This window comes from Leucoraja erinacea, chromosome 2, assembly GCF_028641065.1.
Source record: "Leucoraja erinacea ecotype New England chromosome 2, Leri_hhj_1, whole genome shotgun sequence".
In the NCBI taxonomy this organism is placed as follows: domain Eukaryota; kingdom Metazoa; phylum Chordata; class Chondrichthyes; order Rajiformes; family Rajidae; genus Leucoraja; species Leucoraja erinaceus.
Genome location: NC_073378.1, coordinates 12,165,709 through 12,309,887, shown reverse-complemented (window position 1 = coordinate 12,309,887; position 144,179 = coordinate 12,165,709).

The window sequence follows — 144,179 nt, the reverse complement described above, 5'->3', positions numbered from 1 at the left end:
TGATGGATGTATATAAAATGAAGAGGAGTGTGGTGGCTCCTAAGGGTCGTGTCATTATACTGCCGAACCCCTCGGCACAGGAGTGGTGCAGTCCGGAGGCGGCCCTCAGCCGGAGGGTTTAAAAGGCAGGGTTTGGGTGCCATCTTCCTCTGGTTTCGTCTTCCCTTCAACCGGGAGGAATACAATAAAGGTGCTTCTCAAACACTGGACCGTGCCTCCTTTTGAGACCCACGCACCACAGGAGCATAGATAAGATAGTGAGAAATGCCTCAACTCTACAGAACTGTTTGTAGCTATAGACAATAGACAATAGATGCAGGAGTAGGTGATTTGGCCCTTTGAACCAGCACCGCCGTTCACTGATCATGGCTGATCATCCACATTCAGTACCCCACTCCTGCCATCTCCCCATGTCCCCTGATTCTGCGATTTTAAGAGTTCTATCTAACTCAAAGGGATCGAATTACCTCAGTAAAGAAAAGAATAAGGGATGGCGAGAGGACTCAGGAAATTATTTTATGTCACCAAGAGGGTTGTTGAAATCTGGAATACACTATCTGAAGCTTTAGTGGAGGCAGAGTGTTTAAGAACTATTTAAAGGTGCACATGAATTGCCAAGGTATAGAAGGATACAAGGTGAATGCTAAAAAATAAAATAATTTTAGGTAGAAACTTGGATGGTCAGCAAAGTAATGGTGGGCCAAAGGGTGTATTACCATACAGTGTGTCTGTATGACTCCAAGACCCAGCTTTTTATATAAATGATTTTGTTTACATACAACAGACTGTTTGGTGTGAGTCATGTGCCCCACCCTGCCTCCTACTCATTGACCAATGCTATGAATGTCAAGGCTAGGTTGACTGACTCTCCCTTGCTGGAGATGGTAATTACTTGGCTTTTCCAAAAAAAACAGGGACAAGGGTGCAGCATGATGTGGAACTTGATGACCTGGCATATCCCTTGTGCAATTTGTCCAAAAGAGGCGGCTTAGTGGTGCAGCGGTAGATTTGCTGCCTTATAGCACCAGAGACATGAGTTTGATGTCTGTACATGGGCACAGACATGGGTGCTGTCTGTACTGATTTTGCACATTCTCCCTGTGGCTGCGTGGGTTTCCACCGGGTGCTCTGGTTTCCTCCTACACTCCAAAGACATTCAGGTTTGTAGGATAATTAGCTCCTGTAAATTGCCCCTAGTGCATAGGATAGATACGTGCGATACATCTGCCACAGAAGGTAGTTGAGGCCAGTTCATTGGCTATATTCAAGAGAGAGTTAGATGTGGCCCTTGTGGCTAAAGGTATCAGGGGGTATGGAGAGAAGTCAGGTACAGGATACTGAGTTGGATGATCAGCCATGATCATATTGAATGGCGGCGCAGGCTCGAAGGGCCAAATGGCCTATTCCTGCACCTATGTTTCTATGTTTCTATGTGATCGCTGGTCGGCACGGACTGGGTCGAAGGGTCTGTTTCCACACTGTATCTCAAAAATAAATTAAACTAAACTATTTCCATTTCCATTTACAGCTCCTCAGTAAATAGTGCAGTTGCCACCCAAGTTCAGTCAGACATAGATAATACTGAAGCCTGGGGTAGAAGGAGGCAAGTAACATTAATATGACCCATGTATCAGACAATGACCATCAGGAGAAGGACTAACCATGCATTTCTATCATCATCATTTTCAAAGTCCCTGATCATGAAAATCCTGGGTATCATCACTGACTAAAACTGGACCAGCAACAGTAGTAGGGAGGGATCTGCAGATGCTGGTTTACACCAGAAATAGACACAAGTAACTCAGCGGGACAGGCAGCACCACTGGAGAGAAGTAATTTTTTGCCGTTTCGAGTCAAGACCCTCCTTCAGACTACTTAGTCTTAAGTCGATGGGCAGGGAGGTTCTACTGCAGTTGTACAGGGTTTGGTGAGACCACATCGGGAGTATTGCATCCAGTTTTGGTCTCCTAATGTGAGGAAAGACATTTCTGCCATAGAGGGAGTACAGAGAAGGTTCACCAGACTGATTCCTGGGATGGCAGGACTTTCATATGAAGAAAGACTGGATAGACTCGGCTTGTACTCGCTAGAATTTAGAAGATTGCGGGGGGGGTCTTATAGAAACGTACAAAATTCTTAAGGGGTTGGGCAGGCTAGATGCAGGAAGATTGGTCCCGATGTTGGGGAAGTCCAGAACAAGGGGGTCACAGTTTAAGGATAAGGGCGGAAGTCTTTTAGGACCGAGATAAGAAAAACATTTTTCACACAGAGAGTGGTGAATCTCTGGAATTCTCTGCCACAGAAGGTAGTTTAGGCCAGTTCATTGGCTATATTTAATAGGGAGTTAGATGTGGCCCTTGTGGCTAAAGGGATCAGGGGGTATGGAGAGAAGGCAGGTACAGGATACTGAGTTGGATGATCAGCCATGATCATATTGAATGGTGGTGCAGGCTTGAAGGGCCGAATGGCCTACTCCTGCACCTATTTTCTATGTTTCCATGTTTCTAAGTCTGGAGTCTAAAGAAATGCCTTGACCCAAAATGTCACCCATTCCTTTTCTCCAGAGACTCTGCCTGTCCTGCTGTTACTGCAGCCTTTTGTGTCTATCTGCAGCAACACTAGTGCCTTGGCTACAAAGTCAGGTCAAAGGCTAGCATCGTGTAGTGACCCACTCACCCTTTCTCCCCAAAACCTTTCTCCCATTTAGAGGGCCCTCAAGAGAGTGAGGGAACATGCCTCCCACTGGCCAGAATGCAGTTCCAATTAAAGCAGTACAAGGAACTTGAATAGTTAGTCTCTCCATCATTGGCACCCTATAACCAGTGTGCATATTTTATTAACTGCATTTACTTGACAAGTTTTATTTGATAACATTTCCCAAACTCACAATATCTATTACCAGTCAACTCAAAATGCTGCATCACTAACAGCAGCCAATAGTCACTTAATTTAAAGATTAAGTTTAAAGCATGGAAACAGGCCCTATGCCCCACAGAGTTCCATGTCGACCGTCGATCACCCGATCACACCCATGGTGGCGCAACAATAGCGCCGGGGACTCGGGTTCGATCGCGACTACGGGCGCTGTCTGTATGGAGTCTGTACGTTCTCCCCGTGACCTGCGTGGGTTTTCTCCGAGGTCTTTGGTTCCCTCCCACACGCCAAAGCCGTACAGGTTTGTAGGTTAATTGGCTATGTAAATGCAAATGTAGGCGGCGCGACTCTCGTCAGCAACGGCCTCTGCAGCCCGTCTGCGTTTTTATTATTTTTTGTCTATGTTTCTATGTAGTTTTTGTTATTTTTTGTTGGGGTGTGTGTGTGAGAGGGGGTGGGAGGGAGGGGGTAACTTTTAAATCTCTCCCTGCACGGGAGACCCGACCTTTTCTTTGTCGGGTCTCCGTTGTCGTTGGGGCTGCAACGAGGAGCGGCCTCCAACAGGAGAAGACCGGGGACTCTGGTGCCGATGACTCACCTCACCGTCGCGGAGCTGGCCGAGTCCAGAGCGGGTGGAGCGGTGGTGGAGCGCTGCTGCTGCTGTGGCCCGACCTCCGGAGATTCGGAGGCTGCAACTGCGGGTCTGGCGGACGGCGGCACCGGGAGCCCGCGGGTCCCTGGAGGGAGACCGCTTTTCAGGGCTCTCGCAACGGCGACTTCTCCCGCCCGAGTTGCGGGGTCGAAGAGCTCCTGGAGCGGGGCCTGACATCACCGCCCCGCGCGGCTTGGAATGGCCGCGGGACTCTGCGAGCGCCCGCCGGGGGCTCTAACACCAAGACCCAGTGTGCGACCTCGCATCACCCGGCGTGGCTTTAATGGCCGCGGGACAATCGCCATCGCCAGCCGGGGGCTTTGACTTTGACTCTGACATCGGGGGGGGGGGGGGGGAGAGTGCAGTGGAGAGATAAGTTTTTTTGGCCTTCCATCACAGTGGTGTGATGGATGTTTATGTAAATGATGTTGTGTCTTGGGTCTATTTGTGTGTAATGTATGGCTGCAGAAACGGCATTTCGTTTCGACCTCAAGGGGTCCAAATGACAATTAAATTGAATCTTGAATCTTGAATCTTGTAAAGATTGTCCCTAGTGGGTGTAGGATAGTGTTATTATGCGGGGATCGCTGGTCGGCACTGACCCGGTGGGCTGAAAGGCCTGTTTCCGCGCTGTATCTCTAAACTAAACTAAACAGGTTTCAAGGTACCCAACTTTCTCCTCCACTCGCTACACAATATGGTGAATGTACAGAGGCCAATTAACTTAGAAACCTGCAGATCTTTGGTGTGAAGAAACCAGAGCACCCAGGGGAAAACTACCTGGCCACAAGGAGAAGGTGCAAACCTCATGCAGACGGTACCCAAGGTCAGGATTGAATGCTGCCACTGGTGCTGTGAGGCAGCAGATTTGCCAGCTGGAGTTGCAAATATATCATCTATGGGTCTAAACTTTGGAACTTGCATTGTAACAACATTGTGGGAGTAACTTCACCAGAAGCTCTGTCAGGATTAAAAAATATAGCCGATCATCACATTCTCATGGGCAATTCAGGATTGACCTCCAACGCTGCTATGCCTGAGTCCCTGGGAAATGAACTAAAAAGTGATCTTGTTTAAGAAGGAACTGCAGATGCTGGAGAATCGAAGGTACAGAAAAAAGCTGGAGAAACTCAGCGGGTGCAGCAGCATCTATGGAGCGAAGGAAATAGGCAACGTTTCGGGCCGAAACGTTGCCTATTTCCTTCGCTCCATAGATGCTGCTGCACCCGCTGAATTTCTCCAGCTTTTTTGTGTACCTAAAAAGTGATCTTATTGTACGGACAGGGAAAGATTTGACCCATAGCAAGGAAAGTGGTTCTTTGAGTGCATTAACAGATGGAATAATATACCAATAATTTTACCAGATATTATTTAGAGAATAATATGTGGTTTCGTAATCCAAAATTTGTGATCTGCCCCAAAGAGTGTTTGAGATTGCAAAGGCAGATGAATTTTAGGTTAGGCAGTGACCTCAAAGGTTGTTTGAATAAAAGATCAATGAACTCGCTGTACAATGAGAAAGGAAGTGTACTGGGTTGAGATCAATCAAAAAGTAACAAGCTGAAATTTCTCATAGTCTTATCCCTTGTATCAGTTGAATAGCGAAGCACTCAGGCTGATTATTATTCTCTTGGAAATGTGCTTCAAGTTTTCTTGTTGCTAAATTGCTGATTTTGTCTCTATAAACTCAAACTTCAGAAGCAAAAACCAAAAGCCAGGACTCTCATTTTCCTAAGTCAGATAGTTTTATAACAACATTAAGTCACTTAATAACTGCATCCATTGAAGATCAAAACAAGCAACAATTGCTTTTAATGATACTGGAAATATCAACTCTTTCACCTTTTATTTTTATTTTTTTAATTATATGCAGATTTGTTGCAATTCTCTGTTCTTATATAAATGAAAGGGCACTTTATTCATAGTATTTCCACCCCATATTTAAACATGCAATTATTGAATATTTCTTTCTTGAAGATTGCATTAAAACATAACAGGGCATTCTCAAAATGCACAAGATCTTTTGTAAATCAAACGGGCAAAAATGAAAGGTACATTATTTGAATGTTTTAGTCCTACTGAGTGAATTTTAAATTAATAAAATACTTTGTTTAGAACATAGAACTGCTATTAACCTAATAATACTGCTTTTGTGTACCTACACCAACTGCCTGTTGTTTCAACATGTCTTACTCACATCTTTCTTGTGCAAACGTGGGATTGCTCATGAGCCAATTTCTAACATTAACATCAATTATAGCTTAGTCGTTTAATTTTTAAAATGAAAGTAATCTTATTCTTTTTATTTTGCCTTATTCAAATTAATCTTTAAAGTTTTTTTGTATCATATTAGTTCTGCATTTTGACAACAAAACTTGGAATGTTCATACAGTTATTATAGCTAGTCAGAGTCATAGAGTCATGGAGGGATACACTGTGGAAACAGGCCCTTCGGCCCAACTTGCCACACCGGACAACAATTTGAAGTTGAAATGGTTCTGAGAAACTATGAATTTATTCCTAAAGAGCATCTGCGCAAAGCTCATTTAGATCTGATTTAGATTTTCTATGAGATTTGTATCTTCTTGCAGCAAAACTCAGATTTGGAAAGGTAAAACATTGAACCAAATCTAATAAAACCTCTGCCTGAACTTAACTCCTGCTTTACTCATTCTTGTATTAGCTTCTTTGGGACTTGACAAATCGAGCTCCATCTCTAGCTGGCCTCTTGTCATGATACTCTACTTAGACACCAATTTATTTATTCAAACATGTTCTGCCTATGTCCTAATTAACATTGGTCCCTTACACTTTCTGACTTTAACTGGCACCCAGTTTAGCAATGTCTTGATTTAAAAATTCTCAGTTATTGATTTCAAACCCTTCCATTGTTTTTCTTCTCCCTTTCTCTATAACCTTGAAACCTGTCTGCCTGCATCTGACAAGTGCCTGAAATCCTCCCCCTAAGCCTCTCCCCCACACATTTCTCATAAAGGACACTCCTTAAAATATATTATTTTGACCAAGATTTTGTACACTTGTTCTGATATCTCCTTATATAGGTTGGCAAATGTATTGTGTTGTGATGAAGTGCCTTAAGGGCCTGTCCCACTTAGGCGTTTTTTTTGGCAACTACAGGCGACTAGTTTGTCGCCACATGTTCGGCGGTGGTCGCCGGAAGTAGTCTCCTCAGTCGCGTAAAAAGTCGTAGCGTCTTTCTGATCGCCGCTAAATTTTCAACAGGTTGAAAAATTTTCGGCGACAATGGGTTTAACACTAGCTTGACTTCTCCTGACGTAGGTGCTGTCGTAGGTTTTTGCCAGGATGAAGTAGGTTGTCGAGGTTTTTCAGCGACCTGCTACGACTATGACATTCGTCAGCAGTTGCCTAAAAATTCGCCAAGTGCGGACAGGGCCATTAGGATCCATTTCTTTATTAAATGCACAATATGTGGATCAATGATAGTCTTCTTACTGACAAATAGCATTCCTTACGAACTCTGTGGAGAACGTGGACCAAAAACATACGAGACAAGGCCATATTGTCATGGAAGCAAGAGACTATATGCAACAACAGAATGACGTTTGCTCTACCTTTGGAAATATCTAGATACATTTCAACAATTGCACTTGGTTGTAGATATGTTCTATCGCAACGGTAGCAGACAGTCAGGGTGGGCAGTAGGACATCAAAAACCATAGCCGTGAGCACTGGCTCACCCCAAGGCTGTGTCCTAAGCCCCCTGCTGTTTAGTCTGCTGACACATGACTGTACTGCTAGACTCAACAACAACTTCATCAACAAGTTCGCTGATGACACAACAGTGGTGGGTCTCATCAGTGACAATGATGAATCGGCGTACAGGATGGAGGTGGAGCTGCTCACAGGTTGGTGCAAATCCCACAACCTCATTCTCAACGTGGTAAAAACTAAGGAGATGGTGGTTGACTTCAGGAGGGCGGGGAAACAACACCATACACCTCTGCACATCGATGGAGCTGATGTGGAAAGGGTCAGCAGCGTGAAGTTCTTAGGACTACACCTGTCAGATGACCTGACGTCCACGGCCAACACCACAGCACTGGTCAAGAGAGCCCAGCAGCGACTACACCCTCTCCGAAGACTACGTAAAGCAGGTCTCCCCACTACACACCTACGGACTTTTTATAGGGGGACAATCGAGAGCACATTGACCTACGGCATCACTTCCTGGTTCGGGAGCTGCAAGGCGTACGAACGGCACCAACTTGACAGGATTGTGAAGACCGCCAGCAGGATTATTGGTGCTCCACTCCCTTTCCTGCTGGACATATACAGGAAGAGATGTATCAGCAGAGCCATCTCCATCATCAAAGACCCCTACCACCCATCGCATCACATATTCTCCATCCTGCCATCTGGGAAGAGGTACAGGAGCATTAGCTGCAAAACCAGCAGGATGCTCCTCAGCTTCTTCCCGCAGGCTATAAGACTGCTAAACGGACTTTGCCCCCTGCCAAAGTATCGCGCACCAACCACCAACCTGGACACACTGCAGCAGAGCCACTGTTGTGCCGCTGCCGATCGGAACGCCTGGTGAATGTTTAGTAGAGTGTTAAATTTGTTCATGATATATGTATTTTTATTTCTATTTATTTTTAATGCACACTGAATGGACACTGGTTGAGCAACGTTTTTTTGTTTCCTCTGGGTATGTGAATACTCAGGAAATGACAATAAAGATATACAATACAATACAAGATATCCAGATGGAGACTTCAATATTCCATCCAGATTTGTGGAAGGCATCTACTTGGAAAGAACCGTGCTGTTTCTTCCCATCTCTATCATTTATTGATACCACTGTGGCACAGTGGCGCGGTGGTAGAGTTGAATCCTGACCACGGGTGGGTTTTCTCTGGCTGCTCTGCTTTCCTCCCACATTCCAAAAGATGTGCGTGTTTGCAGGTTAATTGGCCTGTAACTTGTCCCTAGTGTGTGGGACAGAACTGGTGAATGGGTGATCACTGGTTTGCGTGAAATCGGTGGGCCAAATGGCCTGTTTCCACATTGTATCTCTAAACTAAACTGAATTACCATCTTTGAGTCAAGCCACACTATGCCGGCAATCTGTGAGGGATGTGGAGTGTGCTGCAGATTTGGCTTGTGAATCTGTTTCTCGAATGGGGTATGTACAGCAGTAACTGAAATGTGATTTGGGATGAGGGAGGTGGCAGCACTGGAGAGGATAATCTGACAGAATATACAAGAGGATTACATAAACTTGTATATACGTGCATTGATATATAACCATATAACCATATAACAATTACAGCACGGAAACAGGCCATCTCGGCCCTACAAGTCCGTGCCGACACAACATTTTTTCCCTTAGTCCCACCTGCCTGCACTCATACCATAACCCTCCATTCCCTTCTCATCCATTAGCCTATCCAATTTATTTTTAAATGATACCAACGAACCTGCCTCCACCACTTCCACTGGAAGCTCATTCCACACCGCTGCCACTCTCTGAGTAAAGAAGTTCCCCCTCATGTTACCCCTAAACTTCTGTCCCTTAATTCTCAAGTCATGTCCTCTTGTTTGAATCTTCCCTATTCTCAAAGGGAAAAGCTTGTCCACATCAACTCTGTCTATCCCTCTCATCATTTTAAAGACCTCTATCAAGTCCCCCCTTAACCTTGTGCGCTCCAGAGAATAAAGGCCTAACTTATTCAACCTATCTCTGTAACTTAGTTGTTGAAACCCAGGCAACATTCTAGTAATTCTCCTCTGTACTCTCTCTATTTTGTTGACATCCTTCCTATAATTGGGCGAACAAAATTGTACACCATATTCCAGATTTGGTCTCACCAATGCCTTGTACAATTTTAACATTACATCCTAGCCTCTATACTCAATGCTCTGATTTATAAAGGCTAGCATACCAAAAGCTTTCTTTACCACCCTATCTATATGAGATTCCACATTCAAGGAACTATGCACGTTTATTCCCAGATCCCTCTGTTCAACTGTATTCTTCAATTCCCTACCATTTACCATGTACGTCCTATTTTGATTTGTCCTGCCAAGGTGGAGCACCTCACATTTATCAGCATTAAACTCCATCTGCCATCTTTCAGCCCATTTTTCCAAATGGCCTAAATCACTCTGTAGACTTTGTAAATCCTCTTCATTATCCACAACACCCCCTATCTTGGTATCATCTGCATACTTACTAATCCAATTTACCACACCTTCATCCACATCATTGATGTACATGACAAACAACAGTGGACCCAACACAGATCCCTGAGGCACCCCACTAGTCACCTGCCTCCAACCGATAAACAGCCATCCACCATTACCCTCTGGCTTCTCCCATTCAGCCACTGTTGAATCCATCTTGCTATTCCTGCATTTATACCCAACAGTTGAACATATAGCACTTTACATATCCTTTGGACGTCGTAAAATGCCCTTCTGCAAATTAAGTAATTCTGATATTTAGTCACTGCTACGTCAATAGTTTATCTTCTATAGTTTCTATGCATTCCTGTGTTTCACAATCCTGATCCAATGACTTCTTCTGAAAGTAATTCCCTGAAGCACACTCTTTATAATTGGCATTCTCTTTTGTTTTCATTTTTAATGCTGACACTCCCATTTTTCTTGTCAACTTAAAACCTCCCATGTATTTTGGTATCATGCAATTTCTTTGAGTTTACTTTTATGTTTTACTAGACCAAGGGCTGACCCGTTGGGTCTGCTCCCCCAACGCAGCCGTTCCCTACCCGTAGCCCCCACGGGAGACGTGGTCCTCCAACTCAAGCGGCTCAGGAATGAGCAGTGCAGCTGGTTTTAAATGGCGTCTTTGAGGCGAGATGCGGGCGCCAGCAGCCGTTATGGTCGCTGGCCAGCAGGAGGCGACAAAATTAGTGAGTTGGGGGGGGGGGGGGGAGAAGGATTTAATGAAAAATGTGGACATAAACATAACGAAATCTAATGAGGAGTGGATAGTAGGAAAGAAAAGTGAAATGTCTACCCAAATGGCTGCTTCTATGGTTGAGAAGCCAGTTTATTTTTGAAATATTGCGGGGTGGAAGGGGGGGAGAAGGATTTGATTAAAAACGTGTACTTAAACACGACGAAATGTAATGAGGAGCGGATACTTAGAAAGAAAAGTGAAATCTCTACTGAAATCGAAAAGATCTCGGCGATTGTGCGTCTGGATTCGGGGTGGGAAGGAATCCAAGGAAGAAATGCAGCCGGCAGCCGTACATGTAAATGGATCCATTCCGATTGGACATCTGCGAGCATCGGCCATTCCGATTGGACATTTGCGAGCATTGGGCATTGTGACATCACACGATGGAACGAATCAAAAGGCAGAAAGGCAGTCGGACGGCAGCCGGTCGGATGGCACGAGAGTTTTATATAATAACTAGACCAAGTGCAGACCCGTTGGGTCTGTTTCCCCAACAGCGTTTGCGGGGGGGGGGGGGGGGGGAGGGGGGGCGTGAGGTGTGCAGAAGGGAGGGAGGAGGAGGAAACGGGATAGATTCGGGAGGGAAAGGAGAGCGCGGTAGGGGGTGATAGATGGGGAGAGAGAGATGTGGGGGAGGGGGGATGGGGAGGAGGGAGGGATGGGGAGAGGTGTGGGGGAAAGAGGGGAAAGAGTCGGGAGGGAGAGTGGAGGGGAAGGGGGAGAGAAAGTGAAGAGTGGGAAGGGAGGTGGAGAGGGGGGGTAGCGGGAGTGATGGAAGAGGGACAGAGGGATAGGGGGAAGGGGGTGGGGGGGAGAGAGGGAAGGGGGTGGGGTAGACAGGGAAAGGGGGTGGGGGAGAGAGGGATGGGAGAGGGTTGAGGAGAGGGGAGGAGAAAGTGGGAGAGAAGTGAAAGAGTGGGAGAGAAGTGAAAGAGTGGGGAGGGAGGGAGGGAGGGATAGAGAGTAGCGGGAGTGGTAGACGAGGGACGGGGGAGTGGTGGGAAGAGGGTCAGAGGGGTAGGGGATGGGGTGGGGGAGAGAGGGGAAGGGAGGGGAAGAGAGAGGGGTGGGGGTGGGAGCTCCGCTATAAGATCTTTGGTCACACACTAAGCTCGCGCCTCCACAAACAGATGAGCGTCTTCTTGAATGGAGTGCGCGTGGCTGCCTCCACAAACAGTCACACGCACTGTGGACCCGCCCCCACAAAAAATATTGTGTGAGGAAGGGGAGGAGGAGGGTGGAGAGGGGGATGGGGAGGAGAGGAAGAGGGGGAGGAGAGGATGGGGGAGAGAGTTGAGGGGGAGGGGTTGGAGCAGGTGTGCATGAGTCGAGAGAAGAGAGAAGGGCAGAGAGAGATAGAGAGGCTGGAACAACAACAAAAAAGCAGGATAAACTCAGCAGGTGCAGCGGCATCTATGGACCGAAGGAAAAGGGCAACGTTTTTGGCCGAAACCCGGAAGAAGGGTTTCAGCCAAAAACGTTGACCATTCAATTCGCTCCATAGATGCTGCCACACCCGCTGTGTTTATCCAGCTTTTTTTATGTCGACCATCGATTTTCCAGCATATGTAGTTCCTTCTTAAAGGCAGAGACTGTGCACGGTAAGGGAATGAGGAGGGAGAGGGGGAAGAGAGTGTGGAGGGAGGGGGAGAGTGGGATGGGTGAAGGAGAGGGGTGGGGGGGAGAGAGGGGAAAGAGTGTGGGGGGGGGGGGGGGGGGAGAGAAGTGGAAGAGTGGGGAGGGAGGGGGAGAGGGGTAGCAGGAATGGTGGAAGAGGGACAGGGGGAGTGGTGGAAGAGGGACAGAGGGGTAGGGGAAGGGGTGGGGGGAAAGACGGGAAGGGAGGGGGAGACAGCGGTGGAGGAGGGAGAGGGGTGAGGTAAGGGGAGAGAAGTGGGAGAGGGAGGGGAAGGGGAGTGGTGGAAGAGGGACAGAGGGGAAGGGTGCGGGGGGAGAGGGAAGGGGGGTGGGGTAGAGAGGGAAGGGGTGGGGGAGAGAGGGATGGGAGAGGGGGAGGAGAGGGAGAGAGAGGGGGAGGAGAGAAGGAGGAGAGAGAGTGGAAGAGTGGGCAGGGAGGGAGGGGTAGCAGGAAGAGGGACGGGGGAGTGGTGGAAGAGGGACAGGGGTAGGGGAAGGGGTGTGACAGGGAAGGGTAGAAAGAGGGGTGAGGGAGGGAGAGGGGTGGGGTAAGAGGAGATAAGTGGGAGAGTGGGGAGGAGGCTCAAGAAAGCCCACCTGTCCCCCCAGATCCTGACCAACTTTTACCGCTGTACCATAGAGAGTATCCTGACCACCTGCTTCACGGTATGGTACAGCAGCTGCACTGCTGCGGACAGGAAAGCACTACAACGGGTGGTGAAAACCGCGCAGCACATCATCGGTGCCCCGCTCCCTGCCATGGATGCCCTCCACCGAAAACGGTGTCTGAGACGGGCTGGGAAGATCATCAAAGACCCCTCACACCCCAACCATGGACTGTTTGCCCTCCTCCCATCAGGGAGGCGGTACAGGAGCCTCAGGTCACGTACCAGCAGGATGAGGAAAAGCTTCTATAACAACACAATCACACTGCTGAACTCGGAGTCCCGACGATAGACTTCTCTGGTCCCTCCGTCCCCCTTTTGTTTAATCATTCTGTATTTCCTGATTATTCTGTATCTTCTCTCTTTCTATTTTTTTCTTGTCTTTTCTCTTTATGTACAACTACTACGGTCTGACGCAAAACTGCATTTCGTTGTACTGATACTTGTATTTGTGCGATGACATTAAAGTTGAATTGAATTGAATTGAATTGAAGGGGTAGAGAGACTGGTGGAAGAGGGACAGAGTGGTAGGGGAAGGGGGTGGGGTAGAGAAGGAAGGGGGGTGGGGGAGAATGGGATGGGTGGGAGAGGGAGAGGGGTGAGGAGAGGGACACTTAGAAACATAGAAATTAAGTGCAGGAGTAGGCCATTCAGCCCTTCGAGTCTGCACCACCATTCAATATGATCACGGCTGATCATCCAACTCAGTATCCCGTACCTGCCTTCTCTCCATACCCCCTGATCCCTTTAGCCACAAGGGCCACATCTAACTCCCTCTTAAATATAGCCAATGAACTGACCTCAACTACCTTCTGTGGCAGAGAGTTCCAGAGACTCACCACTATCTGTGTGAAAAATGTTTTCCTCATCTCAGTACTAAAGGATTTCCCCTTTATCCTTAAACCGTGTCCCGCTTGTCCTGGACTTCCCCAATATCGGGAACAATCTTCCTGCATCAGCCAAAAGCAATTCAGGACTTTTCACTTCACAAGCAAAGTCAGAATGACAATTAGTGAAGAATTTGAATAATCGCTGAGCGTTCTCTATGGCAACAATGTATTTGAGCATTGGGCATTATGACATCACACGATGGAACGTTCACCAGGGGCTGGGGCTGGGGCTGGGGCTGGTGCTGCTTCTATGGGTGAGAAGCCAGTTTATTTTTGAAATATTTTGGTGGGTGGGGGGGTGAAGGATTTGATTAAAAACGTGTACTTAAACACGACGAAATGTAATGAGGAGCGGATACTTAGAAAGAAAAGCGAAATCTCTACCGAAATGGAAAAGACGTCGGCGATTCTGCGTCTGGTTTCGGAGTTGCGGAGAATCAAAGGAAGAAACGCGGCCGGAAGCCGTACATGCAAATGGATCCATTCCGATTGGACGTCCGCGAGCGTCGGGCATCGCGATTGGACGTCCGTGAGCATCGGGCATTGTGACATCGCACGGCGGGAACGAATCGAAAGGCAGGAAGGGATCTGTACGGCAGGCGGACGGATGGGGCGAGAGTTTTAAATGTATATAGATATAGATAGATAGATAGATGTAAAACCCTTGGAGATAAAATTGATCAGTAAATTTCACCAGTAAACTAGTACAGCGAAATTTGGTTATCTGGCTGCTGACAAATAATGAGCGTCATGGTTTTGCTCTTCTTTGGCATTTTACCTATAGGTGAGATGTAGTAAAGGGAGACATTGGATGTCTCTGCCATTATTTGAGGGTAGTTCAGGAAGAATTTAATGTCCAGGTTCAGGAACAGCTTCCCTACAGCCACAAGGCTATTAAACACTACAACATCCAAATAAGCTCAGAACTACATCGACTATTATTGTTGTTTGATTTTTATGTGTACATATACACACACATATAAATACATAGAAACATAGAAAATAGGTGCAGGAGGATACCATTCGGCTCTTCGAGCAAGCACCGCCATTCATTGCGATCATGGCTGATCGTCCCCAATCAATAAACCCGTGCCTGCCTTCTCCCAATATCCCTTGACTCCACTAGCCCCTAGAGCTCTATGTAACTCTCTCTTAAATCCATCCAGTGATTTGGCCTCCACTGCCCTCTGTGCCAGGGAATTCCACAAATTCACAACTCTCTGGGTGAAAAAGTTTTTTCTCACCTCCGTCTTAAATGGCCTCCTCTTTATTCTAAGACTGTGGCCCCTGATTCTGGACTCACCCAACATTGGGAACATTTTTTCCTGCATCTAGCTTGTCCAGTCCTATTATAATTTTATATGTTTCTGTAAGATCTCCCCTTATCCTTCTAAACTCCAGTGAATACAAGCCTAGTCTTTTCAATCTTTCCTCATATGACAGTCCCGCCATCCCAGGGATCAATCTTGTGAACCTACACTGCACTGCCTCAATCACAAGGATGTCCTTCCTCAAATTAGGAGACCAAAACTGTACGCAATACTCCAGATGTGGTCTCACCAGAGCCCTATACAACTGCAGAAGAACCTCTCTACTCCTATACTGAAATCCTCTTGTTGTGAAGGCCAACATTCCATTGGCTTTCTTCACTGCCTGCTGTATCTGCACATCAATTTTCAGTACAAGAACACCCAGGTTTCTCTGTACCTCCCCCTTACCTAACCTAACCCCATTGAGATAATAATCTTCCCCCTTGTTTTTGCCACCAAAGTGGATAAACTCACATTTATCTATATAATACTGGACCTGCCACGCATCTGCCCACTCACTCAACCTGTCCAGGTCATCCTGCAACCTCCTAACATCCTCTTCACAGTTCACACTGCCACCCAGCTTTGTGTCATCCACAAACTTGCTAGTGTTGCTCCTAATTCCCTCTTCCAAATCATTAATATATATGGTAAACAGTTGCGGCCCCAACACCGAACCTTGCGGCACTCCACTCGCCACTGCCTGCCATGCCAATAAAAACTCTGAACCTAAACCTTTCTTCTCCTCACAACAATTTTGTTATCTGTTTCTGCTTGCTGCTAACTGTTAACCTTTCCTTTCCTTTCAGCTCCTAAGACCTCACAGGGCAAAGCTGACTGGAGAAAGGTAACAATATACTCCAGGTGTGTAGGAAGGAACTGCAGGTGCTGGTTTACACCGAAGATAGACACCAAGTGCTGGAGTAACTCGGCGGGTCAGGTAGCATCTCGGGATAGAAGGAATGGGTAACATTTCGGGTCGAGGCCCTTCGTCGGACTCCAGGTAAACTCCAGATGCTGGATACTATGTCATTAATCTGCTACCCAAGCTAATATCAATTAGAGGTCAGCAAGTTGCTTGGCAGAGGCTGCCGTAGAAAGGTCTGTAATAGGACATTTAGTGAGTACAAATGCTTATGAAGAAAAGGGAGGTGAGCAAGAATCTAAAAAGGAGGATAGTTGAGGATAATTAGACACTGCTGATCTCCACCTTCATCCTTTGGGTCCCCAATGACTTGCATTTGTCAAATCATAATGGACAGTGTGGTTTAAACTTTGAGTGTGTTTGATGAAAACTAAACAAATAGAATCAGGTTAGGCCACAAGTCTGCACTAACATTCAAAAAGCCATGGATGATCCTGCTCCTCAAGTCCACGCCTCTGATCCCCATATCCTCTGACTCTCTTCTTAATCTCCAAAAATCCATTGTTCGCTGTTTTAAATGCACACAATGACTGAGCAACCATAGTCCCCTGAGATAGACATTTCCAAAGATTTACCACCGTCTGTATAAAGACATGTCTCCTTAACTTAGTCTTAAATGGCAGACACTTTGTTCCATGACTATGCTCCACTTCTCCAAATGCCAAGCATGTCAGCCTGCGAAATAGCCTCTCGTCATTTTAATGCGTCAGTAAAATCATATTTTACTCTTTTAAACAGTCTAGGTCAACCTTACATAATAGGGTTTCATAAAACAATACCCACTTAATTGGAATCAATCTAGTGAATGCTCACTGCAGTCACTCTGAAGCAAGATAATACTAATTTTTGTGTGGAGATAACAACTCGATAGTGTTCTTGTAGATTGCAGTGGGAATATCAAGGTGTTCCCCCATACCACTTCTGTGGAGACAGTTGTTTTGTGTTGACCAATTTCCTGCTTCTTTTACCATACACTCAACCTTTGATATTTCAGGAGGCCTCAAAAGAAGTTATGCCACTATCCCACTTAGGCGATTTTTTTAGGCGACTCGGCTGTGGCCATATGGTCGCCGGGGTGTTGCCTGAAGGTCTCCTCAGTCACCCAAAGAGTGGGGCCTTTTTTCTGGTCGCCGCTGGATTGTGAAATGTTCAAAACCTTTGGGCGACAGTCGGCGACCGTTGGCTTGTCGTGCGTTGTTGCCAGGGTGACGCAGGTTGTTGCCAGGTGACGTAGGTTGTCGCCGGTGCTGACTTCGGTGAATTCCACTGGCGACTACCTATGTCAACCGGCGACAGGTACCGGCGACTGAATTGTCTTAAGTTGTCTTCAGTTGTTGCCGACAGGGTCATAGCTTGTCATAGCTTGTCACAGGTAGACGTAGGTTGTTGTAGGTGTGGTCGTAGGTGGACGTCCTAATGGGTCGCCTCTTGTCGGTAGCTTGACGTCGGCTAGGTGTTAGGTTGTTGTAGACATTGTCGTTGTCGTGGGGGGGGGGGGGGGGGGGGGGGGGGTCCCAGTCGCCAGCAGTCGTCGAAAAAAACGCACAAATGTTCCCAATGTTGGGTGAGTCCAGAACCAGGGGCACAGTCTTAGAATAAAGGGGAGGTCATTTAAGACTGAGGTGAGAAAAAACTTTTTCACCCAGAGGGTTGTGAATTTATGTAATTCCCTGCCACAGAGGGCAGTGGAGGCCAAATCACTGGGTGGATTTAAGAGAGAGTTAGATAGAGCTCTAGGGGCTAGTGGAGTCAAGGGATATGGGGAGAAGGCAGGCATGGGTTATTGATAGGGGACGATCAGCCATGATCACAATGAATGGCGGTGCTGGGACGAAGGGCCGAATGGCCTCCTCTTGCACCTATTTTCTATGTTTCTATGTTTCTATGTGGGACAGGCCCCTTGCATACTGTAGCCAAGATAAAACCTTACAGACGCACTATATTTGACCAGTGAGCACATAAAACAGCCTCCACAGTGCTATGCACATGGATTGTCATTCTGTACTTCCATTCTGTACTTCTGCAGAGTATGCGATTCTCAAATAAAGAACAACATTGTAATTTAATACTGAAAAATAATTGTTTTACTTTTGGTCTTGATGCTATTAATCATATGAGAACAACCACTGTGAGGTCGGACTGAGCCAAGACAATCAAATAATGTAGATAAGCATGAGCTGTGATGTTTCGGGAAGTAGGATTTCACGGTGAAATGGCAGGGTCCTGGGGATGCTGTTGAGCAGAGGAATCTGGGAGTACAGGAAATGGCACTTTACAGGAAATGGCATTGCATGTAGTTAGGGTAGTCAAGATGGCTTTCAGTATATTGGCTTTCATCAGGCAGGGCACTGAGTGTAGGAGTTTGGACAATATGTTACAGACGCACAAGATTTTGCTGAGGCCACTTTTGGGCACTGTGTTCCATTTTGGTCACCTTGCTATAGGAAGGGTTTCATTAAACTGGAACGAGTGCAGAAAAGGTTTACAAATATCTTGTCAGGTCTAGAGGGTCTGAGTTCTAGGGAAAGGTTGGACAGGTTATTCCTCGGACGGCAGGAGGATGAGGGAAGATTTTATAGAAGTGTATAAAATCATGAGGAGAAGAGTAGGGTGCATGCCTAAAGTCTGTTATCCAGAGATGGGGTATCAAGAACAGAGGACATAGGTTTGAGATGAGAGGGGCAAGATTTAATGGTAAGCTGAGATGTAACATTTTAAGACAGAGGGTAGTAGGTATATTGAATTAGCTGCCAGAGGAGGTAGTTCAGGCAGGTTCTATAACAGTATTCAAAAGATACTAGGACAGGTACATTGATAGCAAAGGTTTAGAGGGATTTGGGATAAATGGGACTTGATTAAATGTCTTGGTTGACATGGATGAGTTGGGCTGATAGACCTGCTTTGACCGTATGACAATATGATTCTAAATATTATGTGTGAACACTGAGTTAGATGGTGGGACTGAAAGTCGATGATACTGGAGAGGGGAAGGATCATTTTTGAGAATCTGCCATAAAGGAGGTGCAGTCTGAAAGCATTAACTTATTGAAATATCACTCTGTACTTGTCAACAGATTAGCCCAAAGGTCCACACTATGAGGATTTTAGGGTAAACGGGATTATCACTGAACTTATTATCATCTGTACCTTAGCACTTGGTAACAGTGATGAGCTAAACATTTAAACCACCACCAGTTCTGGAGGAGAGATTGGTACAGGGTGAAGAGATCAAGGCCAAACCAGGACCCCACACATAGTCCTACAGTACTGTATATAGCAATTGTGTTTTTAGTCAAAATAAACTGCATATTCCACCTTGACCAGTGTCTTTCTCTATGCAGGTCTCTATGGTCTGAGTATATATAAAGGATTTGACATTCCTGTGCCAGGTCAAATCTTCTCCTCCGTAATGGTGCCCCCTCCATTTTAGCCACCTTGCCTTCCACCCCTCCCCTAACCCACACCCTACTCAATTCCCCACCAACAGGGCACAGCCACAGATTTGCCCGATTTACTTCATGTGATTCGCAAGGCAAAGTTTGTCAAAGAAAAGGCCTTTGGTTGTCCAAACTCTGCAAGGTAACTCTCTGTGCTCTGGGCTAGCATGTTACTGAATTCCCCAGCTGAAAAGAGCGCAATAAAAACAAATAGTGGACAGGTCAACCTGAAGAACGCTCCTGTAAAATAACATGTTATCTGTAACCATATAACAATTACAGCACGGAAACAGGCCATCTCGGCCCTTCTAGTCCGTGCCAAACACTTATTCTCCCCTAGTCCCATCTACCTGCACTCAGACCATAACCCTCCATTCCTTTCCCATCCAATTTATTTTTAAATGGTAAAATCGAACCTGCCTCCACCACTTCCACTGGAAGCTCATTCCACACAACTACCACTCTCTGAGTAAAGATGTTCCCCCTCATTGTCGCCCTTACACTTTTGTACCTTAATTCTCAAGTCATGTCCTCTTGTTTGAATCTTCCCTACTCTCAAAGGGAAAAGCTTATCCACGTCTATCCGTCTATCCCTCTCATCATTTTAAAGACTTCTATCAAGCCCCCCAGATAACCTTATACCAGATAGAAATTCAGTGCTCGCCCCATTCACAAAACAGGCCATGCCCCTGCATGGAAATTGCACAATTCCAACAGTTTGATGGTTAGACAAAGCATTTATTTACATTCACTTGTGGCTCAGTAGAAAGTTTATCCATTCGAATCCCACTCCACCCATCAAGAAGCGACCGATTCGGAAACTCCAAGCTGCTGAGTGTGTTCCGTTCCATTCCGACGCCGGAGTTTCGATCATCCCGGCGAGAGGGCTTGTACATCGGGCCGTCAGTAGCGGCGTCTACGGAGGATTCAATGCCCCGACCGCGGGTGAACAAAGAGGAAGATGACTGAACTTTATTGCCTTCCATCATTAAGAAGGAGTTGGATGTGGCCCTTGTGGCTAAAGGGATCAGGGGGTATGGATAGGTACAGGATACTGAGTTGGATGATCACCCATGATCATATTGAATGGCAGTGCAGGCTCGAAGGGCCGAATGGCCTACTCCTGCACCTATTTTCTATGTTTCTATGTTTCTATTTCCATGTACCAGTCCAAATGCTTTAAATGTTGCCATGGTAACTGGCTTAATTATCTCCTTATGCAGGTCATTCCATATGGTTACCACCTTCTGTGTGAAAAGGTTGTCCCTCAGGTTCCTATTAAATCTTTCTCATCTCACCTTAAATAACCATATAACCATATAACAATTATAGCACGGAAACAGGCCATCTCGGCCCTACAAGTCCGTGCCGAACAATTATTTTCCCCTAGTCCCATCTACCTGCACTCAGACCATAACCTTCCATTCCTTTCCCATCCATATACCTATCCAATTTATTTTTAAATGATAAAATCAAACCTGCCTCCACCACTTCCACTGGAAGCTCATTCCACCCAGCTACCACTCTCTGAGTAAAGAAGTTCCCCCTCATGTTACCCCTAAACCTCTGTCCCTTAATTCTGAAGTCATGTCCTCTTGTTTGAATCAATGGGAAAAGCTTGTCCACATCAGCTCTGTCTATCCCTCTCATCATTTTACCTCTATCAAAGACCTCTATCAAGTCCCCCCTTAACCTTCTGCGCTCCAGAGAATAAAGACCTAACTTATTCAACCTTTCTCTGTAACTTAGTTGCTGAAACCCAGGCAACATTCTAGTAAATCTCCTCTGTACCCTCTCTATTTTGTTGACATCCTTCCTATAATTGGGCGACCAAAATTGTACACCATACTCCAGAATTGGTCTCACCAATGCCTTGTACAATTTTAACACTACATCCCAACTTCTATACTCAATACTCTGATTTATAAAGACCAGCACACCAAAAGCTTTCTTTACCACCCTATCTACATGAGATTCCACCTCCAGGGAACTATGCACAGTTAGTCCTAGATCCCTCTGTTCAACTGCATTCCTCAAATCGCTACCATTTACCATGTACGTCCTATTTTGATTTGTCCTGCCAAGATGTAGCACTCACACTTATCAGCATTAAACTCCATCTGCCATCTTTCAGCCCATTCTTCCAAATGGCCTAAATCTCTCTGTAGACTTTGGAAATCTACTTCATTATCCACAACACCCCCTATCTTGGTATCATCTGCATACTTACTAATCCAATTTACCACACCTTCATCCAGATCATTGATGTACATGACAAACAACAGTGGACCCAACACAGATCCCTGAGGCACCCCACTAGTCACCTGCCTCCAACCTGACAAACAACCATCCACCATTACTCTCTGGCGTCTCCCATTCAGCCACTGTTGAATCCATCTTGCTACTCCTGCATTTATACCCAACAATTGAAACTTCTTAACCAACCTTCCATGAGGAACCTTGTCAAGGGCCTTACCAAAGACCATATAGACAACATCCACTGTTTTACCCTCATCAATTTCCCTAGTAACCTCTTCAAAAAATTCAAGAAGATTAGTCAAACATGACCTTCCAGGCACAAATCCATGCTGACTGTTCCTAATCAGACCCTGTTTATCCAGATGCTTATATATATTACCTCTAAGTATCTTTTCCATTAATTTTCCCACCACTGAAGTCAAACTAACAGGTCTATAATTGCTAGGTTTACTCTTAGAACACTTTTTAAACAATAGAACAACATGCGCAGTACGCCAATCCTCGGGCACTATTCCCGTTTCTAATGACATTTGAAATATTTCTGTCATAGCCCCTGCTATTTCTACACTAACTTCCCTCAACGTCCTAGAGAATATCCTGTCCAGACCTGGAGACTTGTCCACTTTTATATTTTTCAAAAGTGTCAGTACTTCTTTTTCTTTGAATCTCATAGTATCCATAGCTACTCTACTTGTTTCCCTTACCTCACATAATTCAATATCCTTCTCCTTGGTGAATACCGAAGAAAATAAATTGTTCAATATCTCCTCCATCTCTTTTGGCTCTGCAGATAGCTGTCCACTCTCTAATGGACCAATTTTATCCCTCGTTATCCTTTTGCTATTAATATAGCTGTAGAAACCCTTTGGATTTACTTTCACCTTACTTGACAAAGCAACCTCATATCTTCTTTTAGCTTTTCTAATTTCTTTCTTAAGATTCTTTTTACATTATTTATACTCCTCAAGCACCTCATTTACTCCATGCTGCATATAATTATTGTAGATCTCTCACTTTTTCCAAACCAAGTGTCCAATTTCCCGTGAAAACCATGGCTCTTTCCAATTTTTACTATTTCCTTTCAACCCAACAGGGACATAAAGATTCTGTACTCTTAAAATTTCCCCTTTAAATGTCCTCCATTTCTCTTCTACATCTTTCCCATAAAACAAACTGTCCCAATTCACTCCTTTTAAATCCTTTCGCATCTCATCAAAGTTAGCCTTTCTCCAATCAAAAATCTCAACCCTAGGTCCAGTTCTGACCCTCTCCATAATTATATTGAAACTAAATGGTATTGTGATCACTGGACCCGAAGCGCTCCCCAACGCATACCTCCGCCACCTGACCCGTCTCATTTCCTAACAGGAGGTCCAGCACTGCCCCTTCTCTAGTAGGTACCTCTATGTATTGCTGCAAAAAATTATCCTGCACACATTTTACAAACTCCAAACCATCCAGCCCATTTACAGAATGTGTTTCCCAGTCTATGTGTGGAAAATTGAAATCTCCCACAATCACTACCTTGTGCTTACTACTAATATCTGCTATCTCCTTACATATTTGCTCTTCCAATACTCGCTCCCCATTTGGCGGTCTATAATACACCCCTATAAGTGTTGCTACACCTTTCCCACTTCTCAGTTCCACCTAAATAGCCTCCCTAGACGAGCCCTCCAATCTCCTGCCAAAGCACTGCTGTAATATCTTCCCTGACAAGCAATGCAACACCTCCACCTCTTGCCCCTCCAATTCTATCACACCTGAAGCTACGAAATCCTGGAATATTTAGTTTCCAATCACAGCCCTCCTGCAACCATGTTTCACTGATCGCCACAACATCATACTTCCAGGTATCAATCCAGACTCTAAGCTCATCCATCTTTCTTACAATGCTCCTAGCATTAAAATATGCACATTTAAGAAAACCCCCGTCTCTTATTCTCTGTTTATTTTCTTTTTCTTCTTTCTCCCTAGATTTTGAGTCTGAGTGCTTCCCATTTCTGCTTCCTGCCTCACACTCTGTCTACTAGCTTTCTCTATTTGATGCCCTCGCCCCAACCATTCTAGTTTAAAGTCTCCCCAGTAGCTTTTGCAAATTTCCCCACCAGGATATTGGTCCCCCTCGGGTTCAAGTGCAACCCATCCTTTCTGTACAGGTCCCACCTTCCCTAAAAGAAGTCCCAATGATCCAGGAACTTGAATCCCTGCCCTCTGCACCAGTCTTTCAGCCACGCATTTATCCTCCACCTCACTCCATTCCTACTTTCACTGTCGCGTGGCACAGGCAGTAATCCTGAGATTGTTACCTTTTTGGTCCTTTTCCTTAACTCTCCTCCCAACTCCCTAAATCCTCCCTTCAGGACCTCTTCCCTTTTTTTACCTATGTCATTTGTACCTATATGTACCACGACCTCATGCTCCTCTCCCTCTGATTTCAGGATATCTTGGATGCGTTGAGACACATCCGAGACCTTGGCACCAGGGAGGCAGACCACCATCCTGGTCTCCCGACTGCGTCCACAGAATCGCCTATCCGACCCCCTAACAATAGAGTCCCCAATTACTATTGCCCTCTTCTTTTTGTCCCTACCTTTTGGAGCAACAGGGCCGGTCTCTGTGTCAGAGGCCTGGCCGCTGTCACTACCCCCGGGTAGGTTGTCACCCCCATCCGTACTCAAACAGGAGTACTTATTTTCAAGGTGTACCGACACCGGGGAACTCACTCGTCCCTGCCTCTGCCCCTTGCCCTTCCTTAGCGTGACCCACATGTCTGTCTCCCGTCGTCTTGGAGTGACCACCTCCCTATAACTCCTCTCTATGACCTCCTCGCACTCCCTGAACAGACGGAGGTCATCGAGCTGCTGCTCCAGGTTCCTAATACGGTCCTTTAGGAGCCCCATCTCGATGCACCTGGTGCAGATGTGGACGTCTGTAAGGCTATCAGATTCCTTGACCTCCCACATCTGACATCCAGAACAGTAAACTGCCCTGGGCCTCATACTCTCCTCTTACCTAGGATACAATACAAAACAAACTGCCACAATACAATCAGCAGGGATCTGACTTCCAATCAGCTGCTCCCTCTTGTCAGCTTCCACGGATCAGCGGCTTCCTCAAGCCCACTTGTTTTGAAGTGCGAGTGGAACTTGGAACGTTGCAGATTTGGCGACCTCGCCAACGGCTCTCCGGCCTCTGTACGCAACAAGCCCCACGCCTCGGGGTTTATCCCTACCGCTCGGGTGTAGCTCCTCCCTCCGCGACCTCTCCAACCGCTCCCGGGCCTCTATATCCTCTGGTTCTAAATTCCTCTATTTTGGGTAAAAGACTGTGCATTCACCCTATCTATTCCTCCCATGATCTTATACACCTCTACAAGTTCATCCCTCATCCCCCTGTAAAACCCTAGGGATAAAATCCTAGCCTGCCCAACCTCTCGCTACAGCTCAGACACACAAGTCCTGGCAACATCAAACTTGTATCTGGACACATATGGTCAATGATGCTCTTGAGGAATGATTCCTTAGCCACAGCTCCCAGCCCAGGGCATCATTGTTCCCAACTGATCTATCATTAGAAACTGCAGTTATAAGCTATTGGGTTAGTTCCACGCGAACCATATCTGCCACTGAATAACAATATTTATTGTCACATTTAACTTGATCTCATCCATTATGATCCAAGCTGCTGCATTCGCATTATCTAACGGACATCCTTTGATGGAAAGAATGCATCTTTCCTGTTATCACTGCCAGGCAAGCTCCTTTTTCATTGACCCCATCACCTGCCCTCAAGGCTCTAACCTTTCATTCATCAATGAACCTTGCTAGATAGGTGTTGACTGCATAAATTGCACATGCCAACTGATGATACAATTGTGTGGCTGGGCAATAATGATCAAGCTGGCAAACCACCTCCTCCAAACCACCTCCTCCATCGTCTGAAGTAGGGCTTTGGCCCGGAACGTTGCCTATTTCCTTCGCTCCATAGATGCTGCTGCACCCGCTGAGTTTCTCCAGCTTTTTTGTGTACCTTCCTCCATTACAGATATGCATCACCATCATTCATCAGAGAGGGTGGTCGAGAGGGGGAGATGTTTAATGAGATAGCTCCAGGATTAGTAGCTAGACATCTGTTGGCAAGGCTGCCAGTGGAGTAGAACAAATGGGTTGTGCAAGACCAGTATCAAAAAAGCACAGGGGTCTTAGCATGCAGTGTAATTGGAGATGTTGAAAGAGGGAGTTTTGTGGTCATGGATGTGTTTGAAAATAAGAACATAAAAACTAAGTTTGAGTACCCAATGTAGGTCAGTGAGCAAAGGGGACTGGGGTTGATATGTGATACATTTTTAATAACATGCTCCTGCAAAAGTATGTTTGATTAAAAAAATGCTCTATACAATTAAATAAGGAATGCAAGAAATGTTGCTGAAATGCTTTGGATAGATTCTATTTACCATTTCCTGGTTCCTTTGGGTATCATGTTGGAAGTATATTACTCAGCACATTGGAAAAGCTCAAACTGTAGCATGCAAACAATTGACAATGTTGGTTTGGAATTAGATGTTAGTTTATTTTTAGTTTCGTTTAGAGATACAGAGCGGAAACAGGCCCTTCAGTCCATTGAGTGTGCACCAACGAGCAGACCCCGCACACTAATGCCCCTGTCCCACTTAGGAAACCTGAACGGAAACCTCTGGAGACTTTGCACCCCACCCAAGGTTTCCGTGCAGTTCCCAGAGGTTGCAGGTGGTTGCTGGAGGTTGCAGGTAGTGGAAGCAGGTAGAGAGACTGACAAAAACCTCCGGGAACCGCACGGAAACCTTGCGTGGGGCGTAAAGTCTCCAGAGGTTTCCGTTCAGGTTTTCTAAGTGGGACAGGGGCATTACACTATCCTACACACTAGGGACAATTTACAATTTTTACTAAAGCCAAATGAACCTACAAACCTGTGCATCTTTGTGGTGTGGGAGGAAACTGGAGCACCCAGAGAAAACCCACACGGTCACAGGGAGAATGTGCCAACTCCGTACAGACACTGCCCATAGTCAGGCAGCAAAGGGTCTCCAAGGCAACAAAACTACCTGCATCACCGTGCCTTGTTGTTGGTTTTGCATACCTATACCGTGATGTGAAGGTCAAGACTGAACTGAGTTGCAGATAAACAACTTTCAGGAAATATTCATCAGTTTTGTAATCCGGTTGGCAAATGGGAAGATCAGTGAAAAGACTTTGTGTACTAATGTCTTGTTTTTTCTGCCCAGCATACAGTATATAATTTTGTACAATTTATGCATAATTTATGGTTACATGTGCTGTCTAAATCTATGTGCCTGTGATGCTGCTGCAAGCAAGATTGTCATTGTACCTGTATCTCACTGTACATACTCACATACTGTACATACAGTATGTACTCACTGAACATACTTGTGCATGTATGACAATAAATAAACGGGTTTGACTTACTTGTGTTAGACTTAATCGTATTGAGGTGTAGTATTATCTGATTGGATAGTAAGCAAAACAAAGCTTCTAACTGTACCTTTGTACACATGTCAATAATAAATCTATACCTAAAGCTAAGCCCACAGGTAAACCTAAACTTGATTGACTTGGACGACTTGATTTTAAGAAGTGTTCTGATGTCTACTTACAGCTCATGAGGACCATTGGACATCTGGGTCAATGGGTCATAAATTCATGTTCTGAAGTTCTAGGAGCAGAATTTGGCAATTCAGCCCATCAAGTCTATTTTGCCATCATCCTTTCATGGCTGATCTACCTATCCCTCTCAACCCTATTCTCCTGCCTTTGCTCCATAACCCCTGACACCCTTATTATCATTGGGCATACTCATTATCATTGGGGCTACTGTCCCTGACACCGGTACCGCACATTTGGTACCAATTGGATGGTGGTGGTGTGGGGAATTAGATTAGATAGATTGATGGGTGTATGGAACAAGCTGCTGGAAGAGGTAGTTGAGGCAGCATTTATGAAACAATTAGGAAAGGACAGATTTAGAGGGATATGGTCCAAACGCAGGCAGGTGGGACTAGTGTAGATGGGACCCATTGGTCGGCGTGGGCAAGTTGGGCCGAAGGGCCTGCTTCCACACTATGACTATGACTCTGTCAAACATATAAGTAACCTTCACTTTTTGAAGAAGACATGCACTGAGGAGGAAGCATTTCAAAAAACAGACGCAAATGTTGCACAATGGTTACCAGCTGCTTAGTTTAGTTTAGTTTATGGTACATGCCCTTGGGCCCACCAAGTCCGCGCCAACCAGCAATCCCCGTGCACTAACACTATACTACCCATACTAGGAACAAATTACAATTACAATTATACCAAGCCAATTAACCTACAAACTGGTACGTCTCTGGGGTGTTGGAGGAAACTGGAGATCTCGGAGAAAACGCACGCAGGTCATGGGGAGAACGTACAAACTACAGACAGACAGCACCCATAGACGGGATTGAACCCGAGTCGATGGCACTGTAATGCAGCAACTCTACTGTTGCGCCGCCTCTTGGAAGCACTTTTGGAGACAGTCCACAGATGGGGAGTTTTCGAACCCCCTAAGCAATATAAAAAATCCCTGATAATAGCTGCTATGACAGGGCAGCCTGCTTGAGTCATATTCACAAGGTATGAAGCTAAGCACCAGTTCAGAAATTGCCCCATGTGCACTGTGGAGGATATTCTAGAGAATTACTAGGCACCTGTAAACAAATCTTGTGACGGAGCGATTGGATCGTGCAGAAGATACTCACGAGAGGACAAGATTATATCTTGGTGCACCTGCAGAACAACTCAAATGTGGACACTGAGGGCTGAATCCATGGAAGAAATGTTTTGGCCTCACACCAACAAGTTAATACTGTAGCTGTACCGGGCAGCTTGCCAGGTAGTTTGCGTGCAGCAATTTAAAGCTGGGAAAAGTCTAGCTCTAACTTGAGTCACGGCTTTATGCAGAACATTCCATCATGCATAGAGTGAGTGGTACACCGAGCTTACTGGAGCCTCCACTAACAACACTGACAGCTTCCATAGCAACGATACCAATAACACGCAAACTCCGTTTGCTGCTCTCATGCTGCAACATTATTTACAGTTTCGACTATTGCTTTACTCTTTCTTGCAAAGAATCTGTCTGAGGGATGTATTTTCTCTGCAGAAGATTTAGAATGGCAACATACCCACTCTACTGTGACCCTGTTTACCATTGTTCTGGTCACTGCCACATCCTATGTTGGCACAGGTTGTCCGTAACAATCCAAATGCAGTAGTCAGAGGCTGGGCACTCAAGATCTCTCAAAGTTATAGATGTGAGAAAAAGCACACATCCAGATTCAGGGACAGTTTCTATCCAGCTGTTATCAGGCAACTGAATCAGCCTACCACAACCAGAGAGCAGTGCTGAGCTACTAACTATCTCATTGGTGACCCTTGGACTAACCCTGATTGAACTTGGATGGCTAACCATGCACTAAACGTTACTCCCTTATCATGTATCTATACACTGTAAATGGCTCGATTGTAATCATGTTTTCTCTTTCTACTGACTGGTTAGCACGAAACAAATGCTTTTCACTGTACCTCGGTACATGTGGCAATAAACTAAACTGAACCGAACTGACCCAGTGATGGCTCTTTCACCGACAGTGTGCCCCCCAAGGGGGATCATTGGGGATTTAGACTTCAGAGATACAGTGTGGAAATAGGCCCTTTGGCCCGACCAGTCTGCGCTGACCAGTGATCACCCCGATAGTACACTTGCACTATCCTGCACATAAGCAACAAATTACAATTTTACAGAAGCCAATTAACCTACAAACCTGTTGGTCTTTGGAGAGTGGGAGGAAACAGGAGCACCTGGAGAAAACCCACCTAGTCACAGGGAGAACGTACAAACTCCATACAGACAGCACCCATAGTCAGGATTGAACCCATGTCTCTGGCACTGTAAGGCAATAACGCTACTGTTGCGCCACCGTGCCACCCAAAATATACGCCTTAACGGAGCACTAGGATAAGAGAAAATGAAAAGTAATTTAAAGGTGTTTGTCATTCTGCAAGCCTCCAAGCAGGTACAGCAGGCAGTGATGAAAGCCAATTTGGCCTTTATAACAAGAGGAGTCGAGTATAGGAGCAAAGTGGTCCTTCTGGAGTTGTACAGGGCCCTAGTGAGACCACACCTGGAGTATTGTGTGCAGTTTTGGTCCCCTAATTTGAGGAAGGACATTCTTGCTATTGAGGGAGTGCAGCGTAGGTTTACAAGGTTAATTCCCGGGATGGTGGGACTGTCATATGCTGAGAGAATGGAGCAGCTGGGCTTGTATACTCTGGAGTTTAGAAGGATGAGAGGAGATCTCATTGAAACATATAAGATTGTTAAGGGTTTGGACACGCTAGAGGCAGGAAACATGTTCCCGATGTTGGGGGGAGTCCAGAACCAGGGGCCAAGTTTAAGAATAAGGAGTAAGCCATTTAGAACGGAGATGAGGAAACACTTTTTCTCATGGAGAGTGGTGAGTCTGTGGAATTGTCTACCTCAGAGGGCGATGGAGGCCGGTTCTCTGGATGCTTTGAAGAGAGAGCTAGATACGGCTCTTAAAAATAGCTGAGTCAGGGGATATGGGGAGAAGGCAGGAATGGGGTAGTGATTGGGGATGATCAGCCATGATCACATTGAATGGCGGTGCTGGCTCGAAGGGCTGAATGGCCTACTCCTGCACCTATTGTCTATTGTCTAATTATAATAAGGAAGTATTGTTTTGCAGTAATCAATTTTAACCATTTGCTGTGAATATGACCTGATGAGTCTGTACAGTGGGACTGAAATCAAACAGTGCTTGGGTGATATAGTTATTTTAAGAGGCATTTTGTGAAGTAACGTCCAGTGCAGGCGAAGATGTCATAATGTAATTGATCTCTAACAATTCTAAGGCTAGGAGCACTGTTTATCTGTATGCGCTGGGCACCGGATGCAGTAGATGAGATTAGAGAAGATGCATGTGAACCTCTGTCTCACTTGGAAAGACTGCTGGGCTCCCTGGAAGGAGGCGAGGGGGAGCTATAGGGATAGGTGATACATCTCCTGTGGTTGCAGAGTAAAGTACCTGGGGAGGAGGTGGTTTGGATGGGAAGGGCTGAGTGAACAAGATGCGGAGTGAACGATCTCTGCGGAAAGGGGTAGAGATGGGAATATGTGACGTGGTGGGATCACGTTGCTGATGCTGGAAATGTCAGAGGATAATTGTATTCATGTATAGTTTTTTTCTCTGACAAGATAGCAGGCAAACAAAAGCTTTTCACTGTACCTCGGTACATGTGACAATAATAAACAGAACTGAATTCACTCAGAGTTGTGAATGTGATGAATTCTCTGCCACAGAAGGCAGTGGAGGCCAATTCACTGTATGTTTTCAAGAGAGAGTTAGATATAGCTCTTTGCGTTAACGCAAAGGGATCAAGGGATATGCGGAGAAAGCAGGAACGGGGTACTGATTTTGGATGATCAGCCATGATCATATTGAAAGGCGGTGCTGCCTCGAAGATTTGAATTATTAGTTTATTAAATTGAAAATTAATTGTCACAAAATCAAGGCAGTGATAGATAGATTCAAGATTAGTACAGGTGTCAGAGGTTATGGAGAAAAGGCATGAGAATGGGGTTAAGTGAAAAACCATGATCAACCATGATTGAATAGTGCAGTGGACATGATGGGCCCAATGGCCTAATTCTGCTCCTATCATTTATGAATGGAAAGCCTTGACTGAATGAGGAATTTGCTTAATAGCGGACCATGGTCTGGGTCTTAGCAGTTTCTGCTATTTCATCAATTTATTCGCTTAACAGGCCCAAACTGTTTTTCCCACAGAGAGTGGTGAATCTCTGGAACTCTTTGCCACAGAAGGCAGTTGAGGCCAGTTCATAGGCTATATTTAAGAGGGAATTAGATGTGGCCCTTGTGGCTAAAGGGATCAGGGGGTATGGAGAGAAGGCAGGTACGGGATACTGAGTTGGATGATCAGCCATGATCATATTGAATGGCGGTGCAGGCTCGAAGGGCCGAATGGCCTACTCCTGCACCTATTTTCTATGTTTCTATGTTTCTAACTATTGTTACAAATAGTTATTAATGGTTTGGATAAGGGAATTGAAGGCTTTGTGGTCAAGTTTGCAGATGATGCTAAGATTGGTGGAGATGCAGGTAGTGTAGAGGAAGCAAGGACTCTGCAGAAGGGTTTGTACAGGTTAGAAGAGTGGGCAGAAAAGTGGCAGATGAAATTCAGTGTAGCAAAGTGCGGAATCATGCATTTTGGTAATAAGAATAAAGGCCTAGATTATTTTCTAAATGGAGAGCGAATCCAGAAATCGGAGGTGCAAAGGGACTTGGGAGTGCTGGTGCAGGATACCCAAAAATTCAATTCGGTAGTAAGGAAGGGTTTTCAATGCTAGCATTTAAAATATACAATATACAATATTGTATATTACTATATACAATTTACAATATACCTCAATGATTTGGATGAAAGGATTCAAAGTAACATTAGCAAATTTGCAGATAACACAAAGATGGGTGGCAGTGTGAACTGTGAGGAGGATGCTATGAGAATACAGGGTGACTTGGACAGGTTGGGTGAGTGGGCAGATGCATGGCAGATGAAGTTTAATGTGGATAAACGTGAGGTTCTCCACTTTGGTGGCAAAAACAGGAAGGCAGATTACTATCTGAATGGCATCAAGTTGGGAAAAGGGGAAGTATACGGGATCTGGGGGTCCTTGCACATCAGTCTATGAAAGTAAGCATGCAGGAACAGCAGGCAGTGATGAAAGCGAATGGCATGTTGGCCTTCATAACACGAGGAATCGAATATAGGAGCAAAGAGGTCCTTCTGCAGTTGTACAGAGCCCTAGTGACACCACACCTGGAGTATTGTGTGCAGTTTTGGTCCCCTAATTTGAGAAAGGACATTCTTGCTACTGAGGGAGTGCAGCGTAGGTTTACAAGGTTAATTTCTGGGATGGCGGGACTGTCATATGCTGAGAGGATGGAGCAGCTGGGCTTGTACACTGGAGTTTAGAAGGATGAGAGGGTATCTCATTGAAACATATAAGATTGTAAAGGGTTTGGACACGCTAGAGGCAGGAAACATGTTCCCAATCTTGGGGGAGTCCAGAACAAGGGGCCAAGTTTAAGAATAAGGAGTAAGCCATTTAGAACGGAGATGAGGAAACACTTTTTCTCATAGAGAGTGGTGAGTGTGGAATTGTCTACCTCAGAGGGCGGTGGAGGCGGGTTCTCTGGATGCTTTGAAGAGAGAGCTAGATAGGTCTCTTAAAAATAGCCGAGTCAGGGGATATGGGGAGAAGGCAGGAATGGGGTACTGATTGGGGATGATCAGCCATGATCACATTGAATGGTGGTGCTGGCTCGAAGGGCCAAATGGCCTACTCCTGCACCTATTGTCTATTGTCTATTATCAAAAGGACTGTAATGCAAAAACAGATGTAAAGCTGAGGCTCTATAAGGCACTGGTCAGACCGCATTTGGAGTACTGTGAGCAAATTTGGGCCCCATATCCGAGGAAGGTTGTACTGGCTCTGGAGAGGGTCCAGACAAGAATGAATCCAGGAATGAGTGGGTTAGCATATGATGAGCAATTGACAGCACTGGGCCTGTACTCACAGGAGTTTAGAAGATTGAGAGGGGACCTCATTGACATTTACATAATAATGAAAGGCATGGATAGAATGCATGTGGAAAGGATGTTTCCCCTGGTGGGAGAATCTAGGACCAGAGGTCAGAGCCTCAGAATTAAAGGGCACTCTTCTAGAAGGAGGTGAGGAGAAACTTCTTTAGTCAGAGGGTAATAAATCGGTGGAACTCATTGCCACAGAGGGCTGTGGAGGCCGTCAGAGGATATTTTTAAGACAGAGATGGACAAATTCTGGATTAGAACAGGAGTCAAGTGTTATGGGGAGAAGGCAGGAAAATGGCATTAGGAGGCAGAGATCAGCCATGATTGCATGGCAGAGTAGACACGATGGGCTAAATGGCCTAATTCTACTCCTATTACTGGTGAACTTGTGAAACCTTATGTTGCCCTTCAAACAACGTGACATATTATCTCCTGCGTGTAGATGTGTTGTAACCATGATGAAAAAAATATTCCACACGATATTCAAATCAAGTAACATGCTATCCATTGTTTCTTTTCTTTGAGGGAATACAAAATGCTGGCCCTGTCCTCCCCCTCGATACTTATGTGCCAGAGCTGAGTTTCATACGTGATACCTAATCTACCACTCCTAAATGATTCAGTTCTGGAAGGAGTAAACATACTGGGTGGCTGAAAAGTTTCTCACAGACTGAAATCATTCAGATGTCCTTGCTCTGAGCATTGCCAGAGGTCTGTTTCCAAATCATTTGTTTAGAATCAGAGGATTCTAAGAGTATGGGCAGCACCGTTTTCATAGGTATAAGGTGAGAGGGGAAAGATTTAACAGGAACAGGAGTGACTTTTTCCACACAGAGTGGTGGGTGTGTGGAATGAGTGAAGGCAGGTGGGACTAAGGGGAAAAAGAAAATTGTTCGGCATGGACTTGTAGGGCCGAGATGGCCTGTTTCCGTGCTGTAATTGTTATATGGTTATATGATTATATGGTTATAAGGAACAGGAGTGACTTTTTCACACAGAGTGGTGGGTGTGTGGAATGAGCTGCCAGAGGAGGTAGTTGAGTTACCGTCACACAGCAATAGAGACCTGGTTCGATCCTGACGGCAGGTGCCGTCTGTTTGGAGACAGCGTTTTCTTTCTCTCTGTGACCGCATTGGTTTTCTCCGGATGCTCCACTTTCCTCCCATATTTCAAAGACGTACAGGTTTGTCGGTTAATCAGCTTGTGTAAGCTATAAATTGTTCCTAGTGTGTAGGATAGTGCCAGCGTATGGGGTGATCACTGCTTCGTAGGTTAATTGGCTTCTGTAAATTATTCCTTGTGTTTAGGGTAGACATAATGTGCAGGTGATCGCTGGTCGGAGTGGGCTCAGTGGGCCTAAGGGCCTGTTTCCATGTTGTATCGCTAAAGATTATTAAAGGTCAGGAGACCATTCAGCCTATTCTTCTTTTCGTGTCCATCTTGTTACGAATGTTGACCTTGCTGTCATCGTCCGTCTTGAAAAGGACACAAGCTTCCGGCGACAATCAGTGGAAGCCATCACTTTCAGCCTATTTAGCCCCTGCTTGCTCCTTATAGCAAATGATGTCCAACCTTATTCTTCACTTTCTGTCCTTATGCCCCTGTCCCACTTAGGAAATCTGAACGGAAACCTCTGGAGACTTTGCTCTGGACATGACTTCAGAATCAAGGGACAGAAGTTTAGGGGTAAAATGAGGGGGAACTACTTTACTCAGAGAGTGGTAGCGGTGTGGAATGAGCTCCCAGTGGAAGTGGTGGAGGCAGGTTCATTTGTATCATTTAAAAATAAATTGGATAGGCATATGGATGAGAAGGGAATGGAGGGTTATGGTATGAGTGCAGGCAGGTGGGACTAAGGGGAAAAAAAAAAAATTTGTTCGGCATGGACTTGTAGGGCCGAGATGGCCTGTTTCCGTGCTGTAATTGTTATATGGTTATATGGTTATATGGTTTGCGCCCCACCCAAGGTTTCGTGCGGTTCCCGGAGGTTGCAGGTGGTTGCCGGAGGTTGCAGGTAGTGGAAGCAGGTAGGGAGACTCACAAAAACCTCCGGGAACCGCACGGAAACCTTGGGTGGGGCACAAAGTCTCCAGAGGTTTCCGTTCAGGTTTCCTAAGTGGGACAGGGGCATTAGTTCTCAAGAACCAGAATACGTATGTTTAAGGTGAGAGGGGAAAGATTTAATTGGAACCTGATGGGTAACTTTTCCATGCAGAGGGTGGTGGGAATATGGAATGGTCTGCCATAGGAGATCAGGTACAACATCATTTAAAAGACATTTTGACAGGTACATGGATAGGGAAGATTTAGAGGGATATTGGTCAAATGTGGGCAAGTGGGACTAGCATAGATGGGGAACTTTTGTATGGACAGTGTTGAGCCAGAGGGCCCAATTCTGTGAGGTAAGACTCTCTGACTGTTACTTTTCCTCAAGTGCCCTTTCAATTCCCTTTTTAAAAACAGAAGATGCTGTAAATATTTAACAAATCTGCAGATATACAAGGTTAATGCTTCAGGGTTGATGCTGAAACATCATCAATCTAAAACATTAACTATGCTTTTCTTCACAGCTATTGCCTAACATAGAAACATAGAAACATAGAAATTAGGTGCAGGAGTAGGCCATTCGGCCCTTCGAGCCTGCACCGCCATTCAATATGATCATGGCTGATCATCCAACTCAGTATCCCGTACCTGCCTTCTCTCCATACCCCCTGATCCCCTTAGCCACAAGGGCCACATCTAACTCCCTCTTAAATATAGCCAATGAACTGGCCTCAACTACCCTCTGTGGCAGAGAGTTCCAGAGATTCACCACTCTCTGTGTGAAAAAAGTTCTTTGCATCTCGGTTTTAAAGGATTTCCCCCTTATCCTTAAGCTGTGACCCCTTGTCCTGGACTTCCCCAACATCGGGAACAATCTTCCTGCATCTAGCCTGTCCAACCCCTTAAGAATTTTGTAAGTTTCTATAAGAAACTTACTAACCTGTGAGTATTTATGGCATTTTCAATTTTATTTCAGATTTCCAGTATATTCTTGGATCCTTTTCAAAAGCCCCGAGGGAGATCCCTTCGCAGCTTTTGAAAAGGATCCAAGAATATACTGGAAATCTGAAATAAAATTGAAAATGTCATAAATACCATGAATAGGTGCAAAGCAATTTTACTCTTTTTGGCAGCAAAAAAAAAAAGTTTATTTCTTTCACTGAGCAATCCACAGGAATAGAATGATGCACATAGAATTTAAGCTCATCTAATAATCGCCTTGCTCCTAATTTAGAAGAACTGCCAGTGTCTCCAGTGGCTGCTTGCCCGCAGGAGGGAATTTTCTGCTATATCTGCACCCTCTCATTGGCTTTACGTAGATAGGCACAGACACACAATCAAACAATTTGTAGATCAGTGGTGTCTATCGGACAATTCGGTTTATTGAAGACCATAGCAATGTGCACCAAATAACACTCTGAGCGAACCCCAAGCGTTTCAAAGATTCACAGCACCTACAGCATTTTATATCTCATGACACAATGGTTACTTGTAGATGTGATATGGCTTCTCACCAACGCCAGCTGCCCTTGTGTCTGTCTCACCACACCAGAGGCTATGCCACCATGGTGCCCATAGATAACATGTTTCTTCTATTCTTGAGGGAGAGCAACCCAAGTATTTTTGGAGATATGTGAAATCTAGACAGACAGACAATATTTGTGACCAGATGCTTAAAGTGAACAACTGTATAATCACTGAGGGCCAGGCGAAAGCAGAAGGTCTTGCAAACCATTTTTAACACGGGAAGATACGGAGTCTTCATCTTCCAGATCTGCCGCCCGTATGCTGATAAAATTGGGGTTGAAGGTGTCAAGAAGTTATTGCTCAACATCAATGCAACAAAAGCTATTGGACCTGATCAGATACAGAATCAAGCCCTCAAGATCGCAGTTGAAGAACTGGCTCCTGTTTAGCAGTGCGTTTTCCAACAGTCGCTTGACTCAGGTGATGCTTTGTTGGATTGGAGGAAGGCTAACATCACTCCTCTCTTTAAGAAGGGTTCAACCACCAACCCGGCGAATTATCGTCCTGTTTCATTAACAAGCACTTGCTGCAAACTGCTGGATCATTTAATCGATAGTAATCTGATGAGACAACTTAGCAAACGTAACATTCTTGCTGACAACCAACATGCATTTAGGAGGCATGGATCATGTGAGTCTCAGCTTATCCTGACAACTAATGACCTGGCCAAGAACCTTGATAGCAATGTCATCATGGATTTAGTAGTGCTAGATTTTTCTAAAGCATTTGATGTCATCCCACACTAGAAACTGCTTTGGAAGCTTGACTTCTACGGTATTCGTTCCAACACAAAATGATGGATTTCCAGTTTTCTCACAAAACGTCTTCAGCATGCGTGTGTGTGAATGGAAAAAGCCCTGATTGGCATTCAGTGTTGAGTGGTACACCTCAGGGCACAGTACTTGGCCCACATCTGTTTTTGCTTTACATTAATGACATCCATGAAAAATACACAAGCACCACCAGAGTATTTTTTGCTGTACCGTCCAATTAAGTCAGTTGATGATGAAAATGCTCTCCCAAAAGATCTCGATACTATGGTTGAGTGGTCACAACAATGGGGCATGCAGTTCAACCCTTCCAAATGTGAAACCATGCGTATCACCAGGAAGAGGAATCCAGGCGAAACATCGAACAATATTCTTGGTGTCACCCTTGAAGAATCCAAACAGACCGTATCTTGGCATCAAATTACCGAACGATCTACATTGGAATAATCAGTCTCATCATGCAACGGTGCAAGCAACAGGTGTCCTAAATTTTTTGAGACGCAACTTCCATCATTGTTCAACTTCTATCAAGGAGAAGTTATACTTCACCCTTGATAGACCTGATTTGGACGATGCAGTTGCAGCATGGTACCCATACACAAATAGAAACATTTCTTCCATCGAACGGGTCCAAAGACAGGCAGCTCGATTTGTTACTAACACATATGAGAGAGAAGCGAGTGTTACCAAACTTCTGACTTCACTGGGGTAGAACCCTCTCTAAGACAGACGTAAAGCTCACCGTTTGACCTGTTTTTACAAGATATTAAATGGTTGGCTTGACATAGATTATCAAACCTACATCAAACCCAATCCTATTAGGAGCAGACGAGGGCATTCGATCCAATTTGAGATTCCAGATACCAAGACAGATGTGTACAGCAATTCGTTCTTCCCCCGCACAATTAAAGCATGGAATAGTCTTCACCCTACCATAGTTACCCAACCAGACTCAACTAAATTTAAGGTAGCTCTTCTTCTCCAAGAAACAATTTTTGCTTAAGTCCACTCCCCGCCACCTCCAGTTTAAATTCCGTTTGGAATATTTGGAGGACCAAGAACCTGTGTTAGTTCCAATCATCTTGTTACCTTCGTGACAGTACCTAACGTCTTATGCCACCTAATGTATCACACCTTCTCCAATTTTGTCCAGTAAAGACGCCACATTTTTTAATTTTCTTTTTCTTTTCCTTCACTTTGTTCTTTTGATACCACAACTTACGGTCACCCAACACTATGCGGAATCTACTCCTCTAACTACGGGTGGGAAAATTAAACATACTCACCCGGCTCAAAGCCACATTATTGACGGTCGTCTTGTGTAGTATCCTGCCGACCTCACCAATTAGAGGAGGGACTTTTGTGCTACAGCGGTACCCTGTATCTGGCTTTACTCAAATAGGCACAGACACACAATAAAACAGCTCGTAGATCAGTGGTGAGTCTATCAAACAAGTTGATTCATTGGAGGCCTTTATAGTGTGCACCGAGAAACACTTTGGGTTCTCTCAGAATGTTTCCCATTGTACACTGTTAAGGTCTTCAACATCTCACTCAGTCCATATACAAGTCGCCAGGTTATGGCATCATTTTCAAATTCACAGCTATAGCTGGCCATAAAGGCTCATTGTCGCCATTGCATCCACCTGGGTCACCAGTGAACCATCATCCCTCGCTTCGCCCGGTTGCCTTCAGCCTTTGTGCCCCAGGTGAGCTTCAGGCAGCCGGCCTCGGGAGCACAGAACATAAGGCCCTCCGTTCTACTTTCCGGCCCTTTGTTCCAGTGTCTACGGTCATCGCCCAATACGCCCTCAACCCTCCACCATCACCTCCGGTTCTCGGGGACGAGCACTTTTTTTTAGGCAGAGATAGATAGATTCTTGATTAGTACAGGTGTCAGAGGTTATGGGGAGAAGGCAGGAGAATGGGGTTTGAAGGGAGAGAGAGAGATCAGACATGATTGAATAGCGAAGTAGACTTGACGGGCTGAATGTCCTCATTCATTTTTCACACAGAGCATTTTTCACACAGAGAGTGGTGAATCTCTGGAACTCTCTGCCACAGAAGGTAGTTGAGGCCAGTTCATTGGCTATATTTAAGAGGGAGTTAGAAGTGGCCCTTGTGGCAAAGGGGATCAGGGGGTATGGAGAGAAGGCAGGTACAGGATATTGAGTTGGATGATCAGCCATGATCATATTGAATGGCGGTGCAGGCTCGAAGGGCCTACTCCTGCACTTATTTTCTATGTTTCTATGTTTCTATGTTACTCCTATTCCTTATGACCTTATGACCGAGCTAGGCGGCTATTCTCTCTGGGGGGGGGGGGGGGGGGGGGGGGGGGGGGGGGGGGGGGGGGGGGGGGGGTGGGGGTGGGGGGGGGGGGGGGGGGGGGGGGGGGGGGGGGGGGGGGGTCCTGGTTCCACAGCGGGTGAGCCAGACCTGCTGCCAGGGTATGGCAGGGCCATGGAGCCCGTCGGGAGCTTCTGCCTCACATGTCCCATCGGGAGCTTTTGGGAGTCTGATACCATGATAAACAACAATAAAAGTTTAATAAATTAAAAAAAAACAATATAATGCAAAAACAAAAACAAAGCCGACGTCCCTTGAGCAATCAAGGCAGCTCATAGTTTGGAGTTTATTTGCAGTTTGTAATGTTGATGGTTGTTGGGAAGAAGCTGCTTCTGAACCTGGACGTTAGAATTTTCAGGCTCCTATACCTTCCTCCTGATGTCAGGAGTGAAATCAGCACATGGCCAGGGTGTTGTAGGAATCTGATGATGCTGGCTGCCTTTTTTGAGGCAGAGCCTCCTATCAATCTCTTTGATGGTGGGGATTAACTGGGCAGAGTTCACCACCTTTTGTAATCTCCTTTGCCCTTGGGTGTTCAAGTTGCTGAAACAGATCATGACGCTACCAGTCAATATGCTCTCTACTGTACACCTGTAATAATTCAAGAGAGTATTCGTCGACATACCAAATCTCCTCAATCTTCTAATGAAATAGAGGTGAATATGGGCATTCTTCATAATTGTGTCAACGTGCTGGATCCAGCACAGATACACACCCAGGAAGTTGAAATTGTTGATTCTCTCCACCACCGTCCCGTCGATGAAGACAGGATTGTGAATCCTTGGACTTCCTCTTCGAAAGCCAACAATCAGTTCCTTCGTTTTACTGATGTTGAGAGCGAAGTTGTTGTTGTTCCTGGCACTATTCAGTCATAGTCATAGAGTGTAGAAAAAGGACCTTCAGCCCAACTTACCGACACTGACCAATATGTCCCATCTACACCAGTCCCACCTGCCTGCATTTGGCCCATAGCACTCTAAACACGTCCTATCAATGTATCTGTCCAAATGTTTTTTAAATGTTGCGATAATACCTGCTTCAACTGCCCCCGGCAGTTCATTCCATACACCCACCACCCTTTGTGTGAAAAGATTATCCCTCAGGTTCCTATTAAATCTTTCCACCTTTACTTTAAAGCTATGTCCTCTGGTTCTCGATTCCCCCACTCTGTGTGTCTACCCGATCAAATCCTCTCATGATTTTGTAAGATCCTCCTGCAGTCCAAGGAATATAGTCCTAGCCCACTCAACCTCTGCCCATAGCTCAGGCCCTCGAGTCCTGGCAACATCCTCTTAAATCTTCTCTGCCGCTTTTCCAGCTTGACAACATCTTTCCTATAACATGGTGATTGATGTCCGATTACCATTCAGATGATCGATCTCGCTACTATACTCTGACTCATCATTATCCGTAAATTGTCCAACAACGGCGATGTCTTTGGCAAATGTAGAGCTGGAGATGCTACATCTGCCCTGCTACCTCTCCCCTCCCTATCGTCAAAGACGCAATCACTCCCAGTAGGTGAAACATGTCGTCCCTTCATTTCTGCGTGCTGTTTTCAAAAGCTTATGGTGCATCCTTCTCTGCATTTGAGAAATCAAATAGACTTAGCATGAGTACTTTGAGCAAGCAGGGTTTGCTGAAGCTATATTTAAGAGGGAGTTAGATGTGGCCCTTGTGGCTAAAGGGATCAGGGGGTATGGAGAGAAGGCAGGTACGGGATACTGAGTTGGATGATCAGCCATGATCATATTGAATGGCGGTGCAGGCTCGAAGGGCCGAATGGCCTACTCCTGCACCTATTTTCTATGTTTCTATGAATGTAACGAGGCACAAAACAATATTGCTGGAGAGATATATAGACAGGGTACACTGTCAGAAGCTTTTTTCCCAGGGTGATGGGTGTGGTGAGAAATGAAGCAGGTATAACAACACGTTTTGGTCTTTTCGTTATTTAATTTTTTATTATTATTTTTCGTTTTGTTTTCTTATTTTTTTTTTTAAGTTCTTACTTACTCACTCTTTGATTACACACTTTGGTAGTTTAGGGGTTTACACATTCACTATTTCTTTTACTTTCTTTCCTTCTTGCTCTCTTTCTCTTATTCAGTTTCATTTTTGTCAAATTAAAATGGAAGATGTACAACAATTGTATTTTATCATATGCCGCGGTTAATACTAATGTACACTGCTAATAAAAATATTAATTAAAAAAAAAAATGGTGTCCCTCTCCTTTTTTTCAGATGGAAATATCAACAACTGGAGGGAATAGCCTTGAGGTGAGAGGGACAAAGTTTAGAAGAGATGCGCAGGGAAAGTTTTTTACGCAGTTGTGGGTGCCTGGAGCGCACTGGCTGGGGTGGTAGTGGAGGAAGATACGATTGAGACAAATGTCTCTATTGTATGGCTTTTGGATAGGCACATGGATATGCAGGGAGTGGGAGGATATGTATCACGTGTAAGCAGAGGAGATTAGATTACCTTTGCCAATGTTCAGCACGGATGTGTGAGCCAAAGGGCCTGTTCCTATACTGTTCCATGTCCTTTGTAATTGCACTGCTATTAAGTTTGTGAAAGCAACCCTGCCACTTCAAATCTCTATTTCACTCTGATCTCTCTGGATTGCTACGCTATTCTAAGTAACTCCAATGACAGCTCGAGGAACAGATCTTCTGACTTGACATGTGACACTCCTATGGACTCAAAGTTGAGTTCAACATTTTCAAGTAACCAGCCTTTCCAGTTTGTAGCACAATGGGCCAGTTGTGAGGAAAGGTCGTCACGCTGCATTGTTAACTACAATTTTTTTCTCTATTCAGTGGGCGTCTAAACTGCCAGATATTTTATTTCAGACTTCTAGCAAATCAGTGTTTTGTATGTGACAATTCCGGCAGTTTTTGTCTAGTTCCTTCTATTCACATTTCATCCAAACAGATTAGCCTGTAGCTAATAAGCCTTCTCCGCCCTCTCTCAGCTGGCATCAAGACCATTTGTGCCTTTCAGTTTCCCTTGGTCTCTTACACGTCACAGATACACCTTTGTCCTCTCCACCCTTCCCTCTTTCCCACAGAGAAAACAACTTTGATTATTAACATCCTGATAATGGACCGTTGATCTAAAGTAGTAAATCTGTTCCATTCTCCACACCTGCCGCCTGGCCTGCTGAATATAGGCAGCATTATATAGGCAGATTTTGTATAGGCAGATTTTGAACATTTATTTTTGCTTTACAGTGATCAAAAACTTGGCCAATGAGACAGGTTTGATGCATCTCATTTTAAATGAGAAGAGAAGTTTAAGGAAGGATTTTTGGACCTTGGGACACAAACAGCTGATGGTACAGCTGACAATGTCAGAGTAATTAATATCAGCAAGATGCCAGAATCAGTGGCAACATGTGTAATGATGTCATTGCATGAATCATGAGCAGCCTGAGACCTAATTCTCTGGGACATATTGCTCATGCAACAGCAAGGAGAAATAAATTATTGCTTTTCCCACTCTCAGACGTACCTGATATCTCGGAAACGTCCAAGTGGAAAACAAAATTCCAAGTGTGTAACAAAAAGTGTTGCCGGCCATGGAAACTATGAGATTCAAAGAAGAGGAAGTACTGACACTTTTGAGAAATATAAAAGTGGATTAGTCTCCAGGTCCACACAGGATATTCCCTAGGACATTGAGGGAAGTCAGTGTAGAAATAGCAGGGGCTATGACAGAAATATTTCAAATGTCATTAGAAACGGGAATAGTGCCGGAGGATTGGTGTACTGCGCATGTTGTTCCATTGTTTAAAAAAGGGGTCTAAGAGTAAACCTAGCAATTATAGACCTGTTAGTTTGACGTCAGTGGTGGGCAAATTAATGGGCATCTGGATAAACAGGGTCTGATTAGGAACAGTCAACATGGATTTGTGCCTGGAAGGTCATGTTTGACTAATCTTCTTGAATTTTTTGAAGAGGTTACTCGGGAAATTGATGATGGTAAAGCAGTGGATGTTGTATATATGGACTTCAGTAAGGCCTTTGACAAGGTTCCTCATGGAAGGTTGGTTAAGAAGGTTCAATGGTTGGGTATTAACGGTGGAGTAGCAAGATGGATTCAACAGTGGCTGAATGGGAGATGCCAGAGAGTAATGGTGGATGGTTGTTTGTCAGGTTGGAGGCCAGTGACGAGTGGGGTGCCACAGGGATCTGTGTTGGGTCCACTGTTGTTTGTCATGTACATCAATGATCTGGATGATGGTGTGGTAAATTGGATTAGTAAGTATGCAGATGATACTAAGATAGGTGGTGTTGTGGATAATGAAGTATTTTCAAAGTCTACAGAGAGATTTATGCCAGTTGGAAGAGTGGGCTGCAAGATGGCAGATGGAGTTTAATGCTGATAAGTGTGAGGTGCTACATCTTGGCAGGACAAATCAAAATAGGATGTACATGGTAAATGGTAGGGAAGTGAAGAATGCAGGTGAACAGAGGGATCTGGGAATAACTGTGCACAGTTCCCTGAAAGTGGAATCTCATGTAGATAGGGTGGTAAAGAAAGCTTTTGGTGTGCTGGCCTTTATAAATCAGAGCATTGAGTATAGAAGTTGGGATGTAATGTTAAAATTGTACAAGGCATTGGTGAGGCCAATTCTGGAGTATGGTGTACAATTTTTTCTTTATCCTCTGGAGCGCAGAAGGTTAAGGGGGGACTTGATAGAGGTCTTTAAAATGATGAGAGGGATAGACAGAGTTGATGTGGACAAGCTTTTCCCTTTGAGAATAGGGAAGATTCAAACAAGAGGACATGACTTCAGAATTAAGGGACAGAAGTTTAGGGGTAACATGAGGGGGAACTTCTTTACTCAGAGAGTGGTAGCGGTGTGGAATGAGCTTCCAGTGGAAGTGGTGGAGGCAGGTTCATTGGTATCATTTAAAAATAAATTGGATAGGCATATGGATGAGAAGGGAATGGAGGGTTATGGTATGGGTGCAGGCAGGTGGGGCTAAGGGAAAATAATTGTTCGGCATGGACTTGTAGGGCCGAGATGGCCTGTTTCCGTGCTGTAATTGTTATATGGTTATATATGGTTATTTTGGTCGCCTAATTATAGGATGGATGTCAACAAAATAGAGAGAGTACAGAGGAGATTTACTAGAATGTTGCCTGGGTTTCTGCAACTAAGTTACAGAGAAAGGTTGAACAAGTTAGGGCTTTATTCTTTGGAGCGCAGAAGGTTAAGGGGGGACTTGATAGAGGTCTTTAAAATGATGAGAGGGATAGACAGAGTTGACGTGGATAAGCTTTTCCCACTGAGAGTAGGGAAGATTCAAACAAGGGGACATGACTTGAGAATTAAGGGACAGAAGTTTAGGGGTAACATTAGGGGGGTCATCTTTACTCAGAGAGTGGTGGCTGTGTGGAATGAGCTTCCAGTGAAGGTGGTGGAGGCAGGTTCGTTTTTATCATTTAAAAATAAATTGGATAGTTATATGGACGGGAAAGGAATGGAGGGTTATGGTCTGAGCGCAGGTATATGGGACTAGGGGAGAATACGTGTTCAGCACGGACTAGAAGGGTCGAGATGGCCTGTTTCCGTGCTGTAATTGTTATATGGTTATAATTGAAATGCTCTGCATCTGTGATCAATTTGCTTCTGAGAAAATTGGTCAATGCATGGGAACTTGCATTACAGAATGAAAGGGAGATTTACAGTGGTGGGATGGGATTGGAACTGGATCATTGGCTTCATGAAATTCAACTTTACATGCTCCAAATCCTGAGTAAACATAACAGCTGAGGTTTATTCTTTCATCTCTTTTATGTTTGGTGGTTATTAATGATCCATTTAGCTTAGCTGGTGCAATTATACACATTTTAATCAAGTGTCTCTGTTTCAGGCTCCCTGAAGTTATTCCCGCTTTTGTTGCTCAAAAGCAAAATAATGAAAAGTACCTGAGTAAAGAAAACACTATTTTAGATAGAAATTTAAATTATTAAAAAAAAAGATATACCTATCTTATCTTCAATGGTTATGTCAGCTCTGCGGCATTGCACAATGTTACAATGTGCAGAAAATAATTTAGACACTAGAAAGTGAATAAAAGTGTCTAATTTAATCATCATTTGGATAGCATCATCACCTGTGTAACTAAAGATAGAGTAGTTAAAAATATGATTGGATCACTTCATATATCCTATTTATAATTCAATGCAGTAGCAGATGTTAAGAATGTTGATGCTCATAGTGGAATAACCGTCGTGGAGGATTAAAGATTGAAATAATTCAACTCAAATAATCTGTCATTAATTACTGGAAAATAGCCGTCATTGTCAAGTATTTAGAGGATCTACGTTGAGAGCCAATACTTTATGGTTAGAGTGATAACTCACTTTTGCTGGCCATAATGTTTGCTGTATACAGTCTGTGGATAGCTAATTTAATCTCCAGCCAGCTGTTTATATAACATGGATGATTGGTTTAATGAATTTAAGTTTAAACCTAAGATTGTTGTAGGGTCAATGGACATGGTGCATTTCTATGTCAATCAGTTTTTTAGCTTTCATTAACATTACTATAACTCGTATTGTAATATTCCAGCACATCCAAAACTTGAGTGATCCTAACCAAAATGCCTCAAAGTGCTGCCCTGGGATCACATCTGCTTTTAGTGACAGAGATTGCCTTGATGCATCGATTAAATTGTTAATCCAATTAAAACATTTTTTAATGTATCTCCAGGGCCTAAACCGGATATCTTTAACATGCTAGGTACACAAAAAAGCTGGAGAAACTCAGCGGATGCAGCAGTATCTATGGAGCAAAGGAAATAGGCAACGTTTCAGGCCGAAACCCTTCTTCAGATTGATGGGGGGGGGGGGGGGGGGGGGGGGGGAGAAAGGAAAAAATGAGGAGACTGGGAGGAGACAGCAGGAGGGCTGAGGAAGGGGAGGAGACTGCAAGGACTAACAAACTTTGGAGAATTCAATGCTTTTGCATAACCATCTGTACAGGAGCACCTCAGAGCTGAGTGCAGTCCCCTGCTATACTGTGTAGACCCATGACTGTGTAGCCAGACATAGTTCCAACGCCATATTTAAATTTACAATTGACACCAACGCTGTTGGAGAAATTACAGGTAATGCTGAAACAGAGTATCAGCTGGAGATTGGTCGTCTCATTAAATGGTGTCAGAACAACAATCTTGCTCAAAACTTCGGCAAGAACAAGGAGGAGATGGTTGACGTAACAGAAGGCCAAGGATCCATGAACCTATCATCATCACTGGGTCAGTGGTGGGAGGGCCAACAACTTCAAGTTCCTGGGCACGCACATCTTTGAAGATCTGTCCTGGGTCTGACACATTGATGCAATCGCTAAGCAAACCCATCAAATCCTCTACTTCCTTGGAACATTGAGGAGATTCAATATGTCGACAAATTATTGAAGAGGAACAACTACAGGACTGCTTGGAGTCAGTAGACTGGGCAATGTTCAAGGACTCTGCAACGAACCTGAATAAATTTGCCACAGTCGTTACAGACTTCATAAGGAAATGTGGGGAGGACTGTGTTCCTACAAAAACCATCCGAGTGTTTCCTAACCAGAAACCTTGGATGAACCAGGGAATCCGCATTCTTCTGAAGTCCAGATCCCGGGCATTCAGGTCAGGTGACGCAGAGGTCTATAGGAAATCCAGATACAACCTTGACAAGGCCTTCAAAAAGGCCAAAAGGGACTTTCGCTCAAAGCTGGAGGATGGGGCAGATGTTCGGCAACTGTGGCAGGGCTTGAATGCCATCACTTCCTACAAGGCAAAATCAGGAGACAGCTCAAGCGACAGGGAAGCATCACTCCCTGACGAGCTCAATGCGTTCTACGTACGGTTTGATAGGGAGAACACTGATGTGCCTTCCTGAGCCCCCATACGCCCAGATGGTATTACAGTCACAGTCACAGTGACAGAGGCTGATGTCAGAATATCCTTCAGTGGGGTGAACCCTTGGAAAGCACCTGGACCTGATGGTATACCCGGTCTAGTTCTCAAAACCTGTGCGGATCAACTGGCTGGAGTTTTTGGGGACATTTTCAACCTCTCATTATTGAGGTTTGTGGTTCCCACCTACTTTAAGAGGGCATCAATAATACCGGTGCCCAAGAAGAGTAACATGACGTGTCTCAATGACTATCGACCAATGGCGCTAACGTCTGTTGTGATGAAGTGCTTCAAGATGTTAGTTATGGTGCATATTAACTCCTACCTCAACAAGAACCTCGGCCAACTACAGTTCACATACCGCCACAACAGGTCAACGGAGGTTGCAATCTCACTGGCTCTCCGCCCCGCTCTGGACCACTTGGACAATAAAAACACTTGCCTCAGGCTGTTGTTTACAGACTAAAGCTCGGCGTTCAATACTATCATACCCTCCAAGCTGGTTACCAAGCTCACGGAACTGGGTCTCTGCGCATCCCTCTGCAATTGCATCCTCGACTTCTTCCTCATTAACAATCAGTACAGCAGCACCTCAAGGCTGCGTGCGCAGCCCCCTGCTCTACTCACTAACAATATAACCATATAACAATTACAGCATGGAAACAGGCGATCTCGACCCTTCTAGTCCGTGCCGAACATGTATTCTCCCCTAGTCCCATATACCTGCGCTCACACCATAACCCTCCATTCCTTTCCCGTCCATATAACTATCCAATTTATTTTTAAATTATAAAAACGAACCTGCCTCCACCACCTTCACTGGAAGCTCATTCCACACAGCCACCACTCTCTGAGTAAAGAAATTCACCCTCATGTTACCCCTAAACTTCTGTCCCTTAATTCTCAAGTCATGTCCCCTTGTTTGAATCTTCCCTACTCTCAGTGGGAAAAGCTTATCCACGTCAACTCTGTTTATCCCTCTCATCATTTTAAAGACTTCTATCAAGTCCCCCCTTAACCTTCTGCGCTCCAAAGAATAAAGCCCTAACTTGTTCAACCTTTCTCTGTAACTTAGTTGCTGAAACGCAGGCAACATTCTAGTAAATCTCCTCACACTTATCAGCATTAAACTCCATCTGCCATCTTTCAGCCCACTCTTCCAACTGGCATAAATCTCTCTGTAGACTTTGAAAATCTACTTCATTATCCACAACCCCACCTATCTTAGTACCATCTGCATACTTACTAATCCAATTTACCACACCATCATCCAGATCATTGATGTACATGACAAACAACAGTGAACCCAACACAGATCCCTGTGGCACCCCACTAGTCACTGGCCTCCAACCTGACAAACAACCATCCACCATTACTCTCTGGCATCTCCCATTCAGCCACTGTTGAATCCATCTTGCTACTCCACCGTTAATACCCAACAATTGAACCATCTTAACCAACCTTCCATGAGGAACCTTGTCAAAGGCCTTACTGAAGTCCATATGTACAACATCCACTGCTTTACCCTCATCAATTTCCCGAGTAACCTCTTCAAAAAATTCAAGAAGATTAGTCAAACATGACCTTCCAGGCACAAATCCATGTTTACTGTTCCTAATCAGACCCTGTTTTTCCAAATGCTTATATATATTATCTCTAAGTATCCTTTTCATTAATTTGCCCAGCACTGTCGTGAAACTAACAGGTCTATAATTGCTAGGTTTACTCTTAGACCCCTTTTTAAACAATGGAACAACATGCGCAGTACGCCAATCCTCGGCACTATTCCCGTTTCTAATGACATTTGAAATATTTCTGTCATAGCCGCTGCTATTTCTACACTAACTTCCCTCAACGTCCTAGGGAATATCCTGTCCGGACCTGGAGACTTATCCACTTTTATATTTCTCAAAAATGTCAGTACTTCCTCTTCTTTGAATCTCATAGTTTCCATAGCTACTCTACTTGTTTCCCTTACCTCACATTGTTCAATATCCTTCTCCTTGGTGAATGCCTAAGAAAATAAATTGTTCAATATCTCCCCCATCTCTTTTGGCTCTGCAGATAGCTGTCCACTCTGTCTCTCCAACGGACCAATTTTATCCCTTGTTATCCTTTTGCTATTAATATATCTGTAGAAACCCTTTGGATTTACTTTCACATTAGCTGCCAAAGCAACCTCATATCTTCTTTTAGCTTTTCTAATTTCTTTCTTAAGATTCTTTTTACATTCTTTATACTCCTCAAGCACCTCATTTACTCCATGCTGCCTATAATTATTGTAGATCTCTCTCTTTTTCCGAACCGTGTCCAATTTCCCTTGAAAACCATGGCTCTTTCCAATTTTTACTATTTCCTTTCAACCGAACAGGGACATAAAGATTCTGTACTCTTAAAATTTCACCTCCATGTCCTCCATTTCTCTACCACATCTTTCCCATAAAATAAACTGTCCCAATTTACTCCTTTTAAATCTTTTCGCATCTCCTCAAAGTTAGCCATTCTCCAATCAAAAATCTCAACCCTAGGTCAAGTTCTGACCCTCTCCATAATTATATTGAAACTAATGGTATTGTGATCACTGGTCCCGAACTGTTCCCCAACGCATACCTCTGCCACCTGACCCGTCTCATTTCCTAACAGGAGGTCCAGCACCACCCCTCCTCTAGTAGGTACTTCTATGTATTGCTGCAAAAAACTATCCTGCACACATTTTACAAACTCCAACCCATCCAGCCCATTTACAGAATGTGTTTCCCAGTCTATGTGTGGAAAATTGAAATCTCCCACAATCACTACCTTGTGCTTACTACTAATATCTGCAATCTCCTTACATATTTGCTCTTCCAATTCTCGCTCCCCATTTGGCGGTCTATAATACACCCCTATAAGTGTTGCTACCCCTTTCCCATTTCTCAGTTCCACCCAAATAGTATCCCTAAACGGGCCCTCTAATCTATCCTGCCAAAGCACTGCTGTAATATCTTCCCTGATGAGCAATGCAACACCTCCACCTCTTTCCCCTCCAATTCTATCACACATGAAGCAACGAAATCCTGGAATATTTAGTTTCCAATCACAGCCCTCCTGCAACCATGTTTCACTGATCGCCACAACATCATACTTCCAGGTGTCAATCCAGACTCTAAGTTCATCCACCTTCCTTACAATGCTCCTAGCATTAAAATATACACATTTAAGAAACCCACCCTCTCTTATTCTCTGTTTATTGTCTTTTTCTTCTCTCTATATTCATGACTGTGTAGCCGGACATAGAGCGAACTCCGTCTTCAAGTTCATCGACAACACCACCATTGTTGGACGAATTACAGATGGTGATGAGTCATAGTCTAGAAGTGAGAGCAACCGATTGACCAAATGGTGCCAGCATAACAACCTGGCTCTCAATACCAGTAAAAGCAACAAACTGATTGTGGACTTTGGAAGAGCAAAGATGAGGACCCACAATCCTGTTTATATCATGGTGGTGAGAGTCAAAAACTTCAAATTCCTGGGCGCGCTTATTTCCGAAGATCTTTCCTGGACCCAGCACACTGATGCAATTATAAATAAAGCACATCAACGCCTCTACTTCCTGAGAAGATTATGGAGATTCGATATGTACTTTATTAGCCAAGTACTGTATGTTTTGCAACATACGAGGAATTCGTACTTTAAAGAAATAATCTCTTGAAAACTCAGCTGGGAGTATATATTTTATTTCTTCTACATCTTATAGAATTTTTCGAGGATGTAACTAGTAGCGTTGATAGGGGAGAACCAGTGGATGTGGTGTATCTGGACTTCCAGAAGGCTTTCGACAAGGTCCCACATAAGAGATTAGTATACAAACTTAAAGCACATGGCATTGGGGGTTCAGTATTGATGTGGATAGAGAACTGGCTGGCAAACAGGAAGCAAAGAGTAGGAGTAAACGGGTCCTTTTCACAATGGCAGGCAGTGACTAGTGGGGTACCCCAAGGCTCAGTACTGGGACCCCAGCTATTTACAACATATATTAATGATCTGGATGAGGGAATTGAAGGCAATATCTCCAAGTTTGCGGATGACACTAAGCTGGGGGGCAGTGTTAGCTGTGAGGAGGATGCTAGGAGACTGCAGGGTGACTTGGATAGGCTGGGTGAGTGGGCAAATATTTGGCAGATGCAGTATAATGTGGATAAATGTGAGGTTATCCATTTTGGTGGCAAAAACAGGAAAGCAGACTATTATCTAAATGGTGGCCGATTGGGAAAGGGGGAGATGCAGCGAGACCTGGGTGTCATGGTACACCAGTCATTGAAGGTAGGCATGCAGGTGCAGCAGGCAGTAAAGAAAGCGAATGGTATGTTAGCTTTCATTGCAAAAGGATTTGAGTATAGGAGCAGAGAGGTTCTACTGCAGTTGTACAGGGTCTTGGTGAGACCACACCTGGAGTATTGCGTACAGTTTTGGTCTCCAAATCTGAGGAAGGACATTATTGCCATAGAGGGAGTGCAGAGACGGTTCACCAGACTGATTCCTGGGATGTCAGGACTGTCTTATGAAGAAAGACTGGATAGACTTGGTTTATACTCTCTAGAATTTAGAAGATTGAGAGGGGATCTTATAGAAACTTACAAAATTCTTAAGGGGTTGGACAGGCTAGATGCAGGAAGATTGTTCCCGATGTTAGGGAAGTCCAGGACAAGGGGTCACAGCTTAAGGATAAAGGGGAAATCCTTTAAAACCGAGATGAGAAGAACTTTTTTCACACAGAGAGTGGTGAATCTCTGGAACTCTCTGCCACAGAGGGGGTAGTTGAGGCCAGTTCATTGGCTATATTTAAGAGGGAGTTAGATGTGGCCCTTGTAGCTAAGGGGATCAGGGGGTATGGAGAGAAGGCAGGTACGGGATACTGAGTTGGATGATCAGCCATGATCATATTGAATGGCGGTGCAGGCTCGAAGGGCCGAATGGCCTACTCCTGCACCTAATTTCTATGTTTCTATGTTTCTATCTCCTCTTTCCCTCTGTATTTTTGGGACAATTTTCTAATGCTAAAGACACAACATATATGGAAGTTGTAAAATGAGTAATGTGTAATATGTCATAAAGAGTAATAAAGTTGAACACCAAATGTTGACATCTGTAATCGTAAAAAACACAGCGGCTCTGCTAATGTTTACCTGGTAGCAGCCAAATGCATGTGCTCCTTGAATCATTGCACACATTTGGTGATATTAAGTTCAATGAAGCAGATGTCAGAAAGAGAGTACAACTGGGAAACAATTGTAATGGCAACCAAAACCAAATTGCTTCCACTTTATTTCTCCTTTTGTTTGTTCTTCTGCCGTTTTGGAAGAAAAAGACATCCTTATTTACATATATTTAAAAAAATTGGAAAATAATTGAATGGTGATTTTTTAAAGAATAAACAGATCGTATACCAAATTAAAAGAAAAAATCTTATCGTGGGTCAGTTTAAGCATAATGCATCATCCTCCATGGAAACACCAATCTTTAGATATGATAAGCAGAATGTATGCAGGTGGAGTAAATTGTTTCAATAGTGGCAATGGTGGCAAAAACAGGAAAGTAGACTATTACCTGAATGGTGGCCGATTAGGAAAAGGGGTGATGCAACAAGACCTGGGTGCCATGGTACACCAGTCATTGAAAGTAGGCAGGTTACACAAAAAAGCTGGAGAAACTCAGCGGGTGCAGCAGCATCTATGGAGCGAAGGAAATAGGCAACGTTTTGGGCCGAAACCCTTCTTCACCCGCTGAGTTTCTCCAGCTTTTTTGTGTAACCTTCGATTCTCCAGCATCTGCAGTTCCTTCTTAAACATTGAAAGTAGGCATGCAGGTTCACCAGGCAGTGAAGAAAGCGAATGGTATGTTAGCATTCATAGCAAAAGGGTTTGAGTATAGGAGAAGGGAGGTTTTACTGCAGTTGTACAGGGTATTGGTGAGACCACACCTGGAGTATTGCGTACAGTTTTGGTCTCATAATCTGAGGAAGGACATTCTTGCCATAGAGGGAGTACAGAGAAGGTTCACCAGACTGATTCCTGGGATGTCAGGACTTTCATATGAAGAAAGACTGGATAGACTCGGCTTGTACTCGCTAGAATTTAGAAGATTGAGGGGGAATCTTATAGAAACTTACAAAATTCTTAAGGGGTTGGACAGGCTAGATGCAGGAAGATTGTTCTTGATGTTGGGGAAGTCCAGAACAAGGGGTCACAGTTTAAGGATAAAGGGGAAATCTTTTAGGACTGAGATGAGAAAAAACATTTTTACACAGTGGTGAATCTCTGGAATTCTCTGCCACAGAATGTAGTTGAGGCCAGTTAATTGGTTATATTGAATGGTGGTGCAGGCTCGAAGGGCCTGAATGACCTACTCCTGCACCTATTTTCTATGTTTCTATGTTTAATACCTTGAAAAGGCAGTAGGCCTATTGTTACTTTGGATTGTAACATGCACGGCCAGATCTGATTATCGGAATTATTGGTCAACAAGAGGTGGGATGGAGAGCAAGAAAACCAGAGAAGAGGCATGTACTATCATAACATTTAAGAGACATTTGGACAGGTAGGTCTAAGGCAGGCAACGCCATTGTAGTGGGAGACTCCATTGTGAGAGGTGCGGACAGGGGTTTCTGCGGCAACAGACGGGATGCGAGGATGGTGTGCTGCCTTCCTGGTGCCAGGATCCAGGATGTCACGGACAGAGTGCAGAAAATCCTCAAGGGCGAAGGTGAACATCCGGAAGTGGTAGTGCATGTCAGCACAAGCGATGTCGGAAAGAAGGGGATGAATATTCTGCAGCGTGACTTTAGAAAGCTCGGAAAAATGTTGAAAAGCAGGACCTCCAGGGTTGTTATCTCCGGTTGCCTTCCAGTTCCTCGTGCTGGCGAGAGCAGGAACAGGGAGATACGGGACCTGAACGTGTGGCTGAGAAACTGGTGCACGGGGCAGGGATTTAGATTCTTAGATCACTGGGATCTGTTTTGGGGTAAGGGGGAACTGTACAAAAGGGACGGATTGCATCTTAACAGGTGTGGGACCAGCATTCTGGCAGGCAGGTTTGCCACTGTTACACGGGTGGTTTTAAACTGAATAAGGGGGATGGGGTGTCGAATGGGATAGTGGATAATGGAGTTAAAGGGAAAGGGTTTCTTAAATGTGTGAGCGTAGAGACAGAGGGGTGTAAAATGAGGGTAGAAGCAATAAGTAGCAATGTGAAAAGTAAAAGTGGCAGGCAGACAAAACCAGGGCAAAAATCAAAAAGGGCCACTTTTCAACATAATAGTATAAGGGGTAAGAGTGTTGTAAAAACAAGCCTGAAGGCTTTGTGTCTCAATGCAAGGAGCTTTCGTAATAAGGTGGATGAGTTGAATGTGCAGATAGCTATTAATGACTATGATATAGTTGGGATCACAAAGACATGGCTCCAGGGTGACCAAGGCTGGGAGCTGAACATCCAGAGATATTCAATATTCAGGAGGGATAGACAGAAAGAGAAAGGAGGTGGGGTAGCGTTACTGATTAGAGAGGAGATTAATGCAATGGAAAGGAAGGACATTAGCTTTGAGGATGTGGAATCGATATGGGTAGAGCTGCGAAACACTAAGGGGCAGAAAACACTAGTGGGAGTTGTGTACAGGCCACCTAACAGTAGTAGTGAAGTTGGAGATGGTATCAAACAGGAAATTAGAAATGTGTGCAACAAAGGTAAAACAGTTATAATGGGTGACTTCAATCTACATATAGATTGGGTGAATCAAATTGGCAAGGGTGCTGAGGAAGAGGATTTCTTGGAATGTATGTGGGATAGTTTTCTAAACCAACATGTAGAGGAACCAAAGAGAGAAAAGGCTATTCTAGACTGGGTATTGAGTAATGAGGAAGGGTTAGTTAGCAGTCATGTTGTGCGTGGCCCCTTGGGCTAGAGTGACCATAATATGGTTGAGTTCTTCATTAGGATGGAGAGTGACATCGTCAATTCAGAAACAAGGGTCCTGAACTTAAAGAAAGGTAACTTTGAGGGTATAGAAACATTGAAACATAGAAATTAGGTGCAGGAGTAGGCCATTCGGCCCCTCGAGCCTGCACCGCCATTCAATATGATCATGGCAGATCATCCAACTCAGTATCCCGTACCTGCCTTCTCTCCATACCCCCTGATCCCCTTAGCCACAAGGGCCACATCTAACTCCCTCTTAAATATAGCCAATGAACTGGCCTCAACTACCCTCTGTGACAGAGAGTTCCAGAGATTCACCACTCTCTGTGTGAAAAAAGTTCTCCTCATCTCGGTTTTAAAGGATTTCCCCCTTATCCTTAAGCTGTGACCCCTTGTCCTGGACTTCCCTAACATCGGGAACAATCTTCCTGCATCTAGCCTGTCCAACCCCTTAAGAATTTTGTAAGTTTCTATAAGATCCCCTCTCAATCTCCTAAATTCTAGAGAGTATAAACCAAGTCTATCCAGTCTTTCTTCATAAGACAGTCCTGACATCCCAGGAATCAGTCTGGTGAACCTTCTCTGCACTCCCTCTATGGCAATAATGTCCTTCCTCAGATTTGGAGACCAAAACTGCACGCAATACTCCAGGTGTGGTCTCACCAAGACCCTGTACAACTGCAGTAGAACCTCCCTGCTCCTATACCCAAATCCTCTTGCTATGAAAGCCAACATACCATTCGCTTTCTTTACTGCCTGCTGCACCTGCATGCCTACCTTCAATGACTGGTGTACCATGACACCCAGGTCTCGCTGCATCTCCCCCTTTCCCAATCGGCCACCATTTAGATAATAGTCTGCTTTCTCGGTTTTGCCACCAAAATGGATAATCTCACATCTATCCACATAATACTGCATCTGCCAAACATTTGCCCACTCACCCAGCCTATCCAAGTCACCTTGCAGTCTCCTAGCATCCTCCTCACACCAAACACTGCCCTCCAGCTTAGTGTCATCCGCAAACTTGGAGATATTGCCTTCAATTCCCTCATCCAGATCATTAATATATATTGTAAATAGCTGGGGTCCCAGTACTGAGCCTTGCGGTACCCCACTAGTCACTGCCTGCCATTGTGAAAAGGACCCGTTTACTCCTACTCTTTGCTTCCTGTTTGCCAGCCAGTTCTCTATCCACATCAATACTGAACCCCCAATGCCATGTGCTTTAAGTTTGTATACTAATCTCTTATGTGGGACCTTGTCGAAAGCCTTCTGGAAGTCCAGATACACCACATCCACTGGTTCTCCCCTATCCACGCTACTAGTTACATCCTCGAAGAATTCTATAAGATTCGTCAGACATGATTTACCTTTCGTAAATCCATGCTGACTTTGTCCAATGATTTCACCACTTTCCAAATGTGCTGCTATCCCATCTTTAATAACTGACTCTAGCAGTTTCCCCACTACCGATGTTAGACTAACTGGTCTGTAAATGAGATGTGAATTGGCCAAGATAGACTGGCGATTGATTCTTAATGGGTTGACGGTGGATATGCAATGGAAGGCATTTAAAGACTGCATGGATGAACTACAACAATTGTTCATCTCAGTTTGGCAAAAAAATCAATCAGGGAAGGTAGTGCATCCGTGGATAACCAGGGAAATCAGGGATAGTATCAAAACAAAAGATGATGCGTACAAATTAGCCAGAAAAAGCAGCCTACCAGAGGACTGGGAGAAATTCAGAGACCAGCAGAGGAGGACAAAGGACTTAATTAGGAAAGGGAAAATAGATTATGAAAGAAAACTAGCAGGGAACATAAAAACTGACTGCAAAACCTTTTATAGATATGTGAAGAGAAAAAGATTGGTTAAAACAAATGTAGGTCCCTCGCAGTCAGAAACGGGTGAATTGATCATGGGGAACAAGGACATGGCAGACCAATTGAATAACTACTTTGGTTCTGTCTTCACTAAGGAAGACATAAATAATCTGACCGGGGGTCAAATGAGATGGAGGAACTGAGTGAAATCCAGGTTAGCCGGGAAGTGGTGTTAGGGAAATTGAATGGATTAAAGGTCGATAAATCCCCAGGGCCAGATAGGCTGCATCCCAGAGTACTTAAGGAAGTAGCCCCAGAAATAGTGGATGCATCAGTGGTAATTTTTCAAAACTCTTTATATTCTGGAGTAGTTCCTGAGGATTGGAGGGTAGCTACTGTAACACCACTTTTTAAAAAGCGAGGGAGAGAGAAAATGGGGAATTACAGACCAGTTAGTCTAACGTCGGTAGTGGGGAAACTGCTAGAATCAGTTATTAAAGATGGGATAGCAGCACATTTGGAAAGTGGTGAAATCATTGGACAAAGTCAGCATGGATTTATGAAGGGTAAATCATGTCTGACGAATCTTATATAATTTTTCGAGGATGTAACTAGTAGAGTGGATAAGGGAGAACCAGTGGATGTGTTATATCTGGGCCTTCAGAAGGCTTTCGACAAGGTCCCACATAAGAGATTAGTACACAAACTTAAAGCACACGGTATTGGGGGTTCAGTATTGATGTGGATATTGAGCTGGTTGGCAGACAGGAAGCAAAGAGTAGGAGTAAACGGATCCTTCTCACAATGGCAGGCAGTGACTTGTGGGGTACCGCAAGGCTCAGTTCTGGGACCCCAGCTATTTACGATATATATTAATGATTTGGACGAGGGAATTGAATGCAACATCTCCAAGTTTGTGGATGACACGAAGCTGGGGGGCAGTGTTAGCTGTGAGGAGGATGCTAGGAGGCTGCAAGGTGACTTGGATAGGCTGGGTGAGTGGGCAAATGCATGGCAGATGCAGTATAATGTGGATAATCGTGAGGTTATCCACTTTGGAGGCAAAAACAGGAAAGTAGATTATTATCTGAATGGTGGCCGATTAGGAATGGGGGAGATGCAACGAGACCTGGGTGTCATGGCACACCAGTCATTAAAAGTAGGCATGCAGGTGCAGCAGGCAGTGAAGAAGGCGAATGGTATGTTAGCATTCATAGCAAAAGGATTTGAGTATAGGAGCAGGGAGGTTCTACTGCAGTTGTACAGGGTCTTGGTGAGACCACACCTGGAGTATTGCGTACAGTTTTGGTCTCCTAATCTGAGGAAATACATTCTTGCCATAGAGGGAGTACAGAGAAGGTTCACCAGACTGATTCCTGGGATGTCAGGACTTTCATATGAAGAAAGACTGGATAGACTCGGTTTGTACTCGCTAGAATTTAGAAGATTGAGGGGGGATCTTATAGAAACTTACAAAATTCTTAAGGGGTTGGACAGGCTAGATGCAGGAAGATTGTTCCCGATGTTGGGGAAGTCCAGAACAAGGGGTCACAGTTTAAGGATAAGAGGGAAACATTTTAGGACCGAGATGAGGAAAACTTTTTTCACACAGAGTGGTGAATCTCTGGAATTCTCTGCCGCAGAAGGTAGTTGAGGCCAGTTCATTGGCTATATTTAAGAGGGAGTTAGATGCGGCCCTTGTGGCTAAGGGGATCAGGGGGTATGGAGAGAAGGCAGGTACAGGATATTGAGTTGGATGATCAGCCATGATCATATTGAATGGTGGTGCAGGCTCGAGGGGCCGAATGGCCTACTACTGCACCTATTTTCTATGTTTCTATGTTTCTATGTACATGGATAGGATAGGTTTAGAGGGTAATGTGTCAAGCGCGGGCAGGTGGGACTAGTGTAGATGGGGCACGTTACTCGGCAAGTTGGGCCAAAGGGCCTGTTTCCACGTTGTATGACTCTATGACTCTAGGAGAGATTAGACTGTAGGGTGACATGAGATGGAAGACAGGCAGATCATTGCAGATCATCTTGGTAGCTGGAAGAACCTTTCAGAAATTTCCCAGAAATCAACGTATGCTGAAGAAATACCAGATCTGGCAATTGTTGCATGTATCCATGTGGGAAGGCACTTCACAAATTTCTACAAGACATCTATACCAGGAAAATAAAATTAATAAGCTGTATTGGCTCAAGGAGTAACCAGAAATATTTGGTGGATTGGAGTTTCAGTCTTGAAGGGTTTTCTGTACTGAGTTTGGAGATGGGAACAAAGCCCCCTGTTTATCTTGATATATATTAACAGCTTGGAATTAAGTGTCGAAACATGATTAAGAAATGTATTTAGGATACCATTACCGGTGGTATGATTGATGGTGGGAAAGAAAGTTCTGGCTGTCCAAAAAACATCAATGGACTAGCTCAGTTGGCACAGAAAAGGCAATTGGAATTAATTCCAAAAAACTCTGACGTAATACAATTGGGGAGGTCAAGCAAAGCAAAAGAATGCAAATGTGGCAGCAACCTAAGTGCAGACATATGATGAGCGCAGGAGTACATCTTCACAATTTTGTGAAGGTGGTGGTCAAATAGATAAGGTAAATGAAAACCAAAAAAGTGCAGATAGAAACATAGAAACATAGAAATTAGGTGCAGGAGTAGGCCATTCGGCCCTTCGAGCCTGCACCGCCATTCAATATGATCATGGCTGATCATCCAACTCAGTATCCCGTACCTGCCTTCTCTCCATACCCCCTGATCCCCTTAGCCACAAGGGCCACATCCAACTCCCTCTTAAATATAGCCAATGAACTGGCCTCAACTACCCTCTGTGGCAGAGAGTTCCAGAGATTCAACACTCTCTGTGTGAAAAAAGTTCTTCTCATCTCTGTTTTAAAGGATTTCCCCCTTATCCTTAAGCTGTGACCCCTTGTCCTGGACTTCCCTAACATCGGGATCAATCTTCCTGCATCTAGCCTGTCCAACCCCTTAAGAATTTTGTAAGTTTCTGTAAGATCCCCTCTCAATCTCCTAAATTCTAGAGAGTATAAACCAAGTCTATCCAGTCTTTCTTCATAAGACAGTCCTGACATCACAGGAATCATTCTGGTGAACCGTCTCTGCACTCCCTCTATGGCAATAATGTCCTTCCTCAGATTTGGAGACCAAAACTGTACGCAATACTCCAGGTGTGCTCTCACCAAGACCCTGCACAACTGCAGTAGAACCTCCCTGCTCCTATACTCAAATCCTTTTGCAATGAAAGCTAACATACTATTCGCTTTCTTTACTGCCTGCTGCACCTGCATGCCTACCTTCAATGACTGGTGTACCATGACACCCAGGTCTCGCTGCATCTCCCCCTTTCCCAATCGGCCACCATTTAGATAATAGTCTGCTTTCCCGTTTTTGCCACCAAAATGGATAACCTCACATTTATCCACATTATACTGCATCTGCCAAACGTTTGCCCACTCACCCAGCCTATCCAAGTCACCTAGCAGTCTCCTAGCATCCTCCTCACAGCTAACACTGCCCCCCAGCTTAGTGTCATCCGCAAACTTGGAGATATTGCCTTCAATTCCCTCATTCAGATCATTAATATATATTGTAAATAGCTGGGGTCCCAGCACTGAGCCTTGTGGTACCCCACTAGTCACTGCCTGCCATTGTGAAAAGGACACGTTTACTCCCACTCTTTGCTTCCTGTTTGCCAGCCAGTTCTCTATCCACATCAATACTGAACCCCCAATGCCGTGTGCTTTAAGTTTGTATACTAATCTCTTATGTGGGACCTTGTCGAAAGCCTTCTGGAAGTCCAGATACACCACTGGTTCTCCCCTATCCACGCTACTAGTTACATCCTCGAAAAATTCAATAAGATACGTCAGACATGATTTACCTTTCGTAAATCCATGCTGACTTTGTCCAATGATTTCACCACTTTCCAAATGTGCTGCTATCCCATCTTTAATAACTGACTCTAGCAGTTTCCCCACTGCCAATGTTAGACTAACTGGTCTGTAATTCCCCATTTTCTCTCTCCCTCCCTTCGTAAAAATGTGGGGTTACGTTTGCTACCCGCCAATCTTCAGGAACTACTCCAGAGTGTAAAGAGTTTTGAAAGATTATTACTAATGCATCCACTATTTCTGGAGCTACTTCCTTAAGTACTCTGGGATGCAGTCTGTTTGTTTTCTTCCAGCTGAAGCAGAGATTCACATGCACCACTTCCAACCTGTATGGTGATGTAATAACGAATGAAAGTGAATTCAGAGAGAATATTTTCATCCGTAGGGAAGAGAATATCTGGAGACCATCAATATAAGAAATCTGATATGGAATTCATAAGAAACGCCTTTTGCCAAGGAAAGGTGAGAATGTGGAAGTCACTACCATTGGGCAGGTTAAAAGTGCACAATTTAGGTACATATGTAGGGAGGCTAAACACACATGTACGAGCAAAGGGATTAGAGGGTTAGAGATTTAGATTGAGGAAAGAGAGGAGGAAACTTAAGCCAATGCAATGCTGACATGCAATGGTCGGGTGAATATCCTATCTATGCATAGGATTGGACACTTTGCAATTTTTTGCATTTGGAATATTCGCCTTTCTTGGCTGAGGCGCTGATGCAGGGACACCATGTCAGAGATATAACAAAACCTTAATTTTGACTGATTGGAAACAATGGGCCAAATGGTTTCATTTTGTTTCATAATTCTACGGCTTAGATGTCATATCAAATCAGAATGCAGCCTCAGCAGTGTCTTTGAATTACAAACCCACTTCTCACAATTCATAGAAACATAAAAACATAGAAAATAGGCGCAGGAGTAGGCCATTCGGCCCTTCGAGCCTGCACCGCCATTCAATATGATCATGGCAGATCATCCAACTCAGTATCCCGTACCTGCCTTCTATCCATTCCCCCAATCCCTTTAGCCACAAGGGCCACATCTAACTCCCTCTTAAATATAGCCAATGAACTGGCCTCAACTACCTTCTGTGGCTGAGAATTCCAGAGATTCACCACTCTCTGTGTGAAAAATGATTTTCTCATCTCGGTCCAAAACAATTTCCCCCTTATCCTTAAACTGTGACCCCTTGTTCTGGACTTCCCCAACATCGGGAACAATCTTCCTGCATCTAGCCTGTCCAACCCCTTAAGAATTTTGTAAGTTTCTATAAGATACCCCCCTCAATCTTCTAAATTCTTGCGAGTACAAACCGAGTCTATCCAGTCTTTCTTCATATGAAAGTCCTGACATCCCAGGAATCAGTCTGGTGAACCTTCTCTGTACTCTCTCTATGGCAAGAATGTCTTTCCTCAGATTAGGAGACCAAAACTGTACGCAATACTCCAGGTGCGGTCTCACCAAGACCCTGTACAATTGCAGTAGGACCTCCCTGCTCCTATACTCAAATCCTTTTGCTATGAATGCTAACATACCATTGATTTTCTTCACTGCCTGCTGCACCTGCATGCCTACTTTCAATGACTGGTGTACCATGACACCCAGGTCTTGTTGCATCTCCCCTTTTCCAAATCGGCCACCATCAAATCAAAATGCAGCCTCAGCAGCGTATTTGAACACCTCCGTCCATCCGAAGTCAACCAGAAGTTAGTATGTTTTTTTAATTGATTGAACATACAGCATTGAAACAGTTCTTCAGTCCATCAAGCTCATGCCGACCATTGAGCACCCGTTCCAATAATTCTGTGTTATTCCATTTTGGTATCCACTATCTATACACTAGGAGCAATTTTAAAGTGGGTCAATTTACCTACAAACCCGCATGTCTTTGGGATGTGGGAGAATCTCCATGAAGACAACACCCGAGGTCATGGTCAAACCCAGGTCTCTGGCATTGTAAGGTAGCAGCTCTATCAGCTGAAAATTGTACCTCCCAGTTTAACTATGAAATGTGTTTCTAAACTTTAAAAGCCTGACACCTCATAACGCCTCTCCTCCCCACCCTCTTGGAGTTGAAATTCAACCGCCTAACTTCCAATTTGTTATGTAGTGCAGGGATTGTGTTTATAATCTTACTCCCCATGTAATGCTACATGAGATACAGCCTGAAGGCCTTGGCGATAAAATCAAAATAAGTTGTTACTAAGAGGAAATCAACGTTGAACACATACACACACAAATATCACATTCTAAGGTTAATATAGATGTGCAAAGTTGTGTAAACATAAAGAAACTATCATGCTCACATCTTTGAGGAATTATTGGTTTAATAGTGTTTCGGAATTGATTCAAGGATTTTTCGGGATTATTTACAGTATTCCCATTCTTTATAATACAAGATACAAGATACATTTATTTGTCACATGTGCCAGATGGCACAGTGAAATGTGATTACCATACAGCCATATAATAAAAATAAAGAACACAACACACGATAGAGTTCAACATAAAAACTCAATCAAAGTTTCCCACTGTGAGGGAAGGCACCAAAGTCAGTCATCTTCCTCTAATGTTCCCCAATGTTCTCCCATGATCGGGGCCTCCCAGAGCCCTCCGCAGTCGCCGCTACGGGTGGCCCGATGATCAGGCCCGCTCGCCGTGGTGATGTAAGTCCGACGTCGGGGCTGTGGGACATCCTCAGCGGCCTGGACATCAGTCGTCCCCCTCCTACCGAAGTCCGCGGCTCCCAAAGTCTGCTGGCCATGCTGGGTGGAGATGCAGTGCTGGCGGCCCTCAGTGCTGGCGGTCGCGGAACTCCGCGATGACGGTCAGTGCCACCCGCGCTGGGAGCTTTCCCAAACCGCAGCTCCACGATGTTGGAGCAGTGGCCCAACGCTCCAGAGCTCCAAGCAGCGATCCAGGCAGTCATCGCCCGCTCCGCGGTGAATTCAGCGCCGCGCTACTGCTGTTGTAGCTCTGGTCCGGTTCCCGGTCCCCGGCAGGAAAGGCCGCTCCGATCCAGGTGGTAGGCCGCGAGGAGGGGGGCGAGGACGTGACTCAGAGAAATAGTCGCGTCCCCGCCAGGAAACAACTGGGAAACACTTTCCCCCTTACCCTGCCCCCCTCCCCCACATAGAAAAGCTAAAGTTTCCCATTCTACATAATGTAGATTGACTTAGCTGTTTCATCCATCCCATTCATTTCCACTGGATTAAAATGTTTTGTTAATTCATTAAACAAAGTAATTCAATACATTCTTCAATTAATGAACATGATTTTCTCTCTCTGCTAAAAACTCACGGTCCAGGCTGGTGCCATGAGTTCTGGCTGTTTGCCAAACACCTCACCCTTTCTTCACATGTAAGTGAAGGGCAAAATAATGAAAGCTTGTGTCCATGCACATGCACCTTCTAACAGGGATCACAGGACAATGACGGGACCAGCAATCTTGACTGATTTCTCTTACTTATGACATTATGTGATCAATAACCCCGACAGTCACACTCAGCAACTTTCTCCCGTGACTGTTTTCACACTCAGTGGAAACAGTTTTTACATGCTGATTCAAAGGGGAATTCCATAATCATGGCCCTTGCAATAATTTTAGTCATTGCCTTTTGTGGTATTTGCAGGATTAGTATTTTGTTTAATAATTTTTATTTCTTTTAATTAATATTTGTATTAGAAGCAGTGTACAGTAGTATAAACCGTGGCATATGACAAAATACATTTAGTGTACATCTTCCAGTTCAAATTTAACAAAAAAGAAGTAGAACAAGAGAGAAAGAGCGAGAAAGAGAGAAAGTGAAAGAAATAGTGAATGTATAAACCCCTAGACTACCAACAGTGCAGTCCAGGAGTGAATGAGTAAAAGCCTATAGAAGAATAAGAAGAAAAAACAAAAAATAATAAAGGGAAATAAAAAAAGGGAGCATTACGTATTGATATTCCTGCTTCATTTCTCACCACACCCATCGCCCTGCCCGCAAATCGGTTTAATTCCAAAGTTGTGTTGCACCATATTATACTTGTAATGAATCAATGAAAGGAGACCATATCTTTAAAAATTGCTCTGATTTTCCTGCTAAGACGAGTCACATATCTTCACGATGTAGCGTCTCAGACATGCTTGTGATCCACATTTTAAGAGTTGGGGTGGATGCATTTTTCCAAAATTTAAGTATAGGTTTTTTTGTCATTATCAGGCCGTAATTGAGGAAACGTCTTTGAAATATTGATAGCTCAGAGCAGGCACCTGTTGTTCCAAAAGTAATCAATTTTGTATGGGGGTCCAGTTTTGTTTTGAATAATTTTGAGAAGATTTCAAAGATGGACCTCTCTGCCACAGAGGGTAGTTGAGGCCAGTTCATTGGCTATATTTAAGAGGGAGTTAGATGTGGCCCTTGTGGCTAAGGGGATCAGGGGGTATGGAGAGAAGGCAGGCACGGGATACTGAGTTGGATGATCAGCCATGATCATATTGAATGGCGGTGCAGGCTCGAAGGGCCGAATGGCCTACTCCTGCACCTAATTTCTATGTTTCTATGTTTCTATTTCTTTCCAAAATTTATGGAGTTTTATGCACAAGGTGAAGGAGTGTGTTAAAGTTGCTTCTTGAGATAAACATTTATCGCAGATGGGAGATACATTTGGGAAAATTTTGTTCAGTTTAGTTTTTGAGTAATATAATCTGTGCAGTATTTTAAATTGGATTAGAATATGTCTTACATTAATCGAACAATTATGTACATATAAAATATATTTTTCCCCATCTGTCTTTGGAAATATTTAAGCTTAATTCCAGTTCCCACTGTCTTCTAATTACATCTGACGATGGAATTTCTATATTTAGAATGATATTGTACAAATGTGATATTAAATTATTTAACTACGCTTCTATTCATACCTTCATCTAATATAGCTGGTAACAGAGTTTGGTATTCGTGGGTATATATTTTCAAATAATCTCGAATTTGAAGATATCTAAAATATTGGTCACCTTTCAGATTGTATTTCAATTGTAATTTCTGAAATGATAAAAGGTTTCCCATTTCATACAAATCTCCAACCTTTTTAATTCCTAGTCTTTCCCAATAAATAAACGTTTTATCTATAATAGATGGTTGGAACGACGGATTATTAGCTATTGGAGAAAGAAGAGATAGATTTCATAGTTTAAGAGTAAATTTTACTTGTCTCCAAATTCGTAAAGTGCTGTGAATAATCGGGTTTTTCTTGTATATTTTATTCTTCAACTTTATTGAGGAGAGAAGGATCGCACCTATGTTAAAAGGTGAGCAATCCTCTCTCTCCATTACTAACCAATCTACCTGTTGACATGAATTGGCCAGCCAGTGAATTACATTTTTAATATTCACTGCCAATAATAGTACAAGAAATTGGGGAGCGCTAATCCACCGATTTCTTTTGGTTTACATAAATGTCATCTATGAATTTTGTGTGAATTATAATCCCAAATAAAATTTGTAATCAGGGAATCAGGTATTTAAAAAAAAAAATTAGGTAGATATGTCGCTATAGATTGAAATAAATAGAGAATTTGGGGGAGAAAAATCATTTTTATGGCATTTATTCCGCCTATTAGAGACATCGGAAGTGTTTTCCAGAATTGAATTAGAGCGTTTAATTTAGTAACTAAAGGCAGGAGGTTTGCATTGAATAATATTTGCAGGATTAGGATAAGATGATCTAATTTATTTCGCCAAGTGCTGAAAGTAGCTCCTTTAAATATATGTTATAGCTCACCGTCCCGACTCAATTTCATGCTGGCCATTTCTATTTACAAACATTAAAACTATTTGCTGAATGTAATTTTACATTTATGAAGCAGGAAATTGCTGCTTTCATGACTTGTGTCACTTCTGAAAAATTTAATTCAGAACTTTATTTTTGAGCCAGAAATGATCCTCATGTGATCAAACTTGCCAAATATCTCTTGGCAGAGTCCTGCAGTGGGTTGTTAGAATACTGTCATTGTTGACATTAACTGGAAGCCAGGAAAAGAATATCTAGTATTGTTTCAATATGAAAATAATATTGAAAGGGATTTTTATACCCCGGCTTTGTTTCTGACTCCCTCCAGCTCTGATAACCACATATTGTACCTCTCCCCAACCCCCATTCCTACTGCAATTTTTAAAAGCCCCTCCAAGGAGCTTAACAATAAGTAATATTAATCACAGGGCCACCACTGAGTCTAATGATCATGTATATGGGATGAACATCTTTCAACAAATAACCATTGTAAAACTAGATCAACCTTCAAATTTTTTAAGCACCTGGAAAATGTGTAAAATAAAGTTCTGTCCAGGTGGCAAGAGCTATAATCCTTCAGTGCCTCAATAGGTAAACTGCATCAAGCATAATACACAGGTACGCAGGTATATGGGACTAGGGGAGATTATGTGTTCGGTACGGACTAGAAGGGTCGAGATGGCCTGTTTCCGTGCTGTAATTGTTATTTGGTTATATGTTATATGGTTACACATCAGGTACATTTCAAGAACAATATCTAGTCCTCAATTGACCTCACTCTCCACAGACAGGGAATAATAGGGAGCAATACATTTTGTTCAGAAAACCAGGAGAACTCTACTCCTATACTTTAATGCAAGCTCTTTTATATCCAGCTGGACAAGAGGAAATAACTTCAGTATGGCAGGTCAGAAATTAGTCATCGTCATATAGCATGGAAAGATGCCAATTGGCCCAACTCATCCATGCCAACCAAGATCCCCATCTATGCTTGTCCCAGAACCACATTTCCATCTAAACCTTTCATATCCATGTAATTGTCCAAGTGTCATTTAAATGGTATTTATAGTGGCTGCCACAACTACCTCCTCTGGCAGTTCTTTCCATATACCCACCTTCCACTGAGTGAGAAAGTTGCCCCTCAGGTTCCTATTAAATCTTTCCCATCTTACCATATAATCATATAACTATATAACAATTACAGCACGGAAACAGGCCATCTCGACCCTTCTAGTCCGTGCCAAACACGTATTCTCCCCTAGTCCCATATACCTGCGCTCAGACCATAACCCTCCATTCCTTTCCCGTCCATAAACATATGCCTCTGGTTTTTGAGTCTCCTGCTCTGGGTAAAAGGCACTGTGCATGTACTCTATTTATTCCCCTCATGACTTCATACATCTCTATATGATCACCCCCTCAGCCAAGGAATTAAATCCCAGCCTGTCCATCCTCTCCCTGCAGTTCGGGCCCTCAAATCCGGGCAACGTCAATGTCCCAAAGGCATTCTTTACAATCCTATCTTACCCTTGACGGCACTTTCAGGGAATGCACGGAAGAGACTATGAGTTGGCACAGCTAGTGGACGTTCTTTGTCCACTGACTTCTCCATTACAATTCATTTGTGAAACGTATTTATTGAAAACATGCAACTTGGTCTTTTGATCTGAGGCTAAGTTCAGAGAGGGTAGATTGGAAAAGATGGTGACTGCAAGTCGAACCGTCCACGTTTATGGCCAAGAGGGTTGGATATAGCAGTTGGATGGTTGATGGGCTTGGGAGGGGATTGGTGATGAAGTGGGAGTCAGTGCAAAATAGGAAGCAGTGGTTCATAGCATGATAAGACCAGGTTTTCCTTGGAGTGCCAAGTTAAGGATGTTCCTGGGACAACATAATTCAATTTTTTTTTAATATTCTAGAAGGATGATTCCTGGGATATCAAGACATTCATATGAAGAAAGATTGGATAGACTCGGCTTGTACACGCTAGAATTTAGAAGATTGAGGGGGGGATCTTATAGAAACTTACAAAATTCTTAAGGGTTTGGACATGCTAGATGCATGAAGATTGTTCCCGATGTAGGGGAAGTCCAGGACAAGGGGTCACAGTTTAAGGATAAGGGGGAAATCTTTTAGGACCGAGATGAGAGTGGTGAATCTTTGGAATTCTCTGCCACAGAAGATAGTTGAGGCCAGTTCATTGGCTATATTTAAGAGGGAGTTAGATGTGGCCCTTGTGGCTAAAGAGATCAGGGGGTATGGAGAGAAGGCAGGTTCAGGATACTGAGTTGGATGGTCAGCCATGATCATATTGAATGGCCGTGCAGCTCGAAGGGCCGAATGGCCTACTCCTGCACCTAATTTCTATGTTTCTATGTTTCTATGATATTATCTAATGCAGTTTTGCGAGGGGAATTGCATCTGGGTAGAACAGTGAAATTATGCCTGAAACTGCTGGCGTAAATGACAAGAGTAACATAAAATGTCTCCGAAATTATTATTTTCATTTCTGAGTCATGCTATCTGGATTCAATGCTATTAGTTATACGGAGAAGTTGGATATTCAAGAGAGAGTTGGGTATAGATCTTAGGGCTAATGGAGTCAAGGGATATGGGGAGAAAGCAGGAACGGGGAATTGATTCTGGATGATCAGCCATGATCACATTGAATTGCTGGCTCGAAGGGCCGAATGAGATAGACCAACCATGACCACCTATTTTCTACGTTCTATGTTTCTATACACTTGGATTGTTTTATAACGTCAGAAATAAATTAAAAAACGATGTATAGATAGGGTAGAGAATCAGAATGTTTTTCTCAGGTTGGGGATGTCAAAGACTAGAGGGAGTGGCTTTAAGGTGAAAGGGGAATGTTTGAGTGAGCAATTTTTTTTACACAGAGTGGTGGGTGCCTGGAGGCATTTAAGAGGTATTTATCTTGACATTACGTTCGGCAGAGATAGCATGGGCTGAAGGGCCGGTTCCTGTGCCTATGCTGTATGTTTTTAATCTCTATGTTCTACATTAATACTATTCAATGGCAAGTGAAGTAAAGAAGACCAGCCTCAGCCCATTGCGTGACTTGCATCTCAGCTTATCTTGGGTGATTATGTCATTTCAGTCTCCTGTATAAAGGATACATTGGCACAAAGTGCTTGGAGGTGCGTGAGAACTTTTTTCAAATTGATTTGTTGATTCATGTTCTTGATATCTGATAAGGAAATTCTGAATGTGGTTATAGTCATATTTAAATAAACATTCGCGATGCATTCAAAGCTGAACAACTTAATGAGTAAGACCCTGATAGCCTCAGGGGCTATCTGTTAATGTGATTGCACAAAGTATACTACTGTAAAAGTTCCAGCAGCAGTCTGCACAAGCAACATGAAGAAAAGAGTTATGCATTTTAATTTGATTGGCAGTTGTTTTGTAAACTGCTGAGAACTTGGGTTGTTCCAAGAAAGAGTGTAACTGACCTTCAAGTGTAATTCAGAGAAAACTTTTTCAATAGGCACTGACATGTAAGTGAAATATAGACTAAATATTACAGTGCCATATTGCACTGGGAAATTATTAAAACATTTAAAATGCTTAACTCCTCGCTACGCATACCCCCCCCCCCAATCCAAATAATCAAGGCATTGCATAAAAACAACTGTAATAATAATAATTGCATAATCCACAGGATGCCTCATCACGTCACAATCGGTATGTGGTGGTAAACCAAGCTGTTTGTAATACCATGTCAAATTGCTTAGTGCAAATAGAATGTTACATTAGATCCATGTATTGAAAACAATTTTTGTCAATCGTTACAAAAAATACAAGACACTTAATACTCCCCACTTTTGAATGTCTTAAGAAGTAACAGCTGCAGACAGGAAGCAAAGAGTAGGAGTAAACGGGTCCTTTTCAGAATGGCAGGCAGTGACTAGTGGGGTACCGCAAGGCTCAGTGCTGGGACCCCAACTATTTACAATATATACTACACCAAGTGCAGACCTGTTGGGTCTGTTCCCCCAACGTGCAGTTGTTGGGGGGGGGGGGGGGGGGGGGGAAGCGGCATGCAGCGTCACACACTAACTACCCTCCCTCCCACACTCACGCTAATGGAGGGGAGGAGGGGGGAGAGAGAGAGAGAGAGGGGGGGAGAGGAGAGGGGGAGGGGAGGAGGAGGGGGGGGGAGGGGGGGGGAGGGGGGGGGGGGGGGGGGGGGGGGGGGGGGGGGGGGGGGGGGGAGGGGGGGGGGGGGGGGGGGGGGGGGGGGGGGGGGGGGGGGGGGGGGGGGGGGGGGGGGGGAGAGGGGGAGAGAGAGAGGGGGAGAGAGAGGGGGGGAGAGAGAGGGGGGGAGGGGGAGAGAGGGGGAGGAGGAGGGGGGGGGGGAGGGGGGGAGGGAGAGGGGGGTAGGGGGGTGTGAGAGGGGGGGTGTTTAGGGGAGGGATGGTTGGGGAGGGGGGGGGGGAGGGGAGGAGGGAGGTGGAGAAAATGAGGGGAGGATAGAGGGGGGGGGGAGGAGGTGGGGAGGGGGGGATGAGAGGGGAGGGGGGGAGAGAGAGGAGGGGAGAGAGAGAGGGGGGGAGAGAGGAGAGGGGGGAGAGAGAGGGGGGGGGGGAGAGGGGGGGGGAGGAGGAGGGGGGGAGAGGAGAGGGGGGGAGGAGGAGAGGGAGGGGGAGAGGAGAGGGAGAGGGGAGAGGAGAGGGAGGAGGGAGAGGAGAGGGAGGGGGGGGGGGAAGGAGAGGGAGGGGGGAAAGGAGAGGGAGGGAGGGAGAGGGAGAGGGAGGGGGGGAGAGGGGAGAGAGGGAGGGAGGGGGGAGAGGAGAGGGAGGGAGGGGGGAGGGGGGAGGGGGGGGAGGGGGGGAGGGGGGAGGGAGGAGGAGAGAGAGGAGAGGAGAGGGAGGGGGAGAGAGAGGAGGGGGGGGGGTAGAGCAGAGGGGGGGGAGAGGAGAGGGAGGGGAGGGGGGGGGGCTCTTAGGGGAGAGGGGGGGGGGGGGGAGAGAGTGTGCCTTTTTCAACCCAAATCCAAACAACCATTTGCAGGCAGTGCTTTTTTACCTCTAACCATATTTTCATTTTCAAACCAAATTAAGGGTACTCACAGTGCTGTAGACATTTGTCAGTGTCATTCAGAGCTCTGATTGAGGCACACCACTTGCAGAGACTGATTGAGGCACACCACTTCCTGGTTTTATAGTCCCTCCCCCTCCCTCCAGCAGGGGCAGCAGAGAGAATGGGGAATTTTGTAAAAACATTAATATCTCTGTCAATTTTCATCGACGGGAAAAATCCTCGGCACACATGCGGCGGAGGGGGGCTCTGAGCGAGGTGGCCAAAAATGACGGCCGTAGGTGGCGGCGTACTCTCGGAAATCGCAGCACAGAAAGCCAAAACCGGCCAAGAACAGACTTTTAGTAATATAGATTAATGATCTGGATGAGGGAATTGAATGCAACATCTCCAAGTTTGCGGATGACACGAAGCTGGGGGGCAGTGTTAGCTGTGAGGAGGATGCTAGGAGGCTGCAAGGTGACTTGGATAGGTTGGGTGAGTGGGCAAATGCATGGCAGATGCAGTATAATGTGGATGAATGTGAGGTTATCCACTTTGGTGGCAAAAACAGGAAAGTAGACTATTATCTGAATGGTTGCCGATTAGGAAAAGGGGAGATGCAACGAGACCTGGGTGTCATGTTAAGGGTTCTTTACTACTAACTTTGATTGCTGCTAATGTTGTGGTTAGTGGGATGGAGGGAGAACCATTAACAAGCTGCAGTAGAATGCCTCAGGGGTCACCTTCAGCAGGATAACATCTGAATCCAGAAGGGTTACGTTGAGGTTTAGAGTCATAGAGCCATATCTATCTTCGGACCAACTTGCCCACATCGGCCAACATGTCCCAACTACACTAGTCCCACCTGCCTGCGTTTGGCCCATATCCCTCTAAACCTGTCCTATCCATGTACCTGTCTAAATGTTTGTTACATGTTGCGATATTACGCTCCTCAACTACATTCCTCTGGCAGCTCATTCCATACACCCACCACCCTCAATGAGGTTTCCTATTAAATCTTTACCCTCCCCCCCTTTAGTTTTAGGTTTTTTATTGTCACAGGTACCGAGGAACAATTAAAACCTTGTTTTGGGTGGTTCAACAGAAAAAAACTATATGTGCCTTAATAATAGGAAGGTGGTAGATGGTGCAACAAGGAAAATAGGTAGCGAGATGGGGTGGCTTTCAACGATGAATGATGGGCTAAATGTTTGCAAATCATCTTGCAACTAGAAAGCCATAAATTGCCCTGTGAGTTTGACTTCTGCCAAAGATTCCAAGGAGGAAATTCCCTATGCAGCCTAGGGCAGGGTGTTGTGGTAGCAGAGGGTGTAACGAGCCTGATCAACCTGGTCACTGTGTCGTGTATTTTCTACTACATTAATTCCAAGCTATCAGCGCAAATACTTGCGTTACACCAGGTCACTATCGTTTGAACTCTGCATCTGACTTCCAGTATTAGAGAATTCTAGAGGCATGAACTGACTTTATAACAGGCACGTAGAAACATAGAAATTAGGTGCAAAAGTAGGCCATTCGGCCCTTCGAGCCTGCACTGCCATTCAATGTGATCATGGCTGATCATCCAACTCGGTATCCCGTACCTGCCTTCTCTCCATACCCCCTGATCCCCTTAGCCACAAGGGCCACATTTAACTCCCTCTTAAATATAGCCAATGAACTGGCCTCAACTACCCTCTGTGGCAGAGAATTCCAGAGATTCACCACTCTCTGTGTGAAAAATGTTTTTCTCATCTCGGTCCTAAAAGACTTCACCCCTTATCCTTAAACTGTGACCCCCTGTTCTGGACTTCCCAAACATCGGGAACAATCTTCCTGCATCTAGCCAGTCCAAACCCTTAAGAATTTTGTAAGTTTCTACAAGAATCCCCCCTCAGTCTTCTAAATTCTAGCGAGTACAAGCCGAATCTATCCAGTCTTTCTTCATATGAAAGTCCTGACCTCCCAGGAATCAGTCCGGTGAACCTTCTCTGTACTCCCTCTATGGCAAGAATGTCTTTCCTCAGATTAGGAGACCAAAACTGTACGCAATACTCCAGGTGTGTGGTCTCACCAAGACCCTGTACAACTGCAGTAGAATCTCCCTGCTCCTATACTCAAATCCTTTTGCTATGAATGCTAACATATCATTCGCTTTCTTCACTGCCTGCTGCACCTGCATGCCTACTTTTAATGACTGGTGTACCATGACACCCAGGTCTCGTTGCATCGCCCCTTTTCCTAATCGGCCAACATTCAGGTAACAGTCTAGTTTCCTGTTTTTTCCAGCTGGTATTTTACAGGTATTTTAAATATAGTTCAGGATAGCAGAGGTAGAGCAGTACATGAATGACCTGTATTTTGTTTATCTTCAGCCAGCCATTCTGTAGCGAACCCATGGCTAACTGTGCTCTCGCAGATCAGCTCGCTCCTGTATTTCTAAGCCGGTGCTTCATGCTGGCAGCAGCAGTTTGGCCTCCAGTTTGACCAAAGACCCATGGGTGTAAAATTAAACATCCAAGGGAATAACTTGGGCAATGAGCATAAGTGGTGGGCCAACACAAGCACAATCCAGCCTAATCTATCCGTGCCCATACAAACAGTAAGATGACGTGACACAGTAGGCTGTCTAGAGAATGTGTACAATCTTGCTTCATTGTGCCCCTTTACATGTTCCATGTACAATGTTGACACCATGATATATGTTACAGGTTATAAAACTTTAAAATTTATTCTGAGGTCAGTGTGACTACTAAAGTGATTTAAATTCTTGTAACATTAGGTTGCTCTGCCCTTTCTTGAGACAATCAAATAACCACAATTGGTACAAGCATGTCACATATCATAAACCATTAATAAATTGTTATTGTGTCTTCAGTTGGAGAATTGATTAAAAACCTTATATATGTTACTCTGTCCTGCTCAGTTAATCTGAGAACCCTCTGCCCAGGGGATAAGTCTGCGTTTGTGTCCGTGGTTGTGTGTTCATTTGTTCCAGTGAAGGTGCTGTGCACACAGCAGCCACCCAACAGTCGGTTGTCTTTTTCTTTTTGTTTTCACTTTTAATTTCACGTTTTTGAGTACCTTGTGTGTTGTGACAGTCGGCAGACCAATTTCCCTCTGGGGATGAATAAAGTTTTATCGTATCGTATCGTTGAACTAAAATAAGGAAAAAGTTCTAACAATGAGAAAGAGGCAATAAAAAAATGGCTAATTAGAAAAATAAAGGACCAGACTGTGTAACTTCTGATCAATTTGCTTTCGACATACACAAAGTATCCTGATTTGTTGCATAATGGAATTTTATAGTGCAGTATAATGTGGATAAATGTGAGGTTATCCATTTTGGTGGCAAAAACAGGAAAGCAGACTATTATCTCAATGGTGGCCGACTAGGAAAAGGGGAGATGCAGCGAGACCTGGGTGTCATGATACACCAGTCATTGAAAGTAGTCATGCACGTGCAGCAGGCAGTGAAGAAAGTGAAAGGTATGTTAGCTTTCATAGCAAAAAGGATTTGAGTATAGGAGCAGGGAGGTTCTACTGCAGTTGTACAGGGTCTTGGTGAGACCACACCTGGAGTATTGCGTACAGTTTTGGTCTCCAAATCTGAGGGGTAAGGACATTCTTGCCATAGAGGGAGTGCAGAGACGGTTCACCAGACTGATTCCTGGGATGTCAGGACTGTCTTATGAAGAAAGACTGGATAGACTTGGTTTATACTTGGTTTACGGGATACTGAGTTGAATGATCAGCCATGATCATATTGAATGGCGGTGCAGGCTCGAAGGGCCGAATGGCCTACTCCTGCATCTAATTTCTATGTTTCTATGTTTCTATGTTTCTATAGGAAATCCAGCACACAGTAATGCAAGAAAGTGGTAGTAGCTTGATCCATCACAGACATAACTTCCCCTCCATCATTATTACCTGAATGGTGGCCCAAAGACATACACGTATGCAGGTTAATTGGCTTGGTGTATGTGTGAATTGTCCCTCGTGTGTGCAAGATAATGTTAATGTGCTCACCGCACTGTGTCCGCGCTGTATCTCTAAACTAAATTAAACTAAACTAATTTATATGATGTGTAATTTATGTTTTTGTATGCTGTTTTATTTCTATGTGCTGAAATGTTGCAGCAAACAAGATTTTCATTGTACCTTTACCTCACTGGACTTATGTATATGACATTGAATTAGACTTGACTTGACTTTTAATTGAAGCAATTTAGCCTCAAGGGAGGATGCTGTACATTCACTTCCAATTGGGTTCAATAATAAAAGAGCAAGGAATGTAATAAGTTAACTTGCCTCTGAACACTTACAAAAACAATTGTGGCCCAAACCGTACTTTCAGCATTTAGTTCAACAATAATATCATTGATGAAAGCACTTTGAATGTGAAGCCACAAAATAAAAATAAATCCACAAACATGAAGTATGCTTGAAAAGCGGGAAATAAGCAAGAATTTATTCCTTTGTAATTATTTCTAGTGCAGATGATGTTGTCATACCAGCCAGCATTCTATGAAAATAGCCTAACCCACTGCTCTAAGGCAAAACACAAAGCGCATGAGGAACTCAGCACGTCAGGCAGCATCTGTGCAGGGAAATTGCGCATTGGTTCAATTCCATCCTTCATGCTGGACTCTGGCTCTGAGGCTATAGTTTGATCCACTGTTCATTCTGCACAATTAAACCCAGCATTGAACTGGAATGGTATTTCATTCAATCCATTTTATTTCGATGTCAACTAGTCCTCAAAGACCTGGAGTTTGAACTGAAACGTCACCTGCTGTTTGGGCAGGGTTCCCTTCTTGCGAACTGTTCGGAATTCGGACAGTTCGTATGTCTGAAATTATGCTGTGTACCAAGTTCCTAAAGATGTCGGTAGCCCCATAGACTCCAGCATAAAACTGCAAGAAAGGCCCTCTGCTTGAGGAGCCTTTGGTGATCAGAGAAGCAAGGTCGAGTCCGAAGATACAAAATGAAAGAACACCGGTGATTATTCACAATGAAGTTGCTGCAAGAACTGGGGGATTTCAACAGATTCTTTTCAGATAAAAATCATAAAAAACACTGCAGATGCTGGAAATCTGAAACATAAACATGGAAACGTTGAAAAGCTTAGCAGTTCAGACAACCATTGTGCAAAGAGAAGTATCAGTCAACATCAGAGATGTAGGGTCGCAGATCCTATTCCATACAGTTTTGGTCTCCTAATCTGAAGAAAGACATTCTTGGCATAGAGGGAATACAGAGAAGGTTCACCAGACTGATTCCTGGGATGTCAGGACTCATATGAAGAAAGACTGGATAGAGTCGGCTTGTACTCGCTAGAATTTAGAAGATTGAGGGGGATCTTATAGAAACTTACAAAATTCTTAAGGGGTTGGACAGGCTAGATGCAGGAAGATTGTTCCCGATGTTGGGGAAGTCCAGAACACGGGGTCACAGTTTAAGGATAAGGGGGAAATCTTTTAGGACCGAGATGAGAAAAACATTTTTCACACAGAGAGTGGTGAATCTCTGGAAATCTCTGCCACAGAAGGTAGTTGAGGCCAGTTCATTGGCTATATTTAAGAGGGAGTTAGATGTGGCCCTTGTGGCTAAATGGATCAGGGGGTATGGAGAGAAGGCAGGTACAGGATACTGAGTTGGATGATCAGCCATGATCATATTGAATGGCGGTGCAGGCTCGAAGGGCCGAATGGCCTTCTCCTGCACCTATTTTCTATGTTTCTATGTCTATGTTTCGATGATATAGGCCAAACGCAGGCAGGTGGGACTAGTGTAGATGAGGCATGTTAGTCAGTGTGGGCAAGTTGGGCTGAAGGGCCTGTTTCCATGCTGGATCTCTCTCGTACTCCATGACTCCAACTCTCCACTTGCCAAGATGAGTGTAGCTCCATCAACACTCAGGAAACTTCACACCATCCAGGAAATAACAGGCAGCCTGAATGGCATTCCTAAATGACCACTCATAACATTCATTTCCTCTACTATCAATTTACCTTGGCTGCTGGATGCACTGTCTCCAAAAACACAAACCAGGCTAATCCAACATCACCACAAAAGTTACGGACCAAGTGCCATCAAGTCAACCACCATCCTCACTGAAATAGACATATGAATACACCAATCTGGAATCCCTGGGGCTTTTCATTAAAAAGGAACTGTGTCTCCATCAAATTATTCTTGCTAACGGGGCCAAAGCCAATACATTACTAAAAAACAAAGTGAAGATATATTTCCTGTGCCTGAATCAGGGACTTGCCTTTCCCTAGTCCCCATGTGGAACGGCACAGAGCTACAGGTACAATCATGCATAATCCTTATAATATATCTGCTGGACTTAACCTCATAATTTACTTTCATGTCACAGCTGTGCTCTGGAACATTCTGCACATTATGCATCTCATTTAAAAATAAACACAAAATGCTTGGTTTCCAAAGACCGTGTCATATAACAAGGGTGGAGCATATTAAATAACCTGCTCACAATAACTTGTTGCATTGTGAATGAACACTATAAAACATTTTCTTCCAGGTGGGCAGAGGATGGAATTTCTGGCAGAAAACTGTGAAGTAAAACATTGACCGCCTCACAAATCTTACCAAAGAAAGGTTTCTGACAATTCTTTTACACAACTGCCCGTCTCAGTGGGGACTACTTGTGAGGAGAACATAATCTGGGAAAAGTATGAAAATATTGACCAACCCGAAGAATATTATCATGCTTTTGATTTGTAAGCAAAGCACATAAAAGAAGTGTTGCAATAAATCAAAGGTGGATACACTCGCAGTTTATAAAAACATTAGCATTCAGTAAGTTAATGACTTGCTCTCACGCACAAGACACGTGCATGATTTGACAAGTCTTACATTGTAAAGGAGATGTGTGTCACGAAGCAGAGCTAGGTTTCGTTGCTCATGGCTCCTTGTTCATCAGCAAGACTGATCATCCTTGGTGCCGTATTTTCGACTGTCAGCCTGTTTTTTTTAACATTGGAGAGGTAAACTCCAGTCATTGAGAACTGTAAGCAAATATCTTGTTGCTACAGGCTTTTTTAGGTTTTCAAGAGGCTCAGGTTGTTTTGCAAGTGACATTACAAATAGATGAATCACGGTCTCTGCAGACATCGCTGCAAGAATCAACTCCCTGTCATTTACTGATCTCAAAGTGGAGATTCTCCTGCACTTGCTTAATGCCCCTGTCCCACATAGGAAACCTGAACGGAAACCTCTGGAGACTTTGCGCCCCACCCAAGGTTTCCGTGTGGTTCCCGGAGGTTTTTGTCAGTCTCCCTAATGGTCGAAAGTGGTTTCCACTTCTCTGCTATGTTCCGCCGATAATTTCAAAAAATTCAAAACCGGCCGCGACTAAAAATAGGTTGCCAATTTAACAATCGGTAAATTTTTAGTCAAAACCGGTTGCGATGCTTTTTGAAGGTGGTTGCCGGAGGTTGCAGGTGGTTGACGGAGGTTGCAGGTAGTGGAAGGTAAGACCTCTGGAGACCTTCCACTACCTGCAACCAACCACCTTCAACTAGCATCGCAACCGGCTTGGACAAAAAAATTACCGATTTTTAAAATGGCAATCTATTTTTAGTCGCGGCCAGTTTTGAATTTTTTGAAAGTCTCCTCCCTCCCGATCCTCCACCCTCTGTACCGGGTGCCCCAAAATCAATAGCGTCGGACTAAAGTGGAGCCAAAACTTGGAGCAGCCCCTTTAGATACTCGCACGGAAACCTTGGGTGGGGCCCAAAGTCTCCAGAAGTTTCCATTCCGGTTTCTTAAGTGGGACAGGGGCATAAAGATGAAAAGGAAGCCATCTTGGAAATGCCGGCAACATCAGGAAGAGTCAAAAGGCGGTAAAACTGCCAATAGAAACTTTTAACTGCTCCATACCTCACTTGACTTTCCACTCATTGTGGTCCTGCATGAACAAAGTTCTGTTGTACATGGGCGAAGATATGCACAAAAAATGGCCCTGACCTGAAATGTCACCTATCTCAAGTCGTCAAATCAAGTTTATTCGTCACATACGCATACAAGATGTGCAGTGAAATGAAAAGTGGCAATGCTTGCTGATTGTGCATGAAAAACTACAAAACAGAATGGAACAGAATCACATATTCACATATTACATATTTGTGGGAGGAAAAAAATAAAAAAAAAATAAAAAGACACCACACAACAGTAAATTGGTACAGTAAGTTAGTCCCTGTTGAGATAGGAGTTTACAGGCCTTGTTCTCCAGAGAAGCTGATCAGCCATTATCAACCATGGGACGATCGGCCATGATCACAATGAATGGTGGTGCTGGCTCGAAGGGCCAAATGGCCTCCTCCTGCAACTATTTTCCATGTTTCTACGCTGCCTGACCCTTTGAGTTATTCCCGCACATTGTGTCTGTTCTGTTGTACATCTCTCAATATGCACCCAATTTGTCTCTCTCCATACATATTTTGAGAGGAATGTCACTTATGATGCTTCATACAAATAGTGGTATTGGTTTGTTATTGCCACGTGCCATGGGTACTGAGGTACAATGAAAATATTTAATTTTGCGTGCTGGCCAATTAAATCAGAGTTGTGAATCTGTGGAATTCTCTGCCACAGAAGGCAGTGGAGGCCAATTCACTGGATGTGTTCAAGAGAGAGTTAGATATAGCTCTTAAGAGAATCATGGGAAATGGGGGGAAAAGGCAGAACGGGGTACTGATTTTGGATGATCAGCCATGATCATATTGGATGGCGGTGCTGGCTCGAAGGGCCGAATAGCCGACTCCTGCACCTATTTTCTATGTTTTTATGTTAATTCCTTACATGAGTAAAATCAAGTCATACACCAGTACAATTAAAAAAACACACACAAAGTGCTGGAGAAATTCAGCAGGTCAGGCAGCATCTCTGGAAGACATGATTAGGTGATGTTTTGAATCGAGACCCTTCTTCAGACACATATACAGCAGGTAGTGCAAAGAGATAGTGCAATATCTACAATAGTGCAGAATATAGATATACAGCATTGTAGCATCACAATAGTGGAGTGGCAAGATGGATTCAACAGTGGCTGAATGGGAGATGCCAGAGATGGATGGCTGTTTGTCAGGTTGGAGGCCAGTGTCGAGTGGGGTGCCACAGGGATCTGTGTTGGGTCCACTGTTGATTGTCATGTACATCAATGAGCTGGATGATGGTGTGGTAAATTGGGTTAGTAAGTATGCAGATGATACGAAGATAGGTGGTGTTGTGGATAATGAAGTAGATTTTCAAAGCCAGTTGGAAGAGTGGACTGAAAGATGGCAGATGGAGTTTAATGCTGATAAGTGTGAGGTGCTACATCTTGGCAGTACAAATCAAAATAGGACGAACATGGTAAATGGTAGCGAATTGAGGAATGCAGTTGAACAGAGGGATCTAGGAATAACTGTGCACAGTTCCTTGAAGGTGGAATCTCATGTAGATAGGGTGGTAAAGAAAGCTTTTGGTGTGCTGGTCTTTATAAATCAGAGTATTGAGTATAGAAGTTGGGATGTAGTGTTAAAATTGTACAAGGCATTGGTGAGGCCAATTATGGAGTATGGTGTACAATTTTGGTCGCCTAATTATAGGAAGGATGTCAACAAAATAGAGAGAGTACAGAGGAGATTTACTAGAATGTTGCCTGGGTTTCAGCAACTAAGTTACAGAGAAAGGTTGAACAAGTTAGGTCTTTATTCTTTGGAGTGCAGAAGGTTAAGGGGGGACTTGATAGAGGTCTTTCAAATGATGAGAGGGATAGACAGAGTTGATGTGGACAAGCTTTTCCCACTGAGAGTAGGGAAGATTCAAATATGAGGACATGACTTGAGAATTAAGGGACAGAGGTTTAGGGGGGGTAACATGAGGGGGAACTTCTTTACTCAGAGAGTGGTGGCTGTGTGGAATGAGCTTCCAGTGAAGGTGGTGGAGACAGGTTCGATTTTATCATTTAAAAATAAATTGGATAGTTATATGGACGGGAAAAGAATGGAGGGTTATGGTCTGAGCGCAGGTAGATGGGACTAGGGGAGAATACGTGTTCGGCACGGACTAGAAGGGTCGAGATGGCCTGTTTCCGTGCTGTAATTGTTATATGGTTATATGGTTAATTACGGAGAAAAAGTCCAGCGTCCACAATGAAGTTATGTTGAACATTGGGACAACACTCTCACTGCCTTTCCTGTAGTCTGAAACAGTTGGCAAATAGCTGTTCCTGAGTCTGGTGGTAGGTCTTTCCGACTTTTGTATCTTCTGCCTGATGGGAGAGGAGCGAAAAGGGAATGACCCAGATGAGAAATGTCCTTGATTATGATGGCTGTTCTCCCGAGGCAGCATGAGTTGAACATGGAACCGATGGTGGTGAGTCTGGTCTATGTGATGGAATGGGTTACATCCACAACTCTCAATCATTTTGTGGGGACTTCAGTAAAACTTTCCTAAAAAAGCTGATAGAAAGCTCATCTATACAAGTTGGTAAGAATCCTGAGGAAATTGAGGCATTGATCTGCTTCTTTGGCTGTTACTTCCATGTGGTTGGTTCAGGACATATTGTGGTGATAATTATACCTAGGAACTTGAAGTTCTTGACTATTTCCACTTCAGCCCTTTTGCTGGACACAAAAAGCTGGAGTAACTCAGTCAGACAGCATCGTTGGATAAAGGAATTGGTGACGTTTCGGGACGAGATCCTTCTTCACTGAGAGTCAGGGGAATGGGAAAGTTGAGATACAGATGGCGATATAGAGAGATGTAGAACAAATGAATTGTAGAACAAACTGGATAGACTTGGTTTCTACTCTCTAGAATTTAGGAGACTGAGAGGGGATCTTATAGAAACTTACAAAATTCTTAAGGGGTTGGACAGGCTAGATGCAGGAAGATTGCTCCCGATGTTGGGGAAGTCCAGGACAAGGGGTCACAGCTTAAGGATAAGGGGGGAAATCCTTTAAAACTGAGATGAGAAGAACTTTTTTCACACAGAGAGTGGTGAATCTCTGGAACTCTCTGCCACAGAGGGTAGTCGAGGCCAGTTCATTGGCTATATTTAAGAGGGAGTTAGATGTGGCCCTTGTGGCTAAGGGGATCAGGGGGTATGGAGAGAAGGCAGGTACGGGATACTGAGTTGGCGGTGCAGGCTCTCGATGGGCCGTATGGCCTACTCCTGCACCTCATTTCCATGTTTCTATGTTTCTAAATGAATGAAAGATATGCAAAAAAGTATGATGATAAAGGCCATTGTTAGCTGTGGGCTGGGTGAAAACGAGTTACAGACAATGAGACTCAACAAGATGACTTTGAAACTAGTACAACTACTTTGGTGTGGGAGGGATGGAGGGAGAGGGGATGCAAGGTTATGCAATTATGAAGGCGATAAAGTTAGAGAAATCAATTTGCATACTGCTGGCCACTAGGGGAGCCGCATGATGGCAACCTCTGCCTACAGTCTGTCTGCTTTTTCCCATCTTTTTTTAATTTTTAGTCTGTTTAAAAAGTATGTGTTGGAGTATTTCTTAGTATTTTTATGTGGGGGAGGTGGGGAGGGTAAGGGGGAAACGTTCCCAGTCACTTCCTGGCGAGGATGCATCTATTCTCCGACGCTTCCTCGCCCCCTCCCCCCCCCACCTCGCGGCCTACCAACTGGATTGGCGTGGCCTTTCCTGGCGGAGACCGACCAGAGCTTCAGCAGCAGCGCAGCACTGGATTCATCACGGAGCAGGCGATGCCTTACCTGGGATCACCGCTTGAAGCTCCGGAGTGTTGGGCCTGCTGCTTTACCATCATGGAGCTGTGGTTTGCGGAGCTCCCAGCCATGGACGGCGCTGACTTCAACATCGCGGAGTCCTGGGATCCCTTTGCCGAGGGCCGCCAGTGTGGAATCTCCGCCCAGCCCAGCCTGTGGAATTTGGGAGCCGCGGTCTCCGGTAAGAAGTGGCCGATTCAGAGGTCCAAGCTGCTGAGGATCTTCTTCCGATCCGACGGCGGAGTTCCATCATCCCGGCGAGAGGGCCTGAACATCGGGCCGCGCATAGCGGCGACTGTGGAGGGCTCCGGACGCCCCGACCACGGGTGCACACAAGGGGGAGGATGACTGAACTTTGGTGCCTCCCCTCACAGTGGGAAACTTTGATTCCGCTGTGTGGGGATGTTTGTGTTCAAGTCTATCGTGTGTTGTGATCTTTATTATTCGTATGGCTGTATGGTGACCCCAAATTTCACTGTATCAATTGATACATGTGACAATTAATGTCTCTTGAATCTTGGGTTGGAAGCTGCCCAAGAAAAACATGAGGTGCTGCGTCTCCAATTTGTATTTGGCCTCACTGACAGCTAAGGCGGCCCAGGACAGAAAGGTCAGTGTGGGAATGGGAAGGGGAATTAAAGTGTTTGGCAACCGGGAGTTTAGGTAAACCCAGGCAGACTGAGCGAAGGTGTTCAGCGAAATGATCGCCTAGTCTACGCTTGGTCTTGACGATGCATGAGTCCACACCTCTGCTTAACCCGAAAGGACTGTCAGCGTCCCAGGACAGAGTTAAGGGAGGAGGTATAGGACAGGTGGTGCATCTCCGGCTGTTCGGCGGAGGTTCACTTGCATTTCCTCCAACCTCATCTACTCTGTCTGTTGATCAAGGTATGGACTCTTTTCCATCATCAAGACCAAACATAGACTCATTTCGCTGAACACATTTGCTCAGTCTGCCTGGGCCAACCTGATCTCCCAGTTGTCAAACACTTTAATAGTTGCCAAGCCCTGATTCTATCCTTGAATGTTTTCACCATCTTCATTTAAGATGTTCCTTATAACTGGGCTCATGTCCTGAAAACTGTGATAAATTCATGAACTTTGTTGTTTAATTACTCTGCTGTGCTGTGGTGGTGTGGTGGCGCCTAACGGCAGCGGCTCGACTGCAGTCCATCTGTCTTTTTCTTTATTTTTGTCTCGTTAAATTTATGATATGTTTTGATTCTAGTTTAATTATTTTTTTAGCTGTGTATATGTGGGGGGTGGGGGGGAAACCGTTTAATCTCTTCCCTTTTCGGGGACCCGACTTTTTTCCTGTCGGGTCTCCGGTGTCGTTGGGCCTGACATCGTGGAGCCGGCAGCGGCCTCCAGCCGGAGCCAACCTGAGGGCTCCAGTCACGGAGCCTGCTGACTCGCCATCGTGGAGCTGGCCGACTTCGGAGCGTGGAGAGCTGTGGTGGCGCTCGGCTGCAACCCGACTTCGGAGCTTCGGAGGCTCCGGCCACAGGCCCGGTGGACAGGAACATCGGGAGCTCGCAGATCCCTGGTGGGAGGCCGCTTTTCCGAGCTCATGTAACGGTATCTTCTCCCGCCAGAATCGCGTGGTTTAAAGGAATCGGAGCGGGGCCGAACATCGCCCGGCATGGCTTAAACGGCCGCGAGACTTACCATCGCCCACCAGGGGCTTTAACATCGTGAGCCCCAGTTCGCCTCGACGTTGCAGTTGGACTGCTGGATCGTGGGTGAAGAATAAAGGGAAGAGATAAGTCTTTTGCCTTCCATCACAGCGAGGAGGTGTTGGGGATTCACTGTGATGGATGTCTGTGTAAACTGTGTTAAGTGTGGGTCTTGTTTTTTTTTTGTAATTGTTAAGACTGTTGAAAATGCAATTTTGTTCAAACCAAGCTGTTTGAATGACAATAAAAGGCATTCTATTCCATTCTGCTGTTACCTACCCCCTCCTACCACACACATATCCAAGTTGCATCCAAAGCAAAGTATTTTGCTGGAATCACAATAGTATCTTCAAGTTACTGGACCTATAAGTCTAAAAACAAACCATTTAACATTGAAATTGTGGTGCTTACATCAGATATAGAACATAGACCAGTGCAGCCCAAGGTCAGGCCCTACAGCTCACAATGTCCGTGCCAAACTTGATGACAAGACCAACTATCACCTGCCTGAATATAATTCATATCCCTCCATTCCCCTGCGTATCATGTGCCTATCCAAAAGTCTCTTAAATGTCACAATCCTTTCTGCTTCCACCAGCACCCCTGGCAGTGTATTCCAGGCATTCGCCACCCTCTGCATAAAGTGCTTGCCCCACGCATCTCCTTTAAACATTGTATATGCAACATAATTATTGAGTCATTCAGCATTAAAAGATATCCTTTGGCCAACCCATGTCCATATTGACCATCAAGTCCCCCATCTGTACTAATCTAATTTACCAACACTTGGTCCTCATCAATTCAAGTGCCCATGTAGATATTTTATAAATATTGTGAGTGTGTCTGCCTCCACCACCACTCAGGCAGTGAATTCAAATCTCCACGCACCTTCTAGTTGATAGAAACTCCTCCTTATGTCCTCTCTAAGCAGATTACTCCTTACCTTAATGTTTATGCCCTCAGGTTATACACACTTCAGCTGTGGGGTAATGTATGACTGTCTACCATAATTCTGTACACCTCTGTCAATATTTCCCCTCAGCTATTTCCGTTCTAAGGTAAACAAACCCAGATTATCTAGTTAGTCCCTCCTCATAGCTGAGGCTCCATCCCAGGCAATATCTTGGTGAAGGTACACAAAATTGCTGGAGAAAACTCATCGGGTGCAGCAGCATCTATGGAGCGAAGGAAATAGGCGACGTTTCGGGCCGAAACCCTTCTTCAGACTGATGGGGGGTGGGGGGGGAGAAGGAAGGAAAAGGGAGGGAGGAGGAGCCCGAGGGCGGGGGGATGGGAGGAGACAGCTCGAGGGTTAAGGAAGGGGAGGAGACAGCAAAAGGGCTAGCAAAATTTTGAGGATATCTTGGTGAATCTCCTCTTCACTCTTTCCAAAGCAATCAAGTCTTACTACACTGAGGCAATCACAATTCTTGATATGGCCCCAGAAATGTTTAGTTCAGTTTGGTTTAGTTTAATTTAGTTTAGTTTAGTTTAGTTTAGTTTAGTTTAGTTTAGTTTAGTTTAGTTTAGTTTAGTTTAGTTCAGAGATACAGCGCAGAAACAGGCCCTTTGATCCATCGAGTCCGCACCGACCAGCACATTAACACTATCCTACACATACAAGGCACAATTTTACATTTAGATCAAGCCAATTAATCCTCAAACCTGGATGTCTTTGGAGTGTGGGAGGAAACCGAAGATCTCAGAGAAAACCCACGCGGTCACAAGGAGATCGAACAAAATCCATCCAGACAGTTCCCAAAATTGGACCGGGGTCGAACTTGGGTCTCTGGCACTGTGAGTACTGTAAGGCAGCAATCCTACCACTGTGCCATAGTGCTTTATATATCTTCTATCTATCTATCTATACTATTACTAAAACTCTCATCTTGACCACTTCCGGTCTGTGTTCGTTTTAAATTTGCACAAAAAAGGTACCCTAAATCGTTAGGATTTTTGAGCCACCTTACTCACGGTTTTCCTCTGCTCCAAGCGCACCAAGTCTTGTTCCGATCGGTGAAATATTAGAAAAGTTATTGGTCTGTTATTCGCCAGGACAGCGACGCCCCTTCCGGCACCCGCTGTCCATCACCGGCCGTGAGAATAAAGCTGAAGCAGCGTAGTGAGCAGAGTGCGAGCGGGGTCTGTGTTCTGCGAGCGGGGGCTGCGACTACGATGAGTGCAGTCACAGCCGGGGCCGGGAGCCACTGAGCCCACACAACCCCTCCCCATTCCGGCACCCACTGTCAATCACCAGGGTGAGATGTTCCTTATAACTGAGCTCATGTCCTCAAAACTGTGATAAATTCATGAACTTTGTTGTTTAATTACTCTGCTGTGCTGTGGTGGTGTGGTGGCGCCTAACGGCAGCGGCTCGACTGTAGTCCATCTGTCTTTTTCTTTATTTTTGTCTCGTTAAATTTATGATATGTTTTGATTCTAGTTTAATTATTTTTTTAGCTGTGTATATGTGGGGGGTGGGGGGGAAACCGTTTAATCTCTTCCCTTTTCGGGGACCCGACTTTTTTCCTGTCGGGTCTCCGGTGTCGTTGGGCCTGACATCGTGGAGCCGGCAGCGGCCTCCAGCCGGAGCCAACCTGAGGGCTCCAGTCACGGAGCCTGCTGACTCGCCATCGTGGAGCTGGCCGACTTCGGAGCGTGGAGAGCTGTGGTGGCGCTCGGCTGCAACCCGACTTCGGAGCTTCGGAGGCTCCGGCCACAGGCCCGGTGGACAGGAACATCGGGAGCTCGCAGATCCCTGGTGGGAGGCCGCTTTTCCGAGCTCATGTAACGGTATCTTCTCCCGCCAGAAGCGCGTGGTTTAAAGGAATCGGAGCGGGGCCGAACATCGCCCGGCATGGCTTAAACGGGCCGCGAGACTTACCATCGCCCACCAGGGGCTTTAACATCGTGAGCCCCAGTTCGCCTCGACGTTGCAGTTGGACTGCTGGATCGTGGGTGAAGAATAAAGGGAAGAGATAAGTCTTTTGCCTTCCATCACAGCGAGGAGGTGTTTGGGGATTCACTGTGATGGATGTCTGTGTAAACTGTGTTAAGTGTGGGTCTTGGTTTTTTGTTTGTAATTGTTAAGACGGTAGAAAATGCAATTTTGGTCAGACCAAGCTGTTTGAATGACAATAAAAGGCATTCTATTCCATTCTGCTGTTACCTACCCCCCCCTACCACACACATATCCAAGTTGCATCCAAAGCAAAGTATTTTGCTGGAATCACAATAGTATCTTCAAGTTACTGGACCTATAAGTCTAAAAACAAACCATTTAACATTGAAATTGTGGTGCTTACATCAGATATAGAACATAGACCAGTGCAGCCCAAGGTCAGGCCCTACAGCTCACAATGTCCGTGCCAAACTTGATGACAAGACCAACTATCACCTGCCTGAATATAATTCATATCCCTCCATTCCCCTGCGTATCATGTGCCTATCCAAAAGTCTCTTAAATGTCACAATCCTTTCTGCTTCCACCAGCACCCCTGGCAGTGTATTCCAGGCATTCGCCACCCTCTGCATAAAGTGCTTGCCCCACGCATCTCCTTTAAACATTGTATATGCAACATAATTATTGAGTCATTCAGCATTAAAAGATATCCTTTGGCCAACCCATGTCCATATTGACCATCAAGTCCCCCATCTGTACTAATCTAATTTACCAACACTTGGTCCTCATCAATTCAAGTGCCCATGTAGATATTTTATAAATATTGTGAGTGTGTCTGCCTCCACCACCACTCAGGCAGTGAATTCAAATCTCCACGCACCTTCTAGTTGATAGAAACTCCTCCTTATGTCCTCTCTAAGCAGATTACTCCTTACCTTAATGTTTATGCCCTCAGGTTATACACACTTCAGCTGTGGGGTAATGTATGACTGTCTACCATAATTCTGTACACCTCTGTCAATATTTCCCCTCAGCTATTTCCGTTCTAAGGTAAACAAACCCAGATTATCTAGTTAGTCCCTCCTCATAGCTGAGGCTCCATCCCAGGCAATATCTTGGTGAAGGTACACAAAATTGCGGGAGAAACTCATCGGGTGCAGCAGCATCTATGGAGCGAAGGAAATAGGCGACGTTTCGGGCCGAAACCCTTCTTCAGACTGATGGGGGGGGGGGGGGAAGGAGAAGGAAAAAGGGGGAGGAGGAGGAGCCCGAGGGCGGGGGGATGGGAGGAGACAGCTCGAGGGTTAAGGAAGGGGAGGAGACAGCAAGGGCTAGCAAAATTTTGAGGATATCTTGGTGAATCTCCTCTTCACTCTTTCCAAAGCAATCAAGTCTTACTACACTGAGGCAATCACAATTCTTGATATGGCCCCAGAAATGTTTAGTTCAGTTTGGTTTAGTTTAATTTAGTTTAGTTTAGTTTAGTTTAGTTTAGTTTAGTTTAGTTTAGTTTAGTTTAGTTTAGTTTAGTTTCAGAGATACAGCGCAGAAACAGGCCCTTCGATCCATCGAGTCCGCACCGACCAGCACATTAACACTATCCTACACATACAAGGCACAATTTTACATTTAGATCAAGCCAATTAATCCTCAAACCTGGATGTCTTTGGAGTGTGGGAGGAAACCGAAGATCTCAGAGAAAACCCACGCGGTCACAAGGAGATCGAACAAAATCCATCCAGACAGTTCCCAAAATTGGACCGGGGTCGAACTTGGGTCTCTGGCACTGTGAGTACTGTAAGGCAGCAATCCTACCACTGTGCCATAGTGCTTTATATATCTTCTATCTATCTATCTATACTATTACTAAAACTCTCATCTTGACCACTTCCGGTCTGTGTTCGTTTTAAATTTGCACAAAAAAGGTACCCTAAATCGTTAGGATTTTTGAGCCACCTTACTCACGGTTTTCCTCTGCTCCAAGCGCACCAAGTCTTGTTCCGATCGGTGAAATATTAGAAAAGTTATTGGTCTGTTATTCGCCAGGACAGCGACGCCCCTTCCGGCACCCGCTGTCCATCACCGGCCGTGAGAATAAAGCTGAAGCAGCGTGGTGGGCAGAGTGCAAGCGGGGTCTGTGTTCTGCGAGCGGGGGCTGCGACTACGATGAGTGCAGTCACAGCCGGGGCCGGGAGCCACTGAGCCCACACAACCCCTCCCCATTCCGGCACCCACTGTCAATCACCAGGGTGAGATGTTCCTTATAACTGAGCTCATGTCCTCAAAACTGTGATAAATTCATGAACTTTGTTGTTTAATTACTCTGCTGTGCTGTGGTGGTGTGGTGGCGCCTAACGGCAGCGGCTCGACTGTAGTCCATCTGTCTTTTTCTTTATTTTTGTCTCGTTAAATTTATGATATGTTTTGATTCTAGTTTAATTATTTTTTTAGCTGTGTATATGTGGGGGGTGGGGGGGGGAAACCGTTTTTTAATCTCTTCCCTTTTCGGGGACCCGACTTTTTTCCTGTCGGGTCTCCGGTGTCGTTGGGCCTGACATCGTGGAGCCGGCAGCGGCCTCCAGCCGGAGCCAACCTGAGGGCTCCAGTCACGGAGCCTGCTGACTCGCCATCGTGGAGCTGGCCGACTTCGGAGCGTGGAGAGCTGTGGTGGCGCTCGGCTGCAACCCGACTTCGGAGCTTCGGAGGCTCCGGCCACAGGCCCGGTGGACAGGAACATCGGGAGCTCGCAGATCCCTGGTGGGAGGGCGCTTTTCCGAGCTCATGTAACGGTATCTTCTCCCGCCAGAATCGCGTGGTTTAAAGGAATCGGAGCGGGGGCTGAACATCGCCCGGCATGGCTTAAACGGCCGCGAGACTTACCATCGCCCACCAGGGGCTTTAACATCGTGAGCCCCAGTTCGCCTCGACGTTGCAGTTGGACTGCTGGATCGTGGGTGAAGAATAAAGGGAAGAGGATAAGTCTTTTTGCCTTCCATCACAGCGAGGAGGTGTTGGGGATTCACTGTGATGGATGTCTGTGTAAACTGTGTTAAGTGTGGGTCTTTGTTTTTTTTTTTGTAATTGTTAAGACTGTTGAAAATGCAATTTTGTTCAAACCAAGCTGTTTGAATGACAATAAAAGGCATTCTATTCCATTCTGCTGTTACCTACCCCCTCCTACCACACACATATCCAAGTTGCATCCAAAGCAAAGTATTTTGCTGGAATCACAATAGTATCTTCAAGTTACTGGACCTATAAGTCTAAAAACAAACCATTTAACATTGAAATTGTGGTGCTTACATCAGATATAGAACATAGACCAGTGCAGCCCAAGGTCAGGCCCTACAGCTCACAATGTCCGTGCCAAACTTGATGACAAGACCAACTATCACCTGCCTGAATATAATTCATATCCCTCCATTCCCCTGCGTATCATGTGCCTATCCAAAAGTCTCTTAAATGTCACAATCCTTTCTGCTTCCACCAGCACCCCTGGCAGTGTATTCCAGGCATTCGCCACCCTCTGCATAAAGTGCTTGCCCCACGCATCTCCTTTAAACATTGTATATGCAACATAATTATTGAGTCATTCAGCATTAAAAGATATCCTTTGGCCAACCCATGTCCATATTGACCATCAAGTCCCCCATCTGTACTAATCTAATTTACCAACACTTGGTCCTCATCAATTCAAGTGCCCATGTAGATATTTTATAAATATTGTGAGTGTGTCTGCCTCCACCACCACTCAGGCAGTGAATTCAAATCTCCACGCACCTTCTAGTTGATAGAAACTCCTCCTTATGTCCTCTCTAAGCAGATTACTCCTTACCTTAATGTTTATGCCCTCAGGTTATACACACTTCAGCTGTGGGGTAATGTATGACTGTCTACCATAATTCTGTACACCTCTGTCAATATTTCCCCTCAGCTATTTCCGTTCTAAGGTAAACAAACCCAGATTATCTAGTTAGTCCCTCCTCATAGCTGAGGCTCCATCCCAGGCAATATCTTGGTGAAGGTACACAAAATTGCTGGAGAAACTCATCGGGTGCAGCAGCATCTATGGAGCGAAGGAAATAGGCGACGTTTCGGGCCGAAACCCTTCTTCAGACTGATGGGGGGTGGGGGGGAGAAGGAAGGAAAAAGGGAGGAGGAGGAGCCCGAGGGCGGGGGGATGGGAGGAGACAGCTCGAGGGTTAAGGAAGGGGAGGAGACAGCAAGGGCTAGCAAAATTTTGAGGATATCTTGGTGAATCTCCTCTTCACTCTTTCCAAAGCAATCAAGTCTTACTACACTGAGGCAATCACAATTCTTGATATGGCCCCAGAAATGTTTAGTTCAGTTTGGTTTAGTTTAATTTAGTTTAGTTTAGTTTAGTTTAGTTTAGTTTAGTTTAGTTTAGTTTAGTTTAGTTCAGAGATACAGCGCAGAAACAGGCCCTTCGATCCATCGAGTCCGCACCGACCAGCACATTAACACTATCCTACACATACAAGGCACAATTTTACATTTAGATCAAGCCAATTAATCCTCAAACCTGGATGTCTTTGGAGTGTGGGAGGAAACCGAAGATCTCAGAGAAAACCCACGCGGTCACAAGGAGATCGAACAAAATCCATCCAGACAGTTCCCAAAATTGGACCGGGGTCGAACTTGGGTCTCTGGCACTGTGAGTACTGTAAGGCAGCAATCCTACCACTGTGCCATAGTGCTTTATATATCTTCTATCTATCTATCTATACTATTACTAAAACTCTCATCTTGACCACTTCCGGTCTGTGTTCGTTTTAAATTTGCACAAAAAAGGTACCCTAAATCGTTAGGATTTTTGAGCCACCTTACTCACGGTTTTCCTCTGCTCCAAGCGCACCAAGTCTTGTTCCGATCGGTGAAATATTAGAAAAGTTATTGGTCTGTTATTCGCCAGGACAGCGACGCCCCTTCCGGCACCCGCTGTCAATCACCGGCCGTGAGAATAAAGCTGAAGCAGCGTAGTGAGCGGAGTGCGAGCGGGGTCTGTGTTCTGCGAGCGGGGGCTGAGTTCTGTGTTCTGCGAGCGGGGGCGGCGACTACGATGAGTGCGGTCGCGGCCGGGAGCCACTGAACCCACACAACCCCTCCCCATTCCGGCACCCACTGTCAATCACCAGGGTGAGGAGAATAAAGCCCCGGAGGCCGGGCTGAGTCCAGAAGCCATACAGAGTTCCAAAGCCCAGAATGCAGCAGTCCCCTCCCCACCGGCCCCCGACAGGCCCCGACTGAAGCCATCCCCCTCCCCCGGCTGCAGGATGCTCCCCCCCCCCCCCCCCGCCCCCAACAGCCCCCGTCAGCCCCCGCTTGAAGCCATACCTCTCCCCCAGCTGCAGGATGTTCCCCTCCACCCCACTGGTACCCCACAGCCTGAAGCCATACCTCTCCCCCACACCAAGAAATAATAAACTGAATAAATCTCATCTTTAACGTTTAAATTGATGTTATATTTTAAGAGCTAATCACATTTTAAATTTTAATAAATCCCTTTTCCACTTGCCGTGGGGGGGAGTGGGTTGAGAGTGGATGGAGTGTGTGCTTGGGGGGAGTGCAAGAAGCAGAGTGGGGGGGTGAGGGGAGGTGGAGGGAATTGAGGGCGTCACAACTGGAACCCATCAGCCGCTCCTGCACAGTTAGGGGCTATGGGTGAGTGGTAAAATATTGCACTGGCGGAAAGGATTGCGTTGGGGGAACAGGTGAGTGGTGGAATATTGCTTTGGGGAATGGGTTGTGTTGGGGGTCCAGGCCTCCCGTGTGAATGGGCCCAATGGGTCCCACTTAGTCTTGTTATCTCAATACTTATAAAACTCTGATCTTGGGTGTGTATTTATTTGTGTGATGTTCGTGTGCGTTTCACATCTCTTTGAAGACACGACATGCTAACGGTGACATTTTTACATATTCTGATAGAGATTTACGCCATGATGTCAAAAATCGTCAACTGAAAATGTCACGCATTATTTCTCTAGTTATTTATGAAAATGTTCACAATTCTCAAATAACTTAGAAAATAAACAAGATGATGACATCACAATGGATCTGACTGCCTGCCTCTGCTCATGCTGCAAGTGATGTCACCCCTGTTATGTCTGCTGTACTTCTTGGCTTCTTAACTTTCACTTGTTTAAATTTGGCACTTAGCGTTTTTAAACTGCTGCTCAGGTTGTGCTGCGCGCTCCGCTGGGCTCCTTGAAGTTCTAGAACATGGCGGTGGCGGTCGTTATCGCCGCGCAGTTGCTGGGCAGCGCGATGGGAAGGTGGGCCATGGTGGCCATTACTCCCTCTGGGAGAGGCCGTCTATGGAGACCTGCGATTCATCCGTCGATTGCGAATCACTCAGGGAATCGTGACGCCTTTTCCTCACTGGTGATCCCGATCCCACCTGGCGATCTCTGGCTGTCCTGTGGGACGACCTCCTCTCCGTCTAACCCTGCTCTGTCATGCGGGTGAGTGGGCTTCCCCTTGTGGAAGCCACGATCGGCCGGCCCTCTGCTGCTTTGGACTGTCCTCAGATCCCTCCAAGCTTTCTTCTTTTTCAGCCCAGCAGTCACTCATTCTTCTTCTCCTTGCATGGAGAGTGGTTGCACCTGCTCACCGTCCGCGCGCCTGGTGGGGCGGCTACTGCAGCGGGCCGACCTGGTGGGCCGAAAGTCCTGTTTCTACGCTGTATCTCTAAACTAAATTCCATTTGCCACTGCTCACCCAATTTACCAGCTGTTCAATACCTATCTGTACACTAAGACTATCTTCCTCTCAATAAGACTCAATAATTTCTGTATAATTTGCAAACTGACTGATCATACCTCCTTCGTTTACATCTAAGCTGTTAATATATAAAATGAACAGTAAAAAATACTGGAAATATTGTATTCTACATTATCTTGTATTTACATATTATACGTAACTAAACCATACTGCTTTCCCTTTACGAAAACAAGTGTACATGTAATTTCTACATTTGTGCACAATCTTCACAAATTAATAACATTGACTGTCTTTCTTAATAACCATATAACTAATAAAAATTACAGCACGGAAACAGGCCATCTCGACCCTTCTAGTCCGTGCCGAACACGTATTCTCCCCTAGTCCCATACACCTGCATTCAGACCATAACCCTCCATTCCTTTCCCGTCCATATAAATATCCAATTTATTTTTAAATGATAAAAACGAACCTGCCTCCACCACCTTCACTGGAAGCTCATTCCACACAGCCACCACTCTCTGAGTAAAGAAGTTCCCCCTCATGTTACCCCTAAACTTCTGTCCCTTAATTCTCAAGTCATGTCCCCTTGTTTGAATCTTCCCTACTCTCAGTGGAAAAAGCTTATCCACGTCAACTCTGTCTATCACTCTCATCATTTTAAAAACCTCTATCAAGTCCCCCCTTAACCTTCTGCGCTCCAAAGAATAAAGCCCTAACTTGTTCAACCTTTCTCTGTAACTTAGTTGCTGAAACCCAGGCAACATTCTAGTAAATCTCCTCTGTACTCTCTCTATTTTGTTGACATCCTTCCTATAATTAGGCGCCCAAAATTGTACACCATACTCCAGATTTGGCCTCACCAATGCCTTGTCCAATTTTAACATTACATCCCAACTTCTATACTGAATGCTCTGATTCATTAAGGCCAGCACACCAAAAGCTTTCTTTACCACCCTATCTACATGAGATTCCACTTTCAGGGAACTGTGCACAGTTATTCCCAGATCCCTCTGTTCACCTGCATTCTTCAATTCCCTACCATTTATCATGTACGTCCTATTTTGATTTGTCCTGCCAAGATGTAGCACCTCACACTTATCAGCATTAAACTCCATCTGCCATCTTGCAGCCCACTCTTCCAACTGGCATAAATCTCTCTGTAGACTACTCTCTCTCTAAATCTACTTCATTATCCACAACACCACCTATTTTAGTATCATCTGCATACTTACTAATCCAATTTACCACACCACCATCCAGATCATTGATGTACATGACAAACAACAGTGGACCCAACACAGATCCCTGTGGCACCCCACTAGTCACTGGCCTCCAACCTGACAAACAGCCATCCTCCATTACTCTCTGGCATCTCCCATTCAGCCACTGTTGAATCCATCTTGCTACTCCACCATTAATACCCAACCATTGAACCTTCTTAACCAACCTTCCAAGAGGAACCTTGTCAAAGGCCTTACTGAAGTCCATATATACAACATCCACTGCTTTACCCTCATCAATTTCTCGAGTAACCTCTTCAAAAAATTCAAGAAGATTAGTCAAACATGACCTTCCAGGCACAAATCCATGTTGACTGTTCCTAATCAGACCCTGTTTATCCAGATGCTTATATATATTATCTCTAAGTATCCTTTCCATTAATTTGCCCACCACTGACGTCAAACTAACAGGTCTATAATTGCTAGGTTTACTCTTGGACCCCTTTTTAAACAATGGAACAACATGCGCAGTACGCCAATCCTCTGGCACTATTCCCATTTCTAATGACATTTGAAATAATTCTGTCATAGCCCCTGCTATTTCTACACTAACTTCCCTCAATGTCCTAGGGAATATCCTGTCCGGACCTGGAGACTTATCCACTTTTATATTTCTCAAAAGTGTCAGTTCTTCCTCTTCTTTGAATCTCATAATTTCCATAGCTACTCTACTTGTTTCCCTTATCTCACATAATTCAATATCCTTCTCCTTGGTGAATACCGAAGAAAATAAATTGTTCAATATCTCCCCCATCTCTTTTATTTGACTTAATGTTTGACTTTCCTGGCTATGAACTCATCTCTTATATTTCTTCAGTTATTTGAAATTTAAAAAATATGCAAACCGTTGTGTTGACTCATTGCATTTCTGTGACTAGTGAGCCAAACATCTGTGATTGGAAAGTTTCTGGAGAGAGTTCTGAGGGATAAGATGTACATGTATTTGGATGGACTGAAGTTGATTAATGACAGTCAGCATGGTTTTGTACATCTCATGGAATTGTTTGAGCTTTATTTAAATCACCAAAATGTTTAACATGGCCAGGGGTTTAGATGTGGTATATATGGACTTCAGCAAAGCTTTTGATAAGGTTCGCATGGTAGGTTGCCTTGGAAGGTTACATTGCATGGGATCCAAGGAGAGCTAACTAACTGGATACAGAATTGGCTTCTTGTCAGAAAGCAGAGGTGGAAGCTTCTTTATTTAGACAGTAGAGCTGTGACTAGAGGTGTGCTTCATGGATTGGTGCTGGGCCCATTGCTGTTTGTCATCTATATCAATGATCCGGATGGGAATGTATAGGGCACGATTAGTAAGTTTGTAGATCATGCTAAACTAGGTGGTATCTATCATAAACAGTGAAGATGGTTATCAAGAACTGCAACGGGATCTTGATCAACTGGGCAAGTGGGTGGAGGAATGGCTAATAGATTTTAATTCAGATAATTGTGAAGTGTTGCATTTTATGAAGTCAAACTAGGGCAGGGACTTTCACAGTGAGCAGTAGGGCCTTGTAGAAATAGTGGTGAAGAAAGCTTTTTGGACATGGCCCTCATCAAATCATGGAAATTAGTAGAGAAGTTGGAATGTTCTGTTTAGTTGTACAGGAAATTTGTGTGGTCGCACTTGGAGGATTGTGTTCAGTTTTGGTCACCTAGCTACAGGAAAGAGCTGGGAAGAGTGTTACTAAGATTTATGAGGATGTTGCCAGGACTCACGGGCCTGAGCTGCAAGGGAAAGTTAGGCAGGCTAGGATTTACTCCATGGAGCACAGGAAGCTGAGGGGATGATCTTATAGAAGGATATAAAATCATGAGGGAAATAAACAGGATAACTAGAGGGTCGGTTGGTCTGTCTGTCTGTCTGTCTGTCTGTCTGTCTGTCTGTCTGTCTGTCTGTCTGTCTGTCTGTCTGTCATAACTAAAGCTCTGATCTTGTGCTCTTCCGGTTTGTGTGATTTTTCTATTTATGCAAAAATGGTATGCGATAGCGCTACAAATTTTTGCCAGCTCACTCACAATTCTCCTGTGCTGTGAGTATAACAAGTTTCGTACAGATTGTGGTATATTGTTAAAGTTAGTGCGGTTTAAAAATCATAAAAACCGTGCATGCGCAGATTGATCTCCTCTCCTGCCTGTCAACGCAGCATGGATTAGTCTCTTCTCCTGTCACTCCCTGGGATAGTCCACCCCTTCCTGCGCCATCGCGACTTTACTGGAGCTCAGGGAGGCGGGTGGAGATCTCCAACCGGACACAATTTTTGGAGGGACGGAAGCGGCGCAGCTGATGTCGCCAAACAGAAAGCGGTGAATCTGATCCCGGAACAGGAGAGCATCCAGCGCCCGCCATCGCAATGCCCCGCATTGCCAGCCCCTTTACCTCTGGTCCCTCTCGCTGGCTCCTGCCCCCTCCCCCGTGATACCCCCCTCTACCCCATGGCTCTTCCCCCACCCGCCACACGCTGACATGGCCGTAGCTGCTGGTGCTTCCGGGCCGATCCGAAGCCTGGCTCTGAGGGCGCCGATGGCTAATGCTCCTCCTGGAGGGATTGGGGGAGGGGAGGAGGAGAGGGGAAAGGAGAGGGAGGGTGAAGAGAGGGAGAGAGAGTGCTAGGGATGAGGGGAAATGAGCTGCGCCTGTGCAGTTGGGGGCTATGGGTGAGTGGTGGAATATTGCGTTGGGGGACCAAGCCTCCTGTGTGACTGGGACCCAACGGGTCCCACTTAATCTAGATGAAGCTAAGGGGCAACTTTAGAAAATATGGTCAAAAATCATTTTTTTTGTTAATGGTATGACATTGAAAGGTGTTGGTGTACAGAGGGCATGGCTGTGCTTACACTCGACCCACCGGGAGTCATCATTCAGATACGGCAATATTGAAAAGCAAATGATATGTAGGCATTTGAGTATAGAATCTGGGATGTAATGTTAAAATTGTACAAGGCATTGGTGAGACCAAATCTGGAGTATGGTGTACAATTTTGGTCGCCCAATTATAGGAAGGTTGTCAACAAAATAGAGAGAGTACAGAGGAGATTTACTAGAATGTTGCCTGGGTTTCAACAACTAAGTTACAGAGATAGGTTGAATAAGTTAGGTCTTTATTCTCTGGAGCACAGAAGGTTAAGGGGGGACTTGATAGAGGTCTTTAAAATGATGAGAGGGATAGACAGAGTTGATGTGGACACGCTTTTCCCTTTGAGAATAGGGAAGATTCAAACAAGAGGACATGACTTCAGAATTAAGGGACAGAAGTTTAAGGGTAATATGAGGGGGAACTTCTTTACTCAGAGAATGGTAGCGGTGTGGAATGAGCTTCCAGTGGAAGTGGTGGAGGCAGGTTCATTGGTATCATTTAAAAATAAATTGGATAGGCATATGGATGAGAAGGGAATGGAGGGTTATGGTATGAGTGCAGGCAGGTGGGACCAAGGGAAAAAAATGTTGTTCGGCACGGACTTGTAGGGCCGAGAAGGCCTGTTTCCGTGCTGTAATTGTTATATGGTTATATGGTTATATGTTATATGGTGTTATTTATTGCAAAAATAATTTGAGTAGCACATTTTAAATGCAATGCCGAAATTTTATAGAGCCCAGGTGAGAACACACCTGGAATATCGCCCACAGGTCATGTCTCCCTGTGAAAAGGGAGATGGATTTGTAACAAAGGGAGTACAGTGAAGTTTTAGCAGATCAATTTCCTGGATGAAGAGATTGTCCTGTGGAGAGATTAGGCAGACTGGGCCGGTACTCGTTAGAGCTTGGAAAAATGAAAGTTATTTCATATAAAAGTTTTATGGGACTTGACAAAGTACACGCAAGGGTAATATTTCCTCTGAAGCAACTTGTTGGAGGGTCAGGCAAACTCTCTGGAGAAAAGGAATAGGTGATGTTTGGGTTGGAACCCTTCCTCAGCCTGAAGAAGTCTGACCAGAATTCCTTTTCACCAGAGATACTGCCAAACTTGCTGAGTTACACCAGCATTGTGCGTCTGTCTACCTTACTAATTCAGACCTTCATCGCCAATTTTAATGTATTTTGAGGGGACTTTGGGTCATAATGGGAATTGTTGTAAGTGCCACTGGTGGAGCTGCTGCCTCACAGCACAAGCGACCTGGGTTCAATCCTGACCTTGGGTGCTGTCTGTGACGAGTTGGCACATTTTCCCGTGTGGGTTTCTCTGGGTGCTCCAGTTTCCCCCCACATTCCATAGATATGATAGTTCCTAGGTTAATTGGCCTTCTGTAAATTTCACCTAATGTGTAGGGAGTGGATGCGAAAGTGGTACATTAAAGAATGGGTGTCAATTGTTGGCATGCACTCAATGGGGCCTTGGGCCTGTTTCTATGCTGTATCTTTCATGAATGAATCATAGAAACATAGAAAATAGGTGCAGGAGTAGGCCATCCGACCCTTCGAGCCTGCACCGCAATTCAATATGATCATGGCTGATCACCCAACTCAGTATCCTGTACCTGCCTTCTCTCCATACCTTTAGCCACAGGGGCCACATCTAACTCCCTCTTAAATATAGGCAATGAACTGGCCTCAACTACCTTCTGTGGCAGAGAATTCCAGAGATTCACCACATGAAAATAGTTTTTCTCATCTCGGTCCTAAAAGACTTCCCCCTTATCCTTAAACTGTGACCCCTTGTTCTGGACTTCCACAACATCGGGAACAATCTTCCTGCATCTAGCCTGTCCAACCCCTTAAGAATTTTGTAAGTTTCTATATGATTCCCCCTCAATCCTCTAAATTCTAGCGAGTGCAAGCCAAGTCTATCACCAATAATATCTACAGGACAGCAGAAGCTGTTAAAGAAGGCATTGTCCTTCATTCTGATCTAACAGAGAAATGTTTACATCATACATGCACATAATAATATCATAGAAACATAGAAATTAGGTGCAGGAATAGGCCATTCGGCCCTTCGAGCCTGCACTGCCATTCAATATGATCATGGCTGATCATCCAACTCAGTATCCCGTACCTGCTTTCTGTCCATACCCTCTGATCCCCTTAGACACAAGGGCCACATCTAACTCCCTCTTAAATATAGCCAATGAACTGGCCTCGACTACCCTCTGTGGCAGAGAGTTCCAGAGATTCACCACTCTCTGTGTGAAAAAAGTTCTTCTCATCTCGGTTTTAAAGGATTTCACCCTTATCCTTAAGCTGTGACCCCTTGTCCTGGACTTCCCCAACATCGGGAACAATCTTCCTGCATCTAGCCTGTCCAACCATCACATTCTATATCATCACATTCTATTTCACAATACTTATTTATATTTTATACATAAAATATTATATATATTTTATACAAAATATCATTACTACCTCCCTTTACCTTTTCACTGTTTTTAAATTGCTAAATCACTTGCCTCTCATCCTTTATGGCTGTACTTAGATGTATTTCACTTATATATTTCAAACCATCCTTTCACCAGTGTTGCAGTGCTACATTTTTAGGTGCCGGAGCTGTCAAACTGGGGCGTCATTTCAGGTTTTGATTGGGGAGGAAGGAGGGGGGGGGTTGGGGGGGGGGGGGGGGGGGGGGGGGGGGCAAGCTAATCTCCCAAGAGGGTCAAACAAGATTATAGCCTATCACTACATCCCAGTGTATAAATAGTATAATAAAACATATAATACTTAATTTAATAATATGACCAAATATTGCACAGTTGCCCTCACTAATTATCATAAAATATAATTAACGAGCAAGTAAAGAAAAAGGTAATCATGTACTTTTACACAGGTGGCGGCCCGGCACTAACTCGCCCTGACTCTCCCGCAGCTCTGGGCTTTCACACACCCACACCCACACTCACTCACCCCCCCACACACACACACACACTCACACACACTCACACACACCCACACACACACACACACACACACACACACACACACACACACACACACACACACACACACACACACACACACTCACACACACACACACACACACACACACACACACACACACACACACACACACACACACACACACACACACACACACACACACACACACACACCCACACCCACACACACACACCCACACACACCCCCCCACACACACACACACACACACACACACACACACACACACACACACACACACACACACTCACACACACACACACACACACACACTCCACACACACACCCACACACACACCCACATACACTCACACACCCTCACACACACACACCACCACACACTCACTCACACCCACACGCACACACCCCCACACACACACTAACTCACACACATCCATTCACACACACCCACCACACAAACCCACTCACACATCCACCCACTCACTCACCAACTCACACCCACTCACTCACACACACCCACTCACTTACACACTCACACACTCACTCACCCACTCACACACACACACACACTCACCCACTCACACATTCACACACATCCACTCATGCTGAAAACATTTCCTTGAGTAAAAATATGTCGGCATGGTTCTTTTGAACTCATAGTGCAGTGGAGTGGGTCGATCGACTGTCGAGGGCAGCCGTAGGCAATCTCCTTTGCTGACTGGCCATTGGCGTTTTCAGAACCAAGGAAAACCAACCGGTAATGTTAAATGCCAGCTAAACTTTATTATAAGTTGTCTGGCTTCTTCAAAGTGTCTCCCCCCTCTCTCTCCCCCTCTCTCTCCCCCTTCTCTCCCCCCCCCCCCGCGCTCTCTAAAGGACTTAACGTACATTGTGCCAGCCGTCCTTCCTGTTCACCGCGGGTGTGAATTTCAGACAGCGCTCCCCACTTTCCTTCACCCCCGCCTTTGCGATGTGTTTGTGTGTGTTGCGGTCGATCCAGCTCGCGGTTTCACCGCTGACGGTCGATCCAGCTCGAGGTTTTTCAGGCGAGTGCCCTCGAGCTTGAAGGTCGAAGACAGTCGCTGAAAAGTCGCATTAGTGGGACAGGCCCTTTAAGAAGACTAGGAGCAACAAATTAGAGAACAGCTGCTCTCTCTCTGAATAACCTTAAAATAAATCAGGATGAAATTCAAAACCTTTGGAAAATGAATGAGCTTGATGCTAAACTGTCAGGTTGATGTAGAGCAGTGGTAGTATAATTGAGTCTGAAGAAGGGTCCCAACCCGAAATGTCACCCATTCCTTCTCTCCAGAGATGCTGCCTGTCCTGCTGATTTACTCCTGCTTTTTGAGTCTTTTTTTTTTGTAATTTAATATATTGAGTTCCTTGTGTGCACATTTGTGCAGAGGCTGGACAGACGGGTGTTATGGGGCAGGGGGGGGGGGGAGGCCTGGGGGGGGCGGGGGGGGGGGTGAGGGGGGGGGGTGGGGGGTGGGGGGGGGGGGTGGGGGGGTGGGAGGGGGGGTAGGTGGGGGGGTGGGAAGCTAATCGTAGTATAATATTGAACTTAGTCAAATAGTAGCAAAGTATAAAGAGAATCAATGGTCTTGATCACAGTGGGATCACAGTGGGATCACAGAGGGATCATGTGACTACACAACCCATCTGCCTGCACCAATTTCATCCAGAGACAGTAGGTGGACTGAACTGAATCATCGTATCAGAGATTCCACCCACAAAGCAGAAAGGGCTACAAGTAGCAACAAAGTTCCATGCAGCAGATCCCAGAGCACCGCTGTCAGAAAACCCCTATTGCTCTTTGACAGTTCACTTGTGAAGTGCTGTTTGCGTATAGTTTGCACACTCTCCCAGTGACCGCGTGGGTTTCTTCCAGGTACTCCGGCTTCTCCCCACATTTCAAGGACGTGCAAGTTCTTAGATTAATTAGCCTCGTTAAACATTGCCCCTAATGTGTAGGGAGTCGATGAGAAAGTCAGGTAACGTAGAACTAGTGTGAACTTGTGATTGATGGGTGGACTCGGTGGGTCTAAGGGCCTGTTTCCATTCTGTAACTCTAAACTCAAACTAAAGCTAAACCTAAAGTCACAGTACTTTTGCCCTGAACAATTGTGTTTTGACTGCTGGTTACAGAAAAAAGCTGGAGAAACTCAGCGGGTGCAGCAGCATCTATGGAGCGAAGGAAATAGGCAACGTTTCGGGCCGAAACCCTTCTCCCTAAGAAGCATTAATTCAATTGCTTCTTGTTATTACTGACATAGAAACATAGAAAATAGGTGCAGGAGTAGGCCATTTGGCACTTTGAGCCTGCACCGCCATTCAATATGATCATGGCTGATCATCCAACTCAGTATCCTGTATCTGCCTTCTCTCCATACCCACTGATCCCTTTAGCCACAAGGGCCACATCTAGCTCCCTCTTAAATATAGCCAATGAACTGGCCTCAACTACCTTCTGTGCCAGAGAATTCCAGAGATTCACCACTCTCTGTGTGAAAAATGTTTTTCTCATCTCGGTCCTAAAAGATTTCCCCCTTATCCGTGTTTTGACTGCGTTGTCTATGAGGAAAGAGATCACTGGCATTGCTGATATGTAATATTTAATTAGCTATTAATTCTATATCTGTGTAGGGAAGAACTGTAGATGCTGGTTTAAATTGAAGACAGACACAAAATGCTGGAGTAACTCAACCGGACTGATCTTCAGTCTGAAGAAGGGGCTCGACCATTCCTTCTCTCCAGAGATGCTGCCTGTCCCACTGAGTCATTCCAGCATTTTGTGCCTCAGGTAGATAATAGTAAGCAGAACGGCATAGAAAAATATTTTAAAATCCTAATCCTAATAAAATGTCAGAATTTCTCGCTAGAATTTAGGAGATTGAGGGGGGATCTTATAGAAACTTACAAAATTCTTAAGGGGTTGGACAGGCTAGATGCAGGAAGATTGTTCCCGATGTTGGGGAAATCCAGAACAAGGGGTCACAGTTTAAGCATAAGGGGGAAATCTTTTAGGACCGAGATCAGAAAAACATTTTTCACACAGAGAGTGGTGAATCTCTGGAAGGTAGTTGAGGCCAGTTCATTGGCTATATTTAAGAGGGAGTTAGATGTGGCCCTTGTAGCTAAAGGGATCAGTGGGTATGGAGAGAAGGCAGGTACAGGATAATGAGTTGGATGATCAGCCATGATCATATTGAATGGCGGTGCAGGCTCAAAGCGCTGAATGGCCTACTCCTGCACCTATTTTCTATGTTTCTATGTCAGTAATAACAAGAAGCAATTGAATTAATGCTTCTTAGGGATGCTTTTATAGCTTGATAAGTAACACTGAACTGAAAGCTTCATGACGTCTGACAGGTGCTCATTCACATAGTCAAAGCAAGCCTTGCAGCTTTAACTCTACTTGACAAAAGTAGCAAATTGGTCAGTGAATATGAAAACAAATCACAACCTTGCACAGTGCCCATGGGAACACCACTCAGAGATGTAACCGTCAAGTTAAAACACTGCTCAGCAAACCATTAGTACCACGCAGAGATGATTTTCTGAAGAGGCACTCCACCAAAACTCTCAGGATTTCATTCATCCACGCTGGATGGAGCAAGGCGACAGGAAGCAGGTAATGTTACACTGATATCTCAGTGCAAGAAATCCCACATGAAAATACTTGTAAGCCGCGAGAAAATGAAACAAAGCAGAAGTGACCTTGTTTATTTGCCAACAAAGGACCTCAAACAAGAGTTTTTAGTAGGCTTACTCTGTTTGATACAGGGAAGTCTAATCGCACACATGCTGTACCTTTTGAAAGCTAGCAATAGGACAGGATGTGAGGATGTTTTCTTTTCTTTGTGTTTGTCAGACAGGGAACACAGATTATTTTTATCCATGAGAGAAAGGCAGAGCTGGTGGAAGGGACCACGCTGTCGAAAGACCTGTTCAACAGCGTCGCGTCAGCAATAGGAAATTAACTAAAGTTAAGGAAGGAAGCACTGACTTGATGATGCTTGATCAGATAATTCAATGCTCTTTTGCGTACAAAGGCATCAATCAAGTTACAGGAACTATACCACTGTCATTTTATTGAACTTATCTTCAAAAAGGTTCCTTGACCATAACATTGTTTTTTCTCTTGCAGGCATGAAATTATGTCAGTGAATTGTTTAAAATATACATAGCTAACGTCATGAACAATCCAAGCAGCTGAAATAAGAGCTGGGTAAATGGCCTGGACTCTAGGTTTGTTTTACCTGAGAAAACTTAAAAGCTCCTCCAACAATGTGAGCCAGTACAATTTTATATTGGAGGTTACCAGCTTTGAACCATCAGCTAAATCCACATTATGAAAATGATAAATACTCCATTGGTAATGCCCTTGTATTTTCCATGCACTAAATAAAATGCACATAGAATAAAACCAACTGCTACGGAACTGGGACTTCATCTATGCATTGTCATGTGCCTTATAATCAGAACGAGGCATGTATAAGAGACATCATTTTTAAAATGTAATGCATTGCAACTTACGGAAGTCAGTCACACACTGACATGAAAATATATCAATTTTCCTTCAATATCACTGCGACAAAACTCTCTAACTCCCTATGCACTAACACTGTGGGGGTAGCTTCACAATGCAGATTGCTGTGCCTCTAAAAGGCAGCTTGCCACCAGCATCTCAATGACAATTAAGTAAGGGGGACAAATGCATAGTGATAGACTCTATCAATTAAAAAAATAAGTTCTTATAAGTGGGCAGCGTGGTGGCGCAGCGGAGGAGCTACGTTACAGCGCCAGGGACCCGATTTCGATACTGACTATGGATGCTGTCTGTACATTCTCCCCGTGACTGCGTGAGTTTTCCTCGGGTTCTCTGGTTTCCTCCCACACTCGAAAGATGTACAGGTTTGTAGGTTAATCGGTTTTGGTAAAAATTGTAAATTGTCCCTAGTGTGTAGAATTGGCCTGGTGTACTGGGATCGCTGGTCAGCGTGGACTTGGTGGGTGCCGAAGGGACTGTTTCGGCTAAACTAAACTAAAGTACTTTACCTTACCAATTATCTTCTGGTTTGGCTGGGATGTGCTCTCAACTTAATGCCTTAACCTGAGGATGATTGGGTTAATGTATCAGGAGCATTGTTGGCACTGGGTCTCTATTTGCTGGAATGTAGAAGGTATAAGGGGGGAAGGAGGGATCTTATTGAAACTGACTGAATAATGAAAGGCCGATAGAGTGGATGTGGAGAGGATGGTTCCTGTAATGGGAGAGTCTACAACCAGAGGGCATAGCCCCAGATTAAAAGGATCGCCCTTTAGAATTATGAGGAAGAATTTCTTTAGCCAGAGGATGGTGAATCTGTGGAATTCATTGCCACAGATGTCCGTGGAGTCCAAGTCATTGGGTATTTTTAAAATAGAGATTGATAGATTCTTGGTAAGAAAGGGCATGAAAGGTTACAGGGAGAAGGCAAGAGAATGGGGTTGAGAGGAAAAAATAGATCAGCTATGTTTGAATGGCAGAGCCAACCTGAAGGTCCAAATTGCCTAATTCTGCTCTTATGTCTAATAATAATAATAATAATAATAATAATAACAATAATAATAATAATAATAATAATAATAAATAATTTATTGATCCCCTCAGGGAAATTCAGAAACTCAATGAACTCAATGAAACACATTGCTTATACCACTAATACCACATTCCCTGACCAATGCTCCTTTACTCGAGGTACTGTAGACCAAAATTCTGCAGTATAGGAATGGCCTCCTGTTTGAAGCCCACAATTAAAACTGCACTACTGGGTCATTTCTTTTAACATAAGGTTATATTTGTAAAATGGATGACATTATATGTTCATTCTGTTCAACACTTCTCCAAAATGTCAATTCTCCAGAGGCCCAGAAATATCACTGGCTACAAAATAGATAATCATAAAAAGATATAGCACATTATGTTTGTACAGCAGTAATTGAAAGTTGGCATTTCCCGGTGTGAATTACTCAAGTAATGATATATAATGGGTAGTTTGGATTTGCAATTTACATTGATGAAATAATTCACATGTTGCTCATTGTTCTAACGATCATTTCCTCCCATTAACCCAATCTGTTTCTCGAGGTGTATCCATCTGGCTGTATTTCTCACATGCTGTACACATTATTATCTCCACCTTCCATACACAGCGGACAGTGTGTGATTTTTAATCTCCCATTAGAATTTCCGATCTATAGAACTAATCAAGCAAAAATCTAAAATATCTATCTATGCTTATACTGAGAAAATACAATGCTGATGACTTCCATTCCACAAACTATTCCTCCAGGCCCACCAGCATGGGAACTACCAGGGTCTACAGTATAAGATTGTTCTGCATTCTATTTTTTCAACCCACTCAATTATCCTTGTCAATTCTTTTTTCCACAGCTGCTTCACAATTCAGTTTCACTCCACAACATACATGTAATCCCTTTCTCATCAATGCCTTACTAATTTAGGGCCTTGCTAATATAGGGTCAGAGAATAACTGTTCCAAAGAAACCATATACACCCTCAGTTTTCTTTCATTACTCGGTGCCCATCTTTTTTTAGTTTTATAGTTTTATTGAAACAGACGGTTCAGCCCTCCGAGTCGACGCCAACCCAACAATCCCCGCACACCAGCACTATCCTACACGCACATAAAGAGAATAATTCTTCCAAATAAACCATATACACCCTCACCTTGTACTAAACGTTAATACAATACAATACAATACGGTTTATTTGTCACATTGCACATAAGTGCAAGTGAAATGAATATGTCAGCAGCGGTACAATGATAAAGAACACACACAAAAACACATGAAAAATTTAACATAAACATCCACCACAGTATTCATCACTGTGGTGGAAGGCACACAATTTGGCCAGTCCTCCTCCATTTTCCCCCGTGGTCGGGACCTCAACCCTCCGCAGCCGTTGCTGCGGGCGTCCAGATGGTAAAAGGACAAGGTACAAGTCCAGGTAAGTCCAGAGTCGGCTCTTCCCCACCGGAGACTGCGGCTTTAAGTTGGTGTAGGCCACAGGCCGGCGGTCGAGATTTAAAGTCTCCGCCGCAGACAGAAGCACCGCAGACTGCAGGGCCGGCGGTCGAAGCTCCCCTCCAGGGGTGATGGTAAGTTCACGCCGGGCCCGCTGTAGAAGTTGGCCGCGGGCCGGCGGTGATGGCTTCTTCTTCCCCCGGGTCCCCCACGAGGGATCCCGGGCTGTAGACGCCGCACCAGCTGGAGCTGTGCAGACCGCGGCTTCAGGCTGCCGGCTGCCCCGGGCCAGCGAAACGGAGCGCTCCCCTCCAGCGAGCCCCAGCAAGGGCTCACCCGCTCCACGCCGAGAGTCCACGCTGCACCCGCCGCTGAAGTCCCGAGCGCGTCTCCGGGAAAGGCCACGCCGATCCTTGCTGTCAGGCCACGGGGCAGGCGACCTGGAAAAAGTCGCCTCTCCGTGGAAGAGGCGACCGAACCGGTTTCCCCCTCAACCCCCCCCCCCACCCCCCACACAAAACACACAAAGAAACATTAAAAACATACTTTAAAAACATACTAAAAAATTTAAAAAGTTGAAAAAACTAACGCGCTGCTGACAGGGCTGCCGCCATTGCAGCGCCCCCACCGACTACTCCCTCATCATGTATCTGTACACTGTGAATGGTTCGATTGTGATCACGTATTGTCCTTCCGCTGTTCCGGGGGGGGGGGGGGGGGAGGGGGGGGGGGGAAGGATTACCATTAGATTGAATTGAGTGAATTGAATTGAATATCCTTTATTGACATTCAAACAAGTTTGAATAAAATTTCTTACCATGCAGTCATGACAGTAAAAAAAGCAACAAACACATAATTAACACAATTTAACACAAACATCCATCTCAGTGAATCTCCTCTAGACATCTCCTTACTGTGATCGAAGGCAAAAAGTCTTATTTCTTCCCTGCTTGAAACTGCTGCATCGAGGTGATCAACGCTCTCGGTGTTGAAGTCCCCCGCCAGGCATTGAAAGACCTCGTGAACGGGCTGATTCAAACCCCACGGTTCGGGGCAGAAGAAGCTGCTGTTGCTGGAGCTCCCAAAAGCCGGCCACCAACCAGGGACCTGCGAGCTCCTGATGTTACCATCCACAGGGCCCGCGGCTGAAGCCTCCAAAGTCGTGTCGCAGCCACAATGCCACCACAGCCTCTGATGTCAGCCAGCGTAAGTCCACGGGCTCTGTGACCGGAGCCCTCATGGTCGATTCTACTTGGAGGCCGCCAGCTCCTAGATGTTAGGCCTCAGCGCAAATATATATCTATTTTAATTTACACCACTTTTGGCCTTCTTTCACTGTCTCTCAAGTCTTCCCCAGGCCCCAGAATCATTATAGTAAGATGCGTGTAAGATGTGTGTAGGGGGATGGGGAATGGGAGAAGATAAAATTGTTAGTTGGCATGCACACTTGTCATCGGGTCACCAGGAAATTGTGTCCCACCCCCTCCCCCCCCCTCCCAGAGAAAGTTTGTACATTCTCTCCGTGACCTGCGTGGACTTTCTCCAGATGCTCAAGTTGCCTCCCACTCTCCAAAGATGTACAGGTTTGCAAGCTAATTGGCTTGGTAAAGTTGTACATTTTCCCTAGTGTGTGAGATAGTGTTAGTGTGCGGAAATGCGTAGACTCGGTGGGCCGAAGTGCCTGTTTCTACACTGTATTTCTAAACTAAATTAAACTAAACTTCACAAGGATCAAGACCAAAGTGAATTTCCTCTCTCTCTACCTCCTTTAATAAAGCAATTTAATTTGATGGTGTCAAATCTTGTTGGAGCAGGTTTTCTTTTGGTGACTACAGATTTAGATTTTACTGCTAACTGAGAGAAGAAAAAGAACTGGGAACATTTTGAAATATTATTTTTTTTTGCATTGCAGAAACGGGGGAGGCGATAAAATAAAGAAGCAGATAAAATGGATGACACAGATTGGAGCCACTCTGGAGACAATAGTGAACAAAATGTGTAAATGGAGAGAAAACAGAGGAGGGAAAGAAAAGTATTGGAGAAGGTGTGAGATAGTTAACAGTGCAGTTGCTGGAATCTCAAATAAGGACAACATTAGGAAAGCTTGAGCAAAACAAGCTTTCAAGAGAGAGTTAACGGCCTGTCCCACGAGCATGCGACTGCATGCGGCAAGCGCGACCTCGACCTCGCTGGGCCGGTTCCATTTTGATTGCCGGAGCTGTATGGAGTTGTGCGGAGCTGGTCCCGACATCGCACGTGGCTCCGAAAAACTGACAATGTCCAAATATTCCGCGCGGAAACGGCCTGCCAGCCCGCAGCCGCATTGAGGCCATACGCACCGCCTCGACGGGCAAATGCACCGTCTCGATGCCGTACGCAGCGTCTTGATGGCATACGCCTTCGCTCGAACTTCACGTCAACTTGTACGGGATCACTCGACCTCCATGCGGCCCCCGCTTCCGATTTGGTCGCGCTTGCCGCATGCAGTCGCATGCTCGTAGAACAAGCCCTTTAGATTTAGTTCTAGGTCTAAGGGAATCAAGGGATATGGGGGAAAAGACGGAACGGGGTATTGATTTTTAGATGCAGCCATGATCATATTGAATGTCGATGCTTTCTCGAAGGACCGAATGTTTCTATGTTTATATGTAACTCAAAGTGCTGGAGGAACACAATGGGTCAGGCAACATCTGTATTGGGAAACAGACAGTCTGAAGAAGGGCCCCAACCGGAAACGCCATCTGTCCATTCCCTCCACAGGTGCTGCCACACACACACTGAGTTCCTCCAGCACTTCATGCTTTGACTCGGAAAACCCAACAGAGCAGTGTGGAGAGAGAAAATCTTGAGCTAGATTAGAAATGGTTTTACTTGACATTATGCTCAGCATGGACATTGTTAGCCGAAGGGCCTGTTCCTGTTCAATGTTTGTTCAATGTTCTACGAAATCTAATACAAACAGAAAATGCTGGAAACCGAGCAGCATGCATTGAGAGGTAGAAGGAGCCAATGGCCTATGTCAATCAACCCAAAGCACAAACTCTGCACCCCCCTCCACAAATGTCGCCATACGTGCTAAACACCTCCAGTGTCAGAAGGAACTCCAGATTCTGGTTTAAACTATAGATATAAACATAGAAACATAGAAAATAGGTGCAGGAGTAGGCCATTCGGCCCTTCGAGCCTGCACCGCCATTCAATATGATCATGGCTGATCATCCAACTCAGTATCCTGTACCTGCCTTCTCTCCATATACCCTGATCCCTTTAGCCACAAGGGCCACATCTAACACCCTCTAAAATATAGCCAATGAACTGGCCTCAACTACCTTCTGTGGCAGAGAATTCCACAGATTCACCACTCTCTGTGTGAAAAATGTTTTTCTCATCTCGGTCCTAAATGATTTCCCCCTTATCCTTAAACTGTGACCCCTTGTTCTGGACTTCCCCAACATCGGGAACAATCTTCCTGCATCTAGCCTGTCCAACCACTTAGGAATGTTGTAGGTTTTCTATAAGATCCCCCCTTAATCTTCTAAAATCTAGCGAGTACAAGCCGAGTCTATCCAGTCTTTCTTCATATGAAAGTCCTGACACAAAAGATCAACACAAAAAGCTGGAGTAACTCAGCAGGCCAGACAGCATCTCTGGAGAAAAGGAATAGGCAACGTTTTCGGTCGAGACCCAAAGGTCTGAAGGTCTGAAGAAGCATCTCGACATGAAACATTACCTATTCCTTTTCTCCAGAGATGCTGTCTGATCCGCTGAGTCCAGCTTTTGTGTCTAAAACTTCCAGTATTCTTCATTCCTACAGCAGAACTATTCAGGTGGGATAAGAGCCGGAAATACTGGATATCTGAAACATAGAAACATAGACAAATAGGTGCAGAAATAAGCCATTCGGCTGACCGTCTAAAATCAGAACCCCGTTCCTGCTTTTTACAAATATCTCTTGATTCCTTTAACCCTAAAAGCTAAATCTAACTCTCTCTTGCAATTATTGATCTTGATGTTGAGCCCGTTGAGTCCATTGAAACACTCGAAGAAGCCAAGCCAAAGATCACTGATGGAAATGAAAGTGACAGGTACTTGAAACCTCATAAACAAAGCTTGTAGAGTGAACAAAAGTGGAGGCAAATTGAAAGAGAAGCAATGGAAAAAATGATTGGATTAAAGAGGAAGGAAAAAAGTGTTATAGCCCTGTCCCACTGTACGAGTTCATTAAAGTGCTCTCCCGAGTTAAAAAAATAAATCAAACTCGTGGTAAGCACGTAGAATGAACGTAGCGGGTACGTTGGAGCTTGAGGACGTCTCTTAGCGGCTCTTAACGCTAACGGCAGGTACTCGGGAAAAGCGGTAAGCTCGGGAAGACTCGTGAACATTTTTCAAAATATTCATGAGAGCCCCGAGTACCGACGAGCGGCCATTACCGTAAATCTCCGAGTTCGAATCAGAGCAAACTCGGGAGAACTCTTTGAATGAACTTGTACAGTGGGACAGGGCTTATAGAAAGGAAAAATAAGCAAATGTATTAATTAAAAATTATAGAATAATTTGTAGTATGAAGGTTCCAGATCCGAAATATCACCTCGACATGTTCTCCAGAGATGCTGCCTGACCCACTGAGTTACTCCAGTATTTTTGTGTCTTTTCTTAATTAAAAATGAAGAAAACTTCAACATTAGGTTGATACCTGCAGGAATGGGACTCAATAGTTTAGGTTTCTTTTTTGTTGTGTCGATAATTACGGACTATCCAGCAAATTATTTTAAATATTATGAGGAGGCTAAGAGAGAGTCCGATGAATAGTGGTCCTGTGCATCAATTTAGATGCAAGACAACCTTCATTAATAATGAGGCACTTCATCTAATGAAAACTTTACCCTTTTGTTGATCAATGCCCTCAGCATTATGGTTTGCTGAAGATGATATTTAAGATGAGTCAGGGTGTAGAACGAGCCAAATGGCATTTGTTCACACAACTCTTAAAAACAGTGCGGCATTGATAAAATTTGGATTAACCTTAAACAGAGTGAGGCTGAAAATATAATGCCTGTTAAGAAATATATCTTCACATATCAGCAGCATTTCCTTCCCCCAACTCTCCAAAAGTACAATGGCAGTGTAATGTGCAAAGTTTTCAATTTCAGGATTGAAAGACTCTCATTTACTCCCAGAACTACTAGTGGGCTCAGTGGTAAGTTGCTGCCTCGCAGCGGCAGAGGTTCAGATTCCGTCCTGGCTATGGGTGCTGTCTGTACTGAGTTTCCACATTCTCCCTGTGACTGCGTGGGTTTTCTCTCCATGCTCCAGTTTCCTCCCACACTCCAAAGATGTCCAAGGTTTGTAGGTTAGTTGGATTCGGTAAGAATTGTACTGTAATTTGTCCCTAGTGTGCTGGATCGTGTAAGTGTACAGGTGATCGCTGGTCAGCACAGACTCGATGGGTCAAAGGGCCTGTTTCTGTGCTCTATCTCAAGATTCAAGATTCAAGATTCAAGAAATTTATTGCCATGTCAACAAGTTGATAGGAATGTGTCTTGGTTCGCTCTCAGACAGATACAATACAGTACAATACAACCACCACATACACCACAATAAATAATACAGACAATACCGTACGAAGGACAATATATACAGGAAGGACAGTACCCAGCAGCGTCATATTAAGCATAAGTGCAAGTGCAAAAGAAAGTGCAAAGTGATTAGTGCAAATTCAAATATCTGATGGCTTGGAGGTAGGTGCTGTCTCTGAAGCGAGATGTTTTACTTTTAATGCTTCTATATCTCCTTCCTGATGGGAGGAGATTAAAGAGGTAATGTGCCGGGTGAAAGTGATCTGCTATGATTTTTTTGGCCTTTCTGGTGAGTCTTGTTGAGTAAAGTGATGTCACTGAGGGAAGTCTGCTGCAACCGATGACCTTAGAAGCTCGGCGCACTATTCTCTAAACTAAGCTTAACTCCTAATATATATTGACCCCAGTTCATCTGTTACTTATAGGGTCAAACCCCAAATTGCACTCTTTGTGCTTTCTGAGAATTGAAACGACACCAATGCACACATATACCCACCTATGATAGCCTGGATTGTTATGCCTATGGAGACCAAATTCTTAGTCAAACTGTTAGCTTCCTGGCTTCAGGGCTGTTCCAGACTGCTGCCGATGCTGCTCTCCACCACATCCCACAGTTTTTACTTACATCTGCATGGGATTGGTCACTCGGACTTCAAATAAACTATTTCTCTTGTCCTTTGATTAATCTTCCCATTATCCCACAAGAACTGTCAGACTGAGCAATGACATGTTTCTCTGCACTACACATTTCCCTGAAGTACAGGCTTTCATAGACTGCTCTCAAAACATTATAGACTTTTCTCTGGTAAAGAAGGGTCTTGATCCAAAACATCACCCATCTATGTTCTCCAGAGATAAATGAATGAATGTTTATTGGCCCACAATATTCACTTACAAGGAATTTGCCTTGGTGCTGTGCCCGCAAGTGACAACATGACATACAATGACAGTTAGGAATGACACATAAAACATTAAACATTCATAATAAAACATTATTGATTAAACATGTGAATTAAATAAAATACCAGAGCAAAAGGAGGCTATAAATGTTTGGTTATTGAGTTTTGGCTACTACTCGTGGAAAACAAAACTTTTTTTATGTCTGGCTGTGGCAGCTTTGACAATCCGGAGTCGCCTTCCAGAAGGAAGTGATTCGAAGAGTTTGTGGCCAGGGTGTGAGGGGTCAGAGCAGTGTACAGTTCGTCAATGGAGGGAAGGCTGCCTGACCCTCTGAGTTACTCCAGCACTTTGGGTCCTTTTATGTATTAACCAGTATCTGCAGTTCTTTGTTTCTGCACGCTGCCAGTAATGTCTGACTATGCCCTTTTTTTCTGAAATTCTCAGCGCAAATATTTTTTTTAAAGATAGTTTGCAGTTGTGTGACTGAGTGTAAATAGATTTGCTTCAGAACTGTATCATCAGATGTTTGAAGTGGTTAAATCCATAATTTTTTATAAGATAGACCAGCGTCTGAAATAATAATTGTAGACCACATCAAAGACGAGGACATTTCTTCAGCTGAATCCAGAAAAGGTGAGGCATCTGCAACTAAAATACCTACAGCCAATTTGCAAACTTGGAATAGTAGAGCTGTATTTGGAACTGCCATTGTATGTATTGCAATAGAGTGTTTCAACTAGCACTGCTGAATTACTGCACTTGTTTAAAATAAATGTGGTGGCCAGAGCATTAGTCAGCATAACAACTTTGATGTACGTAGTCAGCATAACCCCTTACAGTCCCTTCGTCCCAACTTGTCCATGCAGACCAAAATGCCACATCCATACCTCAGTTGTTCACTTCAGAAAATTCTCTGTCCTTTTGCCAATCTGACGTTTTTATAACCCACATACATTTGCACTGAACCTTAGCAGAAGCTTAGGGGACAGCACCTCAGCCTCCTATTACACCTTGGTCCTGTTTTTGATATTCAACGTTGGTTGCTCTGGAGCACAGAAGGTTAAGGGGGGACTTGATAGAGGTCTTTAAAATGATGAGAGGGATAGACAGTTGATGTGGACAAGCTTTTCCCTTTGAGAATAGGGAAGATTCAAACAAGAGGACATGACTTCAGAATTAAGGGACAGAAGTTTAGGGGTAACATGAGGGGGAACTTCTTTACTCAGAGAGTGGTAGCGGTGTGGAATGAGCTTCCAGTGGAAGTGGTGGAGGAAGGTTTGTTGGTATAATTTAAAAATGAATTGGATAGGCATATGGATGAGAAGGGAATGGAGGGTTATGGTATGAGTGCAGGCAGGTGGGACTAAGGGAAAAAAAGTTGTTCGGCTCGGACTTGTAGGGCCGAGATGGCCTGTTTCCGTGCTGTAATTGTTATATGGTTATATGGTTTCAACAAATTTAGATCAGAATCAGCGACCATCTTTCGAAAGCACACGATCACGGGAAAATAGGATGTCTTCTTTCCTCTTTAGTGTAAAATCTTCACAGACCTGAATTCCCCATCCTTTCAAAATGTTTAGTTAACCTCTCTTTAATTATGTGGCCTCCACAACCCTCTGGGGTAGAGAATTCCAAAGATTAACTATCCTCTTTTAGAAGGAATTCTTAGAGTCATAGTGTTAGAGAATTATATAGCACGGAGAGAGTCCCTTCAGCCCAACTTGTCCATACAGCCTAAAATGCCCTATACACCTCAGTTCAGACAAACCTTAGCTTTAAATGACCGTCCCCTTATATAGCCCCCTCATTCATGAATCTCCATGGGATTCTGACATCCCTATATACCCCTCTTCCAGATCAGACCCATTTTTAAGTTTCACTGCTTAATCTCTCCCACCTTGTCCCAAACCTTCATTTTTCTCTCCTTATTTCCCCCCCACCCCGATTTACAATGCCTCCGTATCTGTTACATGTCCAGTTTTGAGCTTTTTTTCCCCTTTAACTGTCATGGACATCAGCCTTTCCCCCAGGTCCTACTTGGTTTAATTTAGTTTAGAGATACAGCACGGAAACAGACCCTTCGGTCCACCGGATCTGCACTGTCCAGCGATCCCTGTACACAAGCAGAATCCTACACTCACTAGCAACAATTTAGCAAAGCCAATTTACCTACAAGCCTGTACGTCTTTAAAGGAAACCGGAGCATCCGGAAAAAAACACCTTGATCACGGGGTAAACATACAAACTCTGTACTGACAGCACATGTAGTCAGGATCGAACCCAGGTCTCTGGCGCTATACGCAGCAATTCTACCGCTGCACATTATGCCATTCAATTTAATTTCTGAGTTGTAGCACTAGCTCTGTTTGAACAGGAGTTGACCAGGAGCCCCTCCAGCCTGTTGTATTCAGCTCTACAGAAATCAATTTAATGCAGCAGTCAGGGCTAAGATTCAAAGGAGAAACAAAGGTAGAAGGATATTGAACAACCAATATATTCGGTTGAATGTAAATCTATATTACTAAAAGTCTGATCTTGACCACTTCCTGTTATCTGTATATTAATTTTAGAAAAAGCGCTGCCACTTACAGCTGTGATTTTTGGCCATCTTACTCAGAGTCCCCATCTGCTGCGCAGGACAAGAGGATTTTTTCCCATCGATGAAAAATAAAAGTTATTAGTGTTTTAAAAATGTTGAGATTTTCTCTCCTGAAGGCCACGCCCCTTCCGGTGGGATTATAAAACCCAGAAGTGTTGAGTGCCTCAGTTAGTCTCTGCAAGATGGGGGAGCGAGAGGGTTACATCTCTCAATATGAGCTATGAATAACACTGAACACATTTCTACTAAACTTTAAGTGGTTTTACTGACCTGTCAGTGCCCTTAATGTGGTTTGAAAATATAGTTTTTAAATGCTAAATCTGGGTTGCCTTTGGTTTGGAAATGCTAAAGCTGGGTTGCCTAATTAAAGTTGCCTTGCCTAATTAAAGTTGCCTTGCCTAATTAAAGTCGCCTTGCCTAATTAAAGTCGCCTTGCCTAATTAAAGTCGCCTTGCCTAATTAAAGTTGCCTTGCCTAATTAAAGTTGCCTTGCCTTCTATATAATTAAAAGTCTAATCTTGACCACTTCCTATTTGCACTTTATATTGATTTTAGAAAAAACGCTTTTTGGCCACCTTACTCAGAATCCCACACCGCTCATCAGGTGCCGAGGATTTTCCCATCGATGAAAAATAAAAGATTTTTAAAATGTTGAGATTTTCTCTCCTGTCAATCACGGCATGAAGGCCACACCCCTTCTGGTGGGAGGGGGGAGGGACTATAAACCCAAAAGTGTGGGCATGGCTCAGTCTCTGCAAGATGGAGGAGGGAGAGGTCACCAATCACTGTCTTTAGTGGCCTTGCACTCTGCTTGAAATGGTATGAAACTGCACTTGAATTTGGTGGCTTTGCACCCTGCTTGAAATGGAATTTCAAGGAATAGCCGTGAGTCAACTGCCAGCCCACCAGCCATGAGTGAGCGCGCTGCCAGCACAACATGCTTGAGAGACTGAGCCGCCAGCCCAAGAATCCATTCGGCCTACAATGTCCATACTAGCCCTCTGGAAACCAGTCCCTTCAGCCCACAACACCCCAACGTGGACCAATATTGGAATTGGTGGAGGGGTGGAATATTGCGTTGGGGGACCAGCCCTTCCATGTGATGCTGGGACCCAACGGGTCCCACTTAGTCTAGTATTTTCTATATTTCGCTTGTTGCAGCAAATTCATTAGCAAGACTCATTGGCAGTACTGTGCAGATTAAAATCATTTTGTGTTTCTTCATGACACCTGTTTACTTAATTGTGTTTAAATAATTCAATAGAAATAACTTTATCAAAACAACAAAAAAAAGTGAATCATTATAAACAACTTCAGATGCTTTCAACAGAACAAAGGCACATTATGTGTTTTACAATTTTCAAAGACATGTACGGAAAGTCCACACCCAGGATAAGATTTCATGACTTTATGAAGGACTGCCCTTGACGGAAATAAAGGGCCCATGCTGAGCTTGTGCTGTTCCTTAACTTTAGTTCGGAGCAGGTGTAAAGGCTGCAGAATGAACTCCCGGGATAGATCATTCAGATCGCTCCAGCTTTGAAATCCTCGCATGACCCATTCCCACGCTGGGCACTTATCCACATTTGCTTCTGATTTTTTTTTCAAAAAAATGTAATTCTTACATCAGAGGTCAGAAGTGGAGTCACACTGATACCACTACACGCAGAGAGCTGGAGTCTAACCAAACTCCCACTCAGGCTGCGCTCAGTTAGATCTCTGGGAGCCCAGCAAATGCTGGAAGGTAGGGGTTCATGGATTTGACTTTCACACGAGTCGGGGCCATCTGCACCAGTACTTTAATCTACGCATGAGAATTCACTGCTGTGAAGGTCCGGTACAAACACACGTTAACTTCACAAGTAAAGGTTCCTCTCAGGATATCCTTTTAACATCGCACGAAAAGCAGACTCAAAGAGACACATACTAAAATTACCATAAAACAGCAGTACTCAAAACCAATTTTACTTTAAAAAAAATTGATTTCAAACAATATTATATTGTTACGCATATTATAATTTAGTTAAGTTTGGAGATACAGTACGGAAACAGGCCCTTAAACCCATCGAGTCTGCGTCGACCAGCGATCCACGCATGTTAACACTATCCTACACACTAATGACAATTTACAATTTTACCAATGCCAATTAACCTACAAACCTTTTTATTCATTTATTTATTTGTTTGTATGTTTGTTTTTTAATTATTAGAAGTAAGTACAATAATGTAGTAAATAAGTATCGAATACATCATGAGATAATCCAGTTCATGTATAACTTCTTTTTTCAAATATAGCAGAATAGAACAGAAAATGAGAGTGGTCAAGATAGCGGAGAAAAGAATATCCTAAGCCATGGTGTTGGTTCGCGAGAAAGTAAAGAAAACCCAAAGAAAAGGTAGAAGGAGATAGAGAGTAGAAAAAAGAGAGGAAAAAAAAAGACAGAGACCTATTTAATATCTTTATCTATCCTTCACCCGGTTCTGAAACGTTTAATTTCTAAGGTTGTGTTGCAACATATGCTTGTAAAAAGTCGACAAAAGAAGACCAAATCATTAAGAATTGGTCTGTATTGCCTATCAGGAGTCTCATTTCTTCAAGATGTAACATTTCAGACATATTTGTTATCCACATTTTAAGCGTTGGTGTGGCTGCATTTTTCCAAAGTTTTTTTGCCGTTATTAAGCCAAAGTTAAGAAGGGATTTTTGAGACGTAGTTAGTTTACATCTGCCTTCCATTGATCCGAAGATAATCAGTTCTATATCGGGGTTCAGTTTTGCGTTAAATAGTTTTGTAAAAGTTCCAAAAATGTAATTCCAGAATTTATGCAGTTTTGTACAGGAGACAATCCCACAAACTTGTACGCCTTTGGAGTATGTGAGGCAACCGGAGCACCTAAAGAAAACGCATGCGGTCACGGAGAGACTGTACAAACTTCCTACAGCCAGCACCTGTAGTCAAGATCTAACCCAGGTCTCTGGTGCTGTGAAGCAGCAACTCTACCGCTGCACCACCATGCCGACCTTTTATTGCCCTATTATTCTATTATAGCACCGACATTGAGTTCTTGCAAAAGTAAGTGCAATAATCTCTTCCACAAGCAAACGTCTGACAAGATGCTTATGTTGCAGAGATGTTTATTGTGGACGAATGTAGATTCAAGTATCAGTTTAGGCATCAAAACAACTTTTGCATTAGATTTTGCACACAACTATTCGATGATGATGATGATGATGATACTTTATTGCCACTTGCACCTAGCTAGGTCAGTGTAGGAATGGGAGGGGGAGTAAACTTTAAATATCCCTCCCATTCCCACACTTACCTTTCTATCCTGGGCCTCCTCTATTGTCAGGGTGAGGCCCAGCACAAATTGGAGGAACAGCACCTCATATTTTGTTTGGGCAACTTACACCCCAGCGGTATGAATATTGACTTCTCTATATTTTCAAGTAACCCTTGGTTTCACCTCTCCCTCCATCCCTACCCCTTCCCAGTTCTTCGACCAGTCTGACTTCCCCTGATTACATTTTATCTCTGTTTGCTTTGTTGTTACATTCTCCAAGTTAACAATGATCTATTCTACATTCTCAGACCTTACACTTCCTTTTCTCTGTATCTCCCCCTCACCCTCCCCTGACAAGAAGGGTCACCCATTCCTTCTCCAACATAGCAAAGACTAGCGGGAAGTCAGAGGATTGGGAAACTCTCAAAGGTAATAAAAAGGGTAATACGGGGTAAAAAGATGAAGTACGAGGGTAAACTGACCAAGAATATAAAGAAGGATAGTGAAAGCTTCTTTAGGTATGTTAAGAGAAAAAGATTAGCAAAGACAAATGTGGGTCCCTTGAAGGCAGAAACAGGTGAAATTATTATGGGGAACATGGAATTAACAGAAGAGTTGAAAAAGGTACACAAAAATGCTGGAGAAACTCTGCGGGTGCAGCAGCATCTATGGGGCGAAGGAAATAGGCGACGTTTCGGGCCGAAACCCTTCTTCAGACTGATGGGGGGTGGGGGGGGGGGGGGAAAGGAAGGAAAAAGGGAGGAGGAGGAGGAGCCCGAGGGCGGGGGGTTGGGAGGAGACAGCTCGAGGGTTAAGGAAGGGGAGGAGACAGCAAGGGCAAGCAAAACTTGGAGAATTCAACGTTCATGCCATCCGGACGCAAGCAACCCAGGCGGAATATGAGGTGCTGTTCCTCCAATTTCCGGTGTTGCTCACTCTGGCAATGGAGGAGACCCAGGACAGAGAGGTCGGATTGGGAATGGGAGGGGGAGTTGAAGTGCTGAGCCACCGGGAGGTCAGGTAGGTTATTGCGGACTGAGCGGAGGTGTTCGGCGAAACGATCGCCCAACCTCCGCTTAGTCTCCCCGATGTAAATCAGCTGACATCTAGAGCAGCGGATGCAGTAGATGAGGTTGGAGGAGATACAGGTGAACCTTTGTCACACCTGGAATGACTGCTTGGGTCATGAATGGAGTCGAGGGGGGAGGTGAAGGGACAGGTGTTGCATTTCTTGCGGTTGCAACGGAAAGTGCCCGGGGAGGGGGTGGTACGGGAGGGAAGGGAAGAATTGACAAGGGAGTTGCGGAGGGAGTGGTCTTTGCGGAAGGCAGACATTGGGGGAGATGGGAAGATGTGGCGAGTGGTGGGGTCACATTGGAGGTGGCGGAAATGGCGGAGGATTATTTGTTGTATTTGCCGGCTGGTGGGGTGAAAGGTGAGGACTAGGGGAACTCTGCCATTGTTGCGAGTGCGGGGATGGGGAGAGAGAGCAGTGTTGCGGGGCATGGATGAGACCCTGGTGCGAACCTCATCTATGGTGGCGGAGGGGAATCCCCGTTCCCTGAAGAACGAGGACATTTCCGATGCCCTGGTGTGGAACGTCTCATCCTGGGAACAGATGCGGCGTAGGCGGAGGAATTGGGAGTAGGGGATGGAGTCTTTACAGGGGGCACGGTGGGAAGAAGTGAAGTCCAGATAGCCATGTGAGTCAGTTGGTTTGTAGTGTATGTCGGTCAGAAGTCTGTCCCCTGCGATGGAGTTGGTGAGGTCAAGGAATGGTAGGGAAGTGTCGGAAATGGTCCAGGTGTATTGGAGTGCCGGATGGAAGTTGGTGGTGAAGTGGATGAAGTCACTCAGTTGTGTGTGGGTACAGGAGGTGGCCCAAAAGCAGTCGTCAATGTAACGGAGGTAGAGGTCGGGTATGGGGCCCTGGTACATATTGAACAAGGATTGTTCAACGTACCTGACAAAGAGGCAGGCGTAGCTGGGGCCCATGTGTGTGCCCATAGCTACGCCTTGTGTTTGGAGGAAATGGGAGGAGTCAAACGTAAAGTTGTTGAGGGTGAGGACCAACTCCGAACGAAGTTGAAAAAGGTATTTTGGTTCTGTCTTCACTAAGGAAGACACGAACAATCTCCCAGATTTACTGGCGGACAGAGGATCTGGGGAGACAGAGAAACTGAAATAAATTTGCATTAGGCGAGCAATAGTAGTGGGTAGACTGGGGACTGAAGACTGATAAATCCATGATGGTCTGCATCCCAAAATACTCAAGGAGGTGGCTCTAGAAATTGTGGATGATCACAATGAATGACGGTGCTGCCTCGAAGGGTCAAATGGCCTCCTTCTGCACCTAATTTTCTCCAGAGGTGCTGCCTGTCCTGCTGAGTTACTCCAGCATTTTGCATGTTAAGTTCTTGCATTTTACCAGAGAGAGAGAGAGTAGGGCCCCTTACTAATCAAAGCAGTCAACTTTGCATGGATCCACAGGAGATGGGCAATGTCCTCAATGAATATTTCTCCTGTTTACCGACTGGGGAACTTGGGGCAGTCAATGGAAATGTCTTGATAGCAGTCAATATTACGGTCAAAGAGGTACTGAAGGTCCTGACGTGTATGAAAGCAGACAAATCTCCCGGGCTTGATCAGATATATCCAAGGACAAGTTGGGAAGCTAGAGAGGAAATTGTAGGTGGTCTGGCAGAGATTTATGAGTCGTCATTAAATACAGGTGAGGTGACTAGACTAGATGATGTGTGGCAAATGATGTGTCTCTATTCAATAAGGGCTGCAATGAAAAGCCTGGGCAACTACAGGCCAGTGAGCTTAACGTCTTTGGTCGGAAAGTTACTAGAGAGTATATACATGCATTTATATGGACAAGGGCTGATAGGGATAGTCAGCACGGTTTTGAACGTGGGAGGTCCGTCTCACGAATCTGATTTGAGTTTTTTTGAAGATCTGACCAAAAAGGTTGATGGGGGCAGAGCTGTAGATGTTGTACATAGGGATTTCAGCAAAGCATTCAACAAGGTTACACATAGTCTGCTCTGGGAGGTTAGAGGGCGTGGGATCCAAGGAGAGATAGCTGAATGGATAGAAAATTGGCTTCATGGAAGGAAGGTTGTGATGGTGGAAGATTGCTTTTAGTGATGGTGGAAGATTGCTTTTTGGACTGGAGGCTTGTGACTTGTGGTGTGCTGGGACCCTTACTGTTTATCATCCATATCAATGATTTGTATGGGAACATACATGGCATGATTAGCAAGTTTGTAGATGACACAAACATTTTAGATAGTGAGGTTGTTTGTCAAAAAATGTAGCAGGATCCTGATCAGTTGGACAGGCGAGCTGAGGAATGGTTGATGGAATTTAATAAAAATAAATGTGAGGTGTTGCCTTTTGGGAAGTCTAACATGAGCTGGACCTATACAGTGAATGGTAGTGCTTTGTGAAGTGTTGTAGAGCAGAAGGATCTAGGAGTGCAGGTACATAGTTCCATGAAGGTGAATTCAGAGGTTGATAGATTGGTCAAAAAGGCTTTCGTCACATTGTCTTTCATCACTCAGAGTATTGAGTATAGACGTTGGAGATCATCTTGCAGTTATTTAAGATGGTGAGGTCACATTTAGAGTATTGTGTTCAGTTTTGGTCAACATGTTACAGGAAATATGTTGTCAAGCTGGAAAGGGTCCAAAGAAGATTTACAAGGATGTTGCCTGGACTCATGAGCCTGAGTCATAGGGACAGGTTGAGCAGGTTAGGGCTTCTTGGAGGGCAGGAGGATGAGGGGTGACCTTATAAAGTGTACAGAATCATGAGATCGGGTAAACGCATAGAATCTCTTGAGCAGAGTTGGGGAATTGAGAACCAGAGAACATAAGATTGAGGCGAGGAGGGAACAATCTAATAGGAATCTGAGGAGTAACTTTTTTACACAAAGGGTGGTGGATGTATAGGACAAGTTGCCAGAGGAGGCAGTTGGGGCAGGTATCATCGCAATGTTTAAGAAATATTTGGACAGGTTTAGAGGGATGTGGGCCAATTGCAGGCAGGTGAGACTAGTGTAGATGGGGCATGCTGTTCAGTGTGGGCAAGTTGGGTTGAACGGCATGTTTTCATGCTGTATGAATCTATGATTCACTATTAAAACATAGAAACATAGAAAATAGGTGCAGGAGTAGGTCATTCGGCCCTTCGAGCCTGCACCGCCATTCAATATGATCATGGCTGATCATCCAACTCAGTATCCTGTACCTGCCTTCTCTCCATACCCACTGATCGCTTTAGCCACAAGGGCCACATCTAACTCCCTCTTAAATATAGCCAATGAACTGGCCTCAACTACCTTCTGTGGCAGAGAATTCCAGAGATTCACCACTCTCTGTGTGAAAAATGTTTTCCTCATCTCGGTCCTAAAAGATTTCCCCCTTATCCTTAAACTGTGACCCCTTGTCCTGGACTTCCCCAACATCGGGGACAATCTTCCTGCATCTAGCCTGTCCAACCCCTTAATTATTTTGTAAGTTTTTATAAGATCCCGCCTCAATCTTCTAAACTCTAGCGAGTACAAACCGAGTCTATCCAGTCTTTCTTCATATGAAAGTCCTGACATCCCAGGAATCAGTCTGGTGAACCTTCTCTGTACCTACTTCTTACAGGAGCTTTGCTAATTTAGTGCCAAGATTATTGTTAAATCAGATATGGTTCATTACATTGATCCAGAAGCAGTCCAAAAGCCTTTTGCACAATGGAAAGATTGAGAAGAAACATTCATCCATGTGCTTGTGCTAAAGTTGAATCAAGACATAAAATAAGTAAAATTGGACTTTAGTGAGGACACAAAATAGATGGGAACAAAACAGCTGCTTTCTATACTTCTCAGTACATTCACTATCCAGAGCTTCCATCAGTACTTTGCTCATCAACTGCTGATTTTCACTTTTCCAAAATGTTCATAAGTTCACACGTTCTAGGAGCAGAATTAGGTCATTCGGCCCATCTAGTCTACCCTGGCATTCAATCATGGCTGATCGATCTTTCCCTCTCAACCCCATCCTCCTGGTTTACCCCATAACCCATGACACCCATACTAATTATGTGAACTCAGTTTACTTTAGTTTAATAATAATAATAATAACTTTATTTATAAAGCGCTTTTAGACAACATCAGTTACCACAAAGTGCTGTACATGGGAAATCAACAAAAAGTTATTACAAACTACTAAAACCATTAAGACGACAGGACTATAAAAACAGTAAAAAATTAAAAGACATTAAAAGCACTAAAACAGGAACAATGTCTCAGCCAGTGTCGAAAGCCAGTGAATAAAAGTGAGTTTTTAGGGAGGATTTAAAGATGGACAGTGAAGGGGCCTGTCTGATCTGCAGCGGCAAGGTGTTCCAGAGTGCCGGGGCAGCAACAGAAAAGGCTCTATCCCCTCTGAGCTTCCGCTTAGACCTTGGTACCTTGGTAGTTTAGTTATTGTTAGCCAGCAAATCTATAATTCAAGTACAGTTTGGAATCGTGAACAACCTAAAGACCCTGTCCCACAGTACGAGTTCATTCCAAGAGTTCTCCCGAGTTTGCCCTGATTCGAACTCGGAGATTTACGGTAATGGCCACTCGTCGGTACTCGGAGCTCTCGTGGACATTTTTCTTCATGTTGAAAAATCTTCACGAGTCTTCCCGAGTACCTGCCGTTAGCGCTAAAAGCCGTTCCCGAGCTCCGACATACTCGCTACGTTCATTCTCTGTGCTTACCACAAGTTTGATTTTTTTTTTTAACTCGGAAGAGCTCTTGGAATAAACTCGTACCGTGGGACAGCGCTATTAATGTCATATTCCTTTTTTTCAATCTGTTTACAACGTGAAGTTTTCAGATCCCTGAAGTTGATGCTGGTATTGTTTTTTCGCCAGGTTGCTTGCAGTAGCATCAACAGAAGGACAATTAGAGATGGACAATTAAATGTTGCCTCACTGCAAAGCCCACATCCCTTGAATGAACAACAAAAAGGAAAAACACGTCATCAAAGTATGCATATTTGGAGTTCAGTAACTGTGGCTAGTGAGTGATTAATAGTCCCTGCTGGAAAGACAAAAAGCTGCAAAGACCACTATGGGTCACTGGTATAGACTGCAGCTGGAAAGAAAATTGCTTTTAATGACAACAATCTTGCAATAAACAGGGACGGATTGTCAAGGAATTGATTGGGCAGGAATGAATGTCGGTCTGGTTGTTACACAGAGAGTTTACGTAACTGGACAGCTCTTGAGAGGAATCATCTGTATAATGAAGAGCGATTTTTGTGACCTTTCGTAACAATTTACCATGATTGTAAAACTCAGATGAATCATCACTAATTTCAAATCGGAAGCTTGGAGATCCAAGTGAGCAGAGTAAATTTCCATAAAGAGTAACAGATTTTTCATCTTATCCTAATTCATGATAAAAAGCCAAAGACAAGATACTGGAAGACATTTCTACTCTTCATTGGTTCGTGTCATGAGACCTTTGTCCTCCTTAAAGGGAAGATAGAACTGTGCTGTAAAACTGCATTGGAATAGCAGAGTCTCGACCAAAAAAAGCATGATTTAGTTTAGTTTAGAGATACAGCGTGGAAACAGGACCTTCAGCCCCCTGAGTCCACGTTGATCAACAATCACCCCGACACTAGCACCATCCCACACAATAGGAACAATTTCCAATTTTTACCAAAGCCAAATTAACCTGCAAGCCTGTGCATCTTTATAGTGTGGGAGGCAAGGCAAGGCAAGGCAAGTTTATTTGTATAGCACCATTCGTGCAAACAGCAATTCAAGGTGCTTTACAGGAAAGTAAAAATAAAATAGTCAATAATTAAAAATTGCAAAACAAGCAACACGACAAATGTATGAATAATAAAACAACGTCAATGAAACAATAAAACGATTTTAAAAAGCACATAAAATGGTTAAAATTAGACGGTTAAGATTACCTGCATGTCGGGTTATGGACAAGCTATAGTAAACAACAGTTTTTTAGGCCTGATTTAAATGCACTTACAGTCTGTGCACACCTCAGGTGTTCAGGGAGCTTGTTCCACAGGTGTGGAGCATAAAAACCGAATGCTGCTTCAGCCTTTTTAGTTCTGACCCTGGGAACACAGAGTAAACCTGTCCCTGAAGACCTGAGGAGTCTAGGCGCCTCATATACAACAAGAAGGTCAGAGATGTATTTTGGACCTAGACCATTCAGTGCCTTGTAGGTCAGCAACAGAATTTTAAAATCTATCCTCTTACACACAGGGAGCCAGTGCAAAGATTTAAGGACAGGTGTAATGTGGTCCATTTTCTTGGTGTTGGTCAAGACTCTGGCAGCGGCATTTTTGGATAAGCTGCAGTTGTTTAATTGACTTTTTATTGAGGCCTGTAAAGATGCCATTACAATAATCTAACCTACTAAAAATATATGCATGAACAAGTTTTTCAGTGTCTTCTTTGGACAGAAATCCCTTGATTCTTGCAATACTTTTTAGATGGTAATAGGCAGATCTGGTAATGGGAGGGAAAGCATTAACGACATAGATACTGTCCAATATCCACAATGATGTAGCAATGAATGGGACAGTACCCTAGCTAATGGAAGGACAACAGAAGCCTGACAACAGAGGGGCAGTAGCGGTTCCTGAATCTGGCGGTGCATTTTTTTTAAGCTTTTGTGCCTTTTGCTAGATGGGAGCAGAGAGAAGAATGAATGACTGGGGTGGGGCAAGTTTTTGATTAAGTTGACTGCTTTTCCAAGGCAGTATGAAGTGTCGCTGGAGTTAATGGTGGGATGTCTGGTCTGTGTAATGGACTCAGCTACATCCACAACACTTCAAATTCTTGAGGTCTAGGGCAGAGCAGTTCCCAAACCAAGCGGTGATGCAATCCAACCGTATGCTTTGCACAAGTTTGCAAGAGCCATTGCCAAGTTTCCTCAGTCTTTTCAGGAAGGAGAGGCATTCATGTGCTATCTTCCTACCACATCAATGTAGTTAGAAACACAGAAACATAGAAAATAGGTGCAAGAGGAGGCCATTTGGCCCTTCGAGCCAGCACCGCCATTCATTGTGATAATGACTGATCATCCACAATCAGTAACCCGTGCCTGCCTTCTCTCCATATCATTTGATTCTGCTAATCGCAAGAGCTCTATCTGATTATTTTAAATACATCCAGTGAATTGGCCTCTATTACCTTCTGTGGCAGAGAATTCCACAAATTCACAACTCTCTGGTTAAAAAAGTATTTTCTCATCTCAGTTTTAAATGGCCTCCCCTTTGTTCTTAGACAGTGGCCCCTGGTTCTGGACTCCCCCAACATTGGGGGAAAATTTCAGGCATCTAGCTTGTCCAGTCCTTTTATAAGTTTCTATAAGACTTCCTCTCAACTTTTTAAATTCCAGTGATTATAAGCCCAGTCTTTCCAATCTTTCCTCATATGACAGTCACACCATCCTGGGGAATAACCTCGTGAACCTACGCTGCATTGCCTCTACAGCAAGGATGTCCTTCCTCAAAATAGGAGACCAAAACTGCACACAATACTCCAGATGTGGTCTCTCCAGGCCATGTACAACTGCAGGTCCTCTTTACTCCTATATTCAAATTCTCTCATTCACACTGCCATCCAACTTAGTGTCATCTGCAAATGTCCTAGTGTTACTTTTAATCCCATCATCTAAACATTAATATATATTGCAAATAGTTGCAGCCCCAGCACTGAGCTTTGTGGCAATCCACTTGCCACTGCCTGTCATTCTGACAGGGACCCGTTTATTCCTGCTCTTTGTTTCCTGTCTGCCAACCAATTCTCTATCAGTGTCAATACCCTAGTCCTAAATCTGAGGAAGGACATTATTGCCATAGAGGGAGTGCAGAGACGGTTCACCAGACTGATTCCTGGGATGTCAGGACTGTCTTATGAAGAAAGACTGGATAGACTTGGTTTATACTCTCTAGAATTTAGAAGATTGAGAGGGGATCTTATAGAAACTTACAAAATTCTTAAGGGGTTGGACAGGCTAGATGCAGGAAGATTGTTCTCGATGTTAGGGAAGTCCAGGACAAGGGGTCACAGCTTAAGGATAAGGGGGAAATCCTTTAAAACCGAGATGAGAAGAACTTTTTTCACACAGAGAGTGGTTAATCTCTGGAACTCTCTGCCACAGAGGGTAGTTGAGGCCAGTTCATTGGCTATATTTAAGAGGGAGTTAGATGTGGCCCTTGTGGCTAAGGGGATCAGGGGGTATGGAGAGAAGGCAGGTACGGGATACTGAGTTGGATGATCAGCCATGATCATATTGAATGGCGGTGCAGGCTCGAAGGGCCGAATGGCCTACTCCTGCACCTAATTTCTATGTTTCTATGTTTCTAATAACATGTGCTCTAATTTTGCCCACTAATCTCCTGTGTGGGACCTAATCAAAGGCTTTCTGAATGTCCAGATACTCAACATCCACTGACTCTCCTTCATTCATTTTGCTGGTCACATCCTCAAAAAATTCCAGAAGGTTAAACAAGCAGGATTTCTCCTTCATAAATGCATGCTGACTTGGTCCAATCCTTTTACTGCTATCTATGACAGATCATTGGAAATGTTTACCAAGAAATTTGAAGCTCCCAACCATATCCACTTTGACACCATTGTTGCTGATTGGGGCATGTACTCCATCATGCTCTTAAAGCCGATAACTAGTTCCTTTGCCCTGATAACATTGAGGGAGACCTTATTGTTTAGTTTAGTTTAGTTTAGTTTAGAGATATATAGCACAGAAACAGGCCCTTTGGCCCACCGAATGTGCACCGACCAGCGATCCCCACACACTAACACTGTCCTATACACACTAGGGACAATTTACACTTATGCCAAGCCAATTAAGCTACAACCTGTCCGTCTTTGGAGTATGGGAGGAAATCGAGGATCTAGGCGGAAACCCACATGGTCACAGGGAGAATATACAAACCATACAGACAGCACCCGTAGTCAGTGTCGAAGCCCAGTCTCCGGCGCTGTAAAGCAGCAACTCCTATCGCTGCGCCACCATCTCGCCCAATTCAATTGCCCTTACGACATGTCACTAAATTCCCTATCTCCTTCCAATACTCAACTTACTTTATCCATTTTTATTTCATAATTTTAAATCCATGATTTAGATAAGTTGAAGAGGTCGTTCTAGGTTGGAATCCAGTTCAGATGTCGGGTCCCAGACTTGAACAGTTAACTATTTCTCTTTCCACAGATGCTGCCTGCATGCCGAGTGTTTCCAGCATCTTGTTTTTATTACGCTGGGTTTGGATGCTGACACCTTTATGACCGCCTGTCTGTTTTGAACAAGCTGAGAACCAAACTATGGCTGCAGGCAAAACTGCATGAAGAGTCAGGCAGTTGTGCCGTGAGATTTTACAAATTGGTTGGTTTCCCCTGATCCTTATCAACTGTATGTGGCAAGTTTCAAACTCAACTTACCCGATCAGATTTACTGAGTATATTGAGCAGCTAATATCTCTGTGCAAAGATCACAATTGGTCACTGACACTTTTCCCTCCGATGCTTTAAATAAATTGTCTTGATTGCTTCACAGAGGGAAAATATTTGAAAGGGTCATGGAACCATAACATTATTTAGTGCTGTAAATGAATTGAAATATGTAGCATGGAAATAGGCCATTTGGCCCAACCTGTCCGTGCAAATTATTGACCACCCATTAACATTAGTTCTATTTGAACACACATGCATCACATCCCGACGCACAGGAGGCAACGTACAGTGGCCAATTAACCTACAAACACCATGTCTTTGCGATGTGGGAGGAAACTGGAGTATAGAAACATAGAAACATAGAAATTAGGTGCAGGAGTAGGCCATTCGGCCCTTCGAGCCTGCACCGCCATTCAATATGATCATGGCTGATCATCCAACTCAGTATCCCGTACCTGCCTTCTCTCCATACCCCCTGATCCCCTTAGCCACAAGGGCCACATCTAACTCGCTCTTAAATATAGCCAATGAACTGGCCTCAACTACCCTCTGTGGCAGAGAGTTCCAGAGATTCACCACTCTCTGCGTGAAAAAAGTTCTTTTCATCTCGGTTTTAAAGGATTTCACCCTTATCCTTAAGCTGTGACCCTTGTCCTGGACTTCCCTAACATCGGGAACAATCTTCCTGCATCTAGCCTGTCCAACCCCTTAAGAATTTTGTAAGTTTCTATAAGATCCCCTCTCAATCTTCTAAATTCTAGAGAGTATAAACCAAGTCTATCCAGTCTTTCTTCATAAGACAGTCCTGACATCCCAGGAATCAGTCTGGTGAACCGTCTCTGCACTCCCTCTATGGCAATAATGTCCTTCCTCAGATTTGGAGACCAAAACTGTACGCAATACTCCAGGTGTGGTCTCACCAAGACCCTGTACAACTGCAGTAGAACCTCTCTGCTCCTATACTCAAATCCTTTTGCAATGAAAGCTAACATACCATTCGCTTTCTTTACTGCCTGCTGCACCTGCATGCCTACCTTCAATGACTGGTGTACCATGACACCCAGGTCTCGCTCATCTCCCCCTTTCCCAATCAGCCACCATATCCAGTGGAAACCCATGCAGTCGAGAATCAAGAGTCAAGAGTGTTTTATTTTTATATGTCCCGGATGGGACATATGACAAGGACAAAGTTCAAGGTCATAAGGTCATAAGGTCATAAGTGATAGGAGTAGAATTAGGCCGTTCGGCCATTCAGGTCTACTCCGCCATTCAAACGTGGCTGATCAATCTCTCCCTCCCAGCCCCAGGCTCCTACCTTCACCCCATAACCTCTGACACCCGTACTATCAAGAATCTATCTCTCTCTCTGCCTTAAAAATATTCACTGACAGCCTCCACAGGCTTTAGTGGCAAAGAATTCCACAAATTCGCCACCCTCTGACTAAAGATATTTCTCATCTCCTTCCTAAAAGAACGTCCTTCAATTCTGAGGCCATGACCTCTCGTCCTAGACTCTCCCACTAATGGAAACATCCTCGATAGGGTCCACGATGGGGTAGAGGTGAATCGGACAATGTCCTAGGATCGTTCAGAAGCCTGGTAACGGAGGGAAAGAAGATTCTCCTGAAGTTGGTGGTGAGTGCGTTCAAAATGTACTTATCCGGAACAAAAAGCTTTTCCATCGACATCTCTGGTCTCTGTGTGATTCATTCACAGTTGCAACTCGTACTACCATTACTCCGGCCCCATTACATGCATAGTGAAACACAAATTAACTTTATTTTTAAGTATTCTTACATTTGGAACCAAAGTGCTCCCAAGCTACTAAATGTTTATTACGCAGCACAGGGACGAACTAATTAAGATTTTCTTTGGAACAGCTTATTTAATCACATTTTACTGCTGTCATGATTTTGTGTGGTCCAGTTATTTTTACAGCAGGGACCATCAAAATATTTGACTGAGGCCTGAATATCCCTTGGATTTCGAGGTTTGTTTTGCCTCTGTCTGCAGACCTTTCCACAGCCTGTTAGAGTATGCATCCCTTTGATTATTTTGCTATTCTTAGGCTCAGATCACATTCTTTAACTGTTTGCAGACTGGAAAATGTAAGATAACAAAACAACACTTCTGTGGTTTATTTGGATAGCAGAGATATTGAAGCATATTTTGTATCAGTGTGTTATTCACATTCAACATTAGAAATCTGTAAAGGTCTTGTCATCCAAATATTATCAGAAGAGCTGCTTAATAGAATACTTATAAAGATGCTTTTAAAGCTTTGTTCGGAGTCTGAACACAGTTTTCTATCTTTTGCAATTACAAATTTTCTTGAAGAATATATCAGCAAACGTTTTTGAAAATGGTTTCCAATTATTGGAAGCAGAAGCCTCTATCATGCTGTCCTATGTGAAACAGTCTTATGATGAAAAATATATTTGATTAACTTTCTCCCCTGGAATAGCTGAATCATTCCAGTATATTTCAATTAGATTTTCAAGTAATTATTAAACCTTTATTTCAGACACAGGTCCATATACACATCAAACAGTACAAAGAATTACAAAGATACATTAAGAAATTGCATATTACCCTAAAATATATATAAGCTATTGCACCAATGCCATCTTAGCCTAGAAGTGAATCTATAGCAGCTATTCAGAGGGCTGACTAAGGCTTCAATTATGTGGTTCTCTGACTTGTCCAGGCGACACATAAAACTAAACATCAGCTGTCTTAAGAGTGCCTCACAGGTTGGCAGTCTAGTGGACACAAACAATTGACTGGCACTATGCCACCTAGGGACACAAAGTAGCAACCTCATTGCATCATTGTATGCTACCTTGAGCCTCTGCATACTCTTTTTCTTATACTTAGACCACAATTGAGCAGTATTAATTTCCAAGGTAAATGCAGCACAAGGTTCCACCTACAGCGTTCTGCCTCAGCAAGATAACTTCAAACCAAACTCTGAGAACTCCTACCATGCCACATCAACATGCATTGCTAAGAGATGTCACTCTTATGGGCCTGTCCCACTTAGGCCATTTTTCAGCGGACTGCCGGAGGTGACTGTCAAGTTGCCGGCAGTCGCCTGAAAAACCGGCAACTGGAACGGCGAATGTCAGAGTGGAACACACACACCAACACATCGCTTCCTTCACCAGCCCGTTATGCAGGCGGGGGACAGGGCAAGCGGGGGGAGTGCTGTCTAAAAAATTCACATGGTGCAAAGCCACGATGAAACAGACACACACCGCGATGAACACGGAGGTTGGCGCTGTAAAAAGACAGCTAAAGCACAGTGTACGGTAAGTCCTTTAAAAGAGGTGGGGGAAGAGGGTGCGAGAGGGGGAGAAGGGGGGAGAAGGAGTGGAAACAACTTTTAAGAAGCCAGAGATACACGGTTCTGAAAACTACTGCTTACCTCGCTATTCTCCATGGTGGTTTCATTCTAGCCGCCACTAATCTTTCAACATGTTGAAAAATTCACGGCAACCATAATGAGGCCGCGACTAGTTCCCAGAATGCGGGAACTCCTCGCGACCATGATGGCGACCCCCCGGCAACTACCCGCAAACATGTGGTGACCATGTGGCGACTGCATAATCTCCCGCAGTCGCCTAAAAAGTCGCCTAAGTGGGACAGGCCCATTAGGAACAGATATCCACTCGTCCCTGCTTGTTTACAAAGTCACAAATAACAAAATAAATAATCTGAAGTTTTAATGGCAGTAGAAAATTGTCTTCATTTTTGAGTTACCCTAAGTAAAATGAATACAAACCCAAATGTTGTTTGAAGTCATTGGAAAGGAATGTTGGTTTATTATTGTCACATGTACCCAGGTACAGTGAACAGTTTTGTTAGTTTTTAGTTTTAGAGATACAGCACAGAAACAGGCCCTTCGGCCCATCGGGTCCACACCGACCAACAATTCCTGCAAATTAACACTATCCTATAAACACTATGGACAGTTTATACTTATACCAAGCCAATTAACCTGTATTATTATACTTATACCAAGTCAAACCTGTATGTCTTTGGAGTGCAGGAGGAAACCCATACGGTTACGGAGAGAACGTACAAACTCTGTACAGACAGCACTAGTAGCCGGGATCAAACCTGGGTCTTGTGGCGTTGCAAGCGCTGTAATGCCCCTGTCCCACTTAGGAAACTTGAACGGAAACCTCTGGAGACTTTGCGCCCCACCTAAGGTTTCCGTACGGTTCCCGGAGGTTGCAGGTGGTTGCCGGAGGTTGCAGGTAGTGGAAGCAGGTACTGAGACATAAAAAACCTCCGGGAACCGCACGGAAACCTTGGGTAGTGCGCAAAGTCTCCAGAGGTTTCCGTTCAGGTTTCCTAAGTGGGACAGGGGCATAAGGCAGCAACTCCACTGCTGCTCCACTGTGCCACCCTAAGTTATTGTTTGCGTGATATCCAATTATATTATCTAATAATAATCTTCATGAACATAATACATACACAAGTACAAAAAGCAGAACAAAGTGAAAAATATCACAGAGCAGAATATAGTTTTCAGCTTGTCGCATTACAATTCCACAGTAAAAGTCTAATGTCCACAACGAGGCAGGTTAGATGATTGGGACTTGATTCTAGCTTATGGGGGAAAAGTTCAAAAAATCTGCTGCAGTAAAAGAAGGGAAGAAGCCGTCCTCGAGTCTGGTGATACGTGTCTTCAAGCTTTTGTATCTTCTGTCCAACGACAGGGGAGGGAAGAGGGAACAACTAAGGAGAGAAAGGTTGTTAACTACCGTATGTTGGCTGCTTTACCTTTTTAGTTAAGTTTAGTTTAGAGATAGAGTGCGGAAACAGGCACTTTGGCCCACCGAGTCCGTGCCAACCTGCGAGTTCAACTTCAAGTCCAAGTTCAAATTTATTTGTCACAAGCACCATAGGATGCAATGAAATGTAAGTTGCGATCCCCACACTATTCTACACACACGCTATGGACAATTTATAGTTATATTGAAGACAATTCATCTACAAACCTGTATGCTTCTACAGTGCATCTGCAGACATTGGTAAGTGTATTACATTGGTAAGACACAGGAGATGTATCGTAGGTGAACATTTGCTGGGATACATAGTAGGTGGCTGGTCTTGTTATCTTAAACTCCTGCTAAAGTTAAGCTTTTTCCAGCTCTTGCCATTATTGTAGGAGACTAGACAAATGATAGAACTAAGATAGAGCAGACGTTAGGAAGTCCTACCGTATTCAGTAAAAACACACAAGAAAAGGGAAAAGTAATTGGCTCACTAAACGTGCTTTGAAAATATTTAGTCACCTGGAAAGGATTTTAATGGTTGCTGAAATAGTTGCATCAGGTTCATTCTGTGATCATGTTTTGCTCTCCATTTTCCAAAGTTACACATTATTCAGTGGTATACATTACCAGGTCATCAAGTGAGATGAAAGGACATTTCTCTTTGAAATGGGGCAACTTTGGTCCAAATAGCAAGAACTATGCCAACCATATTGCCAGAAACCCTGGGGAATAGACAATAATATTTTCAATAAGATTCTATGGGTAATTCCAAAGGCTGAGCCAGAATTAGCAATTGATAGAGGACAGTGGTTGTGCAGTTACATCTAAAGTGAAGCTTGCATCTGCCTGTCTGGTGCTAATGAGGTGCCTTCCCAATAATTACAGAAGACAGATAATGGAGAGATCAGCTGGTCAAGATCCAGGGAGAGTTGGTAGGATCATAACATTAGCAATAGGAAACTGCCTTGATTTTGTGATCATAACACATCACAATACAAAAAATAACCTGTTAGGGTTGCATAGTGGCACAGTCGAATAGGGTTGCTGCCTCAGACTCTGGGCTCGATCCTGACTACGGGTGCCGCCTGCATGGAGTTTGTACGTTCTCCCTGTGACCGCGTGCGTTTTCTCCGGGTGCTCCGGTTTCCTCCCATATTCCAAATACGTGCAGGTTTGTAGGTTGATTGACTTCTTTAAATTGTGCCTAGTATGTAGGAGGCGAAACTGGGATAACACAGAACTAGTGTCTGGGTGATTGTTGGTTGGCAAGGACTCTGTGGGCCGAAGGGCCTGTTTCCACGTTGCATCTTTAAAACTAAAATCTAAATAAAACTAATATCTTGTTCAGTGCCAAGATTAAAATTTTCGTATTCACTCTGTATGCGCCAATGTGTGCCATTTTAACCCACTCCGAGGTTATGAAAGAACAATTTACATTCACACTACAGTTTCAAGTCATCAAGCCATATTAAAGTGTTTTGCAGTCACATATTTATTTTAATAGCGCAGTCTCTGGTCCTTTGTTGGCTAATGTAGCAATCAGCAGATACACACTAGAAACCGACAAAGGTTGAAAGAATAGAATGTGTTACAGTGTGTTGAATGAGGAACTAGTATAGGCCAGGAAACCAGGAGAACTCTGCTGCCCTTATCTGAATAGTTTGTTGCAAGCATCACTCAGCAGCCTTCAAATGAGAAGAAAATATTAGATGGAACAAGCATTCACTTGTTAGTTCAGTGTTTAACGTTTCAGAGCATGGATCAGTGGTAAATATATAGGACGGTCAAGAAAATCACCATTTACATTGAGGTTGAGATTTGAGAAGGATACACACAGGAAAAGTAGCACAAATTGCCATCTTAACACATAAACCTACTATTCATGCAAATCATTGCTTCAGAAAATTTGCTTCAGAAAAGAACTGGAAAAGAACCAAATTATTAAAGTCTCTAATTCAATGTAATCCTACTGCTGTTACCAAGGAACTTTAATGCTTTAGTTCTTCTATTTCTTGTGTTTCTGCTGCATATAATAAGCAAAATGAATATCGCGCATTTTTGTGTCTAAACAAGTTATTTTTTTCATTCTGCAGTCAATCTCAAAATAAGGAGGTTCCCACCAGCGTGACATTCTGAGTTCCTTAAGTTACCAGGCCACTGGTTATTCCACAATCTTGCCCAATCATGCTCTCCAGAATTGATCTTGTCTGGACCCGTGCAGGTGGTGGGAAGACACCTATTTAGCATTAGACAGGCAGATGCCAGTCCCATTTCAGTGTAACTTTAGCATTTGTATGCCTTCATCCATTCCTAACCCCAACATACTAATGTTGCGCCAGGGGAATTTTTAACCAAAATACCATTGATAGTTGTTTGAAATTACATGCCAATTGCTGCCTGTTGTTGCGAGTTACTTTTTACTCTCTATAAGACCATTGTACTTCATTTTACTGGGTGTACTGGCCACCACCACAACACTGTCTCTTGATCGACAAGCAGAAATCCCGGTTTATCTCGGGTGGGAAGAAAGAAGATCTAACTAATCCTGACATAGCACTTAAAAAAAACTTTCTGAAATGGTAGTGAACCAGCACCAACCTCCATTTCTTTCCTGAGGGTTCTGCTGCTGTTGTACCTGCACCAACATATTTGATCAACACATTTCAGAAAAAAAAAAACAGGATTTAATATTCACCAGATTTAGTGCTTAGTTGGTAGTGCTATCCCTTAGATTTATAAAATACATAACAACAAAACCAGATACTAGATAATCATTTAGCTAGATTTGAATCATTAGTTTGATACTTCAAAGCTGCAAGGCCAGGTAAAATACATTTCTGTTGATTTAGGCCACAATTCCTATGATTTAAAAAATGGATGTCTTCTCCCAATTTTCTTTTGATGTACCATTATCCACAGACAATGAGGAGATGGTCCACTAGACAATTACGCTAGCTTCTAGTAATGTTATCTGCCAATGTTTCCAGAAAAGTTTGGGATTTGTGAAAGTATGGAATTGGCTAAAGAATGCCGTGTAGAGAATTGGAAAGGAGAATAAAATATTAATAATGGTTTCAATTCTTTGAAACCATATTCATCAAAGTTACTTTTCGGACTGGATATCTGTGACTAGTGGTGTCCCTTAGGCCCATTGTTGTTTGTCATCTATATCAATGATTTGGATGAGAACATACATGGCATGATTAGCAAGTTTGCAAATCGAAGGTAGACACAAAATGCTGGAGTAACTCAACAGGACAGGCAGCATCTCTGGAGAGGAGGAATGGGTGACGTTTCGGGATGGGAGACCCTTCTTCAGATATGATTTACCAGCTGTTATCAGACACTACCATTCTCAACATATTTGCCATGTTTCAATGCACAATGCAAGATGCCCAAAGACCATGCATTAACATCCTCATCAGCATTAATGCTTAATCCTATATTGCACAGAGCTGAAACAGATAACCAGGGTATACATGATCGAATATGGATTCACGGTTGACTTAAGAGGAAACCAAGTGCCAAAGGCGCAAATTTAATGTTACAGAGTTGAAACAAGCTTTTCCCTTTGAGAATAAAGAGCTCAAACAAGTTCTTCAGAATTAAGGGACAGATGTTTAGGGTAAAAAAGAGTGGTAGCAGTGGAAAACTTTTTGCTAGCCTTTATAAATCAGAGCATTGAGTATAGAAGCTGGGATGTAATGTTAAAAATTGTACCGAGGCATTGGTGAGGACCAAATCTGGAGTATGGTGTACAATTTTGGTCGCCCAATTATAGGAAGGATGTCAACAAAATAGAGAGAGTACAGAGGAGATTTACTAGAATGTTGCCTGGGTTTCAACAACTAAGTCAGACTTCAGAATTAAGGGACATGGTGGCGGCAGTATCATTTAAAATAAATGGATAAGCATATGATGAGGGAATGGAAGGTTATGGTTGAGTGCAGGCAGGTGGGACGGCACGGACTTGTAGGGCCGAGATGCCTGTTTCCGTGCTGTAAGAAGCATCGAATTGACCGGGAAACATTGCTTCCCCATGTCCTCGAGAGATGCTGCTTGATGATCTGCTGAATCACTTCAGCACTCTGTGTTGTAAATATCTTTCTTTAAAGGAAGATTTCACAATTCCTTTGAGTTGCTCTGCCTATGGCTTAGCAGATGTAATGGTTGTTTGCAGCAGCTCATGTGAGAGCCATTGAAATGTTACCAATGTAAATTTAATGTAAAAAATGTTGCATTTTGAATGGAAAATTGATACCTTTGGGCCCAGTTGCTCCTAAAGGGCCTGTCCCACTTAGGCGATTTTATCGGCGACAGCCGGAAAATAGGTTGCGCCACATGGTCGGGGGTAACGCGCGGTGACGCCTGTATTGTCGTGAGTTTTCTTCTCAAGAGTCGTAACTTTTTTCTTGTAGCCGCTGGATTTTGAAATATTCAAAACCTTTTGGCGACAGTGGGCTTGACGTTGCCTGTCTTCTCCTGCCATCGTAGGTTGTCGCCAGGATGACGCCTGGTGATGTTGGTTGTTGCCGGGTGATGACCTCGTTGAATTCCATTGGCGACAACCTATGTCATCCTACGTCAACCGGCAACAGTTCCGGCGTCAAGACAAGTCTTCAGTTGTCTTCATTTGTCGCCGAAAGGGTCGTAGCTTATCGCGGGTGGAGCTAGGTTGACTTTGGATGTCATAGATTGTTGCCTGTCTGGTCGAAGGTTGTCGTAGGTGTCGTCGTGGTTGTTGTGGGTGTGGTCGTAGGTGGATGTTCCAAGTCACGAGGAACTGTGTCGCCGGTTGACGTAGCCTGTCGTAGCTTGACGTCGACTAGGTGGCAGCTTGTCGTTGACATTGTCGAAGGGTCGGTCCATTGCCGAAGGGTCGGTCCATTGCCGAAGGGTCGGTCCATTGCCGAAGGGTCGGTCCATTGTCGAAGGGTCGGTCCATTGCCGAAGGGTCGGTCCATTGCCGAAGGGTCGGTCCATTGCCGAAGGGTCGGTCCATTGTTGAAGGGTCGGTACATTTCGGCTTCCCGCTACGACTGTGACTGTCGCCGGCAGTCGCCTAAAAAATCGTCTGTTGGATAGGCCCTTAAGTTGTTTCCTCAATTCTTCCACAATTGATATTCTGGCTTGATACTTAAAGCAACACAGTGGCACAGCAATAAAGTTGCTGCCTCACAGTGCCAGAAGCCCGGGTTCCGTCCTGACTACGGGTGCTGTCTGTACGGAGTTTGTATGTTTTCCCTGTGACCGCGTGGGTTTTCTCCGGGTGCTCTCTTCTCACATTCCAAAGTAGTGTGGGTTTGTAGGTGAATTGGCACCTGTAAGTTGTCCCTCGTGTGTGGGCTAGAACTGGTATCATGTGATCGCTGGTCAGCATGGTGGACCAAAGGGCATGTTTCCATGCTGTATCCCTAAACTAAATTAAATGACTAGTTGATGCCCAAATGTGGTGATCTTTAAGAGAGATCACCATCCACAGCCACTCTGATTGGCTACGTCATTGACTTCACAATCTGCACAAGGGTTTATCTCTGTGTGCTGAGTGAAAGCTGTTTCTTTCACCACAATTCACATGAATGTTGCATCAAATGAAGATTTCCTCCAACTCACTATCTACTGCCCTGTCAATATGTTGAGTCCGGACATTCCATCCAGACCAATCTCACTAAAGAGATTGTTAATGGCTCCAGATACCAGCATTCCTGGAGACTCGTGTGTCTCCTCCAGAAAACCTCAGACACGTTTAAAACACGTTCAGAAACTTAAAAGCACGTTTACTTCAAAAAATGTGGCCTCCTGAGAATGACATGGAGAGAAGAGAAAAGGGAAACGTTACAATAGCAGTGAGATGCCCCACTTTAGCAAAGGACAGCCTTGACCATCTGTTTGGAGAGAGTTCAGCAAGTGGGTGTTTTGAGTGTGAAATGAGGAAGAAATCATGAAAGAAAATGCTGGCCCTGAAATGTCAGAGCTTCTCACGGTGTGCAGGCAGGAGAGATTTGTTTAACGGCTTCGTGGGACCAAGCTCGAGGCTCCGGAGGCAGAGCCAGGACTTACTTACCATCGCAAAGCTGGCCGACTTCGGGGCTGTGGCGGCGGCCCGACTTCGGAGCCTCGGAGGCTCGGCCACGGGCCCAGTGGACGGCATCGTCGGGAGCTCACAGGTTGGTGACCTGTTTTTCCGGAGCTCCCACAACAACAGCTTCGTCCGCTGGACTGGAGGGCGGCAGCTTCAGCAGCTTCGACCACCCCGGGCCGCGGAGTTTCAACCGGCCCGTTCGCGGAGCTCGGATTCAGCTGCGGGACTTACTTACCATCGCCCGGCGGGGTCACAACATCGGAAGCCTGGATCGCCTCAGTGCAGAGGGAGAATAAGGAGGGAAGAGACAAAGACTTTAAGACTTTTGCCTTCCATCACAGTGAGGAGGTGCCTGGTGAACTCACTGTGGTGGATGTTAAATTTGTGTCTATTGTGTGTTTTTGTTATTTTGTTATATGTATGACAGCAAGGCACGAAATGTCATTCAGGCCGGAAGGTCTGAATGACAATAAAGGATACCTTACTTTACATTCATTTTTGGCACTGACGTGTCCTTCAATCGTCCTGAGCTGCAAAGTTGTTGGTGACGACACGAATGATTTTCTGCCAAGATTAAACCAGGAGTTTCATTTCAGTGACATCACACTTTTCGTGTTTCTGACTCAAGTTATAAACTCAATTTCTATAGCTCAAGTTGCTTTATGCTAACACATAAGTACAATTGGTTTCCTAATCTCAGAAACCTTACCTATGTCAT